Here is a 144,179-nt window from a genome sequence, read left to right as displayed (position 1 = left end):
ATTGTTTCCCACAACTCATGGCATGGGTCCAATATTGATCTTAGATTGAAATGCACTACTATAATATATAAACACCATTAAAGGTCCCATCTTCACACACAATAAGCACACACCAGAAATCATAGTTTTCACTATCAAATTAAAGAACCGGTTCAAATCAGCTGATAAATTGAAATTGATTAAGAAGCCCCATATCACTCTTTTCATGAAAGTCAACTCCTGGCTGTTGAGAATATGATTTCTTTCTTTGTTTGCATTGCACCTACCCATAATTAGCCTTTAGCAACAACAAGTCTTCATTCATTGCTTTAATTCCTCCAACATTCTTAGAGAATTTATGGTTCAACAATACCAAAATTGAATATTTCATAGACATCTCTCAAATTCCTCATTTTCTTTGGAGTTGAGCTTAGTGATGGTGGTGATCTTGCTTCATGGAGTATATATGAATTTGCTGCTGCATGCCCAACGCACTAGAACTGAAAGATACTAGAAAATAGACCAAACAGGGAAGAGAAAGTAGTTTGAAAATAATAGACAGAGCAGATATTGGATTATTAATAGGTGAGCAAAATGACAAAGAGAACAAATAGGGGCACTAGGCTTATGTCCTAAGTTTGTTTGTTTTGCTTTTCTTGCCTATGCTATTTAAGTGAGGCTGAGGTCAACTCTCCCAAAAGCCAAAGCTCAATCCCATACAATTTCCACCCCACCAATTCAATCCCATCTCCTCTATATACTGCCCAATTCATACAGTGGCAGCCTACCTCTCGTTTTGATTACTTTTTTACCTTGTTAACTAACACACAAGTTTATGTCAACTTCATAACACTAACAAATGAAGAACTAATTGTGCATGTGTGTGTTTTTTTTTGAACTTTATCTTAGGGGTTTTATATAGATTCTTATCCGGAACTAGAAGAAGTCAGGCTTGATCTTGTTAGATCATGTTCGGTAGATGATCCCAGAGCCCAAGAGCTTGCTAAATGGGCAATCGAACAGTATAACGCTGACAACGACAAGGTCCCTTTGTTTCTTTCTTTCTTTGAATAATAATTAATGTATATACATGCATATTTTTATGATATTAATATGGAATGGAATGCAGGGTGAGAAGCTTGAGTTTCAGAAGATTGTGAGAGTGAATAGAATACTAAAACTTCGTAGTAGTAATTACTATGTAACAATGGGTGTGTTAGGAGCATGGCACCGTTACTATGAAGCTAAAGTTTCATATGACTATAAAATCATTTCTCATGGTCGCTGCGTTCCCTCTAAAACACTTCACTTCTGTAGATATGCTCGCCACTATCCAATGGTCTATTAGTTACCCATCAATCACTTCATTATTATTATTATTATTATTATTATTATTATTATTATTATTATTATTATTATTATGTATTTGTGTCTTGAACTTGTAATTAATTATATATTTATTAGAATTCTTATGTTATACATTTGATTTTAGGAATACATTTTTATATAATTAAAACTTTTATTTATGCTATACATCTATAATCTATATACATTATTGTTGGAAACCAAATCCCAACTATCCCAACTCACTTACACTGATGGGTTGATAGTTTGACATGGGATTTAATTAATGGATGGGACAACTCAAGATAGATTTTTAACTAACTTAATATATTTACATTAATAAATAATAATGTGTGTATTTTCATGTAGATTTTATAGTGTGTTGTTTTTGAATTAAGTATGTCATATGGAAAATCATCGTTAAATGTTAAGTTATTATTCATGTGTTAATTTTTAATTGGTATATTTATTTTTTTTTAAATAAAAAATTAATGACTTAAGAATAGCTGAGGGAATCTCTTTGTTATCAGATTGTAAAGGATAGTTGGGAGATTTGTGAATCTAATGATGTTATGCATAAAATTCAGTTTTGTGGGGACAAACAGGCTTTTGGGGTAAGGAGGTTACTGGTAATTTTAAAGAAAGATTACAAAAGTGTAAAAATGAAGTGCAGAAGTGGAAATTGGGTGTTGCGATGAAGTCTCTGTAGCCAATTACAAACAAGCAAAGAAGCACTTGGCTGAATGTTATGTGCAACAGGAAGTATTTTCATGCTTCTGCAACTACGAGATGGAATAATTTTGTTGTAAAACTTAAAGATCATTTGTGTGCATGGGTTGACTGGGATAGTGGTTTTGATGATCTTATGGTTTCTTATTTCTACGAGCTTTTTTCCTCTTCCCAAATCGACTGGAGAGAAGTCACAAGCAGCGTGCAAACTCGTGTATCATCCCAGCAGAATGCTGAGCTGCTGTTACCGGTTTCATATGATGAAGTTCGGAAAGCTTTGTTCCAAATGCATTCGGATAAATTCCTAGGGCCTGATGGAATGACCCCGGGTTTTTTTCCAGAAGTGCTGGCTGATTGTTAAGGATGATGTCATCAATATGGTTAAGCAATTTTTTCATAATGGTTCTCTTCCTACAGACCTTAGCAAAACTATTTTGGTCTTAATCCCTAAAAAGAAGCAGCCTATGGATATGGGGGATTTAAGACCCATTGCGTTATGCAATGTGTTGTACAAGATTGTGTCCAAAGAGGTTGCTAATAGACTTAAGAGTGTTACGCCGTCTATCATATCTGATACTCTAAGTACGTTTTTGCAATGTCGGTTGATCTCGGATAACATCATGATTGCTTACGAGATTATGCATCACCTAAAGAGGAAACGAAGAGGGAGAAATGGTTATATGGCACTCAAGCTAGATGTTAGCAAAGCCTATGATAAGCTTGAGTGGGGTTATCTCCGGGCTATGATGGTAAGGATGGGTTTTGATGGTTGCTGGATTAATTTAGTTATGCAATGTGTATGTTCTGTTTCCTATACCATTTCATATGGCGGGAAGGAGTTGGGGCCCATTATTTCTCAGAGAGGGTTGCGCCAAGAGGATCCTTTATCACCATATCTGTTTATTCTTTGTGCTGAAGGTTATTCTAGTTTATTGCGGAGTTATGAACAAAGTGGCTTACTCACAGGGTGTAAAATTGCTTGAGGTGCTCCAGTAATCTCTCATATGCTCTTTGCTGATGATACCTACATTTACTGTAAGGCAACTGAGGAAGAGGCGTACAATGTGAAGGAGTTGCTGCTTACTTACGAGGTGGCTTCGGGGTAAAGAATTAATTTCTTCAAGTCTTCTGTGTTTTTCAGCAATAATACCAGAATTGAGGTGCGGGATTCTATTTGTGCTATGTTGGAAATTTATGAGGCCAATGAAAATGGCTATTACCTGGGTCTGCCGTGTTCGGTCGGGAGAAATAAGAATGATATCCTTGATTTTCTTAAGGATAAGCTTCATAAGAGAATTCAAGGGTGGGAAGGGCGTATCTTATCTCGTGCGGGAAAGGAGGTATTGCTGAAATCTATTGCTCAAGTCTTGCCGAGTTATGCTATGAATGTTTTCCTCTTGCCGTCAGACACTTGCAAGGAGTTAGAGCGGCTTATGGCCAAGTTCTGGTGGCACTCAGATTCAAGTAGCGGTAAGGGTATTAATTGGATGAGCTGGGAGCGGTTGTGTCGCCATAAACATGCAGGGGGATTGAGATTTCGAAGCTTGAGAGACTTTAATTTGGCTCTTTTGGGGAAGCAATATTGGTGTTTGTTGGTTAATGTTGATTCTTTGGTTAGTAGGCTTTATAAGGGTAAATATTATGCTACTAGTAATTTGTTTTCTACTGTATTGGGAGACAATTCTAGTTTCATTTGGCGTAGTATTCTTGAAGCAAAAAGATCTTATCCATGCCTGTGCTCAAAGAACAATTGCTAATGGGGAAAATATCTCCATTCTTAATAATTCTTGGCTTCCACATAATTCAAACAACTATGTTGTCTCACGGCACCCTGCTCTTGTGAATAAGTCGGCCAGCTGCCTCTTTCAAGTCGGTACTCGCGCGTGGGAGGAGGATGTTGTGAGGGACCTGTTTGTTGCCCGTGATCAGGAAATTATTTCGTCCATTCACCTTAGTGATTCGGCCGCTAATGATGGTTTGAGTTGGCAACTTGAGACGTGAGAATTATTCGGTTAAAAGTGCATATAAATTCTTATAAGAATCTAAGGGTGCTTGGTGCCGAGATGCCAATATTGATTTTCGGAAGCGGCTTTGGTCATTAAAAATTTCTCCTAAGATCAATAATTTTTTATGGCGAGTTGCTTCGGGTGTGCTTCCAACTCTTTTTCAACTCTAAAAGCGTCATGTTCCTATCAATGCCAACTGCCCTTTGTGCAACTCTAGTACTAAAACTATTCAACATGCGCTGGTGGAATGCTCGTTTGCAAATGCTGCATGGCATCGCAACATATATAGTGGACGTCGGGGCTAGGGCTGCAACATTCAGCAGCTGGTTGTTGGGAATTTTCACCAGGGGCACAAAGTTGAAATGGAGGAAGTGGCGATGGCGAGTTGGGCTATTTAGCATGTGCGGAATGACTTTGTTTGGCAAAAGAAGAGTTGGCTTGCTTCAAATATTGTAACATCAGCTAGAAACATGCAATCAATACAAATTTGCTCAGGGAAGGAAGAGCCTTTCGGTTTCTCCTTTGAATGATAGGGGACAGGACTGTGAGCGTTGGATTGCACATGTGTTAAACAAGATTAAATTTAATATTGATGGAGCTTTATTTGAACAAGAGGGGCGGTATGGAGTGGGCTGTGTAGCTCGTGATCATCATGGAACCATAGTAGAAACTTTCAAGAAGGGAAAGGTTGGGTATGTCCAACTTGAAATTGTTGAGATCATAGGCATCAAAGAAGCTTTGATTTGGATTGCAACTCATCCCCCGGACAATGTTATTATGTCCTCACAGTTTGGTCTTATTGTTCAAGATGTTAGGAATTTACTTTTAGCTTTATCTTTTGTGGAGTTATGTTTTCTTAAACGATATGCAAATAAGTTAGCTCATTGCTTGGTAAGAGACTCTTGTTTCTCTACATGTTGTGTGCTTCAATTGGAGGATTGTTCCTCTAAAGTGCGTTCAATTATTTTAAATAAGTTTATTAATTATTAAAATCTCCTGATTTATTAAAAAAAAATAGCTAAAAATGTTTACTGCTAAAAAATTAAATTTAAGTATTTATTTAGAATTAAGAATTAAACTGATATAAATATTTATATCTTATATTACTTTTTTTTTTTTTTACTATTTCATCTCATTTGATCTTTAGTTATTAAGGTAGTTTATATATATATATATATATATATATATAAAGGGTTGGTACATATACTATAAATCACACCATCAATTCTTATTGCTTTCTTTCTCCACTATCAAACTAAACCAATGACAAAACTTACATATTTTGCTTTTATTATTCCATACTTTTTTTTTAATCTCAACCAATGAAACGTTGACAAATTAAATTTTTACATTAATAATTTTGTACTTTTTTCTTCATTGATTTTCAGTTTTTTATGCTTGCTTAACATACAGAGTAATAAGTGTAATACAAGGTAGGTAACTGAAAAAATAGTATTCTTCATATATTATTCATCAACCTTCATAAGTTCAAATATATTAATTTGAGTGTGATTTTAATTCTATTTAGATGAGAATTTGCTTCTAGCCTCTTAATTTATAGTCTAGTACAGGAAATTAATTACTACAGAGAAAATCATTACTAGAAATTCAAAATTAAATACACTGCACTGTTATTGTCATTAAGTAACGTTGATATTTGTTTTGTTAAACGATCTGTAAACAAAGCTGTTCACTGTCTTGCTAGGAGCTCTTGTTTCTCTTCAGCTCGTGCACTTCAGTTTGAGGACTATTCTTCTGAAGTGCGTTCTAATGATTGCTATCTTTAATAAAAGTTGCTATTTTTATTAAAAAAAAAAAATACTGCATTGCATGCTCAATACATTAATTAATACCATTTTCACTTTTAGGGAAATTAAGTTATTAATTATTTAAATCTATATATATATATATATATGAGTGCACTCTTAATGGGTATTACCCATGTATGGGTAAAATTAGAAAATTTTGAATTTTTATGCTTAATTTTTCTATCTAATTAAAAAAGTCTCTCATTTTTATATCATATGGGCTGAGACTGTTCCATCAGTAAAAAAAATTAAAAAAAAAATATTTTTTAACAAGAAAAATAAGAAAAGAAAAAGTTGAGTTTGAGTTAAATATTTTTGTATGAACATATTTTTGATATAGTGTAAAAAGAGATATTTTTTTTTATAATTTTTTAATTAAGTAGTTAAATTAATCATAGAAATTTAAATTTGTAATTTCATTATTCGTTATTAGTTCGAAATTCGATAGTTTGATATTTTTAAAATTAATATTTATAGTTAAATTTGTTTAGTAGCCATTCATGGGTAATACCCATTAAGAAGTGTTCTATATTTATATAATTAATTAATTATTATCACTACTACAAAAAATGGGTCTTCAGCTTTCTTTTTTTCAACTCATTATATAAAAAGGGAAGCTAAATGGTGTAAAATTACATGCTTATTGAAAATTGACATTTAAAGGCAATTTTTTTTATAAAAACCGTAGGTATAGAATTGCATTATACCATTTAGAGTCGATTATACGAAATTGCATTATATAAACGACTTTGGGTTATATAAAATAACCCTATATCGGGTCTTCATCTTCTTCCTCAAGAACCAAACGAGAGCCCAGCAGCAGCCAAAGAGAACCCAAAACTCTCGCCAACCACCACCTCTGCCACCCCCTTTCTCCCCCATTTCTCAACCATTTGAGCCCATTTTTTTAAAAAATCTTCCACTTTCGATACTTAATCCCATACACCCAAAAAGTTTTCATTTTTTACCCTCTTTAAGTGTCATCCGAACCCAATAAAAAATAGTGGGTATATAAAACTCCACCCACCATTATTTGTTGAGAAAACATTGAATCTCAACATCCTTTAAGGTATAAATATAGTTTTTATTCATTTTTATAATGTACATTGTTTTATTTTTGGTTTTTGTAAATTATTTTTTGGGGCTATTCTCATATTAGTAATATCATTGTGTTGTATGTGCATAGTGCCCGGATTCGTCGGATTGCGGTTATAAGGTAAAAATTTAAACCTCAATATATAGTATATATATATGTATTTTTGTATTTTATTAAATATGTGTATATATTGTGTGTATATTTTTTATGTAAATACAATTTGTAATTGTATTGTATATATTCTAAGAAATAGATATATTTAATGTGAATGAGAATGACATTCGAGGGATTTAATTAGTTTAGAAATAAAAATTTTAAAATTAAATTAGTGTGGGTTATAATTGATTATATATAGTATAATTTAGTAACTAAGTAACTTGTTACTATTTTTATGACTCGTAAGTAATGAAATAATTAATTTTGCAATTTCGTTGTATTTCTTTATATTGTAGGTTCGGCATAATTTTATGTTGATCGTATTTAAGCTTGCATATATAGGTATATACTTTAACTAACTTTTTATTATTATATAATTAATTATCAATGTATGTTAGTTGAGTTTGAATATCTTAAATATTCATCCATAGTGAAGTAGGTTCTACGAATACATGTACTGCGGTCGGATGGGTGGTTAAATTTTGTATTGTTTATGTTATTTTGTTTGTTCTGTATTGTTATATCTGTTTTGTTTGTTATTTTAGGCACTTTTAAAATTTTTGAGAACGTCCAATTACAGCCGTTATGCTACCAAAATTTCGGTAGAATTAGGATAAATCTTACTAATAAAATATCAATATTTACATAACACAAATAACTAGTTAATTACAGCATAGTTATAAGAAGTTAGGTGACATAACACAAATAATTATATACACATTTATATAAACTTTTCAATTCCACCAACATTCCAATCAACTAAACACTATCCTAGTTAGTTAATTACAACTTTTACAACTTAAACAACTTAATAACATGAACCGAACTAAAACAAGAATTTGAGTAATTTATAAATTAATATGAATTAATTGTGAGAAACCTAGTTAGTTACATTGTGTAATTAGTAACTAGCTATAATACTAAATACTGATTTTTTTTAATAGGATTTTTGTTATGGATAAATCTGTTGGAATTATTTTACCATGATCTTAGATCTACTCACAAGTATGTTTATTAACACCCTAGATATGAACTTTCTAAAACGATGAAATAAACATATATAAAGTTTAAGAAACCTTACATTGGGTGCAGCGGAATTAAATGACCTTTTCCGTTCAGATCTCTAACCCTTGTATCCTTTCTGTAGCAGAGTATTATCAAGATCTGAACCTGGATCTCTTTCTCTTAATCTTTGATGCTAAAAGTCCTTTGCTGATGATCTTTCTTCACGATCTTCCTCACTATGATTGAGGTATTGCTTGCTGTGTGTGGGCACTACTCTAATCACTAAGGTGTTTCGAAATTATCAAGGAAGAAGAGAGAGAGAGGGTGGCGGCCAAGGTAGAGAGAGAAAGGCTCAGGTTTTCTGATTCAGAAGTATAATTTTCAAAAAGCCTTCACTACTTATTAATAGCATTCCACTAGGGGTAGGTTTGAATTATTTGGCATTAAAATAATGAAAATATCAGTTTAAATTGCCTACAAAAGTGGTCGGCCATGGCTTATTGGGTTTGGGCCTTGCTTTTTGTAATTTTGCAATTTTAACACTTTTGTATCTGATTTTCTCAAAAACGCCAATTTTCTAATTCAACCATTTAAATGCCAATTCTAACTATTTAATAACTATAAATAATTATTAAATAATATTGTCATTTATCATATTTATTAATTGAACCATACAAAGTATCATAATTAACAAATATGCCCCTAATAACTCTTTCCATACAATTTCGCCCTTACTTAGTGAAAATTTCACAAATAGACATAGTCTAATTTGAGAATTATAATTGATTAATGAAAACCAATTACATGAGTCTTACAAAAAAAATTATCTCAACTAGTGTGGGGACCATGGGTCTATATAACCGAGCTTCCAATAAGTAGATCAAGAATTTAGCACTAAAATTCACTAACTTATGAATTCTTCGTTAGAATTGCACTCTCAGTATATAGAATGCTCTATATGTTCCACCATATAGACGCATCATAAGTTATCCATTATTATAATCCTAATTTGATCAATGATCCTCTATATGAATGATCTACACTGTAAAGGGATTAGATTACCGTAACACCCTACTATGTATTTTATCCTTAAAACACTTGACCCCGTATAAATGATATTTCAGCTTATGTGAAATGAATACTCCACCATTTATGTTCGTTTGGTCAAGCTCGAAGGAGATCATCCTTTGCTTACTAATCGCCAGATAGAAGCTATAGATTCCATGTTTATGTTAGCGCTCCCACTCAATTGCACTACCGTGTTCCCAAAATGTACGTATCACCCTGACCTAAAAGTAGGCTTAACTGACAAATCAAAGAACACGAATAGCCTTTCAAGATTGAGCCTAATCATAACAGGATTAAGAACATTTGATCTAGGATCAACTAGGCGATATTGACTCGAATAGATTTTACGGTAAGTTTAATTAAATCTAAGTCAAAGTTCAATATCGGTCCCTTCCGATGCATACTCCATGTATCCAACCTGAGCTTTACTTTAACCAATGTTCTGAAAAGAACATAGCATTTCTCTAAATGCAAGTAAACTCTTGTTGTAAATTATCATATCAGTAAAACCCTGTGTCTGATAAATCTAGGAAACTTTATTCACATAGTCATGTTTACTTTCCAATGTGATGACAACACAATAAACAGGATCAAGTATGTGAAAAGGGTTTAAGATGAATTTATAAATCAAATAGACAAGCAATTGATAAAGTGAACCAAAACATACACAAATGAATGAAAAATACTTCTGTTTCTTTATTGATGTTGAATAAAATAGATTACATTGAAATGGAGTTTTATTTAGGGCATAAAACCCAACAAACTCCCACTTGCACTTATATAAAACTAATTAGTACATATCAATTAATCCTAAATTCTGACGGTGCTTTTCAAAGGCTGTCACGACCAGGACTTTGGTAAATGGATCAGCTAGGTTGTCCTCTGTGTCAACTTTCTCAACTAGTACATCCCCTCTTGCCACGTATTCTCTGATAATGTGATACTTCCTTTCAATGTGTTTGCTTCTCTCGTGGCTTCGAGGTTCTTTACTGTTTGCTATTGCTCCATTGTTATCACAAAGTAAGACCAGAGGCTTTTCCATTCCAGGAACAACACCTATACTGGTGAAGAACATTCTTAGCCAGACAAGTTCTTTAGCAGCTTCGGCTGCTGCTATGTATTCATCTTCCATAGTTGAGTCCGATATCGCTGTTTGTTTAGCACTTCTCCAAACCACTGCTCCACCCCCAAGAGTAAACACCATCCCAGATGTAGATTTCCTGTCTTCAAGACTTGCCTGGAAATCTGAATCAGTGTAGCCTATGGGATTTAAAGCACCACCCTTGTAGACTAACAAAAGATTCCTTGTACTCTTCAAGTATTTCAGAATGTACTTAACTGCATTCCAATGTTCATGTCCTTGATTAGACTGATACCTGCTCACGATTCCAACTGCATAACAGATGTCAGGTCTAGTGCATAACATTGCATACATTAGACTTCCAACTGCAGAGGCATAGGGAATTTTCGCCATGTCCTCTATCTCTTGAGGATCAGTCGGAGACTGTTCCTTAGTTAGACGGATACCATATCTAGAAGGCATGTTTGCCCCATTGGTGTTGTTCATGGAGAATCTCTCTAAGACTTTGTCTATGTAGGTTGTTTGAGAGAGAGCAAGAGATCTGTTCTTCCGGTTTTTGATAATCTGAATACCAAGAACATAGGCTGCTTCACCCAAATCTTTCATATCGAATTGAGTGTTGAGCCATTCCTTGATGTGAGTCATTTTCTTGACATTGTTTCCAATAATCAAAATGTCATCAACATAAAGGACCAGGAATACTACTATTTGGTCTTCCTTGAGTTGGTAAACACAAGGTTCATCTTCATTCTGAAGAAAGCCGTAGGTCTTGATTATTTCATCAAACCTTTTGTTGCATGAGCAAGAAGCTTGCTTAAGTCCATAGATAGACCTATTTAATTTGCAAACTTTCTTTTCCTGCCCAGGAAGAACATAACTTTCTGGTTGCTCCATATAGATGGTTTCTTCAAGTACCCCATTAAGGAAGGCAGTCTTGACATCCATTTGCCAGATTTCATAATCAAAAGCAGCAGCTATGGAGAGAAGAATTCGGATGGATTTGAGCATGGCAACAGGACTAAAAGTTTCCTCATAGTCCACGCCTTCTCTTTGGGTATAACCCTTGGCTACAAGTCTAGCTTTAAAAGTTTCGACTTCGTCTCCAGCTCCTCTTTTCTTCTTGTAAACCCACTTGCATCCTATCAGATGATAGTCGTCAGGTGCGTCTACATATTCTCAAACTTTGTTCTTTTTCATGGAATCCATTTCTGAATCCATGCCGGCCGACCATCGTTTCCGTTGCGGACTAGCCATTGCCTGTTTATAGGTTAATGGATCGTCATCAATACCGTCACCTACGACCATATTGATTTCACCATCCAAGCCATAACAAGCTGGTTTTGTTGAAACCCTCCCACTACGACGAGGTGCGGTGATCTTCTGAACAGAAACTTTAGTAGTAGATTTCTCAGTTGGTTCAACTGAGGAAGTGGGATTGTCCTCTTCACGTGTGGAAGAGAACGGAACATTGGAAGGACTTATATCCGAAAGCATTTCCTCCAACACTACTTTACTTTGTGATTTGAAATTCTTAATATAGTCATCTTCAAGGAAAGTTGCGTTTGTAGAAAGAATCACTTTATCATCCTTGCGACTATAAAATAGTCCACCCCTAGTCTCTTTAGAATTACCGACAAACATGCAAACTTCAGTTCGTGACTCAAGTTTGCCGTCTTTCTTTCTTAAGACATGAGCAGGGCACCCCCAAATTCAGTAATGGCGTAAACTAGGTGTACGACCAATCCATAGTTCTAAGGGTGTCTTAGGGATTGATTTAGATGGAACAACATTTAAAATGTCGGTTTCCATCTGAATTGCATATCCCCAGAAGGACGTAGGTAGAGTTGAAAAACTAAGCATAGACCTAACCATTTCCAAAAGCGTGTGATTCCGTCTTTCTGCAACTCCATTTTGCTGTGGAGTGCTAGGGGCAGTTAATTGGGATTCAATTCCAAGTTCAATTAAATGATCTTTGAACTGCATATCCATATATTCTCCACCCCTATCAGTTCGCAAGATCTTTAATGATTTACCTAATTGGTTTTGGGCCAAAGCATGAAATTCTTGAAACTTTGCAAATGTTTCAGATTTCTTATGCATAAGGTAAATATGTCCATATCTAGAGTAATCGTCAATGAAAGTGACAAAGTACTCATAACCACCTCGGGCTTTGACATTCAAAGGTCCGCAGACATCGGAATGCACTAACCCTAGGGGTTGTTTGGCACGCTCTCTCTTTGCAGAGAAAGAACGCTTGGTCATCTTTCCTTCTAGGCAAGATTCGCAAAGAGGTAATTCACCTAAGATGACATTTTTCAATGGACCGTCTTTGGTTAGCCTGTTTAGTCTGTCATAGCCAATGTGACCCAAACGCAAATGCCATAAGTATGTTTCATTATCATCAACGATCTTTTGCTTTTTGTGGTTTCTAGGTTTAGCTACTTTAAAAAGTTCGTTATGTAGGGCAAATGGTGTTTCTGGTCTAAGAACATAAAGCCCTTGTTCCATGGATGCAACAAAAATCTGAATGTCATTTCGAGAAATGGTAGAACCAGAACTCAAAAAATCTAATTTGTATTGTTGCAATTGTAAGCATGAAACAGAAACCAAGTTTCTACTGAAATTTGGAATGTATAAGATATTGTCTAATTCCAAAATTCTGTTTTGAAACTTGAGTTTGGCTTTTCCTCTAGCTCTAACCGAAACCATTTCGCCATTACCAAATTTAAGTTTCAACTCTCCGGATTTCAAATAATTCCAATTCTCAAGCAATTGCAATGAACAACTTACATGGTTTGTAGATCCAGAATCAAGAATCCAAATGGATTTATCATTCTCTAACACACATGATTCGAAGACTAAAGCTTTACTGCTTATTCGTTTGTTAATTGTTGTTCTTGCTGGTTCATTTTGTTGTGAAGTATAACTTGAGGAAGTGGAATCACTTTCTCTTATCTTCTCAACTAAGCTTGAAGTAGTAGGATTTATGGAGTTATGAACTATTTGCTCTTCAGAGTGAACAATTCCCAGCTTACCTGCTTTCGGAATTTAAAGTCCATCATGAGCATATGTGAAGTATTACTCTGACAAGGAGTTTATAACTTCAAGTTCAATTGCTAAGATATTAACTAGGAGTGGAATGGGAAGAGGATTATAGACACTACAACACATCAATAAAACAGAAGTAAGGTTTTGGTTCAAAATTCATACACAAGTTCAGAAAATAACAAGTAATGACATATGTTATAGAAATACTAAATCGAACATAGTTTATTTTCCAAGGTTTCCAACATAATGAAATACAGTGTCCCGGTAGGCGAGAGTCAAAGATAACATTAGTTGAATAGAGTTGTCAGCTCATCTAAAATTAAACATTTTAGCAACCTTTTATTCGATCAAAATGAGAATCCAACGTTGTCCCGGTAGGCGAGAGTCAAGGTTATTCTCATTTTATGAGCTTCCACCATTGTTTCATGTTTTATGAGTTTATCTCTAAGTAGTCACCGTAGGGGAGAGTCTAAATAGAGATGAAAACTCACAAAACACTTATCAAATGAAATCGTACGGTGTTAAAAGTTTTCAACGAATAACCATCCATAGGGGGACGAAGTCTAGCGTCTCGAGGTTATATTGAAAAAATTTAACTATTGTAAGACCAACAATGGAGATCGAATATCTTTTGATTAAAAGCTCATTATTTAAAATAATATATGTATTTTGTATAATTATTTATTCGATATTATAATAATGAAAAATTACAAATTAAAGTTGGTTTAAATAAAAAATCAACTTTAATTAATTTTCAATTATTATTTAATTCAAAAAATAAATTCGAATAAATATCGAATAAGTTCCATCATATAATAATGAAAAATTACAAATCAAAATTGATTTAAATAAAAAATCAACTTTAATTAAATTTCAATTATTATTTAAATTCGAAAAATAAATTCGAATAAAGTGGAACGAATTTGAAAATATCTTGTTTAAGTTGTTTTAGAATAATCTAAAAAAAAATCAGCTTAAATATCTTTCAAATCAGATTTAATTAAATTAAAATTAAGTTGTAACCACTTAATTTGAAGATATTCCATTTTAAGTTAATATTCGAAAAGATATTAACCTAAAAATTATCTAAAATATTCCATTTTAAGTTAATATTCGAAAAGATATTAACTTAAAAAATATCTAAAGAATCTTAATAACCAATGCCTAAAATTCCTCAACTTAATTTTGAAATTTTAAATCCAAAAGATATTCAGATTTAAGTTGGTTAGTTGTAGATAACTAAATTTCAACTTAAATAGGAATATTTAATGAAAAATTTAAATTAAGCTTCAGAAAGAATCTAGATGGTTATAATTCTATATTTAATTAAATACAAGAAAATACATATAGTTTAGCTTAGAATATAAAATTTTTAAACTATGGTTTTCTTAAATTAATTTCAAAATAAATGAAATTAATTATGTTGCTAATCAATTTTATTAGGTTAAACTAGTGTAATTAACCTAGTACAGTTATTCAAATCAGGCAAATGGGCCTTCACAATTGGGGTGGTTCATGTGAGGGGGTGCTGGGTTCAGTATGTCGTACCCACTACTATGGCTCCCAACTCTCGCACAAGACCCAAAAGAGAGGAATTTAACCTTAAAATGAACAACTGTTGTTAATTGAATAGGCCCAAAAACTAAATGGGCCTAAATAAAATCTATCATGAACTATGATAATTTATTTAGCAACAACAACCTATATGCATCTATAATGAAATTAAACACATAGGCTCACACAGACACACTTTGGATGGGTCCTATCATGTTGCTAGGTCATACACAGATGAAAGAAGATTGTAAATATACATGTTACAAATTATTTACTTGACCAAGGGAGCCATCACATCATTAGATCTGGCGAAAAGTAACCATGGCTATTTGCAATCAAGTGATAATAGGTTTAGAAAACTTACAAACAAGCTAAAACACATACTCCTGCGACAAGGTTAGCTGGATAGTTGGATGTAGGATTTATTTAATTTTAAATGAAATAATTTCAAAAAATAATTAATTAAATAAAAAAATATTTTTCGAAAATTTTAAAAAATTTTGAAATAAAAAAATTTAAATTTAAAATTAAACCTACAATTTTGAAAAATTAGGTTTCAACCAACCTAAATATCATTTCAAAATTTGCTAACTACTTTTAAAATTTAAATGTTATTTTATAAATAAAAAGTAAATAAAAAATTAAAAAAGATAAATGAATATCTTTTTCAGATTTTAATTGTAATTTAAATAAATAAAATAACAAAATTTAAAAGTTAGCAAAATATCATACATCTATTTAAAATTACATGATTATAGTTATCTTATTTTAAATTTAAATAAGGTCAAATTATTTTTTTTTAAAAAAATTAATTTAAAATATTTAAAATCTGGCCTTAAATTTAAAAATAAGATAAGATATAATCAAATTTAAAAATAAGATAGATTATTAAGCCAAAAAAAGATAGATACTAACTATTTTTAAATTCAAATTACACTAATATCATGAATTAAATTTAAAAAATATTAAATTAATTCATTATGATAATTAGAATTGAACTAGGAATAGTAATAGTATAAATACAGAACTACACAAAAAATCGGAAGTTAATTCCATGAAAAAGCATGAAAAAACGAAGAAAAACGAAAAATTTACGAGCTGTACGGACAGTATGCATTGCATACTGTCCGCGCGCGCAGCTAGGGGTGCATGGGCGAGAGAACTCGGCGCAGGAGGCTGCCAGCAGCCTCTCCGCTCGCGGAGCCCAGGAATTCAGACAAAAATCTTGTCTGCGCGCGTGCTGTCCGAGGGACAAGCCTCGTGCGCGCGCGTGTCCTTGATGCACGACTCCAATATTTTTCGAAACTTCAAAAAATCATAACTAATTAAAATTAAATCGAAATTAAGTTCTGTAAAAAAGTAACTTGATTAATTTTTTCCATACTATCCAATAAAAATAATTCCAGAAACAGATATTCAATTACTTTTCACGAAAATTCACAAACATCAATCAATCATCAAATAACACTCAATACAATATGATACCATCCAAAACATCAAACAATCGTTTTAAAGTCCAAATTTCTTGCAAGCAAATCTATTACCATGGCTCTGAGGCCAGTTGTTGGAATTATTTTACGAGGATCTTAGATCTACCCACAAGTATGTTTATTAACACCCTAAATATGAACTTTCTAAAACGATGCAATAAACACATATAAAGTTTAAGAAACCTTACACTGGGTGCAGCGGAATTAAATGACTCCTTCCGTTTAGATCTCTAACCCTTGTATCCTTTTTGTAGCCGAGTATTATCAAGATCTGAACCTAGATCTCTTTCTCTGAATCTTTGATGCTGATGATCTTTCTTCACGATCTTTCTCACTATGATTGAGGTATTGCTTGCTGTGTGTGGGCACTACTCTAATCACTAAGGTGTTTCGAAATTATCAAGGAAGAAGAGAGAGAGAGAGGGTGGCGGCCAAGGTAGAGAGAGAAAGGCTCAGGTTTTCTGATTCAGAAGTGTAATTTTCCTAAAGCCTTCACTACCTATTTATAGCATTCCACTAGGGTTAGGTTTGAATTATTTGGAATTAAAATAATGAAAATATCAGTTTAAATTGCCTACAAAAGTGGCCGGCCATGGCTTATTGGGTTTGGGCCTTGCTTTTGGCAATTTTGTAATTTTAACACTTTTGTATCTGATTTTCTCAAAAACGCCAATTTTCTAATTCAACCATTTAAATGCCAATTCTAACTATTTAATAACTATAAATAATTATTAAATAATATTGTCATTTATCATATTTATTAATTGAACCATACAAAGTATCATAATTAACAAATATGCCCCTAATAACTCTTTCTTTATAATTTCGCCCTTACTTAGTGAAAATTTCACAAATAGACATAGTCTAATTTGAGAATTATAATTGATTAATCAAAACCAATTACATGAGTCTTACAAACAATATTATCTCAACTAGTGCGGGGACCATGAGTCTATATAACCGAGCTTCCAATAAGGAGATCAAGAATTTAGCACTAAAATTCACTAACTTATTAATTCTTCGTTGAATCCACGCATAGAACTTAGAATTGCACTCTAAGTATATAGAATGCTCTATATGTTCCACCATATAGACGCATCATAAGTTATCCATTGTTATAATCCTAATTTGATCAATGATCCTCTATATGAATGATCTACACTGTAAAGGGATTAGATTACCGTAACACCCTACTATGTATTTTATCCTTAAAACACTTGACCCCGTATAAATGATATTTCAGTTTATGTGAAATGAGTACTCCACCATTTATGTTCGTTTGGTCAAGCTCGAAGGAGATCATCCTTTGCTTACTATTCGCCAGATAGAAGCTATAGATTCCATGTTTATGTTAGCGCTCCCACTCAATTGCACTACCGTGTTCCCAAAATGTACGTATCACCCTGACCTAAAAGTAGGCTTAACTAAAAAATCAAAGAACACGAATAGCCTTTCAAGATTGAGCCTAATCATAACAGGATGAAGAACATTTGATCTAGGATCAACTAGGCGATATTGACTCGAATAGATTTTACGGTAAGTTTAATTAAATCTAAATCGAAGTTCAATATCGGTCCCTTCTGATGCATCCTCCATGCATCCAACCTGAGCTTTACTTTAACCAATGTTCTGGAAAGAACATAGCATTTCTCCAAATGCAAGTAAACTCTTGTTGTAGATTATCATATCAGTAAAACCCTATGTCTGATAAATCTAGGAAACTTTATTCACATAGTCATGTTTACTTTCCAATGTGATGACAACACAATAAATAGGATCAAGTATGTGAAAAGGGTTTAAGATGAATTTATAAATCAAATAGACAAGCAATTGATAAAGTGAACCAAAACATACACAAATGAATGAAAAATACTTCTGTTTCTTTATTGATGTTGAATAAAATAGATTACATTGAAATAGAGTTTTATTTAGGGCATAAAACCCAACAAAATCATGGATGCGCGAGGAGAGAGACACACTGCGATTTCAAGTAGGGTTCGATGTATTTTTAGAGTTTGCCTTAAAGAATTCTAAAAATCCCGAACGTATTCATTGTCCGTGTGTAGATTGTTGTAATGGATCTAGAGAAAATATTACAATGATTATGAGGTTATACTACTTGGTATTGGCATGACGAACGTTTAGCTGATAATCCATATCCATTAGGAAAGCAGGGGGTAGATAATATCGAGGGTAATGATTTCGATGATCATCCAGTGGACTTGCTTAATGAAGCACAGGAAGAATTTCTTCATGATCCTGAGAAATTCGATAATTTTCTAAGTGATGCTGATAAACTCCTGTTCGATGGTTGTAAAAAACTAAGATTACCAATAATGGTAAAGTTTACAACATAAAAGCTAAAAATGGAGTGAGCGATAAATATTTTACTCAATTTTTAGCTGCTTTTAAAGATATCTTACCATTTGCCAACTGCTTCCCGGACCATGACAACTAAACTTGTCACTGATTACGACAAGGAAATTGCCGAGGAGATAGTAAGTATATATTAATCCTTAATTGAGTTCTACTGATGAGTTAGTATATATAATTCACATATTAATTGCTTGAATATATGTGTGCATTAGGCTCAATTAGAGGAGCAGCTTACTTAGGGACAAATTCAAGTCTAGGGCCAAAACAATATCCTGACGCAGGCGCTTGGGACACCAGAGCATCCTGGACGTGTCAGGGCTGCTGGGTATGCTAGTACTTGAAATGTTGTTTATTTAGTTATACAAAAAAAATTGTAGCTAATTTGCATTTTATGATTTGCAGGTTCCTGACCAGAGCATCTAAACTGTTCGGCAGGAAGAAAAGGAAAGTGTCTGATGTTGTGGCTCGGCAACAGAAGGAGATTGAAAAATCAAAAGCTGAACTCCAATCCCTTAAACAGAAGAAAAACACTGCCGAACAAGAGGAAGAAGGAGAGGTGGCTGGTGAGGCGTATGTTCCACAACTATACGCTCGTTAGGATGAGGGTCCACCACAAACCTACGCTGAGGAGTTTGTTTCCCTCAACGAGCCAGCTCTCCTGTACAATTTTGATGACCATGCAGCCCTTGATTAGCATGTATATCTCTACTCTAACAACATCGACAACATTGTGGCCCGAGCATATCTGTACGAGCATGTTGGTAAAATCACTGTTCACTGCACGGACTACGATGATTCACATGCCCAGGTTCTGATTTCGAAACTTTCCTTAAATCAACATATGGAGGTACATTGCTCTCTGCTTGTACACAAGATGGAAATGGGCACATTTTTCCCCTAGCTTTTTTTGTTGTGGATTCAGAAAACAACAACTAATGGCAATGGTTTTCACAAAACTAAGGGAAACATATGGGATCTGAGAGGAATAGTGCTTGATCTTAGACAGACATGAGAGCATAATTAAGGCAGTTGAGTATTTCTAGAAATAACATATGGCTATTGTGTATACCACCTGTTAAGCAACCTGAAAGCAACCTTCAAGAAGAATGCAACCAAGCTCGATAAACAATTCTTCGCAACGGCAAGAACATACATAGAGAGGAAATTTGAATACCGTATGAGTGAGCTGGACAGCTTGGACATTCGTGTTAGACCATATTTACAATAAGTTGGATACCATAAATGGTTAAGAACCACAACAAACACAACTAGTATTCAACTATGACTTCAAACATTGCTGAATCTCTAAATGCAGCAAACTTAACATCTAGAGAACTACCAATCACAACACTAATGGAGTCATTGAGAGCTTTGATACAACAATGGACATACATAAACAGGAAAAAGGCACAGAAAACCACAACAGTTTTAACACCTACAACAGAGAAGAAGCTAGTCAACAACTTTGTGGACTCATTGACAGAAAATGTAAAATCTCTTTAAACTTTAAGTTGCATTACAGTTTCCTAATAGTTGTTTTTTAGTTTCCTCTACACATTGACAATTGATTAATTGAACTAATTTGCAGGTAAAGCCAATATACGAGAGCATGTTCGAAGTGGTAGACCTAACAAGATCATGGGTGATAAATCTAAAGGAGAAAACATGGCAGTTGCAAGCGATTCCAAATTGATGAATTATGGTGTGCTCATGCACTTGCTGTGATAAAAGAGATGAACTTGAATGTTTACAACTACTGCTCAAGTTATTACACGACAAGAATATAGCTTGAAACATATAACGACTCAACATATCCGGTACACAATCACACAACATGGGATGTACCACATAACATAAAAGATATCCTTGTTCTACCACCAAACCAAAAAATAAGATCTGGAAGACCAAGGAAAAGAAGATTTATAGCTGATTGGGATACAAAAAAACAGAACAGGTGCAGCAAATGTGGTCAACACGGTCACAACCGAAAGACATGCAACAGTCAAGCAATAAAATAGATAATCAGAGTTATTTGAATTGTTTAAGTCTCTATGAGAATTTACACATGATGATATGTTATATTTGATAGATTGTTATTAATTGGCAAAATTTAAATAGTTTGCTAGTAGTTGCATAATAGTTTCATGATACAGTTTTGACACTTATTAATGATTTATTACGAAAAGAATTTAAATTAACAAATTTTAAAAAGTCAAATATGATTTTATATAAGTTGTATAATAAGAAGAAGAAAGAAGTGGCATAACAGTAAGGAATACATTGAGGTAACATGACACAAATTAAATTACAAGTATGTTGAACACTAAAATTAGTTTGTATACAGTTGCATAATAGTTTCTCTATAGTTGGATGACTTTAAAAAAACATAATTAATTGAAAAAAGATATCAGTGCTGCTGTCACAAAACATAAAAAAAAGGAACATATATAATGGTTAATGTCAAATATCCTAAAAGTTTATAACCAGTTCCAAAATATAAAACGAATATAGTAGCTAAAAACATAAAAAAAAAAAAAAACTAATAATTGTTTGAAAATAAAATCAACCAAGAAAAACAAATTTTCACTAAAAATTAACCCTACTTTTTCAATTTAGAAGCCTTGAAAGACTTGTTTTGCTTCTCATCCTCGCTATTAATACTTTCATCATTTTTCCTTTGACCGTACGAGAAGAAGAGGGCAGCAAGTCGAGTACGATAAACTTCAATATCAAAATCAGCAGGAACATCTTTTCCATGGATGAAGAACTCGACAAATGCAAGCATAAATGCTCTACAATCACTATTACCGAGAAAGGAAAACAGAACAGTTAAACAACTATTATAAAACATAAAATAAACTTAAAAACAACAACTCACTTTTAGTCACAACAAAATGTTACTTGTGACTAAAACATAGCTTTAGATACAAGTTGTCACTAATTTTGTTTTAGCCACAACAACTATGCTGTAAATAATATTACCCACACACTAATTACTTCTATTACTAGTAATGTTGAATAGTGTTTGAATATATGCTTGTTCCATGTAATAGTTAATTTTAATTAATGTAATTTTTTCTTTAAAAAAATAATATATACCCCATAAATAATTAGTAATCTTTTATAATTATTATTAAATTTAATATATTTAAGAATTGATTTTAAATCACACGAGTAACGATATTATAATGATAGGACTTAGTAGGTACCATTACAGTCGTTTATTTTCTTTTGATGACTTCTCAACGAATATGGGGGACAGATGGACGTACAATGGAAAAGTAAGTGTTCAATCAATATCCCCAATTTTCATAATGCCTACTTTGTTCAGCTCGCTACATGAAGTATTGGTTATTAATATTAAAAGGCAGTATATAATTAAGAGTATTAATGTTGGACACTAGTAGTATTTAACATTTTTTAAACGTATTGTCTTGTGATTGGTTAGTGATACTCTATAAAAATTATTATGTTAAATTATATAAGACTCAATACTTAATTGCACAAATAACGACCTTGATATATAGGAGGGTGCTAGATACCTTTAACATTTCTCTATAATTAAATATCAAATTTGATGTAATTTAATATAATAATTTTTAAAAAATATCGCTATTAAATTATAAGAAGACACGTCTAAAAAGTAGTAAGATGTTAAATGTCATTAGTATTCAATAACAATGTTCTTATTAAAAGTACGAAAAATACTAAAAGACGCTAGTAGTACTGCATAATACCCTCTTATGCTAATATCACTATATTAGTACAATTAAGTATCAGATTTTATATAATTTAATTAATATAATAATGTTTAGAGACTATCGCTAACTAATTTAAAAGTGACATGTATAATAAACACCAATAATATCCAATAACAATATTCTATATGTAGAAGAGTTAGGATAGTTATATTAGTAAGAGAATCGCTAAAAAGTATCAAATGTCTAGCAACTTCTTGATGTCATCATACTATTATTGATATAGTATTAAGTTTTATATAATTTAAAAAAACAATTTTTTGAGAATATATATTGTTAACGAATTCTAAGAAAATGCCCACTACGTACAAAAGACAGCTACCTTTTGTGATAAATTTTTAGTCATAACATAATTTTTTTGTGACTACATGTGACTTTTAGTCACAACAAAAAATTACTTATGACTAAAATATAATTTTTAAATCACTAATTTACTTTTAGTCACAATAAGTACTGTGTGACTAAAAACATATTTAGTCACAGCAAATTATAATTTTTGTGATTAAAATTTTTAATGACGAACTTTTTAGATCAATAGTGCTGTGACTAAAATATAATTTTTAGATCTCTAATTTACTTTTAGTCACAATAAATATTGTGACTAAAAGTATATTTAGTCAAAGTAAATTATAATTTTTGTGATTAAATTTTTTAATGATGGATTTTTTAATTACAACATAAAAATGATAATTTATAATTAATTACAACGTTTTTATTTTTATGTGACTAAAAGTAAAATTTGTAAATTTTGTTTGTAGTGACAAGATTATGGTGCTCAATAGTGCACAATGCTCTATTATTAATTTGTGAAATCCCATATTGCATTATTAATGGATATCTTTTCACTTTTTTTTCTTCTTTTGAACAAGATAATGTTTCTCTTTATTCGCAATAATAATAGTTTTCATAATGATGATACTTTGCTCAGTTGCTCCATGAAGAAATTGATTCTTTTCTATATATATGGCCCTTCTCTCTCATGTATCACGTGTCGTTGTAATAATATATTACATGTATCATAATAATCATATATTGAGTAAGTTGAATGAAAAATAAGAGTGATAGCATACTAAAAAATTTTATAATATCCAAAAATATAATATATATTTTTTTTTATGATTAATTTTAATTTTTTATTAAAAAAAATAAATAGCATCAATACTGCAACATAACATTCATACAAATTTTTAGAATATTCCCTCCAATAGTATAGCATCTTAATATTTTGCCAAGCAACCGTTTTCAATAAAGTGTTGAACTAATAAATTTTTAAAAGTGTGCTAAAACTATTTTTAATAGTGTGACTTGTGTTGGTTTCACAAAAGGGATGTAATATAAAATATTTTGCTAAATTAATTTTATATATAATAAATAATTACTTTTCTATTTACATTTTTTTGGTTAGTTATTATTTTCATTTGATGTATTTATATTTTTCGACAATTATAGTACTTTACATACAATTAAGAAAATTTATTAGAATTTAAATGCATACTAATAAAACTATACTCAAATTATTACTAATAAATTTTAAAAATAAATTAATATATATTTTTTTATTATAAATAGTTGATATTATTATATATTTTTGAGTTTTAATATTAGTTTATATATAATTGATAAATAAATGTCATACATTATTAACTATTGTCGAGCTCTTTATCTCTCTATCTTTTGAACTAGTTTGATGCATGCTTATAACTTGTATTGTGTCGGGTCAACTAGAGAAATGTTAAGATTCATCATGTGGTCTATTATTGTTGGAGTAAATAATTATTGAGTGTTATATAATTTGATTTAATAAATAATATAAAAAATTACTAATTAATCGTAACACATTATATTAATATAATGTTGGGCATATCTGTACCTATAATGGCAATGCTCCATCAATTGCTCGATCAATTACTCTACAATATCATGACGAGTCGAGTGTGCTTGGCACAATTCCATAAATATATATATATATATATATAAATATATATATATATATTTAGTATTGTGTCAAATAATTTAAAGTAATTTGCGGTATAATAACTTAAGTTTAATTTCTAGTTGTAAATAAATATTAAAGTTTAATTTTTGGTAGTAATAATATCTAAGTTATAATTCTGGAACTACTGTAGATGCTTGACTGTTAAGTGTTAAGTAAATTACACTAAAAGAAATATCACTTTTACCAGCACAGTTTGCTACTGTGCTAGTAAATGTAACTTTTACCAGCACATTTCGCAAACTGCACTGGCAAAAAGGTCAAAGTTTTACCAGCGTACATTTGTAGTGGCTAAAATTTAATTTTTACCAGTGCATTTACGCGCTGGGAAAAGTCATTTTTGCCAGTGCTTTTCATTTTATGCTGGCAAAAGTTCTAATACCAACATTGATTTCCCAACCCTCTTTTGCTAACACATCACAAGTAAATTCTATTTTACCACCGCAATACCAACTTTTGCAAAAGTGGCACTTCTTGTAGTGTTATCACGTGTAAATCCCTAATTGGTACAGGTTATTAAATTTTTTATTTAAAAACTAATCTAAATATACCAACAAGAAAATGATATGTGGTCGATAATGACTTGATATTTGATGGCTACATAAACTTAAGTATTTATTTGCAACTCAATTTATCTACAAACATAAGTCACTACAAAAAATCTTACTTTTAGTCACAACAAAATTTGTGACTAAAGAAAAAAGGAGAATTACCCCCATATACTTTTTTTTAAAAAAAATTACGGCATGGGTTTCTAAAGTGGTTACAACGCTAGTTGCAATAGAGGTTTCTATACGATTTTTTGTTGTAATTTAGGTTGCAGCGCTAGTTGCAATAGATGTTTCTATGTAGAATTCCGTAAAGATGCAAAAAAAAAAATCTGTTTTTAAGTGTAAAAAAGAAAAAGTCCCAAGAAAAAATTGTGACTAATTATAAATTATTATTTCTACGTTGTGACTAAAAAGTCCGTGGCTAAAAGTATTAGTCACAAAAATTAGAATTTATTGTGGCTAAATGTATTTTTAATCACAATACTTGTTGTGACTAAAACTAAATTATAGTGACAACTTATAACTAAATACTATGTTTAGTCACAAGTAATTTTTTTGTAATGACTAAAAGTCACATTTATTCACAATATTTTTTTTTTGTGACTAAAAAATTGTCTCTAAATATAATCTTTTTTGTAGTGAATATTTACCCAACAAATTACTCAATAATCTAACACATAGTTATAGCTCATATTAAAATATTATCTTAAATATTGTGTTAAATTAGTATTTTATCTATTTTTTTTTTTGTGTGTGTTAAATGTAAGTACACTTTATTTGAAGCAACTAGACGTGGAATCTTGCAATCCCCCCTAGAATCACGGTGATACTACTCTACTTTTAAAAGCATATATTTGCTACGTTAGGGCCTTCTGCACCACACATTAATATGTACACACACAAACGTGTTTCTGCATGAAATATCAAACTATCAAAGCAAGTGTTGGTTTCTCCTATAAATACAGTAGTGGCCATTATATCAAACGAATATAAACGAAGAAAAGAAATAAAAGAGTTTAATTATTTACCGAAGTATATAGAGAGAGAGAGAGAGTAAGAATGATGAAGAAGTTTATGGTAATGGCGTTGGTAGTGGGTGTGATGGTTGTGGGGTGCTTTGGTCGATTACAACCAGATATTCATCTGAATTTGGTACCTGGTAACCAGCGGTGTAGGGTACCCGGTGAATATTGTCACTGGGCAGAAGAAAAGATTTGCTGTGGAGGACTGTATTGTGAAGGTGAGTGGGGATGGGGTGAGAATCGACATTGTACCCCTGTTCCACAGTGTGTACAAGAAGGTGAGCATTGCGCTTTGTTTTATCCATTTCCCTGCTGCTACCCCATGCGTTGCTCAAAGGACCAGGACGGAGTATGTTATAACCCTGGATTGGCCTTAGATGTTCAACAAAACGCCTCATCATCATCATCACAAACTTCAACTTAATTATGAGTAAACTACCTACCTACCTACGGACTCTTATTATTACTGTCAAAATAATAGTAAGAAACTATATATGTTTCACAAGACTACTACTACATTAGTAGTCTTGTACGTACGTTTCTTATATTGTTCTATGCATGCTCTGCATGTGGGTACGTAGGTGTACTGGTGGTGTGTGTGGTTAGTTAATTAAGCAATAATCAGAACTGCCCTTGGGACATTTGTTGTTGCTGGTTTTGTCTAGTTTGACATCATTATTCCCTTAGGGCATTTCTTGTGTTTGTGTGTATGTATTGTTTTATTTGTTTCTAAGTACTTGTTTGGTTTCACCGTCTCATAATTATCTTAATATTAATGAAGGCTTTCTTTTCTATATAACTAGTACTTAATATATGGAAAAAAATCTCCTTGTCCCAAATTTCTCTATGCCAACCCTATCCCTCCAATCAATAATTGCCACCTATTTCTATTTTTTCCACCTCATTTATTAATCTTTTCAAACAAACTGTTGAGTTAGTACCATTTATGTTCCTCATTTATTATTACTTTCCTCATTAATTACTTTACTATCATCACTTTCATTATATAATAATAATAATAATAATAATAATATAATGAATCATTAAATAAAACAATCCAAATAATAAATTTCCAGATTAGATATTTTACTCAGTTAAAAAAAATATCACTAAATAAAACAAGTTGATAACCAAAAATTAATATTAATATTACGTGAATAGTTACAAAAAATTAATATAAAAATTATATTGGCGTTTATTTTTTGTAATGCTATTTTTATTTTTATTTTAAACCAATTTTAAAATAGAGATTATTTCACAAAAACATAAAAATAACAAAAATACGATTTTATGGAATTTTAAATATTTTTACAATTTTTTTGATTTTATATACAGAAAATACGTTCTTTTTATTCTTGTTAATTTTTTGTTATTTGTATGTTATTTTTTGTTGTTATTTTCATGTTACTTTTATGTTATTTTTTTTGTTGATTTTATGTTGTTTTCGTGTTATTTAACCGTAAAAATATTCTTTGAGCATAAAAATATAAATATTTTACAAAAAATAGTGTCTTATGTAATTATTTCTTCAAAATAATGTGTTTTTGGTAGCAATATTTATTTTTTTCTAAAATGGTTGGTAGCAATTTTTTTAATAATAACTAATTATATTAAAATAAATATAGTATAATTTATTTTCTAAACAAAATAAATTATATTATTTTATGAATAAATACTAAAATTAATATATTTCTTAAAAGAAATTATATTTGTACCCTAAACACTTATAAAAGTATCAATATATTTCTTTGTGAACAAACCAGTTACTAAAGTGAACAAATTAAAAAAGCAATTACAAAACACACATAAAAACCAATTTCTTATAAAATAAGACATCACATAATTATGCTATATTATTTTATAAATAAATACTAAAATTATTTGTAATACTAAAATATAGCAATTACAAATATAATTTCTTTCAAGAAATATATTAATTTTAGTATTTATTTATAAAATAATATATTTTATTTTGTTTAGAAAATAAATTATATATGCTATATTTATTTTAATATAATTAGTTATTATTAAAAAAATTGCTACCACCAATTTAGAAAAAAAATAAATATTGCTACCAAAAACACATTATTTTAAAGGAATAATTACATACGGTACTATTTTTTTGTAAAATATTTATATTTTTAAGTTCAAAGAATATTTTTTATATATATATTTTTACAGTTTTTTAAAAAATAACACGAAAACAACATCAAATCAATAAAAAAATAACATAAAAGTAACATGAAAATAACATCATATAATAACAACATAAAATAACATACAAATCACAAAAAATTAACAAGATTACAACATAAAAATACCGTATTTTTTGTATATAAAATTAAAAAAATCGTAAAAATATTTAAAATTTCATAAAACTGTATTTTTGTAATTTTTTTGTTATTGTTATGTTTTTGTGAAATAATCTCTATTTTAAAATTGGTTTAAAATAAAAATAAAAATAGCATTACAAAAAATAAACACTAATATAATTTTTATATTAATTTTTTGTAACTATTCACGTAATATTATTATTAATTTTTTGTCATCAACTTGTTATATTTAGTGATATTTTTTTAACTGAGTAAAATATCTAATCTGGAAATTTATTATTTGGATTGTTTTATTTAATGATTCATTATATTTTTATTATTATTATTATTATTATTATTATTATTATTATTATTATGTAAAGAAAGTGATCATAGTAAAGTAATGTTGGTTTTATGCCCTAAATAAAACTCATTTCAATATAATCAGATTTACTTATTAATATAGATAAGAAATAACATTTAATATTGCATGGTTCACATGATTTGTTTCAAGATTATATGTACATAATGTATGAATTCTATTTAAGTCCAGAACATATCAATTTGTTAATGATTATAGTGTTGTCAACACAGTGGAATATAATCTTAATTATTATATGTTCAAAAGTTTATTCCCTGATTTGTCAGAACACTAGATTTAGACTGAAATGGTATAATCAGCGATAGGTATTCTTACACCTTGGATATTATGTCCTTTCCAGGACATTGGCAAAGTTAACCAGCATCAGATGTATGGAGTATACATCGGAAGGGACCGATATTGAACTTTGATTAGATATATTAGAATTTACCGTAATATCTATTCAATTCAATATCACCTGCTGATCCTAGATCAAAAGATCTTAATCCTGATATGATTAGGTTCAATCTCAAGAGTGTTATTCGTGTTCTTTGATTTGTTAGTTAAGCCTACTTTTGGGTCAGGGTGATACGTACATTTTGGGAACACGGTAGTGCAATTGAGTGAAAGCGCTAACATAAATATGGAATCTATAGCTTCTATCTGGCGAATAGAAAGTAAAGGATGATTTCCTTCAAGCTTAACCAAACGAAAATAAATGGTGGAGATCTCATTTCACTTAGCTGAAATATCATTTATACAGGGTTAAGTGTTTTAAGGATAAAATACATTGTAGGGTGTTACGGTAATTTAATCCCTTGATAGTGTAAATCATCTATATAGAGGATCATTGATCACATTAGGGTTATAAAAATGGATAACTAATGACGTGTCTATATCGTGGAACATATAGAGCGTTCTATATACTGAGAGTGTAATTCTAAGTTCTATGCGTGGATTCAACGAAGAATTAATAAGTCAGTGAATTTAAGATATAAATTCTTGATCTACTTATTGGAAGCTCGGATATATAGACCCATGGTCCCCATACTAGTTGAGACCATACTGCTTGTAAGACTCAGGTAATTGATTTTGATTAATCAATTATAATTCTAAAGTTAGACTATGTCTACTTTGTGAATTTTCACTAAGCAAGGGCGAAATTGTAAAGAAAAGAGATTCTAGGTTTATTTATTAATTAAGAGACTTATATGTCTAATTAATAAATATATTAAATGACAATATTATTTAATAATTAATTTTTAGTTATTAAATAATTAGAATTGGCATTTAAATGGTTGAATTTGAAAATTGACGTTTTTGAGAAAATGAGATGCAGAAATGATAAAACAGCGAAATTGCATAAGTGAGGCCCATTATCCAAGGCCCATGGCCGGCCACACTTATAGGCTTTTATCATTTATTTTTTTATTATTTTAATTTCAAATAGTTCTAACCTAAACCTAGGTGGATACCTCTAAATAGATAGTGATGGCTCTCATTCACACTTAACTTTGTGAACTTCTGTCAGATGAAAACTGAGCCTCTATCTTTTCTCAATAGGCCGAACCTCTTCCCTTCTCTTTTCTTCTCTAAATTTTCGAAATCCTTGAGTGAATGAGTGAGTGCCCACACACATCAAGTGGTATCTCAATCATAGTGTGTAAGACTGTGGAAAACCATCCAACAAGAAGGAGAATCAGCATCAAAGGAAGGAGAGAAAGAGATCCAGGTTCAGTTATTAATAATGCTCTGCTACAGAAAGGAATCAAGAGCTAGATATCTGAACGGAAGGAGTCATTATATTCTGCTGCACCCAATGTAAGGTTTCCTAAACTTTATATGTGTTTATTTCATTGTTTTAGAATTCATATTAGGATGTTAATGAAACATACTTGTTAGTAAATCTAGATCCTGGTAAAATATATCCAACAACTGGCATCAGAGCCATGGTAACGATTTACATTCATGAAATATGAATTAAAACGATGTTTTGTGTTGATGTGGATGGTTTCATGTGGTTTATGTGCTTATTTGATGATAGTTTAGAAATTACAATATATGTTACTAAAATATTTTTTATTTCGATCTGGGATTATTTTTTCTGGAAAGTAGAAGAAAAATTAATAAATTTAGGCTTTTATAGAACCTAATTTGGGTTTTTTATGAATTAGTTATGGTTTTTTGAATTTGAACGAAAATATCAGGATTTGAAACACACACGCGCGCGCGCATGGGCACATGCTCGCTTGGACAGGCTGCTGTCTGAAGGGCAGCTCGCGCCCAAGATGCTCGGTCAAATGGGGCAGCTTGCAGCCTCAATCCTGGGCGCTTCCCTTGCATCCGCGTGCGCAGGGGTATGCAATGCATACCCTTGTGCTTCAAACTTGTTTTCGTCATAACTTTTGATTCAAAAATCGTTTTTCATTGAAACAAAAGCCAAATTTTTGTAGAATTTTGTGTAGAATCTAAATTTTCAATTAAAAATCTAATTTTCAGAATATAACTAATTTTTATTATTTTTTTTAATTAATTAAAATTAGTTTCTGATATTAGTAGGCTTTGAATTTTGAAAATTTGATTTCTCACAAAGGAGCCTTATGGTTATTTTTGAAATTTTAGATTATTTTATTTATTTTAATTATAAGATCAGATATTATTTTTTTTATTAAATTTTAAATGATCTTACTTTGATATTAAAATAATATCTTTTTAAAATAATTTTTTTTTTTTCAAATTTCAAAGTTTGCTAACCATATCATTTCTTTTTCAAATTAGTTATTTTCAAAATATATTTTATTAATTAAAATTATAAGATTAGGAATATGTTAGGTTTAACATTTTATCTTATTAGACATTTTTTTTTAAAAATTATATTTTGGCAAAAATAACATGAAATTTGAAAAATTGGTTAGTTTAGTTTGAATGGATATTTTAGGTTTTCAAACCATAAATTTTTCAAACTTTATTTTATTATTATTTTTTAAAATATTCTAACCATATAAAATATCTTATTTTTCAATTAGTAATTATGTAATATTTAAATTTATTAAATTATAAGACTCAGAATATAATAATTGAATATCTAAATTTAAAATTCAAGATATTTTATTATATTATCTTATTAGAAATTTTAAATAAATTTAAATTTTGAATAAACTTGACATTTGAAAAATTGGTTAGACATTTTTTGATTTTTTGTTAGAATTTAAGAAATTTAGGAGTTTGTTGAATTTTGAATTTTTTCAAATATTCTCTAACAATCTAAATTTGAATTCTAGTTAAGATATTTATTTTAAAATTTTATTTTATTTTAAATTTTAAAATTGAGATATTTTAGCTTACTTTCCAGATATTCCAGATCAGTTATTGTTTGTATTGTTTGATTATATTATTGTGTATTCAAAATTTTTTTTACAAACCTATTATTTATTTGATCACAATTGCTATGATCAACTTGTTGACAGATCCAATGATCTTATTTTAATCATAGTCCAATTGTCAATAGATCTTATAAATAATTTGTAACAGGTAAATTTTGGAATTTCTTTCATCTGTGTAAACCTAGTAACATGATAGGGCCCATCCAAATCTTTTGACCTGTGTGAGCCTATATGTTTGCTATTGGGCTTAGATACATATAGGAAGCCCATTTAAGTTTTACTAAGTAAATGGACTAGGTTGCTAAAATAAATTTTGACATAAGTAAATTTATTTAGGCCCAATTAGATTTGGGCTTATTCAATGAATAACAATTGTTTATTTAAAGGTTAAATTCCTCTCTTTTGGGCCTTGTGTGAGAGTTGGGGGCCAATAGAAGTGGGTACGACATACTGAACCCAGCTCCCCCTCACATGAACTACCCCAATTGTGAAGGCACATTTGCCTTATTTAAATAATTGTATTAGGTTAATTACATTAGTCTAACCTAATTAAAATTGAATTAGCAACATAATTAACTTTTAAAATATATGAAATTTATTTTTTCATTTAATATTTTAAATTTAATTTTAGAAAAACACTTAGTAAATGAAATTATTCTAGATAGTTATTTCTAGTACTAGTTATTTTTTCTAATATTTAATTAGGAAAATATCATAGATTGTGAAATTAATTGTTTAATAATTAATTTTGGTACAATCTAATTTAAAGTATATTTTTCCTAGTATTAAATTAGAATTAATAATTAAGTCTTCTCTATACTTAATTATTTATTTCTTGAATTTAATACATTTAATTAAATTGAAAATTTAAATATTTAAGTTGATTTTCACCATGATACTTAAATATTATTATTTTCATGTTATTTAATTAAAATTGAAAATTATTTTAAGTTTGAAATCTTATTTCATATCACTTAAATTTGAATAATTTTCAAAATATATTTTATTTTATTTTATTAATCTTTTTTCCACAATTTCGAAATTGCATTTCTTAAATGCAGAAATTTCGAATTTTATATGAAAAATAGATTAAAGTTGTAAATTATTTATTTTAATTTTGGACCAACTTAAATCAATGATTTTTTCATTTAATGATTAATTAAAATAAATGAAGTAAAATATATTTAATTAGAAAATCAATTAATTAGTCAATGAAAGTCTAGATAGATATTATCTGTTTTGCTTGAAGTATTTTTCTAGTGTATTTAATTAAATAAAAAATTAATATTTAAGTTGATTTTCATAATGATACTTAAATATTTTAAATTTTTCTTATATATTTAATTAAATAGGAAAATTATATTTTTTGTTGTAAATTAATTTTATTAATTAATTTTGGGCCAACATTAAATTAGAATAATTTTTTCAGGATTTATTTTTATTTTATTTTAACAAGCAATTTTGAAAATTGTATTATTAAATACTTCAATTTTTCGAAATGCAATATATATATTTATAGAAAATTAAATTTGAGTTGTAAATTAATTTAAATTAATTTTGTAACAACTTAAATTGAATATTTTTCTAAATATTTATTGGAAATTATTACTAAGATGGAAATAATTCATGTTATTTTCATATCCATCTAAGTATAATTTATAAATATTAAATTAAAATTTATATTTAGAATTTTTCATTCTAAATTGGAAATTTTAATTAAATAAATATATATATTTAAAATAAATTGATTATAATAAATATTAGAAGAAAATACACTTTAAATAATGAGCTTTATTATTAGGACATTCGATCTCCATTGTTGGTTTTACATAGCGTTTGTTTTAGTGAGTAATCCTTCCTAATGGAGGAACGTTCATTAGCAAGTTCGCATCGTTTAATCTCGAAAGATAAGTAGCTTTGTAAGCGTTTTATATGGTATGGATCACCCTAATGGTGGCGACTGTATTTGACTTACAAAATATGAAACAATGGTGGAAGCTCATAAGATAGAATAGCCTTGACTCTCGCCTAAACGGGACAACGCTGGATTCCAATCTTGATCGAATAAAAGGTTGATAGAATGTTTAACATTTTAGATGAGCTGAAAACTCTATTCAATGGATGGTAGCTTTGACTCTCGCCTAAACGGGACACTAATATCAGTTTGTTGAAAACCTTGGAAATTATTTAGGATTGTATGTTTTAGTATTTTCACTTGTCATTCCTACTTGCTATATGTTTAATAATTTTTGAATTGTGTATGAATTTATATTGAACCATGTTATTTTCTGTTATTAAATTGTAGTTTAATTTCGAATCTTCATTGTTGGTCTAACTTGGTTTGTTTATCTAATGAGATAAATCCCCAATGGATTTTCACCATTAGACATACATAATAGTGTTAGATCTCGAAAGATAAATATTGTATCTGCAACATCTAGCTGTTCATCAATTGATGACACCTTAGACTAGTATTTTTACAATATGAAACAAGAAGATTGTATAAATAAGATTACTTTGTCTTTCGCTAATCGAAGCATCGTTAGATTCTTATTTAAACAACGAAATTATCCTAATTCCTCTTAGCTTATTCATTTCGAATTAGCTCAATAACATATCATTGGATGAATGGTCTATAAATCATTTCATGTCATTCTATATTTTCTCTAAAGAAATTAAATGACGCATATGATTATAATCCCGAAATTCTATTCCCAATTGATATAAATCCTCAATCTTAGAAATCTCCTACTTGTATGGGCAAATCTGACTTAGAGTTTGTATTAGTAGTGGTGGTCCAAGATAGAATTACTCATTATATTTGGTATAAATTTAAGTCTTTGACTTTAATTTTAGATTCCAAACAGAAATTTTCTTATATTTCTAATTCCAGAATACAGTACAGTTTCACTTTCACAGGTGTTTAATAACCATTTTCTATCAATGGATTCAAACTGTATGGAATATGATTTTAGTATTCTGTGACCAGGATCCACTTGCACTATTCTAAGAACTTTTTAATGTAACTAAACATAAGTCATCAAAAAGACACAACCACATTTTTTTTAATCTATGGCATTTGTATCTTGTTCATAGTGGTTTTGACAAGATCAATCTCTGCAAAGAGTTAATATGCCTATATCCACTGAAAGTTGTTCATCTCATTCAGGGTGGATATGAGTTTTTCGTTGTATTCTTAAAACGATAACTCTAGATTATACCTTATGCAAAGAAATTTGAAATGTTTGAAAAATTTCTAATTTCTACCAATGGTGATTAACCATTAAGGTAAGTGGTTAAAGATCTTGCGAACTGATAGGGGTGGAGAAATAGTTAGTAGATATGCAGTTCAAAGATCATTAATTTGATTTTTGAATTATATCCAAACTTACCTCCCCAGAAATTTCGATTTGCATATTGATGATTAGTTACTAGTCGTTGCCTAAGTCCTTCTATGGTAATACAATTTCAGAATGATGCAATGGTTGTATACTTAATGTAAATTATTACTAGATTCATGGATGACCAAATCAAAATCTTAAGAAAAGCTAGAACTTTTAACCGTGGTTTGTTAGCTATTCTAAGTGATTAGGGGTGGACCATCCCATAGTCAATAGATAAGAAAGTGTTTGTTTAAACAAATACTACTTTTCTAAGAAAATTACTAAGTCTGAAAAGTAGCAAATAAAGGAGATATTTTTTCTTGATTCCATAAGTGTTCTATCATCTTATTTGACATATGATGATCCCACTGCCTCTGTTGTCTTGTCACAATCGAAGAGGTCAATACCATTTAGTTTTCTTAGACATAAATCGCGGTACCTTGTCGTAGTGGGAGAGTTTCAAGGAACTTCACTTCTTATGACTTGGAAGACACTAGTGATTAAAATCCATTGTGAGTTTAAACAAGTAATGGATTGTCAAGATAAGAAACTAAGAAGAAAAGCCAATAGAACTATGGTTTAATCCATTCACAATGAGTAACCTAAATTTTTCTATTACAAGGACATAAAAGGAAATATTGTTAATAAGTTTATTCAATGGACTTAACAAAACTTCCTGTTCCTAGTATTATAGGTTTGAGTTTATCTAAACCTATGGCTTATGGTATACCTGGTAATTACTTACTCAACTTACTTTAGTAAGATGCTGAAGCATTTTCTTTCTAATGGCAATCTATAGAAGCTTCTCGACTTCTAGGCATAGATTTTATTTATCTAAGGAAAAGTCTCAACTATTCCAGAAAAGATAAAGCCATGAAAGAATTTCTTATATCAACAGTGAGAGGTCTCAGATATGCTTTAGTATGCCTTACACCAGACACCTGCTGTTGAGTGGGAGTAATGAGTAAGTATCAGATTAATCCAGGAGAAGATCATTGGAAGACAATCAAGTAAATCTTAAGATTAAGAAGAGGAACTACATGTTAGTCAATAAGGGTGTGTTTAAAACTCTTAGAATACACCACATCAGATTTCGAGACTTGCCTTTGTGCTAGAAATCCTGCTGATAAGATGGTGATTACTCTTGGGGTGGAGTAGTGATTTTGGAGAAGTGTAAAAACCTATCTGAAGTCTCTAGGTCTACCAAAAAGGGACTGAATGTTAAAGTTGCAGGAAAGGTACTTATTCAGTCTAAAGAAAGTTCTATACATTTGTGGCACCATTCCAAATTGCCTTAACTACTAGTGTTATTTCCTGATTAACCAAAAGTAGTTGCCAAAGGTATAGAGTCCAGTATCCCAAAAGAGTAGACAAATAGAGAGGAATTTCATATTATCAATGATTTTGTGATTAAGGAAGAGTAATGGTGGAGAAAAGGTTGTGTTTAATTCAACCTTTCAGATCCTATTACGAGGAGTTTACTACTACTACACTTGATTTGTATATTAAGGTGTTGAGATTATTTGAAATGCACATTTTGTTTTATATTAGTAGAAGTGGGAGTTTGTTGGGTTTTATGCCCTAAATAAAACTCATTTCAATATATTCAGATTTACTTATTAATATAGATCAGAAATAACATTAAATGTTGCATGGTTCACATGATTTATTTCATGATTATATGTACATAATGTATGAATTCTATTTAAGTCCAGAACATATCAATTTGTTAATGATTATAGTGTTGTCAACACAGTGGAATATAATCTTAATTATATGTTCGAAAGTTTATTCCGTGATTTGTCAGAACACTGGATTTAGACTGACATGGTATAATCAGCGATAGGTATTCTTAAACCTTGGATAAGTGTTATGTCCTTTCTAGGACATTGGCAAAGTTTACCAGCATCGGATGTATGGAGTATACATTGGAAGGGACCGATATTGAACTTTGATTAGACATATTAGAATTTACCGTAATATCTATTCAATTCAATATCACATGTTGATCCTAGATCAAATGATCTTAATCCTGATATGATTAGGTTCAATCTCAAGAGTGTTATTCGTGTTCTTTGATTTGTTAATTAAGCCTACTTTTGGGTCAGGGTGATACGTAAATTTTGGGAACACGGTAGTGCAATTGAGTGGGAGCGCTAACATAAATATGGAATCTATAGCTTCTATCTGGCGAATAAATGGTGGAGATCTCATTTCACTTAGCTGAAATATCATTTATACAGGGTTAAGTTTTAAGGATAAAATACATTGTAGGGTGTTACGGTAATTTAATCCCTTTATAATGTAAATCATCTATATAGAGGATCATTGATCACATTAGGGTTATAACAATGGATAACTAATGACGTGTCTATATCGTGGAACATATAGAGCGTTCTATATACTGAGAGTGCAATTCTAAGTTCTATGCGTGGATTCAACGAAGAATTAATAAGTCAGTGAATTTAAGATATAAATTCTTGATCTACTTATTGGAAGCTCGGATATATAGACCCATGGTCCCCATACTAGTTGAGACCATACTGCTTGTAAGACTCAGTTAATTGATTTTGATTAATCAATTATAATTCTAAAGTTAGACTATGTCTACTTTGTGAATTTTCACTAAGCAAGGGCGAAATTGTAAACAAAAGAGATTCTAGGTTTATTTATTAATTAAGAGACTTTATATGTCTAATTAATAAATATATGAAATAACAATATTATTTAATAATTAATTTTTAGTTATTAAGTAATTAGAATTGGCATTTCAATGGTTGAATTTGAAAATTGGCGTTTTTGAGAAAATGAGATGCAGAAATGATAAAATAGCAAAATTGCATAAGTGAGGCCCATTATCCAAGGCCCATGGCCGGCCACACTTATAGGCTTTTATCATTTATTTTTTCATTATTTTAATGCCAAATAATTCTAACCTAAACCTAGGTGGATACCTATAAATAGATAGTGATGACTCTCATTCACACTTAACTTTGTGAACTTTTGTCAGATGAAAACTGAGCCTCTATCTTTTCTCAATAGGCCGAACCTCTTCCCTTCTCTTTTCTTCTCTAAATTTTCGAAATCCTTGAGTGAATGAGTGAGTGTCTACACACATCAAGTGGTATCTCAATCATAGTGTGTAAGACTGTGGAAAACCATCCAACAAGAAGGAGAATCAGCATCAAAGGAATGAGAGAAAGAGATCCAGGTTTAGATATTGATAATGATCTGCTACAGAAAGGAATCAAGGGCTAGATATCTGAACGGAAGGAGTCATTATATTCTGCTGCACCCAATGTAAGTTTCCTAAACTTTATATGTGTTTATTTCATTGTTTTAGAATTCATATTAGGATGTTAATGAAACATACTTGTTAGTAAATTTAGATCCTGGTAAAATATATCCAACAAGTAATTAATGAGGAAGGTAATAAATGAGGAACATCTCCAAGGACCACACTAAATTTGGTGTTATATTATCACCAAATTTAGTATCAAAAAGTATTACCACTCCATCCACAACACCAAAAATTACACTAAAAAAATATTCCTTATTATTATATTATTTTTTTAATAAAATTAAAAAAATTAATATCATATTAATTAACTAAAATTAGAACAATGTACCCCTCCAAATGAAAAAGTGATGCATACAACAGACTGTTTAAATTTTATTTTCGGCGTGTTAAATTTCTCTGATTTTTCGAAATTTTGCAGGCTATATTTAATAACCATAATGTACACGACTATAAAATAATAATAGAATAAAAAAGTCTCTTGAATGCTAAAATAGGTAGGAGTATATCAATGCACTACTTTTAAAAAGATACATTATTTTTAGCGTGTTAAATTTTTCAAAATTTTACAAAATGTCTTAAATAATTATAATATGCACGACTATAAAAATGTTAGACTGAAAAAGTTTGTGAGGTGTCGAAACAATACATTACATTTAAAAATGTGTATTGTAGAATTTCTTAAAATTAAATTTTTAATTTAATAAATAAATCAAATAATATAAATATATATAAATATTATTTTTTTTAAAAAAAAAAACATATGCCGTGTTGTAATATCAAGATTAAAATAGTATTTAATTTTTTTTTGTGATATTAATGGTGTGAGGATAATTATCTCATTTATTTGTGTTGTAAGTGAGTAGAGACTATTGCTTAGAGTAGTTGTACCAATTTTCTAAAGAGAGTTAAAGTTGTATTAACTACGAAAGTAAAATATTATGGTATTTTTATAAGTACGTAATCGTTTAATTATAGCCCGATATGAAAGTCCATTAGGTTTTCTTTATAATATATTTATTTGATTTAAATTATGGTATAAGTGGTATTAAATAATATTATTATTTAATTAATGTGAGAAAATTCGTAAGTTTAGAGAAATTCGCAGGTTTAGAAACTGTTTTACTAAAATGACCATATCTGGAGTTTTATAACTCCGATTGAGGTGATTCCAGTGGTTTTGGAAAGATAATTCAAAGATCTATAAATTTTGTAGAAATAGCTATATCATAATTCGTAATTTTTCTAGGTCAAAACTAAGCCCTAAAGTTACGTGATTGAGAGCTTACAATTTAAATTTAAAAGTTAGATATTTGTTTATTTAATAATTTATCATATTATTATTGTTATTATGTTAATATTATTACTATTCATAAAACTAAACCTAATAAGAGCCAGATAGTATAGGTTTCCTTCTACTCTAAAATTATCTCGTTCTATTCTTCCCACCCATCTGAGCAAGACTAACCCTAAAATTTTCAAGTGATCATCTTTCCATTACATCCTTAGCCAAATCTATACCACTCTTCACTCTCATCTTTGATCACCATCATCTTATGTCTATCGATCCAAGCAGCTTGATGTATTTGAGGTAAGAAACTCTACATTTACTTATTTATGAATATTCGTAGGTCTCCTTTTCTTATTTTTCAGAATGAAACATGTCTCAGTAAAACTGTCATATCTCTTTAAATACTCATCCGATTTTCGCAATCTTAGTGTCTATAGAAATCTTATTGAATTTCCCATAATTCTTATGAAGAAAAGTTTTACTGAATCGAAATTTATCTATGTCAAAAATTAGAATTTATACGCTGTTTGTTGTAAATCGTTTTTCATATTTTCTATATAAGTTGTCTCAGTAAAATCTAAATATCTCTTTGAATAATGATCCGATTCTAGCGATCTTAGTACCGTTGAAAATATAATTCAATTTTCTAAATGTTTTATGAAGAAACTATTCACCAATTATTGATTATTCTAAGCCAAAAATTATTGTTTTATTGCTGTAGTTTGAAATCCATTTGTTTCAGGATTTCTAAAAAAAAAAAAACTGTTTTGGTATAATATCTATATCTCTTACGTTATAACTCCGATTTTAAAGATTTTAGTGTCATTAGAAAGGGAATTCAATTTTCTAAAACTTTTATGAAGAGAGTATTTTCTGATTTGGAATATTTCAGTATCAAAACTTTGTATTTCCGATGTCTCCTGTGATTCGTTACTCCATATTCCTTCTCAGAAATAGTTTCAGTAAAACTATCATAACTCCCTCAGTTTTAATCCATTTTTAATGATCTATATACCGTTAGAAATATAATTGAATTTTCTATAATTTTTATGAAGGGAACTTTCACTGAATTGGTGTAATTATTGGTCAAAAATATTATTCTTTCTGTTGTACTGTAAGATTGCGAATTTTAATGTTAGGGCCTTGACCCATGTGTTGTTATAGGTAGTAGTTACGAGATAACAAGTCTTAAGCAGCGGGATTTGAGGTAAGGAAATTATATAGTTTTGTATGTGTTTATCTGCATAAATTTAAATTCTTTATGTATTGAAATATAATTTATGACTTGTTATTATGAATATGTATATGGTACTGAGAATGTGTGGTATGGACACAATATGAGTTTGCGAATTGATACATAGATTATGGCTGTATGACTTGTATACGTTGTATGTTGTATGTTGTATGATGTATTTGTATGTTGTTTGTTGTATGATGTATTTGTATGTTGTATGTTGTATGCTAACGTCTCAGGTAAAGTGGGGGACCATGGTGGGGTATGATACGGGATAAGGCCATTGAATGTAGAGATACCCTACCCTGCATTTTACTGAGTCGTGTATGAGATTGTTATGGTGGGTATGATACAGTGATGTTACTGTTGAATATAGAGATACCCTATCCTATAACAATGGTAGGGCTGCATAGGCCCATGTTATTATATGGGCAGATTAGGCCCAGGATATTGTAGGGTCAGGCTAGGCCCGTGTTGTGTAAGTAATGGCTATGATATGCCAATGTTATGATAATGACATTATTATTTATAGTATTGATATGATTATGTTATGAGTATGATACTGGAGTTATGATCTCTGTATATGTGTACGGTGTGAACAAATAGTATATACCTATATGATAAAGGTTTCCATATGTACAGTTATTTGGTTATAGTTATAAAAGAGCATGTATGATATTGCTAAAACTTAATAAATACATTAATGGTATGTGTGATATTATATGGTATTGTTTGATAAGTATTTTCTTACTGAGCTTTTAGCTCACCCCCCTTACTTTCCCCCTCCAGGTATTAGACAGGGAAGTATGTATAGTGAGCAGGGTCAGTTCTGGTACGTATACTGTGAGTGGCTACGGACGGGCAAACGATCTAGGACGCCGGTGGTGCCTGTTTTATTTTTAAGCATTTGATAAATCTAAACAAAATAGAAATTTATTATTTAAAATTATTTACTTACTGTATCTTGTTTCTTTTTCAAATGAAGGATCATTCTCTGTTGCATTTTGATTTTTTTTTTTAAAATCCACTGTTATATTTAATTTTTTTTTTCTTTTCATCTTTTCAAATTATGCATGAAAATATTATTTTTGTAAAATAAGGCAAAATATCGGGTCGTCACATGTGTCTACAGTGCACAGCATATATGTCGTGCACTGTAGCATTAACCTCAAAATGCTGTGTTGAATGGTGCCTCCTTGGAACAAAAAGGAACGAAATTTATATAAAATGCCGCTTCCTTGGAGAAGCTCTAACGCAGCAATTTGTTTGAAAAGATTAATAAATGAGGTGGAAAAAATAGAAATAGATGGTAATTATTGATTGGAGGGACAGGATTGGGATAGGGAAATTTGCGACAGGAAATTTTTTTCCTTAAATATAGTCGTTACTATTTTAATCTTTTTAGTATAATAATAATAAAAATAATTATCAATCATTTATTAATTATCTATATATCTATTCTATATAAAGTAAAGTGTGTAATTCTTGGTTTATTAGAAATTTATAGGTGACTTTTTATTTATATTAAAAATAAAATGGTTTATGAGAAATTCATGGGTCATTTTTTATTTATATATAATAAAATAAATAAAATAAATCTCATTAAATCCAAAAAAATGCGATTGGATTTTTGCTGTTGTACATCTACGATTGAGTTTTCTTTAATTTTTTATTGTATTCCTTTTCCTATTACAATTTGGATATTCCCATAAGATCACACATAATATTCTAATCCACACTTTTCTTTTTTCTTCTTCACAATTTAATAACAAAATATATAAGTAATAATAATAATAAAAAAGAAGCGTGACTTTTATCAAAGTTCACAAAACCAAGCATCAATGGCGAAAAAAACCCAACAAAATTTACAGCTAACAAATGATTCTAAGTGCTCGACATATGCATTAGTTTCCAGGAGTAAAATTTTTTAAAGTTACGTAATAATTTACATATACGCTGCAAACACAATATACAAAAAAATAAAGAAGAATATGGAAGAAAAAAGAGACAATTATTCACATCTAGAAAGGCAGTAGAGATAATAGTAGAAACTTTTCATTTTTTTTCTTTTTGAATAAAGATAAATATGAAATTTTAATCGTATAGAGTTTTATTTTAATAAAATATAGTATTTTAAAATAATTTAAATTCAAATAATTTAATTGTATTCTGTTATAGAATACTATCACTTTTTGTTAAACATGGTTTTCACTTTTTGTCGACACTATCATACTCAATTTATCAACGAAAAAATGGACAATTCAGATATATGCGGACCCGGCTAGAATGAAAAGTGCAAAATACAAAACTTACACTATTGTCTCTATCGAAGCAAATGAAAATTGAAATCCACCAATGACTATCATTAGTTTTCTTATCTACAATTTTTAGACAAATGGTATCTTCAATTATCAACAATTTAGTGATTTATTTTTCTTTTTCTTTTTATCTTACACCCATTTAAGTAATGTTTCTTTAAGTATTGGAACATCAATTTTTAATTGATTTTTGGATTAACTTAAGAACATATTTAAATCATCAAGCTTTCTTAAATACTAATATATTGCATTGGGTATTCACTTTTAATTAATAACATTATAAACTATAATATTTAGATACACATAATAATAATCTCACCTAATAACTAATAATATTTTTTTTTAAAATTTTTAATTTTATCACTTTCAAATAACATAGAAAAAAACTAGCATAAAATTTAGTATACGTGCCTCACATGTAGTTTTTTGCTAGTCTATATATAAATATATATAAAGGAGAAGTATAAGACAGTGACGTGACACTATAAAATGGCTTACAATCTGTTTATCTATTTTTTTTTCTAATTATTTAAAATCCATTTATCTATTTTCTAATTTTTTCTAATTATTTAAAACTTATTTATCCATTTTCTTACTTTTTTCTATTTTTTTTATTAATTTTTCTAATTTTTTAAATAAAAACCATAGCAATTTTTTTTCAAACTTTACAAATATCTAACAACTAGGTTTAAAAAAAAATGAAAAATTGAAAAAATTTGTCTATCTATATATCTATATACAATTAAAAATTAGTCAATATATTTTTATCTAATTCTCTCAATTGAGATTAATAAAAAATATTTATATACAATTATAAATCAAAACTATTAAAACTAACACTAAATTTAATTGTATCGCAAATAAAAGACTTATAAATCGTGTAATTCAAGATCATTTTTTTAAAAAAACTTTATAAATATCTAACAACTAAGTTTTAAAAAAAAAATAAAATTAAAAAAAATCTATCTATCTATTCTATATAAAATGTGATTTTGTAACAGAATTTTTTGTTTAACAGAATATTCTTGGAGACATACCGACTTTTCTTTTATATCGACAACTTCAAATTATTCATAATTTATTCATTACCCTCAATTTTCTATTAGTATTTCGATCTCTTTCCTCTATCATTTATAATACATTAGATTACTAATTATTGTCAATATTCTCTCTATTTTTTTTCTATTATATATAGTCTCTTAATCTTTCTTTGATCACTCATCAAAATATTTCTCAATAATTTGGAAGAGCAATTTACAGTGAAATCTCTTTATGTTTTAATTTTTATACATTTAACCCCTTATTTTTTTTGGTAGCAAAACCCCCTTATGTTTTAATTTTTATACACTTAACTCCCTTATCTTTTTTTTTGGTGGTAAAATCCCTTTATGTTTTAATTTTTATACACTTAACCCCCTTATCTTTTATTTTTTGGTGGCAAAACCCCCTTATGTTTATTTTTCTTTGCAAATTTGACACGCCAATGAAATATTACCGTTATAAATATCAACTGGATGACCACTGCTCCTGTGTATATGTAACAGTAAAACCTCAAAGTCGATACAGTAGTAATCCAGTTAGTATTTAACGGTAATATCTAACTAAAACTTTAAATTTGCAAAGAAAAGTAAACTTAAGGGGGGTTTGCCACCAAAATATAAGTTAAAGAGGTTAAGTACTGTATAAAAATTAAAACATAAGGGGGTTTTGCTACAAAAAAAAAATAAGGGGGTTATATGTATAAAAACATAAAGGGGTTTTGCCACCAAAAAAAAGATAAGAGAATTAAGTGTATACAAATTAAAACATAAGGGGGTTTCACCATAAATTACTCTAATTTAAAAATATAAGCTTTTCTTTATGATAATTTTACAGTTGTCGATAACTTCGAATAAATCATAATTTAGTCATTAGTCTAAATTATTCGATGTAAAAAAATCATTTTTTTTAATGACAAACTCTTGAGATTTATGAAAGGTCATAAAAAGACTATTGGAATAAAGTTGAAGATGGAGGTGGTGACATAATATCATAAAACTCTACACTAATTTTTTCCTCAATTTTTATCTACATTAATTTCTTTTCAAAAAAAAAAAAATATGTTAATTAATAATTGAAATAAAAATAGAGCAAAATCACCAATATAACAACTAAAATATCTAACTAATCATGTATATAGTTTTTTTCTAAAAAACATTGTGCATATAGTAAAATAGCAAACTAACCTCCACATTAAACATTATTAATTATTTTACCAATATTTTAATTTTAAAAAAAAAATCAATAATAATAATAATAGTAATAATAAAATATCAATATTTCTAAAAAAAATAAAAATATTAGCATAGTCAATTAATATATATATTTATATATATTTGGGTGACTATTCAATGGTTACATTTTTATTGTAACCATATGGTTACATTTTTTTTTGACCTGCAATAGCAGGTTACCAATAGGTAAAAATTCCATTTTTAGAATTAATTAATTATAATTAACTATTTTTTAAGTAATTAAATAAATATTTAACAAAGGCCTATTTTAGCAATTAAAATTTATAAATAATTTTTTTATTTATATATAAATCCCTTGATTTAATTATTTTAACAATTAACCTATTTAATTATAATATTTATTATTTACACTCTTTTTTTTTAAAAAATTTTAATTTATTGGAACAGGAAAGCCCTGAAGCCTTGGTCACCTCAATTTCCATCCTCCCATTATCCCATACTCTTGTTTCTCCCCAACCCTGACTATCCCACCCACATTCTAAAATATTAACTGGAGGCGCAGGGGTTTGACGGGTTCGAGAGCAAGATTGAGGGAATGAAAGAGTAAGGAACGTTAAACATAATGTGAAAAGAAGTACAATATTGATGATGTACAATGTTGACATCTCTATATAATAAACTGTAATCATTTTATGTTTTCAAAAAAAAAAAACTGTAATTATTTTAAATTAAAATATTATAAGTATAATGCAATTTTAATTATGAAATTATATGTGTATAATTTTAAATTATTAAGAGTTTTGTTGTAAAAATTAAAATAATTTAAGTGCAAAAAAATAAATTACTAAAAGATCCTTATTTAATAATAAATTGCAACAAATTAATTAATAATTATACTTAATTTAATTTTAAAATATAATTAATTTTAATTAAAGTTTTAAAAGGAAATAAATTAACAGGTTAATATCAGGTTACATGTCATTTTTTATTTTTTTTTATTTAATTTCCAAATTAATCACAACCATTTAATACTGATCCAATGGCTAAAAAAAATGTAACCATGATGGTTACAATAAAAATGTAACCATTAGAACTTCTTCCATATATATATATATAAATATTTACGTCAAAATAAAATAAGTCATTGATAATACTAAATTTGTTTATAAATCTAAATAATTTATGTTTTAAATAATTATTATAATAATCACAAAAATTAAATATATATATAAACGGCTAATTATTAATTTTTTTTAGAAATTTAAAATGTTATAAAAAATATACTCCATATTAAATAATAATAATAATAATAATAATAATAATAATAATAATAATAATAATAATAATAATAATTAAAACCATTCTATTTTTTTTTTAATTTTAACATAGAAATTTACTAACAAACTTTCAAAAAAAAAAAAAACCTATATAAAAATTTAAAACAACCTTTCTAAAAAAAATCTACAACAATAATTAAATAATAATAAATAAATATGCATTGTAATAAATTTTTTTTTTTATTCCTCTCTTTAAGTAATTAAATTATCTTTTAAATTAATTTTACTCTTTATTTTTTATTTTACTATAATTTAGGGTTAAAGTTTATTATACAATATACTATACCTGAAAGAACCCATGTTGATGATAGAAAAAACTAAAATATTTTTTTTTTGATAGAAAAAACTAAAATATTTAATAGAACCAATCTTGGTGATAGAAAAACATGATCTCTTGATGAATGAGACTACCAAAAAAAAAATATGATGAAGAAAACACTTTCCTAATTTTGATCATAACTAACTATATTAATCTATTATACAATGATATTTTGAAGCCAATAAAGGCTATTGCTACTTAAGTTTATAAAAATATTAATATCATATATCTCTAACTTTCAAAATATTTTATTCTGAGTTTGTTGGTATTTTGACAAAGTCTATTTGTAACGCCCTAACAATTAGGCACGTCACGATAACTGATTATGAAACCCTAATTAATCCACTAAACCGGGAATACTACAAAGATAAGTGCGGAAAATTTAAACTTTAATCGAAAAAAGAATAAAAAAAATCTTGTAATAAACTTTACAATCAAAAGCTACATATTTTGGGATCCCTAAAATGTTTTACAAAGTATTACAAGTCTTTTCACTAGCCGACCTAAGCCGCAAATTCAAATTACAAAAGTACAACACTGGTAGACCCCAACCCACTTGATCTACTGTTGCCCAAACATGTACATACTTTGCCAAGCCCTCGCACTTATGGCTAATCAAAAACAGATTTACCCTTTCCTTCACTGTAGAGCACCTGTGAAAGCCCAGGAAGGCAATAAATAATATCAGCAATTATATTTAACATATCACAAATACAATAATGCCATTCATATTTGTCTATTTAACATAGACTCGCGTGTTACGCTCACATGACCATTTATGTCTACGTGACGTAGACCCACGTGTTACACTCACTCGTCTCGATACAATAAGGTCTTAGAACGGTTCATATCTCAATTTCAGTTACTGAGTCCAACCTGATTATGCTTAGAACGCGTAACTCAATATATACGTCTAACACATAATTAATGGTGCCACCGCACTATTCGTCTATTTGATAAAGATCTGCATGTTATGCTCACATGCCTGTATATGTCTATGTGGCATAGACCCACGTGATATGCTCACACGTCTATTTATGTCTATGTAGCATAGACCTATGTGTTACTCTCACACGTTTATTTACAATAAGACCTTAGTAGGGTTTACCTCGGTTATAGTTACCGAGTCTAATCTGGTTATGCCTTCGCATAACCCTATTCATGTATATACGTAATCCTTATATTACGTTCTTTCGGTGGTTTATCATAGTGATATATATCAGGTCTAACCCAATTATGTCTTATACACATAACTCTTAACATAAATGCGTGCACTCAATATATACTATAACATATAAAATCTTAGGGTAATAACCTTAACTTGCATACTAAATAATCATTCCTACAACATATTACAACATGCTCAAAATAACACCTATTGAGAGTAATAACCCTAACTCATGTCTTCACTTGATTAACAATTTTACCATACATCATCATTTTCTTACTTTCATAATATTCTAGAGTAATAACTCTAGACCGCATTTAATTATGCTTAAGGTACTAGTTTATCGAGTCTAGCTTAATTATGCCTTAGGCGCGTAATTCTTTATTCCAACATATTAAGCATGGCATAACACTCAAAATCTTTTAATTACTAGGGTAATAACCCTAGACCATATAACCGCTCATTTTAGGGTAATAACCCTAATCCTGGTTCTCAATTAATCACAATCATTATATAAAACATGAGCGCCATCGCGCTTAACTCTACGTGCAAACTACTGTCTTAACTGATGTACTGCAAACGTGGAGATTCCAAATCTCCGGGTGCTCCTGACCAAGTGCCGGTTATACTAGTCACAATTTTTGGGATTTATAAGTATAGGGTTAATCCTTAAATCTTCTTCCACATAATATAAAATTTTCATTCAAAATACAGATTAACATATAGAGCTCAGAATGCACTTTCCAACAATATAAAGAACGTCCCGAACAGAGTCTCGAGTCAAAAGTTATGAACAAAACAAGTTCAACATGCAATCTATCCACACGAGCGGGTCGCGGCGCCTGTGTTGAAAACCCAGAAACTCCATTCCAGCAGCTCAAAGAATGCATCAAAACTCACCCAAACTCACCCCAACCATGCATATATCTCAAAATCATTTCCCACATAATTTAACTATCATAACAGATAGCTAAAACACACATTTAAAGCTCAAAATCAAAGCTCACATGCATCAAAATTCAGATTATAACAACAACAAAGATAAAGCTCAAAACTAGAGCAAAATCATAACAATTTCAATTCTAAAAGCTTTAACAACCAAGAACATCAAAACCCATAACCACAGGCTTGAACATAACCTAAAATCAGAACCTATACTCTGATTTTGAACTCAAAATAACCCCAAAAACGCCTCAGAAATCATCAAGAACAAATTCCACATTTCAACAACACCAATATGCCAAAAATACCAAGATTATACCCAAGCTTTCTCACACATGCAAAGATGAACTAAATCATAAACAAAGCATGTTTCTCAATTTAATTTCAGCAAAATAAAGTTCAAAATAAACACAGTAGAAAGAGTTACCTCCAATCTTTTCCAAACCCAAGCACAAATACCACCAAAATCCAAACTTCTTTCCAAAAGAATTTTCCAATTTAGTTGTTGAAAAGATGAAGCTTAAGGGTGAGAGAGAGGGGGTCGGATAAAGGGCTGAGAACAAATTGAAAATGGATTTCCTTTTCTTTGAAATTTTCTTTTATTGAAAATAAATCCCATATTGAAAATATAATAATTAAAATTTAAGCAATATATATCTAATCTAACTATCGAAACCACTAATAAAATTCTAATAGTAATTATTTTTTGAATAATAATAATAATAATTAGTATACTATACCATAATATAGTTGGATAAGCACGCAATTAAATTAAATTCACAGTTTTATCTTTCACAAGTCATAATTACAAAAATTAACAGTTTTAACATGTCATTTATCACATTAATTCACATTTAATAATTTATATCATAAGTAAATTGGAGGCTAATAGATTTTCCCTCGCTTTTTGCTCTTGCAGCTCGTGCTGAAGCTATGGCAAAACAAGGTCAAAAAACAATGGAAAATCAAAATCTACAACTAAGAATTTGAGGAGGAAAGGATCGAAGACTGGTACGACTGAGATTCAAACGCAAATGATGGAGGATGTTACCTGTATTGATCCATTGGAGCAATCTGAAGATGATGAGGATGAGATTGGGGAGATGCAGGGAAGAAGGGGATTGGAATCGAATCAAGCTGACATGGATCTATTCTAACCCCCACTGTCTCCTCGAAGTTCACAGAAAGAGATTCAAAGAATGGAGGATGCTGAGAAGGAATTTTTGAGCTTCGTCAAAGCAAACAAGCAATGTAACAGTAACATTGCAAAAGGTATGTCTGTTACCCCACCTGTTCTGAGATCTGTAAATGTAATCCATAATCTTGAAAGCTCTTTTACGAGCCCTGGACAGGGAAGTAAGGTCAAGATTGAAATGGAAGACATAGAAGAGGAAGTGAGCTATTGGAAACCCTCACTAGTGTGCTATGTCCTCGGATCAAATCCACCATTGTACATCCTTTAGGGTTTTGCAAAAAGACCCTAGAATGATAAGGTTTACAAAGTAAGGATGCTCGCATATGGTATATTTTCATTATCAGATTCGAAACAATTGAGATCATAGATTTAATCTTGAATGGGGGACACATCTTTTTTAATTGTAGGCCAGTTATCACGAAATAAAGGAGATATTTTTCTTGATTCCAAAAGTGTTCTATCATAAAATTATGATGATCCCACTACCTCTGTTGTCTTGACACAACTAAAGAGGTCAATCCCATTTAGTTTTCTTAGATATAATTCACAGTACCTTGTCGTAGTGGGAGGGTTTTGTAGGAACTCATCTTTTTATGACTTGGAAGACACTAGTGATTAAAATCCATTGTGAGTTTAAACAAGTAATGGATCGTCAAGATAAGAAACTAAGAAGAAAACCCAAGAGAACTATGGTTTAATCCATTCACATGGAGTAACCTAAAGTTTTCTATTACAAGGACATAAAAGGAAATTTTCGTTAATAAGTCTATTCAATGGACTTAACAAAACTTCCTGTTCCTAGTATTATAGGTTTAAGTTTATCTAAGCCTATGGCTTGTGGTATACCTGATAATTACTTACTCTAATGCAAGCAACTTACTTTAGTAAGATGCTGAAGTATTTTCTATCTAATGGAAATCTATAGAAGCTTCTCGACTTCTAGGCATAGATTTTATTTATCTAAGAAAAAATCTCAACTATTCCAGAAAAGATAAAGCCATGAAAGAATTTCTTAAATCAACAGTGACAGGTCTCAGATATGCTTTAGTATGTCTTAGACCAGACACCTGCTGTTGAGTGGGAGCAATGAGTAGGTATCAGATAAATCCAGGAGAGGAACATTGGAAGACAATCAAGTAAATCTTAAGATTAAGAAGAGGAACTATATGTTAGTCACTAAGGGAGTGTTTAAAACTCTTAGACTACACCACATCAGATTTAAAGACTTGCCTTTGTGCTAGAAAGTCTGCTGATAAGATGGTGATTACTCTGGGGGTGGAGTAGTGATTTTGGAGAAGTGTAAAAACCTATCTGAAGTCTCTAGGTCTACCAGAGAGAGACTGAATGTTAAAGTTGCAGGAAAGGTACTTATTCAGTCTAAGGAAAGTTCTATACAATTGTGGCACCATTCCAATTTGTCTTAACTGCTAGTGTTATTTCCTCAATAACCATAAAGTAGTTGTCAAAAGTATAGAATCCAGTATCCCAAGAGAGTAGACACATAGAGAGGAATTTCACAATATCAAGGATTTTGTGATTAAGGAAGAGTAATGGTGGAGAGAAGGTTGTGTTTAATTCAACCTGTCAGATCCTATTACGAGGAGTTTACTACTACTACCCTTGATTTGTATATCAAGGTGTTGAGATTATTTGAAATGCATATTTTGTTTTATATTAGTGCAAGTGGAAGTTTGTTGGGTTTTGTGCCCTAAATAAAACCCATTTCATATAATCCGATTTACTTATTAATAAAGATCAGAAATAATATTTTATGTTGCATGGTTCACATGATTTTTTTCATGATTATGTATATAATGTATGAATTCTATTTAAGTCCAGAACATATGAATTTGTTAATGATTATAGTGTTGTCAGCACAGTGGAATATAATCTTAATTATATGTTCGAAAGTTTATTCCCTGATTTGTCAGTTCACTAGATTTAGACTGACATGATAATCAGCGATAGGTATTCTTACACCTTGGATAACTGTTATGTCCTTTCCAGGGCATTGGCAAAGTTTACCAGTATCGAATGTATGGAGTATGCATCGGAAGGGACCGATATTGAACTTTGATTAGATATATTAAAATTTACCGTAATATCTATTCAATTCAGTATCACTTGTTGATCCTAGATCAAATGATCTTAATCCTTATATGGTGAGGTTCGATCTCAAGAGTACTATACATGTTCATTGATTTATTAGTTAAGCCTACTTTTGGGTCAGGGTGATACGTACATTTTGGGAACATGATAGTATGATTGAGTGGGAGCGCTAACATAAATATGAAATCTATAACTTCTATAGGAATTTAGAAGTGAAACGATGATATCCTTCGAGCTTGGCTAAACAGAGATAAATGGTGGAGATCTCATTTCACTTCACTGAAATATCATTTATACAGAGCTAAGTGTTTTAAGGATAAAATACATTGAAGGTGTAACGGTAACTTAGTGCCTATTCAACGTCGATCATCTTTAGAGGGTCATTAATCACATTAGGATTATAACAATGGATAACTGATGACGTGTCTATATCATGGAACATATAGAGCGTTTTATAAGATTGAGAGTGCAATTCCAAGTTCTAAGTGTGGATTCAATAAGGAATTAATAAGTTAGGGAATTTACTTGGTAAATTCGGTTCGACTTATTGGAAGCTCGGTTATATAGACCCATGGTCCCCATACTAGTTGAGACCATACTGCTTGTAAGACTCGGTTAATTGATTTTGATTAATCAATTATAATTCTAAAGTTAGACTATGTCTATTTTATTAATTTTCACTAAGCAAGGGCGAAATTGTAATGAAAAGAGATTCTAGGTTTATTTATTAATTAAGATATTTTATATCTCTAAATTAATAAATATATTAAATGGAAATATTATTTAATAATTATTTTTAAGTTATTAAATAATTAAAATTGGCATTTAAATGGTTAAATTGGAAAATTGGCATTTTTGAGAAAATGGGAATGAAAAATAACAAAATGGGAAAGTTGCAAAGTGAGACCCAATTTCTTTATCTGGACGGTCCACTATGCATAGGTTTTTACCATTTTATTTTTTCATTATTTTAATGCCATACAATTCTAACCTAAACCTAGAAAGCATTCTATAAATAGAAAGTGTTGGCTTTAGGAAACTCATGACTTTGCACATTGTTTCCTTCAGAGAAAAAGCCATGCGCCACTTTCCTCTCTCTTTTCTTCTCTTTGAATTTTCGAAATCCTTGAGTGATAGAGTGGTGCCCACACACATCAAGTGGTACCTCAGTCATAGTATGTATGACTGTGGAAAATCAACCAACAAGAAGGAGAGAAGGAGATCCAGATTCAAATCTTGATTATGCTCTGCTACAGAAAGGAATCAAGGGCTAGAGATCTGAATGGAAGGAGTCATTATATTCCGCTGTACCCAATGTAAGGTTTTCTTAAACTCTTATGTGTTTATTTCATTGTTTTAAAATTCATATTAGGATGTTAATAAAACATACTTGGTAGTAAATCTAGATCTTGGTAAAATATTTCCAACAACTGGTATCAGAGCCATGGTAATGATTTACTTTCATGAAATATGAATTAAAACGATGTTTTATATGTTTTGTGTTGATTTGGATGGTTTCATGTTGGTTTATGTGATTATGTGATGAATGTATGTATTGTACGAATTTTTTCCATGAAAAATATTTTTTTTCTATTTTTGAAAATATTTTATTTGGATTCCTTGTGAAAAATTAAGCAATTTTTGTTTTTAAAGAACTTAATTCCGATAAAAAACGAAAAAGATATGAATTTTGGAAAATCGGGATTGAAGGCTTTTGAGTGGGTGCTCGTGAGCACCAGGCATTCGGTCAGGCCCCCGGTCACCCCCCCCCCCCGCGCGCGTGAACCCTGCATCCACCCATGACGACCCTGCACGATGCCGAGGTTCCTCGCCCATATCCCCTTCTCCGCGCGCGTATTGAGGTTGCGTGCAGCCTCCTGGGGCTGCACGTTTAACCTGTCCTGGCACCCTACCCAAAAAATTGCGATTTTTTTGGGTTTTTTACCCAAAAATCTAATTTTTTACGCGATTGTTTTCTAAAATTTAATTTTTCCAATTTTAGATTTTTCCATTTTGAAATATTTCCAATTTTAAATATTTCCAATTTGAAATATTTCCTTTTTTTTTTGTAAATATTTCCAATTTAGAATATTTCCAATTTTAAATATTTCCTATTATGGTCAGATTTAAAAATTTGATAACTTCTTTAATATTTATATATTATTTAATTATAAGATTAGATATTTTGATATTTAACATATTTTAAATTAAAAGATAACTTTGTCTTTTTATTTAAAATATTATATTAAAATTATCTTATATGACAAATTAAATAATTAATAAATTTGAAATTAACATAGATATTTTTATAGATATACTTACCATAATATTTTCAAATTCAAAAGTTTGTTATTTTGTTAAATATTTAATTATTTATAAATTATAAGTTTAAAAATGATATTTTTCTATACATATCATTTTTTCCTTATTGGAAATTTATAAATCATATCTTAAATATTTAAATAACTTAGATATTTTAGTAAAAAAATTTGAATATTGCTTAATTTGAGATATTTTGACATATAATTATGGTAATTATCATTTATTTATTATTTTATTCCTAAAATAATAATTATCTAACCAAATCTATTTTAAAATTGGTTTATTTTATTAAATTATAAGATTTGAAAGTGATATTGAAGATTCTTTCTTTCAATTCATTGATCTTATTTGGTATTTAATTTTAATTTGATTCAAATAAACCTAGATATTTTAAAATTAGTTTTTTTTTTTTTGAGATTTTTAAGAATTGTTTTAACAACCCTAAATTTTCAAAATTTAGTTGGTTAGTTTAAGAATAATAATTTAATTATATTAATATCTTATTTCACATTTGTTACATGGACAATGTTTGTTTAATTTATATTGTTTATTCAAAAAAAATTTAACAGACCTATTATTTATTTAATCTAAATTGCTATGATTAATTTGTTGACAGATCCAATGATCTGATTTTAATCATAGTCCAATTGTCAATAGATCTTATAAATAATTTGTAACAGGTAAATTTTGTACTTCTTTCATCTGTGTAAACCTAGTAACATGATAGGTCCCATCCAAATCATTTGACCTGTGTGAGCCTATATGTTTGCTATTGGGCTTAGATGCATATAGGAAGCCCATTTAAGTTTTACTAAGTAAATGGACTAGGTTGCTAAAATAAAATTTGACATAAATAAATTTATTTAGGCCCAATTAGATTTGGGCTTATTCAATGAATAACAATTATTTATTTAAAGGTTAAATTCCTCTCTTTTGGGCCTTGTGTTAGAGTTAGGGGGCCAATAGCGAAATTGTAAAGAAAGAGTTTATAGGGGCATATTTGTTAATTATGATACTTTGTATGGTTCAATTAATAAATATGATAAATGACAATATTATTTAATAATTATTTATAGTTATTAAATAGTTAGAATTGGCATTTAAATGGTTGAATTAGAAAATTGGCATTTTTGAGAAAATCAGATACAAAAGGTATTAAAATTGCAAAATTGCAAAAAGCAAGGCCCAATCCACTAAGTGTATGGCCGGCCACCTTTTGTAGGTATTTTAAGTTGATTTTTTCATTATTTTAATGCCATATAATTCAAATCTAACCCTAGTGGAATGCTATAAATAGATAGTGAAGGCTTCAGGAAAAACAATCTTCTGAATCAGAAAAAACTGAGCCTCCTCTCTCTCTTCTCTAGCCGCCACTCTCTCTCTTTCTTCTTCCTTTGAATTTCGACTTACCTTAGTGATTAGAGTAGTGCCCACACACATCAAGCAATACCTCAATCATAGTGAGGAAGATCGTGAAGAAAGATCATTCAGCAAAAGGAGTTTCAACATCAAAGATTCAGAGAAAGAGATCCAGGTTCAGATATTGATAATGCTCTGCTACAGAAAGGAATCAAGGGCTAGATATCTGAACGGAAGGAGTCATATTATTCCGCTGCACCCAATGTAAGGTTTCCTAAACTTTATATGTGTTTATTTCATCGTTTTAGAAAGTTCATATTTAGGATGTTAATAAACATACTTGTGAGTAGATCTAAGATCGTGGTAAAATAATTTCCAACAACTGGTATCAAAGCCATGGTAATTGATTTACTTGCAATAAATTTGGACTTTAAAACGATTGTTTGTATGTTCTTTGGATGGTATCATGTTGTATTGAGTGTTATTTGATGATTGATTGATGTTTGTAAAATTTTCGTGAAAAATAATTGCGATTTTATCTCTGAAATTATTTTTATGGGATAATATGGAAAAAATTAAGCAAGTTAGCCTTTTACAGAACTTAATTTGGATTTTATTTGAATTAGTTATGATTTTTTGAAGATTTGAAAAAATCGGGGCTGTGCTGATATTTTCATGCGATCGCAAATCTGTCCGTACAGTTCACAATTTTTTTGTTTTTCTTCGATTTTTCATGCTTTTTCATGGAATTAACTTCCGATTTTCGGTATAGTTTTGTATTTATACTATTACTATTCCTAATTCAATTCTAATTATCATTTTGAATTAATTTAATATTTTTTAAATTTAATTCAAGATATTAGTGTAATTTGAATTTGAATAGAATTAGTATCTATCTTCTTGCTTAAAAATCTATCTTATTTTAAAATTTGATTATATCTTATCTTATTTTAAATTTAAAAATAAGATATTTATAATCATGTAATTTTTAAATGATATAAGATATTTTGCTAATTTTTTAAATTTTGTTATTTTATTTATTTAAATTACATTTAAAATTTGAAAAAGATATTTATTTATCTTTTCTAATTTTTTATTTAATTTTTATTTATAAAATAACATTTAAAATTTAAAAGTAGTTAGCAAATTTTTGAAATGATATTTAGGTTGGTAGAAACCTAATTTTTCAAAAATTGTAGGTTTAATTTTAAATTTAAATTTTTTTAAAAATTTTGAATTTTTTCAAATTTTTTTTTAAAATTTTTTTAAATTTTCGATTTTTTTTTATTTAATTATTTATTTCGAAATTAATAATTTAATTTAAAATTAAATAAATCCTACATCCAACTATCCAGCTAACCTTGTTGCAGGAGTATGTGTTTTTAGCTTGTTTGTAAGTTTTCAAAACCTATTATTACTTAATTGCAAATAGCCATGGTTACCTTTTGCCAGATCTAATGATCTGATGGCTCCCTTGGTCAAGTTAATAATTTGTAACAGGTATATTTACAATCTTCTTTCATCTGTGTATGACCTAGCAACATGATAGGACCCATCCAAAGTGTGCCTGTGTGAGCCTATGTGTTTAATTTGATTATAGATACATATAGGTTGTTGTTGCTAAAATAAATTATCATAATTCTTGATAGAATTTATTTAGGCCCATTTAGTTTTTGGGCCTATTCAATTAATAACAGTTGTTCTTATTAAGGTTAAATTCCTCTCTTTTGGGCCTTGTGTGAGAGTTGGGAGCCATAGAAGTGGGTACGACATACTGAACCCAGCACCCCCTCACATGAACCACCCCAATTGTGAAGGCCCATTTGCCTGATTTGAACAACTGTACTAGGTTAATTAAACTAGTTTAACCTAATAAAATTGATTAGCAACATAATTAATTTCATTTATTTTGAAATTAATTTAAGAAAATTATAGTTTAAAGAATTTTTTATTTTAAGCTAAACTATATGTATTTTCTTGTATTTAATTAAATATAAAATTATAACCATCTAGATTCTTTCTGGAGCTTAATTTAAATTTTTCATTAAATATTCCTATTTAAGTTGAAATTTAGTTATCTACAACTAACCAACTTAAATCTGAATATCTTTTGAATTTCAAATTTCAAAATTAAGTTGAGGAATTTTAGGCATTGGTTATTAAGATTCTTTAGATATTTTTTAAGTTAATATCTTTTCGAATATTAACTTAAAATGGAATATTTTAGATATTTTTTAAGTTAATATCTTTTCAAATATTAACTTAAAATGGAATATTTTCAAATTAAGTGGCTACAACTTAATTTTTGATATTTAATTAAATTTAAATTTGAAAATATTTAAGTTCTAGATTTTTTCTAATACAACTTAAATTAGATATTTTTTTCAAATTTTGTGGAAAAGATACTTAGTCAAATAAGATATTTTCTAGATAGTTATTTCTAGACTACTTATTATTTCTAATTTTAAATAGGAAAATATTATACATTGTGAAATTAATTATTTATATAATTAATTTTGATACAATTTATTTTAAGTATATTTTTTTCCTAGTATTAAACTAGAGATTAATAATTAAGCCTTCTCTACACTTAATTATTTATTTCTTGAATTTAATACATTTAATTAATTTGAAAATTAAATATCTAAGTTGATTTTTATCATCATACTTAAATATTTCTTTTTCATGACATTTAATTAAATAGAAAATTATTTTTAGTTGAAATTTATTTTTCAACTAAATTTAAATAATTTTCAAAATATATTTTTTCTTTATTTTATTAATCAATTTTCGAAATTGCATTTCTTAAATGCTAGAATTTCAAATTTTGTCTTGAAAAATAGATTAAGTTGTAAATTAATTATTTATTTTAATTAATTCTTGGATCAACTTAAATCAATGATTTTTTTTCATTTATTGATTAATTTAAAATAAATTGAATTAAAGTATATTATTAGAAATTGAATTAATTAGTCAAAGGAAAATCTAGATAGGTGATATTTTTGCTTGAAGTATTTTTCTAGTGTATTTAATTAAATAGAAAATTAATATTTAAATTGATTTTCATCATCATACTTAAATATTTAAATTTTTCTTATATATTTAAGTAAATAGGAAAATTATATTTTTTGTTGTAAATTAATTTTATTAATTAATTTTGGGCCAACATTAAATTAGAATAATTTTTCCAGGATTTATTTTTATTTTAATATGCATTTTTCGAAAATTGTATTCTTATATACTTTAATTTTTCGAAATGCAATATATATTTATAGAAAATTAAATTTGAGTTGTAAATTAATTTAAATTAATTTTGTAACAACTTAAATTGAATATTTTTCTAAATATTTATTGGAAATTATTACTAAGATGGAAATAATTCATGTTATTTTCGTATCCATCTAAGTAAAATTTATAAATATTAAATTAAAATTTATATTTGGAATTTTTCATTCTAAATTAGAAATTTTAATTAAATAAATATATATATTTAAAATAAATAAATTAAATAAAGAGAATCAAAGAAAATACAACTCACTTTAAATAATGAGCTTGATTATTATTAAGATATTCGATCTCCATTGTGGGTTTTACACCGCGTTTGTTTTAGTGAGTAATCCTCCCTAATGGAGGAACGTTCATTAGCAATTTCGCACCGTTTAACCTCGCATGATAAGTAGTTTGTAAGTGTTTTGTATGGTATGGATCACCCTAATGGTGGCGACCATACTTGACTTGCAAATTATGAAACAATGGTGGAAGCTCATAAGATAGATTGCCTTGACTCTCGCCTAAATGGGACAACGCTGAATTCCAATCTTGATCGAATAAAAGGTTGCTAGAATGTTTAACATTTTAGATAAGCTGACAACTCTATTCAATGGATGATGCTTTGACTCTCGCCTAAACGGGACACTATATGAGTTTGTTGAAAAACCTTAGAAATTATTTAGGATTGTAAGTTTTAGTATTTTCGCTTGTCATTCCTACTTGCTATATGCTTATAATTTCTGAATTGTGTATGAATTTATATTGAACCATGTTATTTTCTGTTATTAAGTTGTAGTTTAATTTCGAATCTTCATTGTTTGTCTAACATGTTTGTTTTTCTAATGAGATAAATCCCTAATGGATTTTCACCATTAGACATACATAATAGTGTAAGATCTCGAAAGATAAATATTGTATATGCAACATCTAGCTGTTCATCAATTGATGACACCTTAGACTAGTATTTTTACGATATGAAACAAGAAGATTGTATAAATAAGATTACTTTGACTTTCGCTAATCGAAACATCATTGGATTCTTATTTATAAACGAAATTATCCTAATTCCTCTTAGCTTATTCATTTCGAATTAGCTTCAAAACATATCATTGGATGAATGGTCTATAAATCATTTCATGTCATTATATTTTCTCTTAATAAATTAAATGACGCATATGATTATAATCCCGAAATTCTATTCCCAATTGATATAAATTCTCAATCTTAGAAATCTCCTACTTGTATGGGCAAATCTGACTTAGAGTTTGTATTAGTAGTGGTGGTCCAAGATAGAATTACTCATTATATTTGGTATAAATTTAAGTCTTTGACTTTAATTTTAGATTCCAAACAGAAATTTTCTTATATTTCTAATTCCATAATACAATACAGTTACACTTTCTCAAGTGTTCAACATCCATCTTCTATTAATGGATTAAAACTGTATGGAATATGAGTTAGGTATTCTGTGACCAGGATCCACTTGCAGTATTCTATGAACTCATTGATGTAACTACACCTAAGTCATCAAAAGACTCAACCAATTTTTTTTTTTAATCTATGGCATTTGTATCTTGTTCATAGTGGATTTGACAAGATCAAGCTCTGCAAAGAGTTAATATGCCTATATCCACTGAAAGTAGTTCATCTCATTCGCAGATGGATGTACATTCAGGGGTGGATATGAGTTTATCGTTGTATTCTTAAAACGATAACTCAAGATTATACCTTTTAGCAAAGAAATTTGAAATGTTTGAAAAATTTCATTAATTTCTAGCAATGGTTAAAACCATTAAGGTAAGTGGTTAAAGATCTTGCGAACTGATAGTGTGGATAAATAGTTAGTAGATATGCAGTTCAAAGATCATTAAATTGATTTTTGAATTATATCCAAATTACCTCCCTAGAAATTTCGAGTTGCATGTTGATGATTAGTTACTAGTCGTTGCCTAATTCCTTCTATGGTAATACAATTTCAGAATGATGTAATGGTTGTATACTTAATGTAAATCATTACTAGATTCATGGATGACCTAATCAAAATCTTAAGAAAAGCTAGAACTGTTAACCATGGTTTGTTAGCTTTTCTAAGTGATTAGGGGTGGACCATCCCATTGTCAATAGATAAGAAAGTGTTTGTTCAAACAAATACTACTTTTCTAAGAAAATGACTAAGTCTGAAAAACAAGTACCAAATAAAGGAGATATTTAATTCTTGATTCCAAAAGTGTTCTATCATCTTATATAACATATGATGATCCCACTGTCTCTGTTGTCTTGACACAACCGAAGAGATCAATACCATTTAGTTTTCTTCGACATATTTCATGGTACCTTGTCGTAGTGGGAGAGTTTCTAGGAACTCACCTTCTTATGACTTGGGAGACACTAGTGATTAAAATCCATTGTGAGTTTAAACAAGTAATGGATTGTCAAGATAAGAAACTAAGAAGAAAAGCCAATAGAACTATGGTTTAATCCATTCACATGGAGTAACCTATTACAAGGACATAAAAGGAAATTTTCGTTTATAAGTCCATTCAATGGACTTAACAAAACTTCCTGTTCCTAGTATTATAGGTTTGAGTTTATCTAAACCTATGGCTTGTGGTATACCTGGTAATTACTTACTCTAATGCAAGCAACTTACTTTAGTAAGATGCTGAAGCATTTTCTTTCTAATGGCAATCTATAGAAGCTTCACAACTTCTTAGGTATAGATTTTATTTATCTAAGGAAAAGTCTTAACTATTCCAGAAAAGATAAAGCCATGAAAGAATTTCTTATATCAACAGTGAGAGGTCTTAGATATGCTTTTGTATGCCTTAGACCAGACACCTACTGTTGAGTGGGAGTAATGAGTAGGTATCAGATTAATCCAGGAGAAGAACATTGGAAGACAATCAAGTAAATCTTAAGATTAAGAAGAGGAACTATATGTTAGTCTATAAGGGTGTGTTTAAAACTCTTAGACTACACCATATCAGATTTCGAAATTTGCCTTTGTGCTAGTAAATCTTTCTGATAAGATGGTGGTTACTCTGGGGGTGGAATAGTAATTTTGGAGAAGTGTAAAAACCTATCTGAAGTCTCTAGGTCTACCAGAGAGGGACTGAATGTTAAGGTTGCAGGAAAGGTACTTATTCAGTCTAAGGAAAGTTCTATACATTTTTGGCATCATTCCAAATTGCCTTAAACTACTAGTGTTAATTTCCTGATTAACCAAATGTAGTTGCCAAAGATATAGAATCCAGTATCCCAAGAGAGTAGACATATAGAGAGGAATTTCACATTATCAATGATTTTGTGATTAAGGAAGAGTAATGGTGGAGAAAAGGTTGTGTTTAATTCAACCTTTCAGGTCCTATTACGAGGAGTTTACTACTACTACACTTGATTTGTATATCAAGGTGTTGAGATTATTTGAAACGCACTTTTTTGTTTTATATTAGTGCAAGTGGGAGTTTGTTGGGTTTTATGCCCTAAATAAAACTCATTTCAATATAATCAGATTTACTTATTAATATAGATCAGAAATAACATTTAATGTTGCATGGTTCACATGATTTATCTCATGATTATATGTACATAATGTATAGATTCATCTGAAACCCTTTTCACATACTTGATCCTGTTTATTGTGCCGTCAACACATTGGAAAGTAAACATGACTATGTGAATAAAGTTTCCTAGATTTATCAGACACAGGGTTTTACTGATATGATAATCTACAACAGAGTTTACTTGCATTTGGAGACGTGTTATGTTTTTTCCAGAGCATTGGTTAAAGTAAAGCTCAGGTTGGATGCATGGAGTATGCATCGGAAGGGACCAATATTGAACTTTGACTTAGATTTATTAAACTTACCGTAAAATCTATTCAAGTCAATATCGCCTAGTTGATCCTAGATCAAATGATCTTAATCCTGTTATGATTAGGCTCAATCTTGAAAGGCTATTCGTGTTCTTTGATTTGTTAGTTAAGCCTACTTTTAGGTCAGGGTGATACGTACATTTTGGGAACACGGTAGTGCAATTGAGTGGGAGTGCTAGCATAAACATGGAATCTATAGCTTCTATTTGGCGAATAGTAAGCAAAGGATGATCTCCTTCGAGCTTGACCAAACGAAAATAAATGGTGGAGATCTCATTTCACATAAGCTGAAATATCATTTATACGGGGTCAAGTGTTTTAAGGATAAAATACATAGTAGGGTGTTACGGTAATTTAATCCCTTTACTGTGTAGATCATTCATATAGAGGATAATTGATCACATTAGGATTACAACAATGGATAACTAATGATGTGTCTATATGGTGGAACATATAGAGCATTCTATATACTGAGAGTGCAATTCTAAGTTCTATGCGTGGATTCAACGAAGAATTAATAAGTTAGTAAATTTTAGTGCTAAATTCTTGATCTACTTATTGGAAGCTCGGTTATATAGACCCATGGTCCCCCCACTAGTTGAGATAATATTGCTTGTAAGACTCATGTAATTGGTTTTGATTAATCAATTATAATTCTCAAATTAGACTATGTCTATTTGTGAAATTTTTCACTAAGTAAGGGCGAAATTGTAAAGAAAGAGTTTATAGGGGCATATTTGTTAATTATGATACTTTGTATGGTTCAATTAATAAATATGATAAATGACAATATTATTTAATAATTATTTATAGTTATTAAATAGTTAGAATTGGCATTTAAATAGTTGAATTAGGAAATTGGCATTTTTGAGAAAATCAGATACAAAAGGTGTTAAAATTACAAAATTGCAAAAAGCAAGGCCCAATCCACTAAGTGTATGGCCGGCCACCTTTTGTAGGTATTTTAAGTTGATTTTTTCATTATTTTAATGCCATATAATTCAAATCTAACCCTAGTGGAATGCTATAAATAGATAGTGAAGGCTTCAGGAAAAACAGTCTTCTGAATCAGAAAAAACTGAGCCTCCTCTCTCTCTTCTCTAGCCGCCACTCTCTCTCTTTCTTCTTCCTTTGAATTTCGACTTACCTTAGTGATTAGAGTAGTGCCCACACACATCAAGCAATACCTCAATCATAGTGAGGAAGATCGTGAAGAAAGATCATTCAGCAAAAGGAGTTTCAGCATCAAAGATTCAGAGAAAGAGATCCAGGTTCAGATATTGATAATGCTCTGCTACAGAAAGGAATCAAGGGCTAGATATCTGAACGGAAGGAGTCATATTATTCCGCTGCACCCAATATAAGGTTTCCTAAACTTTATATGTGTTTATTTCATCGTTTTAGAAAGTTCATATTTAGGATGTTAATAAACATACTTGTGAGTAGATCTAAGATCCTAGTAAAATAATTTCCAACAGTTCAAAGATCATTAATTTGATTTTTGAATTATATCCAGACTTACCACCCAAGAAATTTTGATTTGCATATTAATGATTAGTTACTAGTCGTTGTCTAAGTCCTTCTATGGTAATACAATTTCAGAATGATGCAATGGTTGTATACTTAATGTAAATCATTACTAGATTCATGGATGACCTAATCGAAATCTTAAGAAAAGCTAGAACTGTTAACCTTGGTTTGCATGTTTGTTAGCTATTCTAAGTGATTAGGGGTGGAACATCCCATAGTTAATAGATAAGAAAGTGTTTGTTTAAACAAATACTACTTTTCTAAGAGAATGACTAATTCTGAAAATAAAGTAGCAAGTAAAGGAGATAATTTTCTTGATTCCAAAAGTGTTCTATCATAAAATTATGATGATCCCACTTCCTCTGTTTTCTTGACACAACTAAAGAGGTCAATACAATTTAGTTTTCTTAGACATAATTCACAGTACCTTGTCGTAGTGGGAGGGTTTCTAGGAACTCATCTTCTTATGACTTGGAAGACACTAGTGATTAAAATCCATTGTGAGTTTAAACAAGTAATGGATCGTCAAGATAAGAAACTAAGAAGAAAACCCAAGAGAACTATGGTTTAATCCATTCACATGGAGTAACCTAAAGTTTTCTATTACAAGGACATAAAAGGAAATTTTCGTTAATAAGTCTATTCAATGGACTTAACAACACTTCCTGTTCCTAGTATTATAGGTTTAAGTTTATCTAAGCCTATGACTTGTGGTATACCTGGTAATTACTTACTCTAATGCAAGCAACTTACTTTAGTAATATGTTGAAGCATTTTCTTTCTAATGGCAATCTATAGAAGCTTCTCGACTTCTAGGCATAGATTTTATTTATCTAAGGAAAAGTCTCAACTATTCCAGAAAAGATAAAGCCATGAAAGAATTTCTTAAATCAACAGTGAGAGGTCTCAGATATGCTTTAGTATGTCTTAGACCAGACACCTGCTGTTGAGTGGGAGCAATGAGTAGGTATCAGATAAATCCAGGAGAGGAACATTGGAAGACAATCAAGTAAATCTTAAGATTAAGAAGAGAAACTATATGTTAGTCAATAAGGGAGTGTTTAAAACTCTTAGACTACACCACATCACATATCAAGACTTGCCTTTGTGCTAGAAAGTTTGTTGATAAGATGGTGATTACTCTGGGGGTGGAGTAGTGATTTTGGAGAAGTGTAAAAACCTATCTGAAGTCTCTAGGTCTACCAGAGAGAGACTGAATCTTAAAGTTGCAGGAAAGGTACTTATTCAGTCTAAGGAAAGTTCTATACAATTGTGGCACCGTTCCAACTTGTCTTAACTGCTAGTGTTATTTCCTCAATAACCAAAAAGTAGTTGCAAAAAGTATAGAATCCAGTATCCCAAGAGAGTAGACATATAGAGAGGAATTTCACAATATCAAGGATTTTGTGATTAAGGAAGAGTAATGGTGGAGAGAAGGTTGTGTTTAATTCAACCTGTCAGATCCTATTACGAGGAGTTTACTACTACTACACTTGATTTGTATATCAAGGTGTTGAGATTATTTGAAATGTACATTTTGTTTTATATTAGTGCAAGTGGGAGTTTGTTGGGTTTTGTGCGCTAAATAAAACCCATTTCATATAATCAGATTTACTTATTAATAAAGATCAGAAATAACATTTTATGTTGCATGGCTCACATGATTTATTTCATGATTATATATATAATGTATGAATTCTATTTAAGTCGAGAACATATGAATTTGTTAATGATTATAGTGTTGTCAGCACAGTGGAATATAATCTTAATTATATGTTTGAAAGTTTATTCCCTGATTTGCCAGTTCACTGGATTTAGACTGACATGATAATCAGCGATAGGTATTCTTACACCTTGGATAAGTATTATGTCCTTTCCCGGGCATTGGCAAAGTTTACTAGTATCGAATGTATGGAGTATACATCGGAAGGGACCGATATTGAACTTTGATTAGATATATTAAAATTCACCGTAATATCTATTCAATTCAATATCACCCGTTGATCCTAGATCAAATGATGTTAATCCTGATATGGTTAGGTTCGATCTCAAGAATACTATACATGTTCTTTGATTTGTTAGTTAAGCCTTCTTTTGGGTCAGGGTGATACGTACATTTTGGGAACATGATAGTATGATTGAGTGGGAGCGCTAACATAAATATGGAATCTATAACTTCTATAGGAATTTAGAAGTGAAACGATGATATCCTTCGAGCTTGGCTAAACAGAGATAAAAGGTGGAGATCTCATTTAACTTCGCTGAAATATCATTTATACGGAGGATAAAATACATTGAAGGTGTAACGGTAACTTAGTGCCTATTCAATGTAGATCATATATTAGAGGGTCATTGATCACATTAGGATTATAACAATGGATAACTAATGACGTGTCTATATCATGGAACATATAGAGCGTTCTATATGATTGAGAGTGCAATTCCAAGTTCTAAGTGTGGATTCAATAAGGAATTAATAAGTTAGGGAATTTACTTGGTAAATTCAGTTCGACTTATTGGAAGCTCGGTTATATAGACCCATGATCCCCATACTAGTTGAGACCATACTGCTTGTAAGACTCAGTTAATTGATTTTGATTAATCAATTATAATTCTAAAGTTAGACTATGCCTACTTTATAAATTTTCACTAAGCAAGGGCGAAATTGTAAAGAAAAGAGATTCTAGGTTTACTTATTAATTAAGATATTTTATATGTCTAAATTAATAAATATATTAAATGATAATATTATTTAATAATTATTTTTAAGTTATTAAATAATTATAATTGGCATTTAAATGGTTAAATTGGAAAATTGGCATTTTTGAGAAAATGGGAATGAAAAATAACAAAATGGAAAAGTTGCAAAGTGAGGCCCAATTTCCTTATCTGGGCCGCCCATTATGCATAGGTTTTTACCATTTTATTTTTTCATTATTTTAATGCCATACAATTCTAACCTAAACCTAGAAAGCATTCTATAAATAGAAAGTGTTGGCTTCAGGAAACTCATGACTTTGCACATTGTTTCCTTCAGAGAAAAAGCCATGCGCCACTTTCCTCTCTCTTTTCTTCTCTTTGAATTTTCGAAATCCTTGAGTGATAGAGTGGTGCCCACACACATCAAGTGGTACCTCAATCATAGTATGTAAGACTGTGGAAAATCAACCAACAAGAAGGAGAGAAGGAGATCCAAATTCAGATCTTGATTATGCTCTGCTACAGAAAGGAATCAAGGGCTAGAGATCTGAATGGAAGGAGTCATTATATTCCGCTGCACCCAATGTAAGGTTTTCTTAAACTCTTATGTGTTTATTTCATTGTTTTAGAATTCATATTAGGATGTTAATAAAACATACTTGGTGGTAAATCTAGATCCTGGTAAAATATTTCCAACAGCTATCACTAAAGAAAGGGAAAGGCTTAACTATCCTAGGGTATTGATTGAAGTGTTAATGGACCAGGAGTTAGCAGGGATGCTAGAGTTTATTAATGAACATGGAATGAATACACATGTGGGGGTGAACTATGAATGGAAGCCCACTATATGTAAACACTGTGTTGGTATGGGTCACTTGACAGAAGATTGTAAGAAGAAAATGAAGACGAAACAAGAATGAGTGGTGAAGAAAGATAAAAGAACTGAGGCTCCTAAGGTTAAGCTGGATGAAGATGGTTTTCAAGAAGTCACAAAGGGGAAGAGATGTCAAGAACAAGAAGTGATTTCAGTAACAAAGACAAACAATACATTCAGCATGCTTGCTAAAAGTAACAATGGTCATATGGAGGATCATCATGAGTCTTTGAACACAACCATTGACAACACAAGAGAGTGGGAGGACCCTCTCTTGGAAATGGATAAATTTTTATGCTAGAATGTTCGAGGAGCAAACAACATTCCGAAATAGAAGTCCATTAAACAATTTATTCAGACTTAGGATGTTGGTTTGGTGGGGCTCCTTGAGACAAGGGCCAAGGTTCACAAGTTGGGAACCTTGTACCTCATTGTGTTTGAAGGTTGGTGTTTCTCAACAAATATTGCTTGGAATCATGTGGGGAGGATTTTAATAGCATGGAACCCGATGAGATACATAGTAGATATCATTAAATGCACAAGTCAACTAATGCATTTAAAGGTGTCTACAGTGGATATTACCTATTGTAGTTTTATTACTATAATATATACTTTTAATTACAAAAATGGAAGGCAATGCCGATGGAAAGATCTGAGAGAGTAGGCTACTAAGGCTAATTGGCTTTTGATGGGAGATTTCAATGATATTTTAGCTAAAGAAGAGCGAGTAGGGGAGAAAGTTAAATATTACCCTAACACAGATTTTATTGATTATGTGAATTAAAGGATGTAAAGGCTACGGGGAATTTTTTCACTTGGTCAAACAAGCAACAGGGGAATGACAGAATTTTTTCCAAAATTGATAGGATTATGGCCAATCAAGCATGGCTAGATCACTATCAGAACGCTGAGGAAAATTTCCTAAATGAGGGGCTTTTTGACCACTCTCTTTGCAGACTCTCTCTGTATCCTAGGTGGACAAGTGGGAAAAAACCTGCTAGGTACTTTAGAATATGGAAGAGCCGTGCTGATTATGGACAGAAAGTAACTGAAGTTTGGGGGAAGAAGATTGATGGAACAAAAATGTACAAAGTGTAAACTCAAGGCCCCCAAAACTATTTTCAAGGAAATCAACAAGGCTAGGTTTTTTGATATTCATACTATAGTAATACAAGCCAGAAAAGAGTTAGATAGAGATCATAATGAATTGCAGCAATGTCCCCTTAATGATACAGAAATTGCTGAGGAATCGCAAATTAGAACCAGACTGTTTTAAGTGTAGAAAGATTACACCTCTTTCCTGCACCAAAAAGCAAAAGCCTGCTGGATTCATAATGGAGATAGTAACACTGCCATATTCAAGGCCAGCATAAAGCAGAGAATAAGGCAAAATCAAGTGCTCTCAATTGAGCACCAAAATGGCACTAGAGTAACTAAGCCAAACTAGGTTTCAGAGGCATTTGTTGAGTATTACAAGGGAATACTGGGTTCGAGAATTGAAGATAGGAGGAAAGTGGTGCATAGAATCATTGCAAGAGGACCTGTTTTAAATTCTTAGCAAGCTAAAATAATGACTCAAAAGTTCACCAAAGAAGAAGTGAAGGAAGCTCTATTTGATGTACCTGGCAACAAGGCTCCTGGCCCTGATGGCTTCTCGGGTTTCTTTTATCAAGACAATTGGGATCTGGTTGGAGAGGACTTGTTTGAAGCTGTGACATCATACCTAGAAACAGGTAAGCTGCTTGAGGAGATAAACACTATTGTTCTGACTTTGGTGCCCAAAGTAAAATGTCCTAATACAGTTAAAGATTTTAGGCCAATAACTTGTTGCAATGTTCTTTACAAGATTGCAACCAAGCTTTTGTGCTCTAGAATAAAAAATATTCTTCCTAATTTAGTCTCTCAAAACTAAGGAGGCTTCATTAGGGGAAGGTTTATAGGACATAATATTATGATTTGTTAAGATATACTTAGGCATTGTGGGAGGAAAAACAATAAGCCTAATTGTATTATCAAGTTGAATTTGAAAAAAGCCTATGACACTATAGAGTGGGACTTCATTGAAGAAATGTTGCAAGGGCTACATTTTCCTTCGAGTTTCATTAACATAGTGATGACTTGTGTTAGAACACCAAGATTTTCACTTATATTTAATGGAACTTTGCATGGATTCTTTGAGTCTAAAAGAGGACTTACACAGGGAGATCTAATGTCTCCCCTATTATTTGTGTTAGGTATAGAATACTTATCCCGAATAATGGGGATGATTGGAGAAAAAAATGACTTCCATTTTCATCACAGATGTGCTGCAATTAAACTTAATCACCTTGTCTTTGCTGATGATGTATTATTGTTTTGCAATGGTGATTTTGGAAGTGTTCACTACTTATTGTAGGGGCTCAAGCTGTTTTCTGTGACATTAGGATTGTATCCTAATGCCACAAAATTAGCAATCTATTCAAGCAATATGCCTGATGATCACCTAAGGAAATTGGTACAAATATATGGTTTTACAAGCATGTCTCTACCCTTTACTTTTCTAGGAGTTCCAATTGGTGCAAAGAAGATCTTAGGTAAAGATTGTGAAGTGTTGGCAGAGAAAATGATAGGTAGAATTAAGACATGGAGCACAAGGAATCGTTCTTTTGCTGGAAGGGTAGTGTTAATAAATTCTGTTTTAATGGCTATACATGCTTATTGGTGCCAAGTTGTGATTTTGCCAAAGAAAGTGGTGAATACTATTGAAACAATATGCAGGAATTACTTGTGGAATGGGAAAGCAATCTACCAAGGTCTAGGGGCTATCTCTTGGGAATCCATATGTCAACCTAAATCAGTTGGTGGAATTGGTTTTAAGAATGTAGCTGCATGGAATAGGGTTCATATGGGAAAATATGTGTGGGCAATTACAAACAAAGAAGACACACTATGGCTGATATGGGTTAATAGTGTTTATCTGCATAATGAAGACTGGTGGGCCTACAAAACTTCAAATCAAAGTAGCTGGTACTGGAAGTTTTTGGTTAGGCTCAAAGATCAACTCAAGGAGACATCGGGTGGAGCATTGATGCAGCAAAAATACACAGTGTCTCAAGGGTATAGCCTGCTGAAACCAGCAGGAACAAAATTGCACTGGCCTAAACAAGTCTGGAGCAGGTTAAATTCACCAACGCATAGCTTTGTGCTATGGTTAGCAATGCACCAGAGATTGAAAACCAAAGATAGGCTTTTCAAGATGAAAATATTGGAGGATCAAACCTGTCTTCTTCGCTGTGTACACCAGGAGTCTGCAGAACATTTATTTTTTGACTGTTCTGTAACTAGCAGATGCCTACAGACTGTGAAGACTTGGCAGAATTGGAGAACTACTCATACTTCTCTCTTCAATCTCATTAAATGGATTGGGAGAGCTAAGCTGAGTAAATTCAAGAAGATGACTGTAAAGCCCGCTTAGTTAATTTGGAAATTATCAGTTGAATGTGATTAATTATGAAATTATTTATAGCTATTTAAATAATTTATTACTGTTATTTATGTATTCAGTAGCTTGCCTACTTTGTAATTCCGGTGCCCGGTATTTTGGAACTCAGCGTTTGGCTCAGTAGAAACCACAACTTAGTATGCTAGTAGTTTGGGGACGGGTTTTAGACATTGGGAATGTCGGGAATGGCCGGGAATTTAGAATTTCCCAAAAATACCCCTTTAGTATGGTTTTTGTGATTTTATGGTGGAGGGGCAAAATGGTCTTTTTGCCCCATTAGTATTTTGTCTTTTGTGATTTTATGAAATGGAAAATAAATGTTATTTGTTTATTTTAGTTGGCTGAAATAATATGGTAAATGCTTTATAAACTCTTTTTCTCTTAAAATCCACACTTAGTCAAATTAGAAAGAAAAATTTCAAAACTCACACACTCAAAGCTCTCTCTCTTTTTCGGCCAAGCTTGGGCTGGTAGGGCTGGGATCTTTTCTGCTCAAAGCTTGTAATTTTCAACTCATCTTTGTGTAATCTTATTCAAGGTTTGATCACTTATAACTTTCCTTTGTGTTTTCTTGAATTTTAAGTAAAATTGATGAAATGCATGCATGATTTTTAGTTCTTTATTCTTCTTTGTGATTTTGTGTTAATTTATGTGGTTTAAAGCATGTTAATTGAAGTTAAAATGAGCTGTGTTGAAGCATGTTAGATAGGTTATGCAAAGCTTTAAGTTTTCTATGTAAAAATATGTGATTTTTGAGAGAAAAGGTTATATTTTGTTGCTGTGATGTTGAGGATGTTTGCTTGAGTTTCCTGAGGTCATTCTAAGCTTGATTATGTAGAATTAAGTTGGTTTGATTGCTTGTTAGGTGGATTTCCTCAAGTTTGAGTTTAGAACTCAAATCTTGAGCTCCAATGGTGAAATTTGTTTATGTGTTTTCTGGGTGGTTTTGAGGCCTTAGATTTGTTCTTTGGGGTGTTTAGAGCAGGTCTGGAAAGTTTGGAACCATTTGGGGTTGATTTGGCCGAGTTATGGAAAATTTGGTTTCTTTGCTGCGAGGAACCGAATTCGGTTGTGCATCCGGAATTCCGGATGAGGGTTCTGAATTTTCCAGAACTGGAATTCCGGTTGGGCAACCGGTCTACCGGTTGGGGAAAATTCAGGTACCCTAGTTTTCCTCGTTTTTATGTTTTTAGGGGTATTGCCATACTTTTTATCGATAGGGAAACTTTTAGTTCATAGTTTTAGTCCCCGAGAAGTGATTTAGCGTGTCACTTATAGCGTTGTGATTTTTATGGTTTAGGAGCCAGTAATCCGCCGCTCAGCTTCGGGCCCAAATGTTGACGCACACCCGAATTCGGAATCCGAGTAAGATTAGTATAACGGTATGCATATGTAGATTACATGTTTAGCGTGCATGTAGGAAGCCCGTTAGATTACATTAGTTATGTATATTGGCTTCGAACCATCCAACCCCGTCACGTCGGTACGAGCCGGAGTATGACCAAGAATGAGTATGACCGGCTCGACCGATCAGCCGACATTTGGTTGGTGGTTCCGTGCTATTGACCTATCCCGTCGCAGTACAGCCGGAGTATGACCAGCAGCCGGAGTATGACCGGTTCGACCGATCAGGAGGATACTTGTCAATAGTACCGTCCCTGTGAACGTTCAGAACTCAGTACCATGTTGGACATGGCAGTAGTGGCTCAGTACCATGTTGGACATGGCAATAGCGGGACTCAGTATCGTGTTGGACACGGCAGTTAGTATTATGTATGAGTATTATTATGCTTTTCTTACTGAGTCTGTCGACTCACAGTTCTACGTTGATGTGTAGGTAAAGGCAAGGCTAGAGCTGATGGACCGTGAGCGAGCTTATGAAGGTTGTACATGTCGGGGCGGTTAGGCCTGGAGCGTACGATCATCGGGACAGCGAGGCTGATTTTTGTAACTGGTCGTTAGACGACTTTTATTTTATGTATCAGTTAAACAGTTAAACTTTTTGTAAATATTTTTATAATCGGGATCCCGAGTCTTTTGTAATATTGTTTTATAAGTTTAATTAAAAAGCAAAATTTTAATTAATCACGTTTTTCCATAAACCTCGTTGATTAGCAACGAGCTGCACAGTATGTTTGAAAATCACGTAATACGCCTAAGTTAGTTAGGGTGTTACAATTTGGTATCAGAGCCGCCAGGTTGTCTTCCGAAGATCGTCACGACATGTACAATCATCATCAGCAGTTAGCTCGTTTCACGGTTCAGTAAGCCTTTATTGCTTTAGTAGTTTATTTTATTCAGTTATGAAAAAGAAAAGCTTGTTAGGAAGCATGTTAGTAGCCTGATAGTAGAATAGGCGCATGTTTCGTTTTTAATTTCCAAATTAAGCGGCATTAGTAAGCTCTCGATGATCGTGACACGAAGTGCCAACTCGGGATTTCGAGGCGGTTCGTACTAGATGGACGCCGTGTGAAATATTAGGAGTCAGGGCATCTCAGTCGGGTCAGATCAAGGTCGAGGAGCTCAGTTCCCCTCAAGTGTTTTGGGCCGAGGTAGAGGTCCCAGGGGCAGGGTTCGCGGTTGGAGTGATGTTAACTCGCCGCAGGCTGCCCAAGTCAATCAGGAAGCCCAGAATTGGGAAGTTACGGTTTGCGGAAATGCAAACCCGGATAGAAGAGCAAGATCTCGAGATTCAGAGGTTGAGACAGCAGGGTGCTCTTGCAGTTCCAGTGCCCGTAGTTCCAGTGGCACCGCCTCGCCGCCTGTGCCGAGATAGTGGTGGCGGCCAATAGATTGGAACCTTTGTACGAACGGTTCGGAAGTGCACCTCCGGTTTTCCCGGGAGGTCGGATGTAGTGAAAGCCGAGCAATGGCTGACGGTGATCACCAAGATTCTGAACTTTATGGATGTCACCGGGAACGACAGAGTGGTGAGTGCCACTTTTCAGTTTTAAGAAGACACTCTGGTCTGGTGGGACATGGTGTCTCAGATCCATGACGTCATCTCTATGACCTGGGAAAGGTTTTAGGAACTCTTCAGCGTTAAATGTTATAACGAGGCGGTCAGAAGCGCCAAGAGGAAAGAGTTCGCCCACCTGACCCAGCGAGAGAATATGAGCATGACGGAATATATCACTCAGTTCAGCCGGTTGGCGAGGTTAGCCTCGGGATTTGCGCCAACCGATTTCAGTAAGAAAGAAAATATCTCGATGGACTTAATGTGAAGATCAAGTATGACCTTATGATCACTACCGACGATAAGACCATCTAAGCTGAGATGGCGAAGAAAGCATGGTGAGCTATGGGCGCATCTAGATGTATGTGGAATCAGTTAGGACTCCGGAATGTGGCGGGGCTCCTACCCCTTCTGCGTCAGGTTTCAGCAGGGGAGGTAGTGGTTCGGCCATGGACTGGAGGAGGAATCATCCACTGCATCAGGTGGCTCGAGGCAGAACAAGAGGTTCCGAGGGAACCAGAATCAAGACGATCGTCAGGGTAGTGTTAAGACCCGTTATTCCTACTGGAGTGTCTTATTAGTAAGAGGCATTCTCCGGGTGAGTGCTTGGGTCAAGGTTGTTTTTGTGTGGCTGCTAGAATCTCTAGTAAATTGGGTAGACCCTATGATAGATATGAATCGTGGGTTTGGAACCCTGTTACCTGGCGGAGAATTGGTTATCTCCAATAGGTGGATTAGGTCTATGCCGATCAGGATAGATGGTAGAGAGTTAAGCGCTGATCTGATAGGGATGAGTTTAGTCGAATTCGATATTATTTTAGGAATGGAGTTCCTATCTAAATATTCGGCGAGCATTGACTGTAAAAGGAAGATGGTGGTCTTCCAACCGGAAAGTGAAGAACCATTTGTATTTGTTGGTTCAGTTCAGGGATCTCGGATCCCGGTGATCTCGGCTATGTCAGCGAGAGAATTGTTGCACGGCGGTTGCTTAGGGTTTCTGGCCGTGGTGGTGGACACCACTCGGCCAGATACCATTCGGCCAGAGAACATTAGAGTGGTTCGGGAATTTTTGGACGTTTTTCCCGAAGAACTTCCAGGGTTACCACCTCAGCGGGAGATTGATTTTGTGATTGACTTGGCACCGTGGGGTGGATCCGGTTTCCAAAGCCCCGTATAGGATGGCTCCACCTGAACTTAAGGAATTAAAGATTCGGCTCCAAGGGTTGCTTGACATAGGGTTCATTCGGCCCGGTGTGTCACCACAGGGAGCCCGGTTTTTGTTCGTCAAGAAGAAGGATGGATTTATGAGGATGTGCATCGACTACAGGGAGTTGAACAAGCTGACGGTGAAGAATAAATATCCATTACCTAGGATCGATGACTTGTTCGATCAGCTTCAGGGGAAGACGGTCTTTTCTAAGATTGATCTCCGTTCGGGTTATCATCAGTTGAGAATCCGAGAGGAGGACATTCCAAAGACGGCTTTCCGCACTAGGTATGGACAATACGAATTTCTGGTTATGTCATTCGGACTAACCAATGCTCCTGCAGCATTCATGGACCTGATGAATAGAGTATTCAAGGATTTCCTCGATATCTGTGTGATTGTGTTTATCGACGACATCCTCGTGTACTCTCAATCAGAAGAGGAGCATGAGTTACATCTTCAAATGGTACTGCAACGACTTCGAGAACATAAATTTTATGCCAAGTTCAAGAAATGTGAGTTCTGGCTATCTTAGGTGTCCTTCCTAGGGCACATTGTAAGCAAAGATGGGATCAAGGTGGATCCCGGGAGGATTGAATCCGTCAGGGATTGGCCGAGACCGAAGACAGTGACAGACATTAGAAGCTTCTTGGGTTTAGCTAGGTACTACCGTAGGTTCGTGGAAGGGTTCTCCAAAATTTCAATGCCCCTAACCGAGCTTACAAAGAAGAATCAGCGGTTTATCTGGTCAGATAAATGCGAAGCTAGTTTTCAGGAGCTGAAACAGAGGTTGATTACTGCTCCGGTGCTAGCTTTGCCTTCGGACAAGGAGAAGTTCGTAGTCTACTGTGACGCATCCAAACAGGGTTTGGGGTGTGTATTAATGCAAGCCGATCGGGTTATCGCTTATGCCTCCCGTCAGTTAAAGGATTATGAACAGCGATACCCGACTCATGATTTAGAATTGGCCGCAGTGGTTTTTGCACTGAAGATTTGGCGGCATTACCTTTATGGGGAGAAGTGTGAGATCTATACCGACCATAAAAGTCTCAAGTATTTCTTTACTCAGAAAGATTTGAATATGAGACAAAGGCGTTGGTTGGAAGTAGTGAAGGATTATGATTGTGAGATCCTCTATCATCCCGGAAAAGCCAATGTAGTGGCTGATGCCCTGAGCAGAAAGGGTCCCGGGCAAGTAGCTAGTATGGTTCAGATCTCACCTCAGCTAGCAGAGGATATGGTTAGATCCAGCATTGAGTTTGTCGTAGGTCAGCTTCACAACTTAACGCTGCAATCTGATCTGTTGGAAAGAATAAAAGTCGCTCAGATGACAGATCCGGAGTTAGTGAAAATCCGAGATGAGGTGTTGGCTGGTCAAGCCAAGGACTTTTCAGTGTCAGACAGTGGGATGCTTTTGTATAAAGCCAGGGTTTGTGTTCCGAACAGTGTGGAACTTAGAAATGAGATCTTTGAGGAGGCTCATTCTACCCCGTATTCTCTGCATCCCGGCACCACTAAGATGTACCAAGATTTGAAACCGTACTTCTGGTGGAGCGGTATGAAGAAGAATTTGGTAGAATTCGTGATGAGATGCCTCACTTGTCAGCAGATTAAGGCTGAACATCAGAGACCAGCTGGGTTGTTGCAGCCTCTAACCCTACCAGGATGGAAATGGGAAGATATCACGATGGATTTTGTGGTCGGGTTACCTAGGACCACGGGTTTATTTGACTCCATCTGGGTAGTGGTGGACCGATTTACGAAATCTGCTCATTTTCTGCCGGTTAGAACAACATTTTCAGTGGATCAGTTGGCAGAACTGTACGTCAGAGAGATAGTAAGACTTCACGGGGTACCGAAGTCTATAGTTTCGGACAGGGATCCGAAGTTCACCTCCAAATTTTGGCAAAGTTTGCAACGGGCAATGGGTACAAAGCTAAAATTCAGTACAGCATTCCATCCTCAGACAGATGGTCAGTCCGAAAGGACAATTCAGATATTGGAGGACATGTTGAGAGCCTGTGTTATGGACTTTGAAGGCTCATGGAGTAAGTATCTACCGTTGATAGAATTCTCGTACAACAACAGTTATCAGAGTACGATAGGGATGGCTCCCTATGAACTGTTGTACGGTAGGAAATGCAGATCCCCTATCTACTGGGATGAGACAGGGGAGAGGAAATACCTAGGTCCAGAGTCAGTTCAGCGGACCAATGAGGCGATAGAAAAGATAAAAGCTAGAATGCTTGCCTCACAGAGCAGACAGAAGAGTTACGCAGATCCGAAACGCAGGGATGTTGAGTTCCAAGTAGGGGAACATGTGTTTTTATGGGTATCTCCGATGAAGGGGATTAAACGTTTCGGGAAAAGAGGCAAGTTATGCCCTAGATTTACAGGACCTTTCGAGATTCTCGAGAAGATAGGTAAAGTGGCATATCGGTTAGCATTGCCTCCAGCCTTATCAGCAGTGCACAACGTATTCCATGTCTCAATGTTGAGAAAATACGTTTCAGACCCCTCTCATATACTCAGTTATGAGAGTCTTCAGCTTCAGCCAGACATGACATATGAGGAACAACCAGTGCAGATCCTGGATAGAAAGGATAAAGTCCTTCGGAATAAGACCATAGCATTGGTCAAGGTACTCTGGAGAAACAACAAGGTGGAGGAAGCCACCTGGGAGCTAGAGTCAGATATGAGAGCTCAATATCCAGAGTTATTCAGGTTAGATTTCGGGGACGAAATCCTTTTAAGGGGGGGATAGTTGTAAAGCCCGCTTAGTTAATTTGGAAATTATCAGTTGAATGTGATTAATTATGAAATTATTTATAGCTATTTAAATAATTTATTACTGTTATTTATGTATTCAGTAGCTTGCCTACTTTGTAATTCCGGTGCCCGGTATTTTGGAACTCGGCGTTTGGCTCAGTAGAAACCACAACTTAGTATGCTAGTAGTTTGGGGACGGGTTTTAGACATTGGGAATGTCGGGAATGGCCGGGAATTTAGAATTTCCCAAAAATACCCCTTTAGTATGGTTTTTGTGATTTTATGGTGGAGGGGCAAAATGGTCTTTTTGCCCCATTAGTATTTTGTCTTTTGTGATTTTATGAAATGGAAAATAAATGTTATTTGTTTATTTTAGTTGGCTGAAATAATATGGTAAATGCTTTATAAACTCTTTTTCTCTTAAAATCCACACTTAGTCAAATTAGAAAGAAAAATTTCAAAACTCACACACTCAAAGCTCTCTCTCTTTTTCGGCCAAGCTTGGGCTGCTAGGGCTGGGATTTTTTCTGCTCAAAGCTTGTAATTTTCAACTCATCTTTGTGTAATCTTATTCAAGGTTTGATCACTTATAACTTTCCTTTGTGTTTTCTTGAATTTTAAGTAAAATTGATGAAATGCATGCATGATTTTTAGTTGCTGTTGCTGCTGTGATTTTGTGTTAATTTATGTGGTTTAAAGCATGTTAATTGAAGTTAAAATGAGCTGTGTTGAAGCATGTTAGATAGGTTATGCAAAGCTTTAAGTTTTCTATGTAAAAATATGTGATTTTTGAGAGAAAAGGTTATATTTTGTTGCTGTGATGTTGAGGATGTTTGCTTGAGTTTCGTGAGGTCATTCTAAGCTTGATTATGTAGAATTAAGTTGGTTTGATTGCTTGTTAGGTGGATTTGCTCAAGTTTGAGTTTAGAACTCAAATCTTGAGCTCCAATGGTGAAATTTGTTTATGTGTTTTCTGGGTGGTTTTGAGGCCTTAGATTTGTTCTTTGGGGTGTTTAGAGCAGGTCTGGAAAGTTTGGAACCATTTGGGGTTGATTTGGCCGAGTTATGGAAAATTTGGTTTGCTGCCTGCGAGGAACCGGAATTCCGGTTGTGCATCCGGAATTCCGGATGAGGGTTCTGAATTTTCCAGAACCGGAATTCCGGTTGGGCAACCGGTCTACCGGTTGGGGAAAATTCAGGGACCCTAGTTTTCCTCGTTTTTATGTTTTTAGGGGTATTGCCATACTTTTTATCGATAGGGAAACTTTTAGTTCATAGTTTTAGTCCCCGGGAAGTGATTTAGCGTGTCACTTATAGCGTTGTGATTTTTATGGTTTAGGAGCCAGTAATCCGCCACTCAGCTTCAGTTCCAGTCAGGTTGACCGGCACACCTGAATTCGGAATCCAGGTAAGATTAGTATAACAGTATGCATATGTAGATTACATGTTTAGCGTGCATGTAGGAAGCCTGTTAGATTACATTAGTTATGTATATTGGCTTTGAACCATCCAACCCTGTCACGTCGGTACAGGCTGGAGTATGACCAGCAGCCGGAGTATGACCGGTTCGACCGATCAGGCTGACATTTGGTTGGTGGTTCCGTGCTATTGACCTATCCCGTCGGTACAGGCTGGAGTATGACCAAGCGGCGGAGTATGACCGGTTCGACCGATCAGGAGGATACTTGTCAATAGTACCGTCCCTGTGAACGTTCAGAACTCAGTACCATGTTGGACATGGCAGTAGTGGCTCAGTACCATGTTGGACATGGCAGTAGCGGGACTCAGTATCGTGTTGGACACGGCAGTTAGTATTATGTATGAGTATTATTATGCTTTTCTTACTGAGTCTGTCGACTCACAGTTCTACGTTGATGTGTAGGTAAAGGCAAGGCTAGAGCTGATGGACCGTGAGCGAGCTTATGAAGGTTGTACATGTCGGGGCGGTTAGGCCTGGAGCGTACGATCATCGGGACAGCGAGGCTGATTTTTGTAACTGGTCGTTAGACGACTTTTATTTTATGTATCAGTTAAACAGTTAAACTTTTTGTAAATATTTTTATAATCGGGATCCCGAGTCTTTTGTAATATTGTTTTATAAGTTTAATTAAAAAGCAAAATTTTAATTAATCACGTTTTTCCATAAACCTCGTTGATTAGCAACGAGCTGCACAGTATGTTTGAAAATCACGTAATACGCCTAAGTTAGTTAGGGTGTTACAATGACACTGGCTACTGCTATGGCCAGCCTTAGATACAACATTTGGGTGATGAGAAACAAGTGTTTATGGGACAAAGACAAACCTGAAACTGTCAGCATGTTAAAAGAGCTCAAATTAGGGGTAACTCATCGAATTAAGCTATTCTGGCCAAAGAAAATTTCAAAGGAAGATAGACAACGATTTTTTAGTTTGCGAATAATGTAAATGTATAGAAAAGAAATATGATTTGTGATTTACATGTATAGATGATTATTTAGGCCCTTGTTGAGTGCTATTAGACTGTAAACACATTATTTTTGAGCCAATACATATTCTGATTCATCAAAAAAATTATATTATAATATAATTTCATATTAATACACAAGTAACTAGTTAGGATTTGCTAATTTATTTTCTTAATCTTAAGGTATTACACTATTACAATACCTCATAAAAAAATTACTAAATTAATGTTTTTTTTTTGTTTGTACACAATCATATATGACTATGTTTTGTTGGCCGAGAACATTCATAAATCATTTTTACATTTTTTCTTTATCAAGATTAATAATATATATGTTTCAATAAATAATTCTAATGAGTTTTATATATTTTTTTTTTTTGATAGAAGATGAAGGTAGAGTAATTATAATTCAGGGTAAAAGGTCTAATTTATTATAGTATTTTTATATATAATTTGTTCAAATAGATTTTTTTTTCTTATATTAATTTTGATAATATTTGGTCGTCTTCAATGTTGGTGATGACAATAATTTTGAATGTAATTTCGATCACAAGTGAGATACAATAACTACTTAATTAAAAAAATATCAAAAAATATATCTTTTTAAACTATATCAAAAATATGTTCATACAAAAATATTTAACTCAAACTCAACTTTTTCTTTTCTTATTTTTCTTGTTAAAAAACTTTTTTTTTACCGATGGAACAATCTTAGCCCATATGATGTAACGATGAGAGATTTTTTTTAATTAGACAGAAAAATTAAGTATAAAAACTCAAAATTTTCTAATTTTACCCATTCATGGGTAATACCCATTAAGAGTACACTCATATATATATATGAGTGACTATTCAATGGTTATATTTTTATTGTAACCATATGGTTACATTTTTCTTTAACTTGTAATAGCAAGTTACTAATAGGTAGACATTCCTTTTTTAGAATTAATTAATTATAATTAACTATTTTCTTAAAATAATTAATTAAAATATTTAACAAGACCTCTTTTAGCAACTAATATTTATATTTAAATCCTTACTTTAATTATTTTAATAATTAAGCCATTTAATTATAATATTTACAATAAAATTTATTTTTTTTACAAAAATTAAATTTCTTTTGACACAAATTAAAATTCTCTTCTTATAATAAATTTTTAAATAATTAATTATTTTGTTACAATTAGATGAAATAAGTATGAGGCCTCAAACTAGTCAATAACAAGTGCAGTCATTTTTTTTTTCTAAAAAATCCTTCAACTTATTTCGCTTTTTACTTTTTAAATATTTAAATAAAAAATTAAATAATTAAGTGTAATAATTTAAAATTTATATTACAAGTATAATAAAATTTAAATTATAAAATTATATGTGTATAATTTTAAATTATAAAAAGTTTTGCGATAAAATTTTAAATAATTTAAGTGCAAAAAAGTAAATTGCTAAAAGATCCTTATATAGTAATAAATTGCAAAAAAATAATTAATAATATTTATAATTAATTTAATTTTAAAATATAAGATTAAAGTTTTATAAGGAAATAAATTATCAGATTACTTTCAGGTTACAAGTTATTTATTATTTACTTTTATTTAATTTCTAAATTAATCACAACCATTTAATAATCCAATGGCTTAAAAAAATGTAACCATGATGGTTACAATAAAAATGTAATTATTGAAACCTCTTCCATATATATATATATACTAGTAAAAAGCTACGTGTGAGACACGTATAGTAAATTTTATGCTAGTTATTTTTTACTTTATTTAAAGTAATACAATTAATAATTGAAGAATAAATATATATATATTTTTTGAAAATAAAGCGTGATACAATTAATATTTTTTTAAAAAAATATATTATTAGTTATTACGTGATATTATTATTATGTATATCTAACTAATGTAATTTATAAATTTGACAATTAAAAGTTAACATTGAATGCAATATATTAGTGTTTAAGAAAACTTGATAATTTAACTGTAATATGTTTTTAAGATAATATAAAAATAAATTAAAAATTAATATTCAAATACTAAAGAAAACACAACTTAAATGTGTGTAAAATAACAAAAAAAATTTAAAATCACACAGTAAATTGTTGATAAAGATAACATCTGTCTAAAAGTTGTAGATAAGAAAAATAAAGATACTCTTAATGGGTGGAGTTTAATTTTCATTTGCGCATATAATTGGATTGTCTATTTTTCTGTAGATAAATGGTAGTGTCGACAGAGTGACAATATTCCAGCAAATAGTTAGTTAGTTTCTTTTTTGGATAATGTACTATATTTTTTAATTATTATATAACTAATGTTACTTGTAGTTTAATTATTTAATTAAATAATAATTTTATTTATAATTTAAATAAACAATCATTTTTAAAAAATTGAATATGTGATATAAAGTATGAAATAAAAACATCATACATTGGAAGGAGAAAAAAAGAAAACAATGTTCGAAGTTTCAAAAAATAAATTCTTAATTTCAATGTCTCCGACCCAAAAATTAGAAAATTAGAAAACAATACACCAGAAAGATCACCAATGCTAACACCAGATCAGGTCCAACAAGACCCAGCAAAAGCACGCTTAACCAAAATCTGGACTATTGACTCCTCTGTCTGATGGCACAATGGACATAACAAGACTTTCGCCCCTTTAGACCCATTAGTCCTGCATATGTTGCATCAAAATTGGTTGCTTTACTGTCATTTACCCATGTAATCCCGTGGTTATCATTGCACACTGCATAAGAACAGCAGTTGAAAACTATGAGCTGAATATGTTGTATTGTTATTGAAATAAAACACTCGAATATCTTAGGACAATGTTGAGTTGAAAGCTCCAGATTAACAAAAAGAACAGGCCATCGAGTACGGTGAAAACAAAAGAACAGCACGAAAAGATAGTTGCAAGTGTATGTAAAATCCAACAAGAAAGAAGTTGCAAGTACGCATGTAAAAGCCGTAGACCAACAACAAAGATGTTGAACTACAAATCAAAAACTTAAAAACTTTTAGATCAGGTGATAACCTCCATTATAACTATGAACATAACAAATAATTCATTTTCGGCTTTTAACAAAGAGAACAGAAAGAGGCATCAACTTGTTCAGAAGTCTTTGCTATCTTTCCACAGAAAAACTATAAGTCCAATAATAATACTAAGCAAGAATTCTTGTTTTACTAATCAAATCCATCAACTCAGTCATTTTTTCTGAACTTTTTGTAGTATTATGTTATAGTAAAAAACAATTAAATATGTCATTTTATTTTCAGACTTATTTATTGGTTAGGGAATTTACTCTAAATTTCAGCTTACCAATTTGCATACGGTGAAGAGGCAGCCTTAGCTTTTCAATAGTTGAACCAATGGCTTCAACATCGACTCCAATTCCCAGTCCAACAACAGCAGCATGATAATAGTTGTGGGTTCCCATAACTTTCATTGCATCTAACTTTAGCTTAGAATCAACCCCTAAGGCAGAAACTTCTAAGTTGGCAATTTTTTCCTCAGAATCAATCTATTTGAGTAAAAGTAAAATTAAGCATATGGAACAACTCTAACCAGGACGAACTCTAGTTCATTAAGAAAGTTCTTAAGCCAAATCTCATTGCAAAGGGTATAAAGACAGCTGTGATCGATTGCTGGTAGAAAATATTTCTAAAATATATTATTCACTACAGTCTATAAGGGAAACAATGAAAATTAAAATGAATCAAATTCTTAGCTTCTTGGCAAGCTAAAACTAACAATTACACCTATATTGGCCTCTACATAGAAAAGAGAAAATGCCAAATTATGTGTCTTTATATGTGTAAGTAAATGTAATACACATGTAAATATATGAAAGAAATATTTCTTACTTTAATACCAGGGTAGTTTCCTATTCAAGAAAGAATAAGTTTGTTCTTCAATCGGTCAATTGCTTCATTTAAGTAGTGGCTATCTGAAAAGAAATTCAAAATTGGATGTTTAGGATATAAATAATAGCATACGCATTAAACAAATTGTGGGATGTATGAAGATGATGAAAGGCTAACTTCAAATTTATATTGTTAATGAATTTCACTCATACCAGACATGTTTGTTCAAGTATAGGGCATATCCTTCATAATGTAATTTTTTTTTTCCTTCATAATGTAAATTGATTATAAGTTCAATATCAACTTTTATATTTATGTCACTTTTATCATGAACGTACACAGGGTTTCCTTTCAAAGCTCAAGTACTATGGCAAAAGTTATCATTTTCCATCCCTTAATCTAACAAAGATGACAAATTAGATTGAATACTGCAAAGATAAGAGAAATAATACATTTAGGCTAACAAGGGCTTACAAGAAGAATTGCCAACTAAGCATCAGTCATGTTAGAATGGTTCTTCTACACTTGCTTTGTCTGTCTGCAGCAGAGTCAGTGTGTGTGTACTACAACTATTTTTAAAGCTATAGCGTAAAAGATGCTGTCATATTAGCTACCCCATTTCATCATCCTCTCCAGCCTGAGTAATATCTAAACATTAAGTTTGTCTCTCTTTAGGTAAAACTGAGTTCTAGTATAAAGCCAGAGAGTTTAATTTGTCCATCTAATTCACCCAACAGCTTGTAGACTTCGGGACAAGCTAAATGAGCATTCTCAGATGCAGCAAACTGGTGAATTTTGCTTTGTATTTCAATCCAACTGGACCCAGGACATCTCTTTTCCACTCCAAGGCCCTTCATTGTTGTCCATATCTTTGAAACCTCTTTCCACCGATTCTCTTCAGCATACATGTTCACTACTCGTTTGGTAAGCCGTATTAGGTCGTATTGTATTGTATTGTATTATATTGAATTGTATTTTATACAATACTTTTACATAAAACTATATGTGGTATTAACTTTTATGGACACCTAAATATATAATATTTTAGTATAAATTAAAGTTTAACATAGTATTATATAAAAATATGATATATAATTCAATTCAATATAATACAATACAATACAATACGACCTAATACGGCGTTCCAAACGAGCCCAAAAGGTGATAATAACCACTATTGTTTGGCTCCAATACCATTAATTCATTGACAGCAATCTGACCAATAGTCATGTTTCTATGAAGCTTACATCCACCTAACAGGGCCCCCCAAACAACATTGTTGGGTTCCATGAAGCTTCTTAATCCCATTAACTTATTTGAACAATTCCAAATAATTTAACCTCAGATGGAACCCCATGTTTTCAAAAGAAATAAATAAATCAATAACCAAACCAAAAATCAACAAATCTCAACTGTAATATAAATGAATCAATGAATGATAATAATAAAAGTAATTTTCAAATCTATTAAAAGTAATAAAACTAAATCATCATCTCACCTAAATACCATTGACGCAAAATTACACTGAAACAAGTCTATCATGGAATTTGAGTGGAGTGGAAAAAATAGACACTCACGTACAGAGAAGTCAATCATGATATTTGAGTATAGCGGGACAAATAGAGAGACGAGAGTGCAGATTTTAGGGTTCAAAACAGAATGTGCTCTGCGTTTTAAATAGCAACATCGGTTTTTGGGTTTGAATTACAATAACGGAAACTGTTGAGTCACACCAAGAGAGGTGCTGAACGATTGGGCTTGCCATAAAGCATTTAAAAATAATTTGGGAATTTAACTATTATTTTTGAATAAAAAAACTTAAAAAAAAGTATCTATAATTTTTTATAAACCAAAAATTCTGTTATATAGACATATTTATATAGAATAGACATACATCAATAATTTTCCAAAAATATTTGATTTTACTTATTCGGCAAAAGTAACCTCATAAGATGGTTACGCGGCTTATGGCCAAGCAATTATAAAAGCATAATAAACAATATTCAGATGGTGAGGAGGCATTTAATAATATCGTACACAATACTGTTCCTTGTACGTAGTTATTTTATGCTACCATACCTCGCTAGTGGGTAAACTCCAGATCTTTGATGCTGCTAAGATCATCAAATATATATATCTATATATATATAAATATGACTTGAATAACATAGCTACTTGAGTAGCTTCAAGTAGTTATATTTTGTGAATTGAAAGAACATACTGATTAGGTTCATTCAGGGATCTCTAGAAGCATTAAATCTGTTATTTTAAAGGCCAACCAATCTATAAGAGAAAATTCATATAAATAATCTTTTTTGAATGAATCGATTGCATAAGTGCATAAGAGAAATCAAAATAAATATAAAGTACTAAATTAAAAATAATTTAAGGAAATAGAAACACAACTGTGTATTATTGATGAAAATAAACCAAAAAAATAATACACCAAATATAAATACACATTTGAAGGCCCAAAATTATAAGACACATATCAGAATGTTGCACCAACCTTTTCAAAGAAGATAGTTTGGGGAATTTGGATTGTGACGATATTGAGCAATTACTCTGCTCCATTTCTCTCTGCTTCTCTATATTTAGATATTTCTCTATGGTTGCTTCCAAATTACTTCCTCCTTCCTGGAAGTTGAACAATATACATGAATAATATAATTTCACAGTTAAATGAACCCCAATGAGAAAAATTCAATGAGAAAGATGGCCTTACCCCATTTTTTTTTTCAGCTTAAAACCCAACATTTCATAGCCAAAAGAAAACTCTAGCAAAGAACTTCCTATCACAATTTAAAGCAAACCACAAAATAAAATTTGAATAATGAATCCCTTATCTGAGAATCAAAAGAAACGATTTCTCTTTACAAAATCATTATTGTCCAAGCAGACTTAACCGGACAGCTTTTGAAGTAATTTTGAATCTTTGATTCTTTCCAAAAATAGTTATATTACTTCAAGTACACGATATACCTTAGAATTTGTTTTATTATTATTTTATTATATATAAATAATATTTTATTAAATAAAAATTAAAAGTTACTCATGAATTTTTCATAAACCAAGAATTTCAGTTATATATGCACACTTTATATAGAATAGATATAAAGGGAGAAATGAGACACTAATGTGGCAGTCTAAAATCACTCTAAATAATATTATTTATTCTCTCCTTAATTCTCATTTTTTTTTAATTTTTTATTAGATTTAAAAATATTTATTTATTTCTTATATTTCTTTATTATTTTATTATTATTAATTAATAATTTTAGTTTCTTTTTAAAAAAAACGTTTTTTTTTTATTATTATAAAAAATCTATATATATTTTTAACATGAAATTATGAAAAGAAAGAAGAAAAAAATCATGATTTTTACTTCTATGAAACTCTTTCTATTGCAATGTAAGAGTTATTGTGAATTTTTATATTCTCAATGACTATATTTGTTCATAAATTAAATATCTGAAAAAGATAAATATTTTATACATGGTCAAATTTGGATTCATTAAATAATTTATTTTTTAATTTTATTTTAAAAATTAATTATAAGCTCGAATATCCAAACTAAGTAGTTTTTTTTTTTTTTTTAGCTAGATCACAAACGCGTGTGAAATTGAAGCTCAAAAAGATTAACGGTTAGAGGTATTTCGATTTAGCTACTACCCTAATTGAGCTATGGAACAAATGGTGGGTAGCAAACAATGAATCTTTCTTTTCTTGATGTTTGCTGTGTTCTTGGTGATGAGGTGGAAAGTGGAATATACTACAGTTGTGTGAAACAGAAATAAGCCATCTAAAAAACGACAAACTCTGCTATTGATCCCCACAAGCTTATAATTTGTAAGGACATTCATAGGTGCACCACACAATTATATGCATATAACAAGAAACTCGTGTTCAATCAATATAACGTGTCTCACCTAATCTAACTGAACTATTAAATTATGACTTATTATGAGTTTCCTTTCTCCTATAAATAGGACGTAGTCACCATTGGCCAATGGCCATTACATCACAAGAGAAAAAAAAATCGAATTGTAGACTAAGAATGAAGAAGTTTATTGTGACGACGACATTAGTAGTGGTGGGTGTGATGGTTATGGGATGCTTTGGTCGACTAAAACCGGATATTGATCCGAATTTGGGCGCAACGCGATGTAGGATACTTGATGAATACTGTCATTGGGCACAAGAGAAGATTTGCTGTGAAGGACTGGCATGTGAAGGTGATTGGATATGGGGTGAGAATCGAAAATGTGTGCCTATAGAAAGATGCATCAAAACTGGTGGTAGATGCAATTTTATATCAGATCCCTGTTGCTACCCGGCGAGATGCACATCTCTCTCTGACCAAGGAAGATGTCAAGTCCCTAAATTGGGTTTAGATGTTCACCAAAACGATGCCTCATCGGAAATTTCAACTTATTAGTAGTACTATATAATTAATATAAGAAACTATTGATCGATCCAGCAAGACTGTTTAATTAATGTTAATACAGTCTTGTATATATGTTTCTTATTGCTTTATGTATTTTTAAAAGTATTGCTTGCAATATGGTACCGTACGTGGTGTGGTTTGTTTTAGTACTACTAATAATAAAAAGTGCCTTTGACTCTTTGAGGCATTTGTTATTGTTGGTTTATTAGTCTAAGTAGCTTTGTTTTTTTGGGGAAGATAGCTAGTCTAGGTAGCTTGAGATCCATTATTCCCTATATATAGGTCATTTTATTGTATCTTTGTGTTTTAAATGTTTTATGAGAGTTCTCTGGCTTTTACTCAAGGGTTCTATAAGCCACTGAGCTATCTCAGTGGTGAGGGATATGGGTGGGGAAAAAAGAAAAGGGTATGAGTTAGAAGGTAATATTCTCCAAAAGTCACAATTAGTGACATTTTTTTAAAAAAATATCACAATATAACTATACTTTAATGACATTTGTTAAAAAATATAACTATAATGAGAATGAATGATATTTATTTTTTTTATATGTAACTATTGATATATTTTAGTGACATTTTATAAAAGTGTCATTAATTTATCAATATTTACATATTTAGTGACATTTGGCATTTATAAAAATGACATCAAATATTAGTGACATTTTAAAAAGCCATCTAATTAAGTATTTTTAGTGACATTTCAAAAGTGAGTAGTAAAAAAAATTAGTGGAATTTTTAATTTTAATGTATTTTTTGAAGTTATATTTATTATACGAATTTATAAAAAAAAAAAAAGTTTAAATCTAATTAATTTTTTAGGCATAAATGAAAAATAACTTAAGTATAAGTATTGTATTATAATAAAAGCTTTTAAATGAATAAAATTGATTTCTATAACAAAAGGATTAAGATAAATAAAATTTATAAACAAAGTATTAATAATAATAATAATAATAATAATAATAATAATAATAATAATAATAATAATAAAATACCTACATCACTAAGCTTCTTCATCTATGTTATATCTGGCATATCTTTACTAACCAAACTAATATCTTCACTGTCAACATCGAAAGATGCACCGCAATAAGATTCCACATTCTCGTTGTGTGATTGCACGTTCATAATATAATAATCTCTAGAATTTATTTTTAAAGCAACATGTCATCCTTTGTTTGACATCTTCCATATACATTACTTGTTTTGCTTGAGAAGCTAGTATAAATGCCTCATCTTCACGCATCAATTTTGAAAACTTTACTCTTGTGCAATCTTTCTCTTTTTTAATACCACTACTCGAAAGTCAATCACACTTAAATAACACAACACGATTTCTTGAACAATAATCTAGTTCTATAATATCTGTTAATATTCTAAAAAATATAACATCTCCAAAAATAGAATTTGGATCCCTACTATTTGAAAAACTTTGAGTCATGGCAGTCATAATAACTCCACTATTTTGAGTTCTTAATTTCTTTTCGATTTCTTTTGTATGAAACCGAAACCATTTATTAAATATTCTTTAAATCAAATGAATGTATTATTTGGTCCTTTAGCCAAACAATAAAGATCTTCAGAAAGTCGATTATGCCCATTATCATGTAATTCTTCTGCCTAATTCGACAAAAAAAAAATTAATAAATAAATTACTACACTCAATGTGTTTGTGAACTCATTAAGTAATACAAATAATTATGAATTGAAAATAAGCTTACCTTTTGTGCAAACCACGAAGGAAATGTCTAGCTATGAATCTGATTTACAATCATTGCTCTTTGACGAGAATTTTGTTGTGCAATGATATTGCGATGATCCCTACGAAATTAATATGCATAAGACATACTTACTTAATGTTTCAATATTTTTTTTTTCTTTTTTTGATCAAGAAGGAACAAACTTCATTAATCACAAGCTATTACAAAACTATACAAGCCAATAAAAACGGCTATAAACAAGAATTACATAAAAATTCTCTCTATGTATCTCTTTTCATGGTCTTTCATATTCCTTTTTTTAGCTACATGTAATCTATAATACATTGTATCTTTGATATCTTGAGTAATTTTTGAAGTTGTACTCGAAAATTTGTTGAAGAGACAATTGTTCCTATTGCTCCATATGTGGTATATCATAGCTGCCAAAAGAGACACATGAATCCTATGAAGTTTATCCCCTCTGTTCATGATCAGCCATTGCTTCCAACCATTGAATCCAGTCGGCCAGCTCCTAATTCCCAGCCAGCTGCTGATGCTCTTCCCTGCCTGCTGAGAAAACTAGCAGGAAAAAAATAAATGGGAGTTGCTTTCTGGCTGCATTCTCACAAACCGGGCATTGGATGCTGTCAAGAGTAATGTGGAATTGCTCAAATTTGTCACGGGTTAAGAGCTGAGAGTTGATAGCTTGCCATAGAATGAACCTGTGTTTTGGTAAGTTGAATGAGCACCAAATGTACCTGCTGTACTCAAAGAGAGTTTGAGGAATGCTGCTGTTATACAGTAAGGCAGCCTTGAATCTCATACCAGCCCTTGCTTTGTGTATGTCTTCTCTAGTGAATTTGTCCCTTAGAGAACATAGTTTCCTCCAATACCAACTAGTGTCACTCTTAAGATCATATTCCCACCAATTCTTTCCTTTTAGATAATTGCTGACCCATTTCACCCAAAGCATGTCCCTTTTGGTAGAAATGGCCTAAACATATTTTGCAAGAATAGCTTGATTCCGCTTGATACCATCCTTGAAGCCAAGGCCTCCATAGGTCTTTGGAAGACAATCTTTCTCCCAAGAGGTCCCATTCCAACCCCATAGGAATCCCCGACAAAGTTTCTCAACCTCCTTTGCCATACTATGCGGAAGAATGAATATACTCATCCAATAATTCCTTAACCCACGCAGAACTGAATGTATGAGTTGAGCCCTGCCGGCAAATGAGAGATGTCTAGTAGCCCAAGTGTGGAGCCTTTGCTTAATTTTCTTGATTATCACACCACAATCCTCCGCTTTCCATTTTTTTGGTCTTAAGGGGACTCTCAAGTACTTGAGAGGGAATTCTCCTTCTTGAAGGGACAACTCTTTCACCATTTTTTGCTTTTCTTCGTCTTTCACACCCCCAAAATAGAGATGAGACTTATTAATGTTGATAGAAAGTCCTGAAGTGGCACTGAATTCATCTAGAATCTGCTTAATAATCTGAATCGAGCCAAGGTCTCCTTTGCAAAATATCATCAAGTCATCCGCAAAACTCAGATTAATTATCTTTAGATTCTTACAAAGAGGCTGATACCTGAATTCAGAGTGATTAGCAGCTAGAAGAAGCCTCCTGGTTAAATACTCCATTATAAGGACAAATAAGAGCGGAGATAGAGGATCACCTTGTCTCAACCCCTTCTTGCCTTGGAAACTCCCTTGAACTCTCCCATTCATCAAAATTGAGTAAGATGTCGATTTTAAGCATGTCATGATCCAAGTGATGAATCTGCCCGGCAAGTTAAATTCCTTCAGAAGCTTCTCCAAAAACTCCCAATTGACTGTGTCATATGCCTTACTTATGTCCACCTTGATAGTGCATCTAGGTGAAATGTTTTTCCTTTTGTAGTTCTTTAGGAGATCTTGAAGAATCATGACATTATGAGCTATTGATCTCCCTTGCACAAAAGCTCCTTGATTCTGGTTTACCAATCCTGGAAGAACTTGAGAGAGCCTCAAACAAAGTAATTAGATATGCATTTATAGATTGTTGTACAGCACACAATCGGCTTGAACTCCACAACTTTAGTCGGGTTTTCTGTCTTGGGAATAAGAGTGATCATAGTTGCATGAAGTTCCCGTGGCATGATACCTGTCAAGAAAAAATTCTCCACTGCTTTAGTGAATTCAGCTCCAATTTCAGGCCACAATGTCTTGAAAAACCCAACTCCATAGCCATCTGGACCAGGTGACTTGGTGTCCGGTATACTGAATAAAGCCTCCTTAATTTCCTTGGTAGAGAAAGGTTTGATTAAAGCCAATTGTTGCTCTCTGTTTAGCTTGTTCCCCATCTCCATACACTCCTTTTTTAAGTCTTGAGTAGGCCTTGTGCTTGTCCCCATATAGCCTTGAAAGTGCTTTATGAAGTGCTTGACAACCTCACTGAAATTATCAACAACCTCTCCATAGTCATTGGTATAAGTAACTATGCTATTTTCCATTCTTCTTTTTTTTTCAGGAAAGAGTGGAAAAAGGCATTGTTCTCATCCCCTTTGCTTAACCAAGTTACATTGCTCCTCTGTCTCAAGAAGCTGTGGTACATCTTCTCTTGGGTATTAAAGTTCAAGGCAGTCTCTTTTTCTATCTGTTGGACAGTGGTATCACGCGGTTGATCTTGAGCTTGAGTTCTAGCTTGAATGTACAGGTCCCTCGCTTCTTGATAAATTTTTCCAATATCCCCAACTCTCTCTCTATTAAACCTCTTGATGGAGTGTTTCAATCTCATAAGTTTCAAATACAAGCCTGTCACACCCTCTCTTCTCATCGGTTTCTGCCAGCTATCAAGAACTACATCTTTAAATTCTGAGTGATCAGCCCAAAAATTATAGTATCTAAAAGGTTTGTACCCAATCTCCACATTAGTCGTAGTTGACACAAAACATAAACAATGATCAGAGATAGTCTCCCAGCTATAGTGAGCTTTTGTCTTAGGAAAGTTGTCTGTCCACTCCTAATTCACAAAGGTGTGATCAATTTTAGAATAGATCCTTTTGTCCCCATCTTGATTATTAGTCCACGTATAACCCGAACCTGTCTTAGGGAGTCTGTCCATGTGACTTTGAGCTAGCCACTCAGTGGAATCTTTTAGATCATTCAAAGTGACCTCCTTGCCTCCCTTCCTATCCTCCAAGTCAAACAGAGAATTAAAGTCCCCTGTTATTAACCAAGGCATAGTAGTGACCTTGAGATTGATTATCCCCTCCCAAAGATTCTTTCTCTCCTCTCCTGTATTAAAGCCATACACAAAAGTGATGTTCATTGCTTCAGAATAGCCAGCCATTTTCACATAACAATGAAGAAACTAAGGGTCTTCTCTAACAACAATAACTCAAGTAAAACTTCTCCTCCATATCACCAAAATCCTATTTTCAACATTCGTGCTAGTATAGTAATCCCACTTAGTGAACTTCGTAGCCATCATCTCACTAACTTTATTATTCTTGAGTTTAGTCTCCAACAAACCACAAACTCCAATTTTATTCATGCAACACAATTCAAAAACAGTATTCTGCTTCTCCATTTTATTCAACCCCCTCACATTCCAACACCCTATATTATTGTTATCCATTAATTGTAGCAGGAAAAACAATTACATTGTGTTCAGTAGATACCTGCTTTTCTACCCTGCTCTCATTTTGTTGTAGCAAATGAAACACATTGTTGCTGCTCTCTGCTATTTCTTTCGAGTTTCCTGGTTGTTTTGCAGCTGTCACAGGGACTGTGTTCTTTGGAATCACCCACTCTTGATGTGACTTGGTTACTGCCTTTTCTTTCCCTTCTTTTTTTCTGTTGCTGCTTGTGTTTCTGCTGCTGGTGCTGCTGTTTCTCGACCCTTTGCTTCATAATTTTATCATGCCGGCAGTTCGCTTTTATGTGTCCAAATTTAGAGCATTGGGCACACATAGCAGGTAGCCATTCATATTCAACTTTCTGGTCTTGGAGCTGCCCAAATTCATTGAAATAAGGAATAAACCGAGGTGGTTCATCCATGATTTCCATTTCAACTAAGACTCCAGCATACTGTGACCAAGTTTGGTCATTAGTGTGTTGATCCACCATAATTGGCTTCCCTATAGTGATAACAAGAGCACTTGAGCTTTTGGTACCCCAGTATTGCAGCCCTAAATCTTGAAGCCTGATCCACAATGGAACAGTACGAACCAAGTTCATAGCATTTAAATCTACAGACCTGGGGCGAACGATCACAGGTTTTCGATCAAACTGCACAATTCCTGCCTCCACCACTTGATCACGGGTAGCCTCATCATTGAACCTCACCATTATCATTCCCATGGACAACTTGCTGACTTGAACCACACCTAAATGACCCCAAACCCTTTTGATAAACCCTTCAAAAATAGATACAGGGGGATTAGCACCTAGTACCTTGCATATGACTGTTGTGTTCCAGTTCTTCTCCTCTTCTTGAACCTCTTCCAAATCGACTTGCGCTATCTTAATCCCGTCTCTGATTAGAGGCTCAGTGAACAAAAGTTGTTGGTCCCGATTCAGAGATTTCTCATTCGTGAACGCCTCCCAGGTTTGCTTAGCAGATCTCAGAGTTTGTTGTTTCTCCACATTCATCTTCATTGCATCCTCAACCTCCTCCACCCAACTCTGAGTTCGAACGCTGCCAGATCTGCTCATATTCTCTGTTTCAAGGATATCCTGAGATCGAACCATCTCTGCTATCAGGTTGAACCCCTCGGCTGAATGAACTTCATCAATGTCCTCTGTTTCATCCTCTCTCTCAGTGAAACTTTCTTCAACTGTAACATGAGTGACTGGTTTTCTTCTTACTTTTTTCTTCCTCACCATGGAAGGAGAAAGCAGAGGGAACGGAAACTATTATTGATAGTAAAAATTTTAAACTTTTTTTTTGTTTCAATATTTTTTTTATTATTAAAGATATCATAAATAATACTTACTAAATAAACGATTCTACGACATTACAATTAAATCATACATATTGATGTGCCTTAGTTTTGGTATCCTCGTCTAAAGTCTCGGTATCTATTTTTCCCAAATTTCGACCTATTATTTGGAAAAATAGGTAGCATTTCTCTATTTGAATTTGGGTTACTGTAATTTTTAGGCTTATGATTAATTTTTGTCCCTACACCTTCTATATATCTTTAGCAAAATGTCAAATATTCATTAGCTAAATATTCTTCAGCAATACAACCTTCTGGCTTACTTTTGTTTCGAATGTATGACTTCCACTTAGACAAGTATCTCCAATTATTCATAGGAACATGTTAGACTAAAATTAGTCTAAGTTTCGGGTCGTATTTTCGGTTAGTTTTCACTCTTTGTTTTGAGTTTTAAGGCTATTTTACGCTGGATTCTTTTGTTTTAGGTCCTCCAGTGTTTAAAGAAAGTATTTACAAGAATTGAGGACAAGGGCGAAATAATTGAGAAGAAAAACAAACAAGACATTTTGCTGCCTAATCCCGTCGCGACGGGGAAAAGCCTTCGTCGCGACAGGGATTGGCAGAGAGTTTTGGAAAATTTTGTTTAAGCCTTCGTCGCGACGGGCAAATCCTTCGCCGCAACGAAGCTTCAGTGACGGGATTTTTGGACAGTTTCGTAATTTCAAGAATTTTAAAGATGAGACTTGGTTTAAATAGAGAGAGTTCGTGAAAATTGAGATTCATTCAGATTTGGAGCCCTAGAAACAAAGGAGGAGACTTGAAGAGCGGCTTGTGGCGACCCGGATCAATTACTTCAACTAGTTCTTTCTCTTCTCTTTAATTTTTCTATGTTATTTTCTGTTTCAATTTTAATAATGGATTTGATTGTGGATGTTATGAACTAAACTCCTATTTAGGGAGATGATGATTGTTGATTGACATTATCTTTAGTTAATAATAATTGTTATTTCTCCTTTCTTGATTGTGAAATTTATCCATATTTTTGTTAATTCCATGTTTAAGCTTGATCACCTTTTACATGTTCTATGATCTCAATTCAAAATCTGAAAAGTGAGAATTAGGAATGCTAAAATTGGATAAACTAGGTTTTGATGTGAAACGAAAGTATTTATATAGCCTTAGTGACAATTAGATTATTGCGTAATGCTGATTATATGTTAGTCTAATTCAGAGATGATTAGATAACATGTAATTTAGGGCCTAAAAGATCTGAAAAGAGCTAGGTTAATTTTATAATATGTCATTCACATTGAGAAAGAGAGTAGTAATTAGCATTAATAATTGGGTAATTAAATCAACATGATTTTTTTTCCTAATTTCTCAACCTTAATTAAACAACTTTACTGCTTTCTTTAATTTTCTTGATTATCTTTATTTCAAACTTTATTAAAATTCTTTTTATCTGCCAAATAGAATCATAAATCTAGTTTAGTGGTATTCAGTTCAATTCCCTGTGGTTCGATCTCACCTGTGTGAGTTTACTACTTGATTATGTACACTTGCGTATTGTTCATATTTTTCGTAACAAGTTTTTGGCGCTGTTGCCAGGGAATTGTTTAAAAATTGATATTACAAAAATTAGATTAAATTCTACTTTGGTTAATTCTTTCTGCTTATTGCTAATCTGTTTCTTTTAGATTGTCATATTTTATTTCAGGCATTAGGGGTGCATGCGACGTCAAGGACAAAGTGTAATACTTCCAGTTGATCCTGAAATTGAAAAGACTTGTAGAAGAAATAGAAGAAACAAAAGGCAAGAAAGAATTTCAGCAAGCGCTGAAATAGAAGAAGTCATGGCTGATAATGCTAATGGCGGTAATAATGGCGGCAACAACGGTAATAATGGAGGTGCCATTGAAGATCAAGCACACGATCGTAGTCTGAGAGACTACATTCTTCCAACATTGACGGGGGTTCAGTCTTGTATAAGACCACCTACCGTGGAGGCTAATAACTTCGAGATAAAGCCAACCATACTCCAAATGGTGCAGTCGTCAATCCAGTTTGGCAGACTTCCCTCTGAGGATCCCAATCTACACTTGTCTAATTTCATGGAGCTATGTCACACTTTCAAAGTCAATGGAGTCAGTGATGATGTCGCTTGAGACTATTCCCATTCTCGCTGAGGGAGCGAGCCAAAAGTTGGTTGATCTCCTTGCCACCGAGCTCTATTGCAACATGGACCGATTTGGCAACGAAGTGTCTGTCTAAGTTCTTTCGTCCATCAAAGTCTGCTAAGCTGCGAGGAGAAATTAATAATTTCTGTAAGCTGGACAATGAATCTCTCCATGAGGCTTGGGAGAGGTTCAAAGATCTCATCAGGAAATGTCCACATTATGGTATTGCAAAGTGGATGTTGGTCCATAACTTCTACAACGGGCTGATTGGTAATACTAGAACGATCATAGATGCCGCAGCTGGTGGGGCATTTATGAGAAAAAGTGCAAACGAGGCGTATGATCTGCTCGAAGAAATTGCTTTGAATAACCAACAATGGCCAACTAAAAGAAGCCAAACGAAGAAGGTTGCTGGTATGCACGATGTAGACGCCATCACCAAGTTGACAGCCCAAGTGGAGGCCTTGACGAAGTTGATGACTGCTCAGGTAAAATAGGCTCAAGTTGCTTGTGAGCTCTATGGGGGTCCTCACACATATGACCAATGTCTGGTGGATTTGAATAGTTTGCCAATGGATCAAGAAAAATCCATTGGGAACTATTCTCAAAATAATAATTATGGGGACAAGGAACAGGGGTTCTACCAGTAGAGAAATCAGCCCCAACAAAACCAACAACAGCTGTAGCAACAAAATCCTAGTGGAGGCTTAAATATCCAAGCTGACTTATTGCTCCAATTCATGATGGAGACTAGAGCCTCTATTAAAACTCTAGGAACTCAAATGGAACAATAGGCTACTCAAGTGGCAAAACAAGTTCAAGAAAATTCACCTAGCACTAGTGAGGCAAAGGAAAAAGAGCAATGTCAAGCAATTTCCTTGAGAAGTGGAAAGATTTATGGAGGACCTAGTGGCAAGCAACCAGTTGAAGATGGGGTTCAGGATCAACATGCACACACACACGCACCAAAGGAAAAGAAGACTACTAAGGGTCTTGCACCGAAAGAAGCTTCGCCTCCGATCAGCATAGATCACCATATTAAAATTCCTTACCCTCAAAGACTCCGCAAGAACAAACAAGCAGTTTTCAAAATTTCTTGAAATATTCAGCAAACTGCACATTAACATTCCATTTGCGGAGGCCTTGGAGCAAATGTCAACTTACCTGAAGTTCATGAAAGAAATTTTAGCTAAGAAAAGAAAGTTGGAAGAATTTGAGACAGTGGCACTCACTGAGGAGTGCAGTACAATTTTGCAGAAGAAACTAGCACCCAAGCTTAAAGATGTTGGTAGTTTCAATATTCCATGCTCTATACGGGGTTCGGTGGAAACTAAAGCTCTTTGTGATCTGGGAGCAAGTATTAATCTAATGCAATTTTCTCTCTTCAAAAGGCTAGGATTGGGAAAAGCAAAGCCCACAACAGTGACTTTACAACTGGCGGATTGTTCTTTGACTCATCCTCGTGGGATAATTGAAGATGTATAGGTGAAGGTTGGTGAGTTTATCTTCCCTGTGGATTTCCTATTTCTTGATATGGAGGAAGATTCAACTATTCCTATTATTTTGGGAAGACCATTCTTAGCCACGGGGCGAGCATTAATAGATGTTCAAAAGGGGGAGTTAAAGTTGCGAGTGCAAGATGAAGAGGTCAATTTTAAGGTTTTTTCCCCAACCGACATTCCTACCTGTTGCAAGATTGAGATGGTAAAGGGTTCTTTTGTTAAAGTGTTAGAAATTTATTGAGGTCACAATTGTATGTATAAAATATGTGTTGGGTCATCAAATAAATAAGTCAAATTTATGTGGTCTATTTTGGAATAAAGTTTATGACTTAAGGGCATAATTGTCATGATTTTAATATGTGGATACCATAAGGACAATTACTATTTTGATGAGGGGCCAAATAGAAATAGTCAATAAATATTACCAACAGGTTTGTCTGTTGGTAATATAACAGGTAATGGTCCCCATTTGCATCGTATCTTTTCACTCTTGTATCCCCATCACAAAGAGAAAAAGTTTTAGAGAAAGCTTTGATGCAAATTGGAAGATCATACCAATTAAAGATCATTTAAAGGTCGATTCTATAGACTCCGGTACGCTTCCGCTATTCCTTAATCTTATTGTTGGATTCTCTTTAATTAATTAGGGCTATATACAGATTTACCGTGTTTCTAACATGTGGTATCAAGAGCATCCCTAAATTAGTTCTTGAGAATTTATGGTAGTATTGATCTTCCATTAAATTATTTTTTTTGCATTCGGAATATTTAGTTAATCATGTTATATATATATGTTCCACCGCTGGAAATTTGTTCTAGGTTTCAATAGCTGGTTAATATATATTGCGATTGAAGTTGTTTTTTATGTATATAATGCGATGATATATGAAATGAAAGTTTTGCAAAGCATTTATAATACTTTACGATTGAATATATATTCTGCCGCATTTATCTATTGCTTTACGATTGTAATCGTCAGCTGCATATATGTGCGATAGAAACTTTCACATATTGAAAGTTTTGGTTTTGTTTGGTGATATCGACATATGAGAAAATATATATATAAATAAGTAATATGCTGTTTGAAGATTGTAGAGTCAATGACTGAATTGTATATATATACGATTTGAAAGGTTTTGGTTAGACAAGAATGCATGATGTATTCAATTCATTTATTATTATTATTATTATTAAAATATATAATAGTTTTAATGAAATAGTAATAATAATTCAGTAGCAATTAAATTCAAATTTTGGTTTTAGAATTTATTAAGGATATCTAATATTTAATTAAATTAATTGAAACAAAATATCACCAAACTGATCTCTTTTGTGTAGATTAATTTAATAAAAATATTATGATAATTGTGTGTATGTGATTCATAAATTTATTAACTAACCCAAAGGTGAGTTAATATTTGGTTGAATTCCATGCATGAGTTGTGGTGATAAATGTGTGACAATTATAAAGTATTTTGTGTGAATAATATGTTAGTCTAAAGATTGCATATTATTTGACATAATTTATTGTCAATGTTTGATCACTACAACAAGAGTACCGCTTACAATTAATATTACTGTCGAAAGACTTAATATTAATGTTGTGTTTGGTATCTTGAGATGGGATTAACCATTCTTTGAATTTATTGTTTTATTTGGATTCTTATATGAGCATGTTATTTATGTAATTGTAATCTTCTTTTCAGCTGTTGCTAGTGTATCTGCTAACCTTAATTCGATACCAGTCCTTAATGGTAATAACTTTAAGGACTGGAAGGAGAACATTTTTATTGTTCTTGGCTGCATGGATCTTGACCTTGCAATAAGGATGGATCGTCCTGCTTCTCTTACGGATACCAGTACCTCCGAGCAAAGGAGGATTTATGAGAAGTGGGACCGTTCAAACCGCATGAGTCTTATGATCATTAAGCGCGGTATACCTGAGGCTTTTAGGGGTGCGGTGTCCGAGGAGGTCACCGATGCCACAACTTTCCTTGTTGAAATTGAGAAGCGCTTTGAAAAAAAGCGATAAGGCGGAAACAAGTACTCTTTTAAAGAAACTTATTCCATGAAGTTTAAGGGCAAGAAAAATATAAGGGAGTACATTATGGAAATGTCTCACCTTGCTTCAAAGTTGAAGGCACTAAAGCTTGAGCTTTCTGATGACTTGCTTGTACATTTAGTTCTTATCTCTCTTCGTCCACCATTCAGTCAATTCAAGGTCAGTTACAACTGCCAAAGGGAGAAATGGACTCTTAATGAGCTCATTTCATTTTGTGTTCAAGAGGAAGAAAGATTGAAGCAAGAGAAGACTGAAAGGGCTCACTTGGCAAGCACCTCTAAAGATAAGGGCAAGAAAAGAAAGAATGAGGCTGCTAAGGATAAAGGTCCTGCACCTAAGAAACAAACTCAAGCCAATAATGATGATGCTTGTTTCTTTTGTAACATGAAAGGACACATGACGAAGGAATGTGCTAAGTACATTGCATGACGAGCAAAGAAAGGTACATTTCTTACTTTGGTCTGTTCTGAGATAAATTTAGCTTCATTACCAAGAAACACTTGGTGGTTGGATTCCGGTGCTACTACTAACATCAGTGTTTCAATGCAGGTTGCCTGAGTTACCGAAAGCCAAATGATGCTGAAAGAAGCATTTATGTGGGAGATGGCAAGTCTGTAAATGTGGAAGCAATAGGGCATTTTAGGTTGTTGTTAAGTAGTGGTTACTATTTGGACTTAATAGATACTTTTGTTGTACCGTCATTTAGACGGAATTTGGTTTCTGTTTCTTGTTTGGACAAATTGGGTTATTGTTGTTCATTTGGAAACAATTGTTTTAGTTTATCTATTAATTCAAATACTGTTGGAACTAGTTCTCTTATGGTTTATGACAACTTATATTTGCTTGGCACCGTTGCTTCTTATAATGAAACCTTGAATGTAGAATCACGTGGTACTAAGCGTAAAATGGATAATGAAAAATCAAGTTCCTTATGGCACAAACGGTTAGGTCACATCTCTAGAAATAGAGTTGAGCGACTTGTGTCTGATGGAATTTTAGATTCAATTGATTTTTCAGACTTTGATGTTTGCAGCATTGAATGCATCAAAGGCAAACAGGCCAAAACAAAGAAATTGGGTGCGAAAAGAGCTATAGATGTCTTAGAGTTGATACATACGGATATTTGTGGGCCATTTCCTACACCTTCCTGGAATGGTCAACGATATTTTGTATCATTCATAGATGATTACTCAAGATATGCGTACCTATTTCTACTTCATGAAAAGTCTCAAGTCTTGGATGTGTTCAAATCTTTTAAGGCTGAAGTTGAGAATCAACTTAGCAAAAGAATAAAGCAAGTCAGGTCTGACCGTGGTGGTGAGTATTATGGTAGATATGACGGATCAGGTGAACAACGTCCAAGACCTTTTGCCAGATATCTAGAGGAGTGTGGAATTGTGAAACAGTACACTATGCCGGGATCTCCTAGCATGAATGGTGTTGCTGAAAGACGAAACCGTACTCTTAAAGATATGGTAAGGAGTATGATCAGTCATTCAACCTTACCAGAATCACTCTGGGGAGAGGCACTTAAGACACCAGCCTACATTTTGAATATGGTACCAACTAAAGCAGCTGCAAAAACACCTTATGAGCTTTGGAAAGGGCGAAAGCCTAGTCTTAAGCACTTCCATGTTTGGGGAGGTCCAGCTGAGGCTAGGCCTTATAGGCCAAATGAAAAGAAGCTGGAACCCAAAACTGTGAGCAGCTACTTTATTGGATATTCTGAACGATCTAGGGGTTTCAAGTTTTATGATCCCAAAGTAAAGAATATATTTGAAACGAGAACTACAAAGTTCTTTGAGGATATTGAGTTTGGGGGAGAAATACGGTTAAAGACTTTGTTTTTGAGGAGGATTTGGAATCAACCACTCCTCTTGAAAATGAGTTGATTCCTATTCCAATAGTTACTTTTGACAATATTCAGGATTCCATTCCTATTATTGATCAAGTTTTAGATCAAGAGCAACCAAACATAGTCAATCAAACCCCAGAGGTACAAACTCAACAACCTCAAGAACAAGTGCCTTTGCGACGATCCACTAGAGAAAGAATAAATGCTATTAATCCAGATGAATACATAGTGTATCTTCAAGAACATGAGGAGGAAATTGGAATGATGAAAGATGATCCAATCAACTTTCATCAGGCCATGAAAAGTTCTAACTCTCAAAAGTAGAATGATGCCATGAATGAAGAGAATAAGTCTATGCAAGACAATAAAGTTTGGGAAGTTGTCCCATTACCAGAAGGTGTAAAACCAATTGGTTGTAAATGGATATTTAAAACCAAGAGGGATGAAAATGGTAATGTGGTGAGGTTTAAGGCACGTCTTGTAGCAAAAGGCTATACTCAGAAAGAAGGCATTGATTATAAAGAGACTTTCTCTCCGGTTTCATCGAAAGACTCTTTTAGAATAATAATGGCACTTGTTGCTCACTTTGATCTTGAGTTAAATCAGATGGATGTTAAAACAGCGTTTCTCAATGGGAACATTGATGAGACAATTTATATGGAGCAACCAGAAAACTTTGTGGTTGGTGACCCAAAGAATATGGTTTGCAAATTAAAGAAATCCATCTATGGACTCAAGCAAGCTTCCCGTCAATGGTACCATAAATTTCATCAAGTGGTTCTCTTATTTGGTTTTGAGATGAATGCTGTTGATGATTGTGTGTATCATAAGTTTAGTGGGAGTAAGTGCATATTTCTAGTTCTATATGTCGATGACATATTGCTTGCCATTAATGATATAGGCTTATTGCACGAAACCAAGAGATTTCTATCCAAGCATTTTGAGATGAAAGATCTTGGTGACGCCTATTCAAATACATCGAGACCGTTCTCGGGGTATTCTTCGATTATCACAAAAGAGCTATATCGATAAAGTACTCAAACGGTTTGGCATGCAAGATTGTAGACCAGGTGATACCCCTGTCGTTAAAGGAGACAAATTTTGTCTTAAGCAATGCCCTAAAGGAAGCCTTGAAATTCAAGAAATGTAAAAGATTCCCTACGCTTCGGCTTTTGGGAGTCTAATGTATGCTCAAGTTTGTACGCGTCCAAATATAGCGTACATTGTTGGAATGTTAGGCAGATACTTAAGCAATCTAGGAATTGATCACTAGAAAGCAGCCAAAAAGGTTATGAGATATTTGAAGAGAACAAGAGAGTACATGCTCACATATAGGAGGTCAGATCACTTTGAGATCATTGGATATTCTGAATCCGACTTTGCGGGATGCCAAGATAGTAGGAGATCTACTTCGGGCTACATATATCTGTTAGGTGGTGGAGCTATATCATGGAGGAGTGCAAAACAAACACTCGTAGCTTCATCCACCATGGCAGCAGAATTTGTTGCATGTTATGAGGCATCCAACCATGGTATATGGCTGAGGAACTTTGTCAATGGGTTGCGCATTGTGGATGGAATTGAAAGACAACTTAAGTGGTATTGTGACAATAAGTCAGCTGTATTGTATTCCAACAACAATAGGAGCTCGACGAAGTCAAAACACATTGACATCAAGTTCCTTGTAGTAAAAGAAAGGGTACAAAGTGAACAGATTTCTATAGAACACTTAGGTACAAACTCCATGATTGCAAACCCCCTTACTAAGGGTTTGCCACCCAAGGTCTTTCATGAGCACACTGCTCGTATGGGTGTTTTAGATTATGAGGATATCTAGATTCAGTGGGAGTTTGTCTTTAGTGTGTTTTATTTGTTTCTTGAAACATGTGTATTTGGATATTTTTGTGATAAGAAATTATGTTATTCAGTTTATTTCACTTTGTACATTTAAGCTAAAGTTTTGATCTCCATAAAGTAAAGTAGGACCAATTAAAAATTGACATGAATAGATCACCATGCATGTAATTTTCATACCACATTATCATGATTGATCTATGTCATTTGGCTAGGTTGATATATGTGACCATTGATGGGTTTAGTTGTGATTGATACAACGAAAATTGCTTTGATCCTATGTTGATATAGTTAATGGACGAGATTGCATATGCCTATGGTTATGATGACAAAGTTATGAGCTCAATAAGGTTAACACATTTATATGTATGCCTATGTGACCTAGTGGGAGATTGTTAGAAATTTATTGGGGTCACAATTGTATCTATAAAATGTGTGTTGGGTCATCAAATAAATAAGTAAAATTTATGTGGTCTATTTTGGAATAAAGTTTCTGACTTAAGGGCTTAATTGTCATGATTTTAATATGTGGATACCATAAGGACAATTTCTATATTGATGAGGGCCAAATAGAAATAGTCAATAAATATTACCAACAGGTTTGTCTGTTGGTAATATAACATGTAATGGTCCCCATTTCCATCGTATCTTTTAACTCTTGTATCCCCATCACCAAGAGAAAAAGTTTCAGAGAAAGGTTTGATGCAAATTGGAAGATCATACTAATTAAAGATCATTTAAAGGTCGATTCTATGGACTCCGATACGCTTCCGCTATTCCTTAATCTTATTGTTTGGTTCTCTTGAATTAATTAAGGCTATATACAGATTTATAGTGTTTCTAACATAAAGCTGATAAGAAAAGAGCAAAGCCTAAAGAACGACTTCATACGATTCAGGATCGTTGGAAAAGATTGATGTGTGGTAATTCTGAAAGTGAACTTACTCTTGTGTAAAACTCTAAAATTAACAATATTGGAGGAAAATTTTCTTCATTTGGTACAAGGACCCTATTGGATGCAAGAGGTGGACTTGATCCAATTTGAAGCAGTATTGAGGCCAAACCCCTTCTGATGGGGGTTCAGGTAGGTCCTTCTCACCTTGAATATTATATCACATTGGGGACAATGTGAATCTTTAGTTTGGGGGGAGGGATTTAAAAGTTTTTATGTTTTTACTGTCTTTGTTTCTAGTTAATTAGTTTAGTTTTTTTTTAATTTTCATGTGTTCATAATTGAGCCGATATATTGATTGAACTGTTGTTGTTTATTTGTGCAATGGATTGAAATTTAAACTGTGTGCTTAATTCATAAACTCTTTGGATTGAATTGGATGCCTTGTGAAAAAAAAATTTGTTCTATAGATGTAAATTATTGATTTTTGGATACTATCACTTTTGTTCTACTTGGGTTTGTGGAATGTTTGCTTGACATGAAATAGAACTTGTGTGACATAATCTCTTGAAGCGAAATCCTTGATGATTGTTGCTTGGAAAATGATTTAGGCAATTTTCTTTGGACCGACTGAGCCTTTCAAGCTTACCTGTAAAAATTTTGTCCTTAGTATAACCAAAGTTGAACCTTAGACTGTTTCAAAATTTTAACCATTTCATTGAGCCTAATTTTTTTCCATTATTTATTTTAATTCCCAATGTACCTTATTATGCCATAAGTTTTTAAATAAGTTTGAGGGAATTAAGTGTTATGAGTGGGTACTATTTTAGAAATGGGAGATTGAGGAAGTTATGTAATGTGAAAGTGTCTTACTCATCATTGAAAAAAAAAGGAATATACCAAAAAGAAAAGAAAAGAAGAAAAAAAAAGCATCAATTTAAAGAAGAAAGAGAAAAAACATGATGGTAGGCACATAAAGTGGAAGTTCTCAATCTTTTACAAATTTCTTTGGGATAAAAGTATGGAAAATTGTGGGTGTTTGTTTGGTATGTTTTGCTTATGGTATAATAGAGCCTAAATGACATTTTATCTACCTTTCACCTAAGCCATGATATTTCAACCGAGAAAGACCTTTTGATTCCGAGCAGGGGTTGTCGACATTAGTGCAGAGAGGTAGGTCATACAAGCATATTGAACATCGGTTGGCGGAACGTTGGTAAGAATAGAATGAGTATGATGTGTTTTTCCAATTGAAGTGTTTTGCATCCATACATATTTTTCTCTAACTAGTGCATCCAAGTTAATTCCATGAGTAGATGAATTGAAATTTTGGTTGGTCAATTGATTGAAGTTGCACAGGTGGCAGTGGTAGTTTAATTATTTGGAGGCTCAGTTCTCTGTCGTGTTGTTGCTGCTTTGTCTTAGTTTTTAGTTTTAAACAAGGGCGAGTAAAGATCTAGTTTAGGGGAATTTGTTAGGCTAAAATTAGTCTAAGTTTCGGGTCGTATTTTCGGTTAGTTTTCACTCTTTGTTTCTAGTTTTAGGGCTATTTTACGCTGGATTCTTTTGTTTCAGGTCCTCGGGTGTTTAAAGAAAGTATTTACAAGAATTGAGGACAAGTGGTGAAATAATTGAGAAGAAAAACAAACAAGACATTTTGCTGCCTAATCCCGTTTTGACGGGAAAAACATTCATCGTGACGGGGATTGGCAGAGAGTTTTGGAAAATTTTGTTTAAGCCTTCGTCGCGACGGGCAAATCCTTCGCTACGACGAAGCTCCAATGACGGGATTTTGGGACAGTTTCGTAATTTCACGAATTTTAAAGATGAGACTTGGTTTAAATATAGGGAGTTCGTAAAAATTGAGATTCATTCAGATTTGGAGCCCTAGAAACAAAGGAGGAGACTTGAAGAGCGGCTTGTGGCGACCCGGATCAATTGCTTCAACTAGTTCTTTCTCTTCTCTTTAATTTTTCTATGCTATTTTCTGTTTCAATTTTAATTATGGATTTGATTGTGGATGTTATGAACTAAACTCCTATTTAGAGAGATGATGATTGTTGATTGACATTATATTTAGTTAATGATAATTGCTATTTCTTCTTTCTTGATTGTGAAATTTATCCATATTTGTGTTAATTCCATGTTTAAGCTTGATCACCTTTTACATGTTCTATGATCTCAATTCAAAATCTGAAAAGTTAGAATTTGGAATGCTTAAATTGGATAAACTAGGTTTTGATGTGAAACGAAAGTATTTACATAGCCTTAGTGACAATTAGATTATTGCGTAATGCTGATTATATGTTAGTCTAATTCAGAGATGATTAGATAACATGTAATTTAGGGCCTAAAAGATCTGAAAAGAGTTATGTTAATTTTATAATCTGTCATTCACATTGAGAAAGAGAGTAGTAATTAGCATTAACAATTGGGTAATTAAATCAAAATGATTCTTTTCCCTAATTTCTCATCCTTAATTAAACAACTTTACTGCTTTCTTTAATTTTCTTGATTATCTTTATTTCAAACTTTATTAAAATTCTTTTTATCTGCCAAATAGAATCATAAATCAAGTTTAGTGGTATTCAGTTCAATTCCCTGTGGTTCGACCTCAGCTGTGTGAGTTTACTACTTGATTACGTACACTTGCGTATTGTTCATATTTTTCGTAACAGAACATAAAAAACAATATTAAAACTTTTTACAATTAAATAAAATAAAAAATCAATATATATATATATATATATTACCTTTCAAGGTACATGCAACGATAAATTGATGGTCTAACAATTCTCGCCTCATATGCTAAGTGTATCACCAAATGAACCATTATATCAAAAAATGATGGGGGAAATAATTTTTAAGATTGCAAAGAGTAATTGATATTTTTTGTTCAAGTTGCTCAAAATCTTGTGGTCGATCAACTTTTGAATACATCACTCGAAAATAGTTGCTTAAAGTAGTTATATGTTGACGAACATGCAGACTTGACATTTCCCTCAATGCTAGTGGTAATAATTAAGTCATAATAATATGAAAATCATGACTTTTGACTCCATGAATTTTTCATTACTTTACATCAACACAGCTTGAAATATGGGCAGCATATCCATCTAGAACATTAATTGTCTTTAGAAATTGACAGAGGAGATTTTTTTTTTTTTTTTGCTTAATGTAAAACAAGCAAGTGGTATGATAGTTCTCTTAGATTCGCTCTCCTTTGGATGAAGTTCAGATCTAATACTCATAAACTTTAAATCAAGATGTGAATTCAAATTATCTTTATTTTTGTGTCTAAACTCAATAATGTCCTAAGTAAACTTTCACATACATTTTTTTCAATATGCATCACATCGAGACTGTGTCATAATAAATTATCCTTCCAGTAAGACAATTCAAAAAATATACTCCTTTTCTTCTAACTATATGACAACTGAGGATTAACAACTGTCTTTCCAAATTTTATTTGGTAGCCTTCTAACGTATCTAGTATCACTGAACCACTAAATGGTATTAGAGCCAATCCTTTCTCTTTTGTACGGTCAAAAGACTTTTCATCATTTCTAAATGAGTGGTTATTTTCTAACCAATGATGATGACCCATATAACAATGTTTTTTGCTATATATGCTTCAACCACAAAGAATAAGTGTCTTGATGACAAGACGGGCATCCATATTTTCCTTTAGTGCTCTCTTCTGATAAAATTGCATATGCTAGAAAAGAGAAATTTGAAAAATTATGCATAAAATAAACTAAATTTTTTTCTCTAAATCCATATGTATTAAAATTAGCCATATATGACCACATTTCCATTTTCCCCATAATACCCTCAATTTTGAAATCCCAAACCCATCAGCCTCCTCTCTCTTCCTCTCGCTCAACCCACGCTCAAAATCAAACCTCAAACCCACGGTGACAGTGCAGCACCCTATTCGACCCACGGTGGATGCAATTGACGACCAAACCCACGACACTATTGATGAGGCAATCGACGACCGGATCCACGACCTACACGGTGAACGCCATTGGAGACAATGTCGAAAGTGTGTTTTTTTTTTTTGTGAGAAAGTGTTAAAGACTGATTTTATTTGTGAAACCTAAATTTTGTTAGATTTAGGGAAATTTTGTTAAATTGTGTCAGATCTGTGAAATGGGAAAATTTTGAGGAAGAAGAAGAAGACCCGATGGGTCCGATGCTAGTCCAATATTGGTCCAATAGTCCCTTCATCTGATTATAAAATGTTAAGGTTTGATGGGTCCAATGCTAGTCCGATATGGGTCCGATGGTCCTTTCATTTGATTTAAATATGCTGAGGTCCGATGTGTTCGATGTCCAATCCGATAGGGTCCGATGTCCGTTTCGTTTTTGCATTGATTTGTTATAGGTCCAATTGGTCCGATGCCCAGCTCGATAGGTAGTCTCGATGGTCATAATCAAGGAATTTTTTGTTATGGCCCGATGCAGTCTGATACATTGTCTGATGTGGTCCAATGCATTCGGTCAAAAAAATATGCCATTAGTTCTGGCTTAGTGTAGTCTGATGCCCAGTCCAATAGGGTCCGATACCCGTCCGATAGTGTAGAAAAGAAGAATTTAATTGTCAAATTTAATTAATTATTATTTTATTGATATAGGAAAGAAAATAAGAGATTTATATTAATTGAGATTAGAGTATTTAACAAGAATATGCGTTAATTATTGAATATATATATATATTTTTTCTGTTAAAAAAATGGAATTTCTTTTTGCATTATTTTATTTGTGAAAAAAGTGAGGTGTGTGGTGCTCCCAATGTAGCCTTTCTGTATTTATGCCTAACACTTTTTCAAAAAAGTACAAACTATTTAATTCTTGGTTTTTTTTTTTTTGCAGAGACCTCCACATCTAATAATTTCACTGTCGGAGCATTACACAGGCTGTGTCACTTGGCGCGACGGTAGTTATTACTACCCAAAAATTAAGGCCAAATTTGAAGAATTCAGACTATTGGATAGGGTAAGGGAATCCCCTTTCAAACAGTTCTTCGAGAGAGAGCCATTACAATTTTCAAGAGCATTGATTTATCAGTTGATGTTGCACAAAATCAAATCTGACAAGCCAGACGAGGTACATTTTTACTTGGCAAAGAAGAGATGTAGATTTGGTAGGGTGGAGTTTAGTTTGGTGATCGGGTTAAACTTCTTGCCTGGACCTACTGAGAAAGAAATTGAAGAGAAAGGAAGTTCGGACTAGTTAATTATTGAATATTTCAACGGTAATCCTTCCATCAGCTTTGCTCAACTACGTAGAGTTTTTGAGTGCTCCACAGAAGTTGATGATGTCTACAAGATGGGGATGGCCTTGTTTCTTATGGGCGTCCTCACTGGTAAGGAGGAGAAGACTGTCGTTCCTCCTTTTGTCATTAGAATGGTTGACAACCTTCCATTCTTTACGAGTACCCATGGGGAAAGATTTCGTACAACAAGTTGATGGAAACTTGTAATAAAGACTACTTACATGTGAAGAATAAGATGCTTAAGAAGATTGAAAAGAGAGTTAGTCAGAAGGAGGCTAAATACTCATCTTATGGCTATACTGTAGCATTGCAGTATTGGGCATACGAGGCCATCCTGGAGCTGGGCAACGAGTATGCAGTGAAGAAGTTGTCTCGCTTTCCGAGAATGGTGAACTGGGAGAGTAAGCCAAAAACGACACTCGGGAAGGACGAAGTGATACGATTATTTGCTAGAAATTTAAGTTTCTTATGCTTTATGTTTAATTCATATTAATTTCCATCTACTAATATATTTGTTTTATTTTTCAGTTGACAGTTTACTCTATGTTATGTCCCCGAGCGAATGAGATTGAGTTTGTGAGTTGCATCACTGGCGGTCGGGCGCCTTTATTTGTTGACTTGGAGGAACTTGTGTTGGGTGATGATGGGAAACCAACAGAGGATGCTATGTGAAGCCAGGCCAAAAAGCTTGCCTCAACATTGGAAGAACGAGTGGATGCAGCCCGAATATTTAGAGACTCTACACCACCTGCACTGTCTCCACCACGAGCATCGTCTTCACTACCAGATGAGTCTAGTGTTGCCCCATCTGTAGCATCATAGGATCCTCCTCTTTGCCCGTCAACATATATTCCCAACACCTCAGTGGCTTGCGAACCAGTATACCCTACCATTATGGTAAGGTTGGAGATTGTGGAGAGGGAGCAAATTACTTTGAGGGAAGGCTATACCGCTCTGTTAAGAGCACAGACAGTGATTATGGATTAGTTGAAGACCATAGTGAGACTATTGCAAGATCCTGGAAGGCCGACACCATATACACAGTCACAGCCACAGCCACAACCACAAGAAGAGCCTTAGTCACCAGAAATAAAATCATTCTCCCAAATGGTTATAGACCGGATAATGATGATATGTTCTGTACACCTGACAACACGTAGATCACCAACATCAAGGATACTCAGGATTCTGAGGTACAAGTGTTAGAGACAACTCTAGAACTAGTGGAGAACCGGAGGAAGAGAAACGGCCTAGGTGGTTCGATGAGTACACTGAAATGAAGAAGAAGTCCAGGGCATCAAAGAGACTTGTGAATGTGTACCCACTTAGAGTCGTTGATCGAAAGCTGCTCTCGACTTTTCACTGTTAGGTTCTCTGTTGGAATTATTTTATCAGGATCTTAGATCTACTAACAAGTATGTTGATTAACACCCTAAATATGAACTTCTGCAACGATTATAAATAAACACATATAAAGTATGAGAAACTTTACATTGGGTGCAGCGGAATAATATGTCTCCTTCCACTCAGATCTCTAACCCTTGTATCCTTTCTATCGCAGAGTATTATCAAGATCTGAGCCCGAATGTCCTTCTTTGTTGAATCTGGATTCTTCACAATCTTCCACACTATGATTGAGGTACTACTTGCTGTGTGTGGGCACCACTCTATCACATAGGGATTTCGAAACAAAGAAGAAGAAAGAGAGAGAGAGGTGGCGGCACAGGAAATTTCTGTGAAAGGAATGAGATGCAATTATGTTGTGTGTAATTTCTTGAAGCCATTACTTTCTATTTATAGAATACCACACAGGGTTAGGGTTGAATTACTTGGAATTAAAATAATGAAAAAATTAAATGATAAAAGCAATGCATGTAGCCGGCCAAGGCAATATGGAAATAGGCCTCACTTTTGCAACTTTCCTATTTTATCATTTCTGTTTCCCTTTTTCTCAAAAATTGCCAATTTTTACATTCAACCATTTAAATGTTAATTTTAACTATTTAATAACTATAATTAATTATTAAATAATATTGACATTTATTATATTTATTAATTAGACTAATCAAAGTCTCTTAATTAATAAATATACCCTATAAACTCTTTCTTTACAGTTTTACCCTTAATAAGTGATAAATTCACAAATAGACATAGTCTAACTTGAGAATTATAATTGATTAATTAAAACCAATTAAATGAGTCTTACAAGTAGTATTGTCTCAACTAGTGTGGGGACCATGGGCCTATATATCTGAGCTTCCAATAAGCAGATCAAGAATTTACCTCTTAAATTCACTGACTTATTAATTCTTCGTTGAATCCATGCATAGAACTTAGAATTGCACTCTAGCTATATAGAACGCTCTATATGTTCCACCATATAGAGATGCTATTCATTATCCATTGTTATAATTGTAATTTTATCAATGATCCTCTATATAGATGATCTACACTGTAAAGAATTAAATTACTGTAACACCCTACAATGTATTTTATCCTTAAAACGCTTAACCCCGTATAAATGATATTTCAGCTAAGTGAAATGAGTACTCTACCATTTATTTTCATTTGGTTAAGCTCGAAGGAAATCATCCTTTTACTTTCTATTCGCCAGATAGAAGCTATAGATTCCATATTTATGCTAGCGCTCCCACTCAATTGCACTACCGTGTTCCCAAAATGTACGTATCACCCTGACACAAAAGTAGGCTTAACTAACAAATCAAAGAACACGAATAACACTCTAGAGATTGAACCTAATCATATCAGGATTAAGATCATTTGATCTAGGAACAACTAGGTGATATTGAATTGAATAGATATTACGGTAAGTTTAATAAATCTATGTCAAAATTCAATATCGGTCCATTCCGATGCATACTCCATGCATCCAACCCAAGCTTTACTTTAACCAATGCTCTGGAAAGAACATAGCATTTCTCCAAATGCAAGTAAACTCTGTTGTAGATTGTCATATCAGTAAAACCCCAGTGTTCTGATAAATCTAGGAATCTTTAATCACATAGTCATGTTTACTTTCCACTGTGTTGACAACATAATAAACAGGATCAAGTGTGTGAAAAGGATTTGGATGAATTTATAAATCAAATAGAAAAATAATTTATAAGGTGAACAAAAACATACACAATTGAATGAAAAATACTTCTGTTTCTTTATTGATATTGAATAATATGGATTACATTGAAATGGAGTTTTATTTAGGGCATAAAACCTAACATTCTCGGCCAGATTGGGAACAAGTACCCGAGAGAGTGTTTCTCTGGTAGACACAATTCAGCTTAGTTCCTCCAACTACATCCTCCGAAGACATGGCTTGGAGATGATGAAGTTTTTAAGACTTTTTTACGTCTTTGGTTTTTAAAGACTTTATCTAATTTTTTTTATTTAATCTCTGACATATTTAATTTTCATGTTTTAGCATTTGGATGCTTGATTTCATTTGATGAGGAGGTGACAACACTTTTATCCGGAGGTGTACCCAAATAGATGTGTCATCATGCCTCATATTTTCCCATGAGGAGTTATTGGTCGGTGGCAAGCTGCGGGTGATGACCACACTAAATTTCAATCGGAGGATGGCATATTGGATTTGATTTGAGGGAATAATGTCCAATACTTGCACAGTTAGAAGAATAAAGAGAGAATATATATGGCCCTCTTCTTCGATAATGCAAAGCATTGGGTGACATTAGAGGCAGACCTTGATCGTTAAATGTTGAGCATATTTGACTCGAGCCTCGGATTGATTTCCCTGATGAATTGAAGAGTCACTTGGCATTGTGGGAAGAGTTATTCCCAACTTTGATGCTGCAGTCTGGCCTATTTGAGAATCATGAAATGATCATCATGCCTCAACTGACCGTCTCAGAGAGGCAAGTTAGAACTTTTAGTTCAAAAGTCATCAACGGGAGCATTGCACGACAGAATTGATTTTTTATTATTTAACTTGAATTTAATTTGCATACTTTTATTTATTTACTTTTTATTGTCTCATACAGCGGTGATAGCGGGATGTATGTGATAGAGCACATCGAGTATAGTATGCCAGATCTTACGTTTAATAATGTGATGACAATATGAAGAAATTTAGAGAGCAGTGGTGTGTAGATTTGTTTTACCAGAATTTATCATGAACACTTATATTTTTTTTAATTGATATTTATTAAAATAACAATTTAACTAGTTTCTTTTATTGGTATGTTTATGTTCTCTTATTAGTTAATAATAATTTTAGGCCTTCCTTTCATGCCACAAATTATAATAATTATCTAAACATAAAATATCATAAATTTTAATGTTTAAAAAAGTCCACATGAATTCAATAACAATACACAACAGTACAACACATAATAGTACGACTAAATTAAAATTCATTTTTAACCTCGGTAGGTGCAAGTGCTTCTGTTGTGCCCCTTTGCACCGTACTTGCCACAATTTCGTGGTATAATAATCCTTTCACCATTACAAGCAGTTCTTTTTGACTTAATTCTTGCAACCTTTTGATTCTTGGGTTGCCCTACTGGTTGCTTCTCAACACGCACTCCAACTGTCATGTTCTTTATGTCATCAAGTAATTCCCAATCATCCTCGTCACCAACTGGCATAATTGTACCTTCATATGTGCTCCTCCAATATTCTGTTGTGTAATATGGCGAGCATAGTGCGTACATGTTAATACTTCGTTGCTGAGTTGCAGCACATGCATGAGGACAAGAAAACCTCATGCACTGGAACAAACTGCAAGTGCAAGTCTGTACCTGCAAGTACACTATGCAACCGGTCTCAACTGTTCATCCAGGGTGAACCTACAACGTGTAAGGTCCACATGTGTCAACATCCAAATTCCGTGATTTTTCAAATTGCAATGCCAAGTCCTCCTCCATTTCTAGTGATAGGGTCTTCGTCAACTTTTCAGCTTTTTCTTTTCGTGTAGCATACCACTGTTGGACTTTGGACCTCAGGAATGCTATAGCCCAATTGCTCGTTATTACATTGTAACGTACCCCTAGAAAGTACGATCGAACCCATTTTTCAAATCCAATTTCCTCAAGATATTGTGCAACGGCAACATTCATTGCCCTAATGTTCTCAAATTCTCTGTGAAACTCTAACTTTGAATATATATATACGTGTAGGCACAAGTGTAAATGTGATTCGTGAAGACGTCAGTCTTGAACTTTTGGTTGACGTTCATAATAATATGGAGGTAGCATGCACTATGGTGTGCATCCAGGGCCATTGCACACAATATTTTCCCACCATACCTAGTCTTCAAGAAAGACCCATCAACGCATACAACAGGTCAGCAAAACCTAAACCCCTGGATACAAGGACCTAGAGAGAAGAAATAATACTTGAAGCGACCATCCTCTACCACAAAATCCATGATGATACCTGGATTTCTCAACTTTAGCATGTGCAAGTAACTAGCTAATTTCGAGGTATATATTGTACGCGAGGTTTTTATATGTTAGTTTTTTATAAAATTTTTTTAGGAATGTACAATGCATGCATATGTTTTTTAAGGGGAATTATCTCATATACTATTTTAATACTAAAAAACCCTGAATTCCCGATATTTTTTTTATTCATTGAGGAGATGCTTATGGGACTCCAGTTTCCACTTCACTTCATAAAAACTGCAATGAACTATGTAAGAACATCCAGATTCTCTATCATGTTTAATGGTTCTATACATGGTTTCTTTGAGACAAAAAGGGTTCTAAGACAGGGAGATCCCATGTCTCCGCTATTGTTTGTACTTGGCATGAAATACTTATCACGAATACTTAAAGAGGTTGGAGAAAAAAGAGATTTTCACTATTATGAGAGATGCTCAGAATTGAAGATTAATCATCTGGCATTTGCAGATGATGTAATGCTATTCTGCAAAGGAGATTTCAAAAGCATCTTTTATATGCTTCAGGGATTGAAATTGTTCTCAATTTCGTCTGGTTTGTAACCTAACCCTCAAAAACCAACAATATATTGCAGCAACATGCCACAGGAGGAGGTTAGTAGAGTTCTTTCAGCCTCTGGTTTTACTCTAAAAGACATGCCTTTTACTTACTTAGGTGTACCCATTTGTGCTAAAAGAATTTCTGAGAATGAATGCATTGCTTTGGCTGAAAAGATGACTACACGAATAAGAACCTGGAGTTCCAAGAATCTTTCTTTTCCAGCTAGAATTGTCTTAATCAATTCAGTGCTCATGGCTATTCATGCATATTGGTGCCAAGTGCTCATTTTGCCTAAGAAAGTGGTAAGGCAACTGGAATCAATATGCAAAGCTTTTCTATGGAAAGGCCAAGCTTGTGCAACAAGGCCAGGTCTAATAGCTTGGGAGTCATTATGCCAATCTAAAGCTGCTGGTGGACTTGGCTTCAGGAAAATTCACGAATGGAACCAAGCTGCGATGGGAAAGTACATCTGGGCAATTGCTCAAAAGCAGGATAGCCTTTGGTTGAAGTGGATTAATATTGTCTACCTCAAGGATCATGAATGGTGGAGTTACAAGGCTCCTACTCAGAGTAGTTGGTACTAGAGGAGCCTTGTGAACTTAAAGGACCATTTCAGGGATCTTGCAGGCCTTCAAACTTGTACACAGCAACAACAATATCAGGTAAAAACTGGGTATATTTTACTATGTCCAGTCCAGGCCAAAGTTTATTGGTCTTAGCAGGTGTGGGGGCGGTTAAATATCACAAAATACTGTTTTATTTCTTGGATAGCAATACAGAAAAGACTTAGAACCAAGGATAGATTGAGAAGAATGGGAATGGATATTGATTAGCAATGTGAATTATGCTCAACACAGGATGAAAATGCAGATCATTTATTTTTCAAATGCAGTATCTCTACGGCCTGTTTACAGGGGATCAAGGATTGGCTTTCCTGGCATGTTGCAGCTGATACTATGCTTACTTTAACCAGGTGGATTGGGAGATCAAAGATAAGCAAGTTTAGGAAAAATGTCCAAGCTGCTGCTCTTGTTTGTCTGGTATACACACTGTGGAAAGCTCGAAATCTCAGCTTCTGGGAAAAGACCAAACCGACTGTAGAAAGACTGATTGAAGGATTAAAAAACAGATGTACTTCATAGAGTTGTTGTAGTATGGCCGAAAAATGTATCTTTAGAGGATACCAACCGGTTTCAAAAGTTGTAAATGGAGTCAAACGAGTATAGTCTGTACAATTTATATAGAATATAAAAATTAAAAATATAAATGTATAGCATTTTCGCATCTTAGGCCCTTCGGGGTGCTATTTGGTTGTACAAAGATAGTTATTGATCAATACGATTCTCACTGATGTTGAGTTTTGTGCCCTAAATAAAACCCATTTCAATATAATCAAATTTACTAATAAAAGATCAGAAATAACATTTTGTGTTGCATGGTTCACATGATTTATTTCATGATTATATATATAATGTATAAATTCTATTTAATTCCAGAACATATGAATTTGTTAATTATTACAGTGTCGTCAGCACAGTGGAATATAATCTTAATTATATGTTCGAAAGTTTATTTCCTGATTTGTCAGTTCACTGGATTTAGACTGGCATGATAATCAGCGATAGGTATTCTTACACCTTGGATAAGTGTTATGTCCTTTCCAGGGCACTGGCAAAGTTTACCAGTATCGGATGTATGGAGTATACATCGGAAGGGACCGATATTGAACTTTGATTAGATATGTTAAAATTTACCGTAATATCTATTCAATTCAATATCACCTATTGATCCTAGATCAAATGATCTTAATCCTGATATGGTTAGGTTCGATCTCAAGAGTATTATACATGTTCTTTGATTTGTTAGTTAAGCCTACTTTTGGGTCGGGGTAATACGTACAATTTGGGAATATGATAGTATAATTGAGGGTGAGCGCTAACATAAATATGGAATCTATAACTTCTATAGGAATTTAGAAGTGAACGATGATATCATTCGAGCTTGGCTAAACGGAGATAAATAGTTGAGATCTCATTTCACTTTGCTAAAATATCATTTTTACGGAGCTAAGTGTTTTAAGGATAAAATGCATTGAAGGTGGAACGGTAATTTAGTCCATATTCAATGTAGATCATCTATTAGAGGGTCATTGATCAAATTAGGATTATAACAGTGGATAATTAATAGCGTATCTATATCGTGGAACATATAGAGCGTTCTATATGACTGAGAGTGCAATTCCAAGTTCTAATAGTGGATTCAATAAGGAATTAATAAGTTAGGTAATTTACTTGGTAAATTCGGTTCAACTTATTGGAAGCTCGGTTATATAGGCCCATGGTCCCCATACTAGTTGAGACCATACTGCTTGTAAGACTCAGTTAATTGATTTTAATTAATCAATTATAATTCTAAAGGTAGACTATGTCTACTTTATAAATTTTCACTAAGCAAGGGCAAAATTTTAAGAAAAGAGATTCTAGGTTTTATTTATTAATTAAGAGACTTTATATGTCTAATTAATAAATATATTAAATGACAATATTATTTAATAATTTATTTTTAGTTATTAAATAATTGGAATTGGCATTTAAGTGGTTAAATTGAAAAATTGGCGTTTTTAAGAAAATGGGATGGAAAAATGACAAAATGGCAAAATTGCAAGTGGGGCCCATTATCCTATACATGGCCAGCCACTATGCATTTATTTTACCATTTATTTTTCCATTATTTTAATACCAATTAAATCTAACCTAAACCTAAGTGGTTACCTATAAATAGATAGTGATGGCTCACATTCACACTGAACTCTGTCAGATGAAAATTGAGCCTCATATTCTTTCTGTATAGCCGAAACCATTCTCTTCTCTTTTCTTCTTCAATAATTTCGAACCTTGAGTGAACGAGTGAGTTCCCACATACATCAAGTGGTATCTCAATCATAGTGTGGAAGATTGTCTAGAATCCAATCAACAAGAAGGAGAATTTGCATCAAGGAAGGAGTGAAAGAGATCCAGGTTCAGATCTTGGTGATGCTCTGCTACAGAAAGGAATGAAGGGCTAGAGATCTGAACGGAAGGAGTCATTATATTCCGCTGCACCCAAGTTTTCTTAACTCTTATGTGTTTATTCATTGTTTTAAAATTCATATTAGGATGTTAATGAAACATACATGGTAGTTCTAGATCCTGGTAAAATATTTCCAACAACTGATTCATCAAAAAAAAAAATTCCCGATATTTTTACACCGTTGGGTAAAGAATTCTCGACGGTCTATAAAACTGTCGCCTATACGAGCGTCGCAAATACTGGGTAGAATAGGCGACAGTGGAAAAATAACGTTATAAAAGAATTCTCGACGGTTTTAAACCGTGGCCTATAGTATATCCAGCGGTTTTAAATCGTGGCCTATAGTATATCCAACGGTTTTAAGCCGTCGCTATAGTTGACTGCCCAAAAAAAAAAAATATCGTCGTCATCCTCCTCGAAATCACTTCTCGCATATATCGTATCCGTTCCAAAACCCTTACAAGCTTCATCCTCCTCCACCGTTGTTGTCCTTGTTTTCATCCTCGTCAAAATTTTCTTTGACAAGTTTCGGATCGCTTTTCACTTGACGATCCTTGAAACTTTCTTCGCCTTGCAAGCTTTGGATTTATTTTGAACACACACGTAGATCAATATCAACAAATCAAATCATGACTAATAGAAATTTAAACAACAAATAAGAGAATGTTGTGCTTACCTTTATGCTACCATGAGAGAGCGGAGGAAAGGGACAGAGTGAGAGAGAGTAGAGGAGAGGGACGGCGGCGTGGCTCGAGGTCGCAAAGGAGAGAAACTTTGAAAAATGAGATATGATTTTTTTTTTGGGGGGTGGGGGGGGGGGGGTTATATCTTAAAAGGAGGGAAATAAAATTTAAAATAGGGAAAGTAAAAATTTGAAATTTAAGATGCGTACATTTTAGATCTGAAACGCGTAAAATTGAAGCATGAGAATCGCTTACGGTTTAAAAACGTCGACAATACTATAGGCGACGGTTTTCGCCTATAGTATTGCCTGCGGTTTTAAATCATAGGTCATTCCCTTATAAGGCACGTTTAAAAATCGTCGCCTATACTTTCCGACAGTTTAAAACCGTCAGGAATATCCTATTTTTTCTGAAAGTTTTAAACACTCACTTAATTTTTTTAGTGACGGTTCTCCAAGAAAAATATTTTTTAAAACGTCGCGAATGCTCTTTTTTGTAGTAGTGTTTTTAAAATTTTTTATTTAAATTTATGGTTTGGATTATGCTGGTGGTTTCTACGGTGGTTTCTATGTGGGTTGCTATACGAATTTTGGTGCGATTTAGGTTGCTCTGTTAGTTGCTATAGGAGAATCTGTTTGGAATTCTGTAAAAAATACAAAAAAAAAAAACTGTTTTAAAGTGTAAAAATGAAAAAAAAAAAAAAAAAAAGAAAAAAGAAAAAAAAAACTTCGTCTTTTAATCGTATAAACAATTGGGAATATATTTAAAAAATAATTAAAAAAATTAGAAGATAGATATTTGGAGAAAGATCCTTTTTGGCATATATTACTTTTTTTTTTAAGTGTATTTATGTATAAATATTTTTCAAGTGAAAAATTTAAAAAAAAAATAACAAAAAATTAAATAAAAGTATTTGGAGTAATTTGAGAGCGTGTTACCGCCTTATATTTTTTTATATATTATATATATATATTGATTTATGGTTTTTATGCAAATTTATGAGAAACTTTAAATAACTACATATATATATCGCCCCATCAAAACATATTCAATCTTTCAATTAAACTACTTTATATATATATATACATATACTAGGTTGATGTTACGTGCATTGCACGTATAATTAGTTTTTTTTTAATCAAATTTTATTAGGTTGATTTATTTAGTTTTTTTAATTAAATAATATATATTTTTTAATTTTTAAAATGAGATTTGAGATTTTCATTTTTGAATTTTTTTTTTAACTATTGCAACAACATTAGTAGATATATGCCTCCTATCAATTAAATTGTTGATGGCTAATAATTTCTCTACAATTTTTTGGAGAAACAAGTAATATTTCTACAAAATTAATTTATAATATTATTTTTAATTTTTTTTTTCAAAATCTAGATATTATTGTTTACTGTGAAAATACAAAATATATAGATATAATATTTTTGGAAAATTAATTTCTAATATTTTATTTTACAAAATCTTAATATATTATTGTTATAAGATGTGAAAATACAAAGATAGAAGGGGCATGGACATGGTTACATATCAAATGAAAAATTATGCAGATAATTTCGGGAATGTGAGAGAAGGGTTTGCAACATCACATACAATCATGCATAATAGATTAGACCTTTGGATATATCAGATCACATTCAACAAAATAATGGATATGAAATTCCTGAGAAATAAAGAGCAAAAGCTGAGAAAAGAATAAGTGAATGAAAAAATATCGTAAATAATATTAACTGATTATAAATTAATAAATAAATTATTTTTAAAAAAAAATCATTTTAAATATAAATTAGTTTTTAAAAAATAATAAATCTAACTGGCTAGTATCTTAAAAAATCAAAATATTTAATCAACTGGACTGTTGCCATAACAAATGCAACAAACATGTACTCAAAAATTTAACCTAAAAAAAAAGGGAATTTTACAAAAATACTGTTTTTGGACCAAAACTTTACAATTATACTGGGACACGGCAAAAATAATATTTTTACTGCCCCAGCCCAATTTCATTACTTTTGTACTGCCCAAGCCCAACAACATTTCATTTATACTGTGAACAGTAAAACACACGGGAAACAACCTGCTTCGTGTGTGGGGAGTCGCCGGAGACGGAAATCACCAACAAAAAACCATTAAATCCGGCGAAGAGTTTTTTGTAAAGGAATCAGAATTGAAGAACAAGACGTACAGAAAACTGTCCCCCCAAAATAACAGAGGTAAATACAACAAAACCCAAAAAATAATTTAATTCTTAAGAAACCAAAAAAAAATAAAAAATAAAAAAAAAACAAGATTTAGATCTAAAGTTTAAAAAAAAAACGAAAACACAAATGTGATATTCTTTAATTTATGATGCAAAAAGATAAATGAGGGTTGTTCTATTGTTAATTTGACGTTTGTAACACAAAATGATTTCGAAAAAAAATTTGATAAATTAGTACAATTATTCAAACACAAAAATAGGGTTGTTCTAATGTTGTTTTGCGGTTAGTAATACAAAAATATTTCTACATATATGTATCAGACAAATATAATAATAAAAACTAACAAAAAATATAATGGGTATTTCTGTTTGGTTGTTTTTGTGTTGTTTTATCGTTGTTGTTTTTTTTTTTATTTTTTTTTTTTGTTGTTTTGCTATTGTTTTATTGTTGTTGTACTTTTGTTTTAACATTAAATAAGACCCTGGAATGACAGGTAACGGAACGTCTACCAGTACTCATCAAGAGCAATGGACAATGGAATGAAGATCACAATGGTGTGAACTATGTGGCTAGTGGAGAATTGATACCAACAAAATGCAAGTACGAAGAGCTACTGCAAATACTGCTTACTTCATTGGGTTGCGAAAATACCAGCACAACACTACAAATACAGTACCAAGCTAAAGAAGGAATACCACCGATCAAAATATGCAACGATCGAAGCCTCTACTTTTACTTGGAATTGAAAATGAAGGAAACAGATTTCACTACATATCCACTATGTGTCAACCAGCAAAACAACAACACAACACCTGCTGCAACACCAAATTCGATATCCACAACAACATCGTATAAATATAATGTGGAAATGATCGAAAACAACACAACAACACTTGAAAACAACATAACAACAACAGAATCATACACAACGGGACAACAAACAGAAGAAGGGGAAAAGTCAGAAACAATAGAAGATGAGGAGGAAAAATTCGACATAATTGACTATGCAAATCTGGTTGCTGAAGAAATGGTAGAACAACTTGAAAACACCAGTAAAAAACTGGATCCAGAAATCGACATCAACAATGCAAAGTTAATAACAGACAAGCAACACCCCGAAGTGGAAAAAGGACAGGCATACAAAGACAAAGAAACTCTAAAAAATGTCCTCAGCTACTACGCAATCAAAAACAACTTTCAGTACAAAGTGTGGAAGTCCTGCTCTCAAGAGTACAGTCTGAAATGTGTTTACGAAAGCTGCAATTGGTCACTAAGAGCATCGAGAAATGGCCCAACAAACACATTCATAATCAGGAGGTTGGTTTTTAATAGTTTTTTAATGTTGTTTTTGTTGTCAGCCTTAACAAATGCCCTGTTTCCACAATTTGTACTGAAACACACATGTTTGGTATCTGCAACAGGTTTGTTTTAATAGTTTTTTAATGTTGTTTTTGTTGTTTTTTTGTTTCAATAGGTTCTCAAATATGCACACATGCCCCATAAATATTAGGCATGAAGACCAAAGGCAAGCAACATCGAAACTGATAGGGGAATGCATAAAACCGAAGTTCTTGAACATAAAGACCAAGGCAACAGCGATGGACATAAAAGGGGAGTTGAAATACAGATATGGCATCAAAATGAACTATATGAAAGCTTGGAGAAGTAAGGAACATGCAGTAAACGACTTGAGAGGTAATGCTAGTGACTCGTACAGCCTAATACCGAGTTTCTTACACATGGTGGAAAAAACAAACCCTGGATCATTTGTCGATCTGAAAACGGCAGAAGACAACAGCTTGCTCTTTGTTTTCATGGCGTTGGATGCATCCATAAAAGGGTGGGGAGCATGCAGACCGATAGTTGTTGTGGACGGAACGTTCCTCAAAGCAGCTTATGGGGGAACTTTTTTGTGCGCATGCACACAAGATGCAGCAGGTCATATTTTTCCACTAGCGTTTTGTGTTGCAGATTCTGAGAATGACCAATCTTGGAAATGGTTCTTCAAAAAATTTAAAGAAGCGTATGGGGTACGGGAACACCAATGCCTAATTTCAGACAGAAATGAAAGCCTCATCAAAGCAGCGAGAGAAATCTATCCAGAAATTGCACACGATTCTTGCGGTTACCACATTTTGAGCAACCTTAAAACAAGCTTCAAACAACATGCTGCCAAATACAATCTGCCATTCTTTGGAGCAGTCAAAGCCTACACAGAAAAGCAATTCGAGTTCCACATGGCTGAATTGGATGGATTGGACAAACGCATAAGACCTTACCTAAAAAAAATCGGGTATGAAAAGTGGTCAAGAATTCATAGCCAAAACAAGAGGTATTCTACAATGACCTCAAACATATCAGAATCACTGAACGCTGCAAATTTGGCAGCAAGGGAGCTACCAATTACAACGCTGCTAGAATGCTTGAGAGCATTGGTGCAACAATGGACGCATACCAATAGGACAAAAGCACACAACACCTTCACTAAGCTATCACCAACTGGAGAAGACATACTGTTGAAAAATTACACATACTCATTGAATCTGGAGGTAAAATATTAATTATGCTTCTTTTTTTTTTAAAAAAAAAAAAACAAACAGTAAGTAAAAGGTGTTGTTGTAGTGTTGTTTTAATAGTTTTGTATTGTTGTTGTCTGAATTACAGCTATGTTTGTTTTTTTTTTTTAATAAAATTTAAAACAGGTTAAAACAACAACAGATTACTTGTTTGAGGTAACAAGAATGAAAGAATCGTGGAAAGTAGACCTAGAAAAAAGAACATGCACGTGCAACAGGTTCCAAATAGATGAAATGCCATGCGGGCACGCAGTGGCCGTGATGAGGGAGATGAACATGGACCCGTACACCTACTGTTCAGATTACTACACAAAAAAAAATTGGCTGGCAACTTATTCAGGGACAGTTTACCCAATAGGACACCAAAGTGAGTGGGAGGTACCGGAAGAAGTGAAGAATATTATAGTCTTGCCTCCACATGAAAGAGTAAAATCAGGAAGACCAAAAACATTAAGAAGGAAGGCTGGATGGGAAAAGGATCAACACAACAAGTGCAGCAAATGTGGTGAACTGGAGCATAACAAAAGAACATGCAGCAGAAGACGTAGAAGGGAATAAAAACAACAACAGAACAACAGTAGAAAAACAAAAGAAAACTACACATACGTTTTGAGAATGAGATATTGAGGAATTTAAATTTCTGAAATACAAAGGGAATACAGTTTTTATTTGAAAAACATTGATTACATTGGGAATTGTTGATACTTTAGATTGGATATTAAAAGATGTTGGATACTAAATAGAATATATATATATATATATATGAAGTTTGATATTGAAACAGTTTGTGTTTTTAATACTGAAATGAATATTTGTATTCAAAAAAACAGAGAAACTATAAGAAAAAAAAAAAACAAAAAAAGAAGGGATGTGAAATGAAAAAACTAACAACTTTAACATACCAACTTGTTTGTACATAAGAATAATAAGAAAAAACATACAAAAATAAAAGATTACATATTGTCCACACAAAACGTAAGGAAACATAACAGAACACCAATGTTTGTTTACGAAAAAACAACATAAAAAACATAAAAACAACATTAAAAAACTATAAGAACACTGACAGTCTGATTGAAAAAACAAATCACTTCTTGGGAAGGCTGGGAGGGGCCTCGGATTCACTTTCAATGTTCTCAGTTTGCTTCTTCATGCCATATTGATAAAATAACACAGCCAAACGATCGCGGTGAATTTCCACATCAAAATCAGAGGATGGGATGGGTTTGCCATCAATGAAATACTCAGCAAATGATGCTACAAAAACACCACAATCACTGGAAAAAAACAACAAGAAAACACAAAAACAGACACTATGAGAACACTGATAAAAAACAAAGTCACATAACAAATAAATAAAAATACAAACAACCAGTGAAAAACATTGAACACTAAACATAAAACTTACGCTGTGACCTGCTCGGGTAAACCATCAACAGCAACAATAGGGAACGGTTCCATAGTGCTAAACTTAGCTTCGTTGCGAAGGCCTTTGAAGTCTAACATAGAGAAGTAATATGGTAAAATAACAGAGAAAGGCTTGCAAGCCTCTTTGGCAGCTGTCATATACCTCCCAGAACGCAATGAATTGTACAGATATATCCGCCGCTCAGCTATGTTAAGACGACCACAAATCCAATGATCCTGTAATTTTACATTGATAGGCATAACAACATGATCAACCAAATGCCAAGGAGTGCACATAATATCTTACCACCTTGAATGTACTGGGCCACATTGTGAGAAAGAGACAACACCGATATATCGTTGTTTTTCTCAACAAACTTCTCATACAAAGTTGTTATGCTAGAACAAAAGAGGCAATCAGTTGTGGTGACTTTGATTTTCGGCTCGGCTGAGTACATTATTTTCTTACGAAGATAATAGAAAATGATGTTAATGTGCTGAACAAAAAAAAAATAAGTAAAAAAACATTCAAACTTATAAAAAACTAACAGAACAACACTTAAAAACATTAAAAAAAAACAATATGTAAAATAATAATAATAATAAAAAAAAACTTACAGAATTGGTAAGGAAACAATTAGGGTAGGCAAGGTTGTGAAACCACATCTTGTTGCTGATGTCCTCAACACCAAAATGAAATGGCGGAAATATTGTGTCCTTACCCTTACAATACACATTAGTTGTTGTGCTAAAAAAAACAAATAAAAAAATATCAAAACACAAATAAAAAAATAAAAAATAAATGGAAAACGATAAGAGATATATAACTGTGAACACCTACAAAAATACTTACTTAGATTTATGCTTTCTAAGACCTGTATCAACCCACTTGACAAACTCAGTTTCCAATTGCGGATCGACAGGTTCACCAATCTTGTTGTCCAACGGGCACAAACCACGCACATATTTAACAACCTTATACACAGAATCATCAGGAGAAACTGAGGATGAACCTGATTTAGATGCACCAGAAGCAAGCTCAATGAATGGGGATTTCAAAACAGGTCCTTTCTTCCGATCCCTCTTTTGAGGACGTAAAATAGGAGTCTCTTGAAAAACAACCATTTCAAGATCAGTCTTCTCATAAGTCTCAACAGAAGCAGTGGCATGAGTTGAGGAACCAATCTAAAAAAGAAAAAGAAAAAAAGAAAGAGTTTTTTTAAATTTCAAATACTACAATCAAAACACCATAAAAACAACAATAGAATACCATATAAATACAAATTACAAAGGAACAAAAACAGAAACACAAACCAAATTCTCCACAGCTTTAACAGCAGATGCAATTGTTGCATCAACATCAATGTTCTCCTCCCCACCTTGAGAAAGTTCAGGCTGACAACAAAAAAAAACAGTAAAAAACTATTAAAACAAACACAAAACACAGAAATCCACACAAAAAAGCACAAAAAAAATGATGTCCAAACAAGAAATACACCTGTTTGATCTCTGCAAGAGGTTCCACTGGTTCAGAATTCTTGGCATCATCCACCTTACCGGTATCATCATCCCTCAAAATAACCTCGGGGACAACAACACCGTCATCGTTACGAACATCGCCCGTGTGAGCCTCATCCTGACCAGCACCAACACCATCTCCACCCAGATCATCATCATCATCATCAGTTTCATCGTCATGATGATCATCTCCTTTGTCATCGTCGAATTTATCATCCTCGTCTTCCTCCGAAGTGGAATCTTCATCATCCTCATTTTCTAAAGTACGAAGAGCATCTTCAGACTGAGATCCATTGTGAGTAAGACCACCTTGGGATGACTGAGAACAAAAAAAAATTCAAAAATTAATCTACTGTATAAAACAACATAAAAACACTACTAAAAAAATAACAGAAAAAGTAATGACAATTAAAAAAAAACACCTCAATAAGAATGTCCAGCTTCTTGTTCATCTCAGCAACAGATTTCATAAGAATCCCTTGCTGGCTGACAACAACAGATAAACACTTTTTAAATTCCTCAAACTCAACTCGGGAGACATTCGCATGAGCAGATGATGAAGAAGCACCCATCAAGCCAGGTTGACCAGCAGGCTTGGAACCACCTTTAATTTTGAATTTTACAGCCTCGGGAGTAGTCTCACCAGAGAAAAAATCAGTGAGGCTCAAACTCAATCTCTCAACGGAAGTTGGAGTGATGTTTCTTAATTTTAACTGAAACAAGAAAAACCAACAAAAAACAATATGCACATGAAACTGAAATTATAAAATAACAACAACAATAAAAACATAAAGTGTAAATAATGTACAAAAACAACATTAAAACAACAGTGGAAATAGTGTAGAAAACAACAGGATTACCTCTTTCAAAGACCGATCGAAAATGAGGGTGTTCATGACATCCATTTTCACCATACCCTCCTTGTCCTTGGGTAATTTAGGCCAATTCAAAATCCTTGGAATGCCAACATTTGAGTACAAGGACAGTTTCCCAATAACATACGGGCAACACTCGAAAAACCAGAATTGAATAGCCAAAGGAAAACCCAATAACCTGTAATACCCACCATCCTCGTCCGTACGAACTACCCTCTTATAACCAGAATCTATCTTACCCTTCAAAGAATGCATAGTGATATCAAAACAATGCTTGCCCCAACCAAATTCATTATATCGACCACTATCGACAACATCTATTTTCTCAGACGAAACAACTTTACCCGGGGGACCACCTAACAAATAACACTCCACAAAATACAATACAGCCAACTTGACTGCAAGATCGTCGTTATCCTTAAGATTGTCAGCAATAAAAGCAGTCTGAATAGCACCCTTGGTAATTTTTTTGTACCCCTTAAAACAATGTTTGACCAATTCATTATCATCTTGCTTAAACTGATAAAAATCAGAATCAACATGACAATCTAACCCCGTGACCAACGCAAACTCTTCGATACTAAACCTAAGGTATTTCCCTTGGACACAAACCCAAAACTCCAACCCATTAGGCTGCTGAACCTCCCTCAACAGCAAACAATGAAGCAATTGGTAATGAATTATGTACTCCGGAATTCGAAGAAAATAACCAAACACAGATTTTGAAAAAATTTCCAATTGGCTTTCAGTTAGAATTCTCTTAATGTCACCAAGTACAGAGTAATACCCAGATGTTACTACTCTAGAATGATAGAATTGAGATCGGGTGTACTTGCATTCCCAATCCTAAAAAACAGAACAATAAAAACACTGATAAAACACCATAAAACACTACGAAAATAACAACAACAAAAACACAATAAAAAAAAAACATAGAACAGAATGCATAACATGACAAACCTCAACAATCCTATTAATAGGAATTTCTTCAGAAACACCTGATGATGGCAACACCTTTACAGGGGATTTACCCTTGCCCTAAAATAAAACAAAACAACACCAACAAAAGAACAAATAAAAAACTAACAAAAACACATAAATAAATCAAACAAGATATATAAAACAATTACAAATACAGAGACAAAAACAAACAAATACCCAGATATATGAACTTCAAAAATCGAATTTAACAAAAAAAACAAAAAACCTCAAAAACAACAACAGATAAATAGTAAAATACCTTAACAGAAACAGGCGACTTAAGAAATTCAGAATCCAACTCAAAATCTGAGTCTGAATTTTCAACAACAGTTCGAGGTCTTTTTCCTCGAGTGTTCTTCGAAGGTCCAGCAATGGTTTTTCTTTTAACAGAAGGCGAAGTGGGGCTAGGAGGGTTCTCTTTCAGATTTTTTTTACCCATTTTTGATTTGGGTCTGGTTTTCTGCGATAGTTTTGTGGGTTTTGTAACTTTAGCCGGAGATGGTGATGAACGAGTAACGACCATTATCAAGAACTATGAAGGTATTTATAGACAAAAATAATAAAAATGGGAGGGAAAATGAGAGGGAAGTTTAAGAAAGTGGGATGGGATTTGAAATTTTTTAAAATGAAAAAACCACCCACTACTACAACCGTATAAGAAAACTGAAAATGGGGAAGAAGATGAACAGTTGAGGGGAGAGAGATTTACAATTACAAAATTTATATTCGAAAATAATAAAAAAAAAGAAAAATACAAAAATACAATACCTTTTTGATCAGAACACATAACCGTCAAATCAAACAATTAAAAATAATTTTTTTTAAAAAAAAAATAAACGTGGCAAAACCCTATCGTGACAAGTGTCAATGACCAGCCCCTTACACGGCTAAAGTTTCAAGGCAGTAAACTGCCAAAAAAAAAAAAAGTATAAATGTTGTTTCCAGCGTGGCACAGTATAAATGAAATAAAATGGAAAAAATCAGTAGTGGGTGTAAATTTCCCAAAAAAAAATGAATTATATTTTACCTCGTCAGTCAGCAAAATTTTAGAACTACCAATTATTTCAGAATCTCCAAGTTCCATCATATATGACCAAAGAGCATGTTCAATGTCATTGTGTACCAAATCACTCTCTGTAGAATCCTGAAAGAGATTTGTAAATTGATTTGTTCGATGCACTAACTCTGTGCATTACACCCATATGTCACCTGCATACCATCATCAACATAATGAGTTTAAGTAGCTAGGAACTGAATAAAGTAAACCAGAAAATATGAACCAAAAAATAATAAAATTTGAATATATAAATTTTTAAGTATTTTGTTTAATATATATCAGTTTACACGATGAGATCTAGAAGGATTTCAATGCATGGTAGAGTTGGTTTCGAAAAGAGAATTTGGACTGGTGGTTAGAACTTTTCTTGAAGGAATTTTAGGGGTCTTCGTTTATTTTAATTTTATTAAATATTTTCATTTGTTATTTTGTTGGTAGATAACGTGAGGTTAATTTTAGGGGTAAATAAATAAAAAAAATTATTAATATTCTCCTTTGTTAGAGAGATATGGGGCTAGGATGATTTTTTTTAATTTAAAAAGAGATTATTAATATTTAAAAGATTGTTTAATTTTTTAGGTTTCATTATTGGGTTTATTTGTTAACGGGAGATCAAACCTAATCATTAAATTTAACAGAATATTAAACCAAGAAATGCCGTTAGATAAACACTTTTAATATATAAAGATATATATATAAATAAAAAAAAAATTGTATATAACAAATTTTGTATTAAGCATTACTCCTCTCATAGCGACCCCGTCTTATTCATCATGTGAAATACCTCTTACATTCCCACATTATGATAACATGGTTGAAGGTATCTATCCAAGTGATTTCTTATTACAAAAAAAAAAAAAAAAAAACCATACAAACCAGAGGAGTACTATAGAGAGAGAGAGAGGCGGAATAAGTAAGTTATTAACTAGAGTGCAAGTACATCTGATATAACTTGTGATAGAGTAGATGCATATGGGACACATATAATATGTGACATATTCCTTGGTAGAGAGCAGTGCATCTATTTGGGTAGCAACAAGCTCCACCAAGACCACAGCTCTGACCACCATATTTACAACCTTCAACAGCCGCACAATAGTTATCTGTACCCAAAGTCCCTTCACAGTACAACCCTTCGCAACATATTTTGGCTTGCCATGGCAACGCGCTACAGTACTCACCAGGTACCATACAACGATCAACGTTCAAGTTCGGAATGAAATTACGACCCATACATGACCCCACACTCATCGTCAAAACCACCAATACCAATCCAATAAAGTACTTCTTCATCATCATCTTATAGCTATATATATATTCTCTGATCAATCTTGTGCTTATTTTTTAGCTATACAAGTAGTTGTATTTATAGCAAAAAGGAGGAACTAGCTTGAGTACTGCATGTCTACAAGAATATAGTATTATATTAGATAATTAAAAAGTCTTCTCTTGTGATCACTAAAAAAATTATATCTTTACAGTGACGTCCTTAATAATTATATATATAATTAATAAATAATAAATAATATCTTATGTATATTTAAAACAAGAATCACGTATTCGTGTCGGCTGTTTTAAATAAGGCTAATTAATAATTTTTTCCTACGAATTTTGATATGTACCAAATCATGTTCACTGAATTTTTTGGCCATTAAAAACTGCAACTGAACTATTGAGATTGTTAGATTTAAGGACTTTTATCTAATTTTAGGATAAAATTTCTAACATGTATGAAAATTCAAGAAGCATAATTTAGTACATATTAAAGTTTGACGGCATGATTTGGTAGATATCAAAGTCCTGGGAGTATGATTTAGTACATAAACAATCACTAAAATAGTAAAATAAATGAAATTAGATAAAAGTTCTTAAATTTAATAATCTCAATAGTTCAGGAGGAATTTTTAATGACCATAAAAGTTCAAGGAGCACGATTTAGTACATGTCAAAGTTTAGGAAAAAAATTAATAATTAGCCTTTAAATAATTACGGGAACTACTGACTACGACTACATATGTTTCTAATAGCCTGTTTTAAAGCTAGTTAACTCATTTAACAAAAAAATTAAACACTAATAGTGTGCTAAAAGGTTTTGCAAATATGGCATATAATAAATATTATGTAAAATTTAGCACAATATTATTATGATATAAAATTTATATTACTATAAATATATTAATTTTTATTATTATTATTTTTATGTTATTTTTATCTATTTAGCTATAATATTTAATTAAGGATTTTTTACAAGTTTTTTTTATTGATTTTATCTAGTAAAACTAATAATTAAGTTATTATTTTTTATGTTTTTAAAATATTAATTAAATATTAAATTTTCAATCAAATTTTGTAATTATGTATTAAATAAGAATACTAAATATCATAATTTTTTTTTGGTGAAATATAATATAATTTATTAATTTTTAGATGTCGAGCAAACACTACACCATTGACCAATCATAAATTTTTTCTATTTCTTTTTTTAAAAGTGCAATTTGCGGCAAAACTCCTTTTATTTAACCCTTTATTTTTTTTTTGGCAAAACTCTCTAATATTTTAATTTTTATATACTTAACCTGCTTATCTTTTTTTTGGCGGCAAAACTCTTTTAATCTTTATACATTTAACCTCATTATTTTTTTTTGTGGCAAAACCTCTATATATATGTTTATTTTTCTTTGTAAATTTGACACGCCAGTTAAATATTACCGTCAAATATCAACTGGATGACCCCTGTATTTATACCTGTGTTATGTAACAGTAAAACCTCGAAGTCGATACAATAGTACTAATCCAGTTAATGTTTAATGGTAATATCTAACTAAAACTTTGTAAAGAAAAGTAAACTTAAGAGTGTTTTAACACTAAAAAAAAAAGATAAAAGAGTTAAGTGTATAAAAATTAAAACATAAAAAATTTTATTACTAAAAAAAATAAAAAGTTAAGTATATAAAAATTAAAATATAAAAAATTTCATAAATTGCTCTTTTTAAATATAGCACAATTTTTAGATGATGAACAAACATTACACACCATTGACCACAGTGCCACACAACGTGATATAACTGTTATATATTAATACACGTGTATCATTATACCCAAATAACGACACTATATATTATCTTTATCTTATACACGTTGAATGCAATTATGCAACTACCATAAAATTATTTATTGTTTCGCAAAAATAAATTAATTTAAATAAAATTGATACGCCATTGATTTTAGTGTACGTATTAATATTTGCATGGATATATATGACACAATCGAATATGTATATAAATATATATATATATATATAAACCAGTCAGAATTTACTAACAGACAACAAAGATAAGAGAAATGTCGTCCAGCAGGAATTAATATAGGAAGAAACGATCAGTGCATGCATGTGCTCCACCCTACCACTACTCTTACAAAAATAAAAACCTTAGAACTGAAATCTATCAAAACGAAGACACTGGGAAGTGACCGAAGCCCGAAGCCGTATAAATGACCTATGTCTTGGGTTAAGATCCACATATTTCAAATATGCGAACATGTCTTTGTTATTTTGATAATCCATGCTAAAAAACTAGTTTTAGGGCTCATTTGTTTGGTCTTAATAGACCTCTTGATCTGATTCGGTCAGATCTAGTGTTATTAAGTGGGTTTGTTTTTTTATTTTTTTAATCACTTTTTGCCACTTAATACCTCTTACCGAAATAGATGTGTAATGGACTCTTAAAATTTTTAATATACATCTCTCTCCTTCTTTTTCACTTTACACATTAGGTTACACTCTTTTTCCTCACCTCTGCCGCAATATCAAGGTCACCTTTTTTTTATCTTTCACTTTTTCATTTTTTTTCTGCCATCAACATCACTATTAACATCACAATCAACATTTGTCTTTTATATTATATATATATATATGTAACGATTATATGATCACAATCAACATCACTTTTTCATTTGTCTTTTATATTATACAATTGTTTATTTATATATATATGATCACTATCACTTTTTTAAAAGAAAGTCAAATCAAATTTTGTTTAGAGTATATATATTGTATATGATTATTATTTTATTATTTTTTTGTAAAAAGAAATATATACATAGATGGAAGATGACAAATCATAGTGTGTAGTATTGTCTACATTATACTACATATCTATTATTTAATTTCATTTTATTTTAGAGTATTGTGGTTTCTTTTTAGTTAAATGTACAGAAAAAAAATATTGATGTAACTATATGCATTCATATATTCTATATATTTTTTGCAAACTTTTTTTTCGTATTTAAATATTTTTCAATATATATCATTTGTATGCTATTAGATGGAACAATCTAGTGAACAATCTAATGTAAATCAAAGAGTAAGTTGGAGGAATTTGGACGTGGTAAAAACTTTTTTGGAGACTTGTATTCAAGAAGTATCTCTACATGGAAGACTTGGAAGTAGTTTAAAGCCAGATTCATGGAATAAAGTTAGACAAGTTTTGGAGACTACTCATTCTTTCTTTGCAACACAAAAGCAATTGAAGAATCATTTTGATTATCTAAAGGATAAATATTAAACATGGTTGCCAATAACTATGAAAACAGGAAATGTTTATGATCCTACAACTAATACCATTCTTATGTCTAATGCCGAGTGGGATGAGTACATTAAGGTTATTTCTCTATATCACTATTTTATAATTTAGATATTTAAGTTGCACATATTAAAATGCATTGTCTTTTGGTACTGGATATAGGCTCACCCAAAGGCAAAACCATTGAAAAGTGCTCCTTTACTCTTTCCGGATCTCTGTAAAGCGCTCTTTGATGGTACTACTGCAACTGGATTTTATGGTTGGAGTCCTAGCTGTACGATTTCTCGACCTATGAACTCATCTACATCTCCTAATATTGAGATGGATGCTTATGCTGAAGAAAATGCACCTAGTAACCAAAATGATGAAGCTGATAACACTTCTCCATCTCAATATTCAACTCCTTTAGGAGGACAAAAGAAGAAAAGAAAGCTTTCATCTCAACATGATATTGATGATAAGATGTCTGTTGCATTGGAGTTGTTAATTAAAAAGAATAGTGGTCCTGAAGTTGAGGATTGCATGGAAAAATTGGATGGACTTGGATGGGAGGAGCCTTTGTATAGTGCAACTATTGGCATACTTTGTGAAGGCGATAGCTATAGAAAAGCATGGATGAACATGAAAGACGTCAACATAATGGAGAATTGGGTTAAGGCCATGGGAAAAAAATTGGGATATTTTTGATTTAGTTAATTAAGATATAATTATATATGCTTAGATAACTTTTATTTGTTACATCATGTCATGAACATATTTTTCTTTTGTGTATCGAACTTTATTGATTTATTATAGTTATCTATGAATGTTTCATTTTAAACCCTAGTATTGTCCTTCTAAAGTGGCTATAATTTTTTTAACAGATTTAATATGGAATTTGAGGATCAACTTTTACTCTTAATGATTTTCTATTGGTATGTACGTCGTAAACGCAACTATTTATCTAGAGTTAAAGATAATACATCAACTCTATCTGGTGCAAGATACACTTTGGAGTTGTTATATGGCTCAAATCGACAATGCATAGAGTTGATGCGGATGTCCCGTGATGCATTTGTTCATTTGTGCAATCATTTTAGACAAAGAGAATGGATTAAAGATAGTAAGCATGTATCAGTTGAAGAAAAGATAGCAATGTTTTTAACTATCATAGCACATAATGAGCGATTTGTTGTCATGAAGCGAAGATTTCAACACTCTTCACAAACTGTTCACAAATATTTTCACGAGGTTCTTGAAGCAATGATGCATTTTGCAAAAGAGATGATAGTACCCACAGTTGATCTTGATTCCAATATTCCAGCTGCTCAAAAAAATATTAGAAAAATTTTCAAGGTATTGTATTTTTAAATCATGATTGTATAAGTAAAATATGTGTCATAAAATATTTTAACTTATAAATTTATTGCAGGGGGCAATTGGTGCACTTGATGGAACACTAGTGCATGCTGTAATCCCACTTGATAAACAAACTGCTTATAGAGGAAGAGGAAAGGGTAACTGCTACCAAAATGTTCTAGCAATATGTGACTTCAACATGGTCTTTACTTATGTTTATGCAGGATGGGAAGGAGTAGCACATGATTCGCGAGTTCTAAAAGAGATAGTAGCCAATCCAAATAATTGTTTTCCATTTCCTCCTCCAAGTAAGTGATTAGGGAAATGTAATTTATTGATACGATAACCTAATTATATATTTTAACTAACTCAACAATTTTATGTGTATACATTTCAGATAAGTATTACCTATGCGATGCAGCATATCCATGCTCTCGGGGATTTTTACCTCCTTATCACAATGTTCGATACTGGTTAGGAGATTATCGCCGTAGGCGTGCTGTAACAAAAGAGGAGAAGTTTAATCATGCTCACGCTCAACTTAGAAATGTTATCGAACGTTCATTTGGAGTTTTGAAAGCAAGATTTCCAATACTAGATAAGATGGCTCCATATGAGTTTCATGTCCAAAGAGATGTTGTTATTGCATGTTTTGCAATTAACAATTTTATCAGGAAGGAGCGTATCAATGATGAATTATTCAATCAATTTGATCAACCTCAAGTAATCTTTGAGGAAGGACCAGAAGAACAAATAATGGAGGAAACAAATGAACCCAGTTGGAGACCAGAAGATGCACAGTTCATGAACAATTTGAGAAATGAACTTGCATTAAAGCTAATGCAAAAAAGAGGAAATAATTGATACTTTAAATTTCTTAAAATTAATTATGTTTTGTATTTGAATATTTGAATACTTTTTTTAAAATTAGATATAATATAATAAATTTATTAACATTATATAATTAAAAACTCCGAAAAATACATTCAGATGTGGAAAAAACAAACAGTCTATATATTTTACTATTCAGATTCAGATATGATATCTTATTATTCAGATGTGCATTCAGATTCAGTGGTCTGGATCTTAATAAAAACAAATGCACAGTGTTTAATTAAACCTAATTATTATACATATATAGGAAAGAAAAATGTAGGAATGGACTTAGGAGCAAACTTAGATCTAAATTGACTTAGAGTGGAAGCATATGCTAGACATCCAAAAAAACTTGTAAGTGCTCATAGGTTTGGTGTAGGTATTCTATTAATGAGATAGGCTGCATAGCAACACAATCTCCCCAATACACCAGTGGTATATGTGATTGAAATAGCAAAGCTCTCGCAACATTGAGTAGATGTTGGTGTTTTCTCTCAACAACATAATTTTGTTGAAGTCTTTGGACACAAAAGTGGTAATGGATAATCCCAAGGTCACTAAACAGTTCTTTAAATGGTAATTCCTTGGCATTATCAGACCTGACAACTTTAGTGGTTTTGAACAAGTTTTATGAATTGAGGAATAGCATTTTGTGCATCAGATTTTTGTTTGATCAGATTGATCTAATTGTACCTGGAACAATCATCAACAATGGTGATAAAATACTTGTATCCCTCAGTTGTCATGGCGTTGTATTGTCCCCAAATGTCAACATGAATAAGATCAAAACAACTTTTAACAATATTGTGATTAGATGTGAATGACAATTTTCTTTGCTTAGCATAATGACAAATGGAACAATGAAATAAAGAATTTGAATTGGCATGAAACTTCAAATCTTTATTTAAAGGATGAGTCTTTACACAAGAGGGATGACCCAATCTATAATGCCATACAATATCATTTCACTACAAGAAATGTCACTTTTACCAACACATTCTGGTACTGCGCTGGTAAAAGTCACTTTTACCCGCGCATTTCGCAAACTACGCTGGCAAAGAGATCAAAGTTTTACCAGCGTACATTTGGAGTGGCTAAAATCTAACTTTTACCAGCACATTTATGCGCTGGGAAAAGTCTTTTTTGCCAGCGCTTTTCATTTTATGCTAGCAAAAGTTCTACTACCAACATTGATTTGCCAACCCCCTTTTGCCAACACATCATAGGTAAATTCTATTTTACCAGTGTAATACCAACTTTTGCCAGCACAAAAATGTGCTGGCAAAAGTGACATTTCTTGTAGAGTTTGTGACTTTGGAATCAAAAATGGAAGAAAAAACAGAAACAATTTGTTTATTATTGATCTGATTACAGTTGATCAGGTAATACAAGTTGTCAAAATTTCTACCTATCCCAATCACCTTGGTCTTCAAAGTGTCCTGGATGACACAATTTTCAAAAGAAAATAAGAAAGTGCATGCAATTAGTTATAGTTGTTAGAGAATTAACAGATAACAAATTGCACTGGAAACTAAGAACATAAACGACATTTTTAAGTCAAGGTCAGGTGTCAAACAATTGTTCCAAGACAAGATATATCTGTATGCAAACCATTAGGTAAGAGAGTTTTTAGATTAGATTCAGTATAAATATTTTTGAGGTCTATTAGCAAACCTGGTCCATGAAGCTTGTGACCAGAAGGATATCCATTGAGTTTGTACCATCTTTCAATTGAGTGTCCATTCATGCCACAGTGAGTACATGTTGTACTTTGACAGAAAAGGTTGAACAACTCCAACAAACATTACTCGATGAAGAGATGTCTAAGTCAGATGAATTGTTAAATCCACTAATCAATCCTTTTTGCCTCTCTTCTTGAACCACATCAGCATAGGCCTTATTCACACTTGGAAGAGGATCACGCATCAAGATTTAAGATCTGACAAAACTGTAAGAATCGTTCAATATCCAAACAAGAATTCTAGCAATCTATCTTCCTCCTGGTATTCTTGAATAACTTTCATTGCACCACAAATACATACATGTTAGCCCAAGATATGTTTCCAAAAGGGGGGTGAATAGGAAATTTAAACTAATTTCGGTAAATTAAAATTTTTAACACAAAATTAAGCAATTAGCCACTTAATCAGATAAAAACAAGTAATATGGCAAGCAATATATTATAACAAATAATCAAATTTATAAAGTAAAGAGTTTAAGGGTTAGGCAAGCAATATATTTTTATTTCTTACATTATTATCTGCTACTGACACATCTACTATGATCCACTCCAACTATGGTGTGTTATTTGCTCTTCTTTATCCGTTCTTTGTCCTTTTCTTTCGAGATAAAATGTGTGCCATGATTGAGTTAAGAGCTTTAATGGGGTGTTAATTATATCTTTTATAACATACTTTCAGGCTCATGTGAGAGGACATCAAGTTAGAAAACAGTATAAGAAGGTTGTCTGGTTCTGTCAGTATATTGGAAAAGTTAATACTTCGTTGGAGGCGAAAAGGTTCTAGTTTGCGGGGATTTCGGGTGGAAAACACAACTGAAGATGCATCAAGAGATACAAAAAAAAGTGATGATTATGAATATCTTGTAATTGGGAGAAAACAGAAATGTAATGCTATAGACAAAGCTCTTGCAACAGTAAAGTCAATGGTACGCCATCCTGAAGCACGTGAGCAATATATGAGGCTTGTTACTAATTTTGAGAAGTTTGAGGTAATTTTGTTTAATAATTTATTCCTTCAAATATCAAGGGCATTTGGAAATAGTAATTGTTTGATAATATTTTCTTTTTATATTTGAACAGATTGGTGAGGATGAGAACAGTGCATGACAGAAAATTTCATAGTTCAAAATAGTGTGCTAATGCCTAAATTCAAGACATTTTTTCCCTTACAATTTTTGATCTCTTGTAGCACGTCCTTTCGAATTTTAAGAGGCTAGCTCAATTTTCTGGTTAATAATTGCTTATCTATCTTGACTTTTATTGTTTCGTGCAGAAAAAATTTGTTGAGGCCGATGCTGACGATGGCCTTAAGCACGGGTGGCATGCATCATTTGTCATGATCGAACTCATCTCTGTTAAGCACATTACTCATCATGTACTGCTCTTTGTTTATAACCTTATTTACGTTCGATCATATGTGTGTTTTAACTCTACATAGAAAGTGCAAGATAAAGGCTAATGCCTCTCCCGATAGAAAGACTCTGCTCCTTCACTCAGTCGCATGCTTTCTCAACCACAACGGCTTCTCCAAAACCCTCAAGAAGTTTTGCTCTGAGGCCAAAATCCTGGTGGGTACTTGCACATTTAGCTTCGTTGCATATGGTAGGCATATGGGAATTTGCAAGCACATTATGAAGTTAAGATATTTATTTTTATATTCAGATTGATTTAGCAGAAACACCTTCTAACCTATTTGAGTGAGTAGTCTGCTACTGTGATGCAATTATTATTAGTTATTATGCTGCATATTAGTTTAGTCTTTATCAAATTAACAAATTAACATGATTGTAGTAGCATCACATAATTTGTATGCACACTAAACATGTTAGGCATTGGTCATGGAAGTGTTTCACTATTCAAAATGCATACTATGTGTTATCCATTGTTAAGACTGTTAAGACAGTTAGAAGTTAGTTTGGTCAGTTTGTACAGCTGTCAGCTAGTTAGTTATTTTCTGTTGTAAAGCTGTTATGGTTTGAGCTGTTAGTTGGTTGTTACAACTGATTCTTTCTGTCTTAGCTTGTATATATTCTTGCTCCTTTAGTGAGCCAATCAATGAATCATAATCTTTCTCTGATTCAATCTTTCTCTTCCTCTTTTCTCTCTTTTCTTTCATTCATGTCCTTTGCTTTCAGTTCTGTTCTTAACTATCTTTGCAGCTATGTCAAGGAGGAACTTCAACATGGTATCAGAGCAATTTCCACCATTAATGGCAAATGTCATTACCAGCAACTCGAGCAATCAACATCAGAACTCAACAGATCCTGGAGCTGCAAATGGCAGAAGGAAGGAATCAAATGAATCAGCAACAGTGTTCTTTAATCACAGTCTTTCTGTAAAGCTCAATGACCATAACTTTCTGCTGTGGAAGCAACAAGTTATGGCAGCCATCATAGGAAATCGTTTACTGCATTTTATCCAAGGAGTTGCTCCTCCACCAAAATACTTGTCCGATGCAGATCAAGCTTCAAACACCTTGAATCCTGCTTACACTGACTGGGATGTTCAGGACTAGTTACTTGTGTCCTGGCTTCTCTCATCAATGTCCGAAAGCCTATTAACTCGCATGGTGGGATGCGAATCTGCTGGCCAGATTTGGAGAACACTGGAAAAATATTTTACTCTTCAAGTTTCAGCCAAGATACTAGAGTTCAGAACCAAACTTCAGAACATCAAGAAAGGAAATCTTGGATTGAATGAGTATCTTCTTCGAATCAAACAACATGTAGACTTGTTGGCCTCAGTTGGAGAAGTTCTATCAGCACGCGATCACATTGGAGCCATCTTTAAAGGACTACCTAGCGAGTATGATACTTTTGTGATTTCTGCTAATACAAGGATCGAAGGCTACTCTGTAGCTGAGATCGAGGCTTTGCTCCTTGCCTCTGAGTCTCGAATTGAGAAAACTGACTCTGAAGTGGATCTCACTTCTCATATCATCACTAATGAGACTGACATTCATCCTGAAGCTAATTACACTAG

The 144,179-nt window shown here is 32.3% G+C and overlaps 7 protein-coding genes and 1 non-coding gene across 14 annotated transcripts in view; 3 read left to right on the top strand and 5 right to left on the bottom strand.

Moving 5' to 3' along the window:
- LOC115695466 (uncharacterized) overlaps positions 1–1,512 on the top strand; it is a 3,193-nt gene extending 1,681 nt beyond the window's left edge. The window contains exons 4-6 of one of the 2 annotated variants that reach the window (XR_009688465.1): positions 889–1,023; positions 1,109–1,401; positions 1,444–1,512. Coding sequence is in view for 1 of the 2 variants with exons in the window: in XM_030622528.2 (XP_030478388.1) it covers positions 889–1,023; positions 1,109–1,327 (354 nt within the window). In the remaining variant the exon portion in view is untranslated. Of the gene's footprint in view, positions 1–888; positions 1,024–1,108 lie in introns of both variants that reach the window. The other variant, XM_030622528.2, reaches the window with a different exon arrangement.
- An 82,629-nt stretch (positions 1,513–84,141) lies between these two features.
- LOC115724562 (uncharacterized) lies at positions 84,142–87,378 on the bottom strand. Of its 6 annotated transcripts, none has more exons than XR_009688464.1 (4): positions 87,105–87,378; positions 85,607–85,689; positions 85,062–85,263; positions 84,142–84,485 (listed from the first exon to the last, which is right to left on the bottom strand). XR_009688464.1 is itself a non-coding variant. In XM_061117415.1 (2 exons), the coding sequence occupies exons 1-2, from the start codon at positions 85,186–85,188 to the stop codon at positions 84,346–84,348; spliced, it is 267 nt and encodes an 88-aa protein (XP_060973398.1). In that variant the 5' UTR covers positions 85,189–85,598; the 3' UTR covers positions 84,142–84,345. The 6 variants fall into 6 exon arrangements, 1 of the variants encoding a protein (XP_060973398.1); XR_009688462.1 differs by lacking the exon at positions 87,105–87,378 and adding an exon at positions 86,059–86,538; XR_004013224.2 differs by lacking the exon at positions 87,105–87,378 and adding an exon at positions 86,081–86,537.
- An 11,594-nt stretch (positions 87,379–98,972) lies between these two features.
- On the bottom strand, positions 98,973–99,079 carry LOC115721492 (small nucleolar RNA R71). Its single transcript, XR_004012511.2, has one exon. It is a non-coding gene; the product is annotated as a small nucleolar RNA R71 (small nucleolar RNA).
- A 17,617-nt stretch (positions 99,080–116,696) lies between these two features.
- On the bottom strand, positions 116,697–117,395 carry LOC133039341 (uncharacterized). The gene is made up of 2 exons (XM_061118213.1): positions 117,130–117,395; positions 116,697–117,057 (listed from the first exon to the last, which is right to left on the bottom strand). The coding sequence occupies exons 1-2, from the start codon at positions 117,393–117,395 to the stop codon at positions 116,697–116,699; spliced, it is 627 nt and encodes a 208-aa protein (XP_060974196.1).
- Positions 117,396–117,925: 530 nt separating this feature from the next.
- Positions 117,926–126,842, top strand: LOC133039340 (uncharacterized). Its single transcript, XM_061118212.1, has 5 exons — positions 117,926–118,274; positions 118,395–118,857; positions 119,173–119,320; positions 124,739–125,562; positions 125,720–126,842. The coding sequence occupies exons 1-5, from the start codon at positions 117,926–117,928 to the stop codon at positions 126,804–126,806; spliced, it is 2,871 nt and encodes a 956-aa protein (XP_060974195.1). The 3' UTR covers positions 126,807–126,842.
- Positions 126,843–127,051: 209 nt separating this feature from the next.
- Positions 127,052–128,525, bottom strand: LOC115695378 (uncharacterized). The gene is made up of 2 exons (XM_030622445.2): positions 128,230–128,525; positions 127,052–128,098 (listed from the first exon to the last, which is right to left on the bottom strand). Exons 1-2 carry the CDS (start codon positions 128,523–128,525, stop codon positions 127,909–127,911), a joined length of 486 nt encoding a protein of 161 aa, XP_030478305.2. The 3' UTR covers positions 127,052–127,908.
- LOC133039005 (uncharacterized) lies at positions 127,052–130,876 on the bottom strand. Its single transcript, XM_061117773.1, has 2 exons — positions 130,607–130,876; positions 127,052–130,459 (listed from the first exon to the last, which is right to left on the bottom strand). Exons 1-2 carry the CDS (start codon positions 130,874–130,876, stop codon positions 130,091–130,093), a joined length of 639 nt encoding a protein of 212 aa, XP_060973756.1. The 3' UTR covers positions 127,052–130,090.
- A 7,236-nt stretch (positions 130,877–138,112) lies between these two features.
- On the top strand, positions 138,113–139,444 carry LOC115695380 (uncharacterized). Its single transcript, XM_061118211.1, has 4 exons — positions 138,113–138,577; positions 138,654–138,738; positions 138,805–138,888; positions 138,978–139,444. Exons 1-4 carry the CDS (start codon positions 138,113–138,115, stop codon positions 139,442–139,444), a joined length of 1,101 nt encoding a protein of 366 aa, XP_060974194.1.
- Positions 139,445–144,179: the final 4,735 nt, after the last annotated feature.

The sequence above is a fragment of the Cannabis sativa genome, chromosome 6 (genome assembly GCF_029168945.1).
Source record: "Cannabis sativa cultivar Pink pepper isolate KNU-18-1 chromosome 6, ASM2916894v1, whole genome shotgun sequence".
Taxonomy (NCBI): Eukaryota; Viridiplantae; Streptophyta; class Magnoliopsida; order Rosales; family Cannabaceae; genus Cannabis; species Cannabis sativa.
Note: the sequence above shows the minus strand (reverse complement) of the source record. Positions and strands in the feature narration are given on the sequence as shown.

Bases quoted from the DNA above. Each gene is read 5' to 3' on its own strand.
- LOC115724562 (XM_061117415.1), bottom strand. From the start codon at position 85,188: ATGAAAGTTATGGGAACCCACAACTATTATCATGCTGCTGTTGTTGGA. The intron at 84,486-85,061 runs GTAAGCTGAAAT...GTTCTTATGCAG, and splicing joins TCTTCACCGTATGCAAATTG to TGTGCAATGATAACCACGGG.
- LOC133039341 (XM_061118213.1), bottom strand. From the start codon at position 117,395: ATGAATGTTGCCGTTGCACAATATCTTGAGGAAATTGGATTTGAAAAA. The intron at 117,058-117,129 runs GTAGGTTCACCC...TTGCACTTGCAG, and splicing joins ACATGTGGACCTTACACGTT to TTTGTTCCAGTGCATGAGGT.
- LOC133039340 (XM_061118212.1), top strand. From the start codon at position 117,926: ATGGGACTCCAGTTTCCACTTCACTTCATAAAAACTGCAATGAACTAT. The intron at 118,275-118,394 runs GTTTGTAACCTA...TTACTTACTTAG, and splicing joins ATTGTTCTCAATTTCGTCTG to GTGTACCCATTTGTGCTAAA. The intron at 119,321-124,738 runs GTATACACACTG...CTGGAATGACAG, and splicing joins CTGCTGCTCTTGTTTGTCTG to GTAACGGAACGTCTACCAGT.
- LOC115695378 (XM_030622445.2), bottom strand. From the start codon at position 128,525: ATGTGCACTCCTTGGCATTTGGTTGATCATGTTGTTATGCCTATCAAT. The intron at 128,099-128,229 runs GTAAGTTTTATG...GTTTTTTTCCAG, and splicing joins TTACCCGAGCAGGTCACAGC to TGATTGTGGTGTTTTTGTAG.
- LOC133039005 (XM_061117773.1), bottom strand. From the start codon at position 130,876: ATGCATTCTTTGAAGGGTAAGATAGATTCTGGTTATAAGAGGGTAGTT. The intron at 130,460-130,606 runs GTAATCCTGTTG...TTCTTGTTTCAG, and splicing joins TCGATCGGTCTTTGAAAGAG to TTAAAATTAAGAAACATCAC.
- LOC115695380 (XM_061118211.1), top strand. From the start codon at position 138,113: ATGGAATTTGAGGATCAACTTTTACTCTTAATGATTTTCTATTGGTAT. The intron at 138,578-138,653 runs GTATTGTATTTT...AATTTATTGCAG, and splicing joins ATATTAGAAAAATTTTCAAG to GGGGCAATTGGTGCACTTGA. The intron at 138,739-138,804 runs GTAACTGCTACC...ATGTTTATGCAG, and splicing joins TTATAGAGGAAGAGGAAAGG to GATGGGAAGGAGTAGCACAT.